The sequence below is a fragment of the Crinia signifera genome, chromosome 3, assembly GCF_055691185.1.
Source record: "Crinia signifera chromosome 3, ASM5569118v1, whole genome shotgun sequence".
NCBI lineage: Eukaryota > Metazoa > Chordata > Amphibia > Anura > Myobatrachidae > Crinia > Crinia signifera.
In genome coordinates, this window is record NC_139219.1 from 314,046,854 (window position 1) to 314,191,032 (window position 144,179).

Consider the following 144,179-nt stretch of genomic DNA (forward strand, 5'->3'; position numbering starts at 1 on the left):
GGGTACAGCCCGCGCTGTGACGGACATACCGCCCCCTTCTATTGCATGACGCGGACCTTCCAGGAAGTATCCGACGCCCCCAGCCGGAGCATGGGGACTCGCCCGCCTTCTTGGCAAAGGGGGGGCAATACCGCACAGAGACCACCTGACACCCCACCTGACTGCTGGTCGAGAGCGCCTTCTCGCCGATTGATAAACTAAAACTATGGCATGATTGCCGAATTTGGTGAACTGGCGTCAGGCCAGGTAGAACGGAGGAAAAAAGGGGGTAGGGAGGGTGGGAATCCAGACTCAAAGAGGCTTACTTCCTGGCTGCAATGCCTGATATACCCCTCTCTAAGCTGACGCCCCCTTGCACCCTGATTGGCAGGTCTACCTGCCACTCTCTGCTATTACCTACGGCTATGCACTGCTGTTGCTGTTACAATGCTTATGGACAACAAATTCCCAGGCTCTTAAATTCCCTCTGACCTATGCGGCCCTCGCTCTATCTTATTCTAGATACATGTACCCTATAGTGGAGGTTCCTTGTATAGTTCTTATACACACACCCCCTTTTGCGTGACCACACCCCCTATTTCTGGAGTGCAGCCCTCGAATATCTGCTGGACTTATTAAGTGAAATAATTGCCCATTCCTGGTCTAATGATTAGACCCTTCAAATAGAATCAATTATAAATGAAATAATCTTCTTAAAATATTAGAGATTCGGGTGCTAAGCATTGCAATATGGGGAGATTAACGGCAAGAGAATCAGTGTTATGGGCCCTACACACATAGAGATGTGTGTAGGGCGACCTAGCTGTTCTAGGTCGGGCTGTGCTGCGCCGCTATCGCATAGCACACAGAGCTGACAGCCCACACACAGAGTGAGCTGTCAGTTCTGTGTGCTAAGCGAGCAGACAGCGCCAGTGTTCTCCGGTGGGAGAACCCTGCCGATGCCGAGATTGATGGACACTGTTGATCAATCTCGGCCAGCGACAAAGACGCGCGGGGAAGCACATTGCTGTCAATATAGCCCCCACACACACACACCGATGTGGGGGCATTTTCTAAGCGACTTTGCCAAACTAAGCAAAATCGCTTAGAAAATGCCTTAATATCGGCATGTGTGTAGGCCGTATTAGACAGATTAGACTCGAATCTGTCTAACACTGATTCTCTTGCCGTTAATCTCCCCATATTGCAATGCAGCAATGCTTAGCACCTGAATAAACGAATGAAGATGGTTTAAGGGGCGGGGCTTGGGTGGGTCAATGGGCGGGTCAAGGGCGGGGCTTTGGGAGGGTCAAGGGGCAGGAATCTCGAGCACCCACCAGCAAAACGATAAATCGGCACCTATGTTTCAGAGTACACACTGGTGGAGGGACAACTCAGGTAGAATAGAGCCAACTTGTACAGGCAGAGGCGTACGGAGGGCGGAGCCACCGGAGCTCCTGCTCCGGGCGCCGATTGGTCGGATGGCGCCGCCGGCCCGCCCCCCCTCCGCAAAAATCATCCCTGCAGAAGAAAGATCAATACGGGCAGCGTGCGCCGGCGGTTACCCTGCCCGGCGCCTGCCTCCTGCCCCCTGCCCGGTCCGTGACGCTTGGTCACTCTGACACTCCAATGTAATTTCGTGCTGCTGCTGCTGCTGCTCGGACCGGCTTCCGGGCAGCGCAGCAGCACTCAGATTCCTCCCACAGTCACCTGCCTCTCACTCCCTCCTCCGTCATCAGCCACAGCCATCCCAAGCGCTGGTGAGGATAGTTTCTGCTGCCGCCCGTGCCGCCCTGCTATCATTATTCAAGGTGGATTTTTTTTTTTTTTTTTTTTTACAGCTAATTAATGATGTAATAAGATTAATAATACACTTGGAGTTTGGGGGATTCGTGGGTCCTGGGGGAGGGGAGGAGGGGGGGGGGGAGTGAATCTCTCTGGCATCTGCTGCTGCCCTGCTGTGCTGTATAATTATTCATTTACAGCTGTCAGCATGTTATATAGTGCAGCAGATTCCGTTACAGTGTCTTATATAGCGCAGCAGATTCCGTTACAGTGTCTTATATAGCGCAGCAGATTCCGTTACAGTGTCTTATATAGCGCAGCAGATTCCGTTACAGTGTCTTATATAACACAGCAGATTCTGGTACAGCGTCTTATATAGCGCAGCAGATTCCGTTACAGTGTCTTATATAGCGCAGCAAATTCCATTACAGCGTCTTATATAGCGCAGCAGATTCCGTTACAGTGTCTTATATAGCGCAGCAGATTCCGTTACAGTGTCTTATATAGCGCAGCAGATACCGTTACAGTGTCTTATATAGCGCAGCAGATTCCGTTACAGTGTCTTATACAGCGCAGCAGATTCCATTACAGCGTCTTATATAGCGCAGCAGATTCCGTTACAGTGTCTTATATAGCGCAGCAGATTCCGTTACAGTGTCTTATACAGCGCAGCAGATTCCATTACAGCGTCTTATACAGCGCAGCAGATTCCATTACAGCGTCTTATATAGCGCAGCAGATTCCGTTACAGTGTCTTATATAGCGCAGCAGATTCCATTACAGTGTCTTATATAGCGCAGCAGATTCCGTTACAGCGTCTTATATAGTGCAGCAGATTCCATTACAGTGTCTTATAAAGCGCAGCAGATTCCGTTACAGTGTCTTATATAGCGCAGCAGATACCGTTACGGCACCTTATATAGCGCAGCAGATTCCGTTACAGTGTCTTATATAGCGCAGCAGATTCCGTTACGGCACCTTATATAGCGCAGCAGATTCCGTTACAGTGTCTTATCTAGCGCAGCAGATTCCGTTACAGTGTCTTATATAGCACAGCAGATTCCGTTACAGTGTCTTACATAGCGCAGCAGATTCTGTTACAGTGTCTTATATAGCGCAGCAGATTCCGTTACAGTGTCTTATATAGCGCAGCAGATTCCGTTACAGTGTCTTATATAGCGCAGCAGATACCGTTACAGTGTCTTATATAGCGCAGCAGATTCCGTTACAGTGTCTTATATAGCGCAGAAGATTCCGTTACAGTGTCTTATATAGCGCAGAAGATTCCGTTACAGTGTCTTATACAGCGCAGCAGATTCCGTTACAGTGTCTTATACATCGCAGCAGATTCCGTTACGGCACCTTATATAGCGCAGCAGATTCCGTTACAGTGTCTTATATAGCGCAGCAGATTCCGTTACAGTGTCTTATATAGCGCAGCAGATTCCGTTAGTGTCTTATATAGCGCAGCAGATTCCGTTACAGTGTCTTATATAGCGCAGAAGATTCCGTTACAGCATCTTATATAGCGCAGCAGATTCCGTTACAGTGTCTTATATAGCGCAGCAGATTCCGTTACAGCGTCTTATATAGCGCAGCAGATTCTGTTACAGTGTCTTATATAGCGCAGCAGATTCCGTTACAGTGTCTTATATAGCGCAGCAGATACCGTTACAGCGTCTTATATAGTGCAGCAGATACCGTTCCGGTGCCTTATATAGCGCAGCAGATTCCGTTCCAGCGTCTTATATAGCGCAGCAGATTCCGTTCCAGCGTCTTATATAGTGTCTTATTTTTTAAGTTTTTTCTTTTCAAATGTAACATGCAAACACATGTTAGCCACGCCCCTAATTCGTTACAGTGTCTTATATAGCGCAGCAGATTCCGTTACAGTGTCTTATACAGCGCAGCAGATTCCATTACAGCGTCTTATATAGCGCAGCAGATTCCGTTACAGTGTCTTATATAGCGCAGCAGATTCCATTACAGTGTCTTATATAGCGCAGCAGATTCCGTTACAGCGTCTTATATAGTGCAGCAGATTCCATTACAGCGTCTTATATAGCGCAGCAGATTCTGTTACAATGTCTTATATAGCGCAGCAGATTCCGTTACAGTGTCTTATATAGTGCAGCAGATTCCGTTACAGCGTCTTATATAGCGCAGCAGATTCCGTTACAGTGTCTTATATAGTGCAGCAGATTCCGTTACAGCGTCTTATATAGTGCAGCAGATTCCGTTACAGCGTCTTATATAGCGCAGCAGATTCCGTTACAGTGTCTTATATAGCGCAGCAGATTCCGTTACAGGGTCTTATATAGCGCAGCAGATTCCGTTACAGTGTCTTATATAGTGCAGCAGATTCCGTTACAGCGTCTTATATAGTGCAGCAGATTCCGTTACAGCGTCTTATATAGCGCAGCAGATTCCGTTACAGTGTCTTATATAGCGCAGCAGATTCCGTTACAGGGTCTTATATAGCGCAGCAGATTCCGTTACAGTGTCTTATATAGTGCAGCAGATTCCATTACAGCGTCTTATATAGCGCAGCAGATTCTGTTACAATGTCTTATATAGCGCAGCAGATTCCGTTACAGTGTCTTATATAGTGCAGCAGATTCCGTTACAGCGTCTTATATAGCGCAGCAGATTCCGTTACAGTGTCTTATATAGTGCAGCAGATTCCGTTACAGCGTCTTATATAGCGCAGCAGATTCCGTTACAGTGTCTTAGATAGTGCAGCAGATTCCGTTACAGCGTCTTATATAGTGTCTTATTTTTTAAGTTTTTTCTTTTCAAATGTAACATGCAAACACATGTTAGCCACGCCCCTAATTCATTACCGGGGTAGGGGGGGCGCAAAATATGCCCTTGCTCCGGGCACCATGGCACCTAGCTACACCGCTGTGTACAGGGGCCTCCAAACTGCCTTTTTTCCTGCCAGTACAGGTAAGGACTGTCTGACATGTCTACTTGGATGCTGTCACCAAAGTAATCCTCCACCATTTTTTCAATGGTGACAGCATTATATGCAGTTACAGTAAACATGTCAGCAATCGTTGGCAGGTCCTTCAGTCCGGACTAGATGTCCAATTCGCTCCTTCCTGCCCTGCATCACTGCGGGTTGGGTAGGGAATTTTAGCTGGATCCTTGCAGCCACAGGTGTGGGAGAAAATGAAGGAGGAGCTGTTGCCATGTCACCGTCCCCTTCATATGACAATATCCTGACCAGCAGGTCCTTGCACCGCTGTAGACTTGTGTCCACCGGAAACAGAGACACAACATCGGCTTTAAACTGAGGCTCGAGCATGGTGGCCAGAATGTATTCTTCTGACTAATAGACTGACCACCCTTGTATCCTGGCAAGGCATATAAATGGGCTTCATCCACAAGAGCGACATGCTTTGCGGAATCGTAATGCTTTAGCTCCTCCTTCACTTTCTCCAGCTGCTTCTGCAACAGCCTGATCAGGGGAATCACCTGACTCAAGCTGACAGTGTCGGAACTGACTTGTGGCGATTTCTAACAGCTGAAGAACCTTGCACAACACAGAAATCAGCCTCCACTGCGCTTGAGTCAGGTGCATCCCCACTCCTTTGCTTATGTTATAGTTGGCTGTGTAGGCTTGAATGGACTTTTACTGCTTCTCCACCACTGCAGCATATAGAGGGTGGAGTTCCAGCGCATCACAACCTCTTGTTTGAGTTGATGGCAGGGCAGGTTCAGGAGTTTTTGATGTCCCTCCAGTCTTCAGTAGGCAGTGGCAGAATGGCGAACGTGTTCCACAATTTTGCAGGCAACCTCCTGCATGCTCCTGTCACTCTTTAGGAAATGCTGCACTACCAAATTTATTGTGTGGGAAAAACAAAGAACCATTTGTCCACATGTCCGTGTTTAATTGGAATTAGTAAAGTGGAATCTAGATGGGATTTGGTAACGGGGACACAATACCTCCATCAATGGTCGAAATGCCACTCCACTGATGGTGGACACTGGACGCACATCTAACACCAACATAGCTGTGTAGGCCGTATTAGACAGATTAGACTCGAATCTGTCTAACACTGATTCTCTTGCCGTTAATCTCCCCATATTGCAATGCAGCAATGCTTAGCACCCGAATAAACAAATGAAGATGGTTTAAGGGGCGGGGCTTGGGTGGGTCAATGGGCGGGTCAAGGGCGGGGCTTTGGGAGGGTCAAGGGGCAGGAATCTCGAGCACCCACCAGCAAAACGATAAATCGGCACCTATGTTTCAGAGTACACACTGGAGGTGGGACAACTCAGGTAGAATAGAGCCAACTTGTACAGGCAGAGGCGTAGGGAGGGCGGAGCCACCGGAGCTCCTGCTCCGGGCGCCGATTGGTCGGATGGCGCCGCCGGCCTGCCCCCCCTCCGCAAAAATCATCCCTGCAGAAGAAAGATCAATACGGGCAGCGTGCGCCGGCGGTTACCCTGCCCGGCGGCTGCCCTGCCCGGCGCCTGCCTCCTGCCCCCTGCCCGGTCCGTGACGCTTGGTCACTCTGACACTCCAATGTAATTTCGTGCTGCTGCTGCTCGGACCGGCTTCCGGGCAGCGCATCGCAGCAGCACTCAGATTCCTCCCACAGTCGCCTGCCTCTCACTCCCTCCTCCGTCATCAGCCACAGCCATCCCAAGCGCTGGTGAGGATAGTTTCTGCTGCCGCCCGTTCCGCCCTGCTAACATTATTCAAGGTGGATTTCTTTTTTTTTTTTTTTACAGCTAATTAATGATGTAATAAGATTAATAATACACTTGGGGTTTGGGGGATTCGTGGGTCCTGGGGGAGGGGAGGAGGGGGGGGGGAGTGAATCTCTCTGGCATCTGCTGCTGCCCTGCTGTGCTGTATATTTATTTATTTACAGCTGTCAGCATGTTATATAGTGCAGCAGATTCCGTTACAGTGTCTTATATAGCGCAGCAGATTCCGTTACAGTGTCTTATATAGCGCAGCAGATTCCGTTACAGTGTCTTATACAGCGCAGCAGATTCCGTTACGGCACCTTATATAGCGCAGCAGATTCCGTTACAGTGTCTTATATAGCGCAGCAGATTCCGTTACAGTGTCTTATATAGCGCAGCAGATTCTGTTACAGCGTCTTATATAGCGCAGCAGATTCCGTTACAGTGTCTTATATAGCGCAGCAGATTCCGTTACAGTGTCTTATATAGCGCAGCAGATTCCGTTACAGTGTCTTATATAGCGCAGCAGATACCGTTACAGTGTCTTATATAGCGCAGCAGATTCCGTTACAGTGTCTTATATAGCGCAGAAGATTCCGTTACAGTGTCTTATATAGCGCAGAAGATTCCGTTACAGTGTCTTATACAGCGCAGCAGATTCCATTACAGTGTCTTATATAGCGCAGCAGATTCCGTTACAGTGTCTTATACATCGCAGCAGATTCCGTTACGGCACCTTATATAGCGCAGCAGATTCCGTTACAGTGTCTTATATAGCGCAGCAGATTCCGTTACAGTGTTTTATATAGCGCAGAAGATTCCGTTACAGCATCTTATATAGCGCAGCAGATTCCGTTACAGTGTCTTATATAGCGCAGCAGATTCTGTTACAGCGTCTTATATAGCGCAGCAGATTCCGTTACAGTGTCTTATATAGCGCAGCAGATTCCGTTACAGTGTCTTATACAGCGCAGCAGATTCCGTTACGGCACCTTATATAGCGCAGCAGATTCCGTTACAGTGTCTTATATAGCGCAGCAGATTCCGTTACAGTGTCTTATATAGCGCAGCAGATTCTGTTACAGCGTCTTATATAGCGTAGCAGATTCCGTTACAGTGTCTTATATAGCGCAGCAGATTCCGTTACAGTGTCTTATATAGCGCAGCAGATTCCGTTACAGTGTCTTATATAGCGCAGCAGATACCGTTACAGTGTCTTATATAGCGCAGCAGATTCCGTTACAGTGTCTTATATAGCGCAGAAGATTCCGTTACAGTGTCTTATATAGCGCAGAAGATTCCGTTACAGTGTCTTATACAGCGCAGCAGATTCCATTACAGTGTCTTATATAGCGCAGCAGATTCCGTTACAGTGTCTTATACATCGCAGCAGATTCCGTTACGGCACCTTATATAGCGCAGCAGATTCCGTTACAGTGTCTTATATAGCGCAGCAGATTCCGTTACAGCGTCTTATATAGCGCAGAAGATTCCGTTACAGCATCTTATATAGCGCAGCAGATTCCGTTACAGCGTCTTATATAGCGCAGCAGATTCTGTTACAGCGTCTTATATAGCGCAGCAGATTCTGTTACAGTGTCTTATATAGTGCAGCAGATTCCGTTACAGTGTCTTATATAGCGCAGCAGATACCGTTACAGCGTCTTATATAGAGCAGCAGATACCGTTCCGGTGCCTTATATAGCGCAGCAGATTCCGTTCCAGCGTCTTATATAGCGCAGCAGATTCCGTTCCAGCGTCTTATATAGCGCAGCAGATTCCATTACAGTGTCTTATATAGCGCAGAAGATTCCGTTACAGCATCTTATATAGCGCAGCAGATTCCGTTACAGTGTCTTATATAGCGCAGCAGATTCTGTTACAGCGTCTTATATAGCGCAGCAGATTCTGTTACAGTGTCTTATATAGTGCAGCAGATTCCATTACAGCGTCTTATATAGCGCAGCAGATTCTGTTACAATGTCTTATATAGCGCAGCAGATTCCGTTAGTGTCTTATATAGTGCAGCAGATTCCGTTACAGCGTCTTATATAGCGCAGCAGATTCCGTTACAGTGTCTTAGATAGTGCAGCAGATTCCGTTACAGCGTCTTATATAGTGTCTTATTTTTTAAGTTTTTTCTTTTCAAATGTAACATGCAAACACATGTTAGCCACGCCCCTAATTCATTACCGGGGTAGGGGGGGCGCAAAATATGCCCTTGCTCCGGGCACCATGGCACCTAGCTACACCGCTGTGTACAGGGGCCTCCAAACTGCCTTTTTTCCTGCCAGTACAGGTAAGGACTGTCTGACATGTCTACTTGGATGCTGTCACCAAAGTAATCCTCCACCATTTTTTCAATGGTGACAGCATTATATGCAGTTACAGTAAACATGTCAGCAATCGTTGGCAGGTCCTTCAGTCCGGACTAGATGTCCAATTCGCTCCTTCCTGCCCTGCATCACTGCGGGTTGGGTAGGGAATTTTAGCTGGATCCTTGCAGCCACAGGTGTGGGAGAAAATGAAGGAGGAGCTGTTGCCATGTCACCGTCCCCTTCATATGACAATATCCTGACCAGCAGGTCCTTGCACCGCTGTAGACTTGTGTCCACCGGAAACAGAGACACAACATCGGCTTTAAACTGAGGCTCGAGCATGGTGGCCAGAATGTATTCTTCTGACTAATAGACTGACCACCCTTGTATCCTGGCAAGGCATATAAATGGGCTTCATCCACAAGAGCGACATGCTTTGCGGAATCGTAATGCTTTAGCTCCTCCTTCACTTTCTCCAGCTGCTTCTGCAACAGCCTGATCAGGGGAATCACCTGACTCAAGCTGACAGTGTCGGAACTGACTTGTGGCAAGTTCACGGCTGGAGAACCTTGCACAACACAGAAATCAGTCTCCACTGCGCTTGAGTCAGGTGCATCCCCACTCCTTTGCTTATGTTATAGTTGGCTGTGTAGGCTTGAATGGACTTTTACTGCTTCTCCACCACTGCAGCATATAGAGGGTGGAGTTCCAGCGCATCACAACCTCTTGTTTGAGTTGATGGCAGGGCAGGTTCAGGAGTTTTTGATGTCCCTTCAGTCTTCAGCAGGCAGTGGCAGAATGGCGAACGTGTTCCACAATTTTGCGGACAACCTCAGGCATCTCCTGCATGCTCCTGTCACTCTTTAGGAAATGCCGCACTACCAAATTTATTGTGTGGGAAAGACAAAGAACCATTTGACCACATGTCCGTGTTTAATTGGTCAGTGGGAGGACACTTTTTCGGACATCTCTGTACATCCTGGGTAGTGCCTGCCTAGTAAAGTGGAATCTAGATGGGATTTGGTAATGGGGACACAAAATCTCCATCAATGGTCGAAATCCCACTCCACTGATGGTGGACACTGGACGCACATCTAACACCAACATAGCTGTTAAGGCCGCAGTTATCGGCTTTGCCATATAATGAAGGCTGTCGTACTTTGTCCTCATCACAAACAACTTAACGGCAGTACCACTGGACTGTCACTGGACTTATGCGGCTGTTGGCAATACCACTGGGCTTAATGACAGTACTGGACTTAACAGCAGTACCACTGGACTTGGCAGCAGTACTGGACTTAACAGCAGTACCACTGGACTTGACAGCAGTACCACTGGACTTAACGGCAGTATCACTGGACTTGACAGCAGTACTGGACTTAACAACAGTACCACTGGACTTAACGGAAGTACCACTGGACTTAACGGCAGTACCAATGGACTTAATGGCAGTATCACTGGACTTAACGGCAGTACCACTGGACTTAACGGCAGTACCAATGGACTTAACGGCAGTACCAATGGACTTAACGGCAGTATCACTGGACTTAACGGCAGTACCACTGGATTAGGCAGCAGTAATGGACTTAACAGTAGTACCACTGGACTTAACAGTAGTACCACTGGACTTAACAGCAGTACCACTGGACTTGGCAGCAGTACTGGACTTAACAGCAGTACCACTGGACTTAACAACAGTACCACTGGACTTAACAGCAGTACCACTGGACTTAACGGCAGTACCACTGGACTTAGCAGCAGTACTGGACTTAACAGCAGTACCACTGGACTTAACGGCAGTACCACTGGACTTAACGGCAGTACCACTGGACTTGGCAGTAGTACTGGACTTAACAACAGTACCACTGGACTTAACAGCAGTACCACTGGACTTGGCAGCAGTACTGGACTTAACAACAGTACCACTGGACTTAACGGCAGTACCACTGGATTAGGCAGCAGTACTGGACTTAACAACAGTACCACTGGACTTAACGGCAGTACCAATGGACTTAACGGCAGTATCACTGGACTTAACGGCAGTATCACTGGACTTAACGGCAGTACCACTGGATTAGGCAGCAGTACTGGACTTAACAGTAGTACCACTGGACTTAACAGCAGTACCACTGGACTTAACAGTAGTACCACTAGACTTAACAGCAGTACCACTGGACTTAACAACAGTACCACTGGACTTAACGGCCGTATCACTGGACTTGGCAGCAGTAATGGACTTAACGGCAGTACCACTGGACTTGGTGGCAGTACCACTAGACAGCACAACACCACTGCATAGACTTTTACAGCAGCACAGGACACCAGAACCGGCAGCATACAGCACAGTACCACAGGACTGGACTGCACCAGGCACCATCACTGCGGCCAGGTCGCCACCCCATGCCAGTTTCCCAGAGAAACACAGAGCCATAACCTCCCTCAGCCCTCTCCAATGCCGGAGTGAAGATGGCGGCGGGTAGCGAGGGACTTATATAGAGTTCGGACCTCGCGAGAATCCTACGCCGGGATGATGGCATTTTGCCTCATTCAGATCCCTGCCGTTCGGTAGTGTCCGGATTTCAGAAGTCCGGACGCGCTCATCTATACCTTTGATAGGGTAAAAAATGTTTGGACACACACAATTGTTTCATTTGCTGTATTAACCCTTCTTCCCAAAGACCTAGAGCCTGATTCAGATTTGTACACAATGCTGATGTTCACGCAGCTGGGCCTTTATTCCTAAACTGTGCACGTGCCAAGGTACTCTATCAATGCCATAGGTGCCGATTCTGTGGGTGCTTGAGGGCCAGAGCACCCACGGAAATTGATGAGCACCCACCCGCTCAGCAGCGACCCACCCACCAGTGTCCCACTGCACTCCCCCTCCCTCGTCGCTAGAACAGGTACAGTGTAGGCAGGGCCGGTGCTAGGGTGTCCGGCGCCCTCCTGCAAACCATACATTTTGCGCCCTTTCACATTGCCATTGCAACAAGCTGCAGCCCGATTGCGGGAGTGTATGCAACATGCGGTCCTATGGAGGATCTCGGGTGCATGTACATGTATGCATACACCATCTCAGTGCTGTGTCCGCAAAATGTTGCAGGCACTAAAGGTGCCCATACACACAGCGAGAATCGCATACGTTATGGGCTAGATCGCATCGCATGGCATGCATGCAATCTGTGTGCGATGTGATCCGAAAGCAGTACAAAAAGTATGTGCAGCACTCTTGACTGAGGGGGAAAAGAGGGGGGATGGGGGAGGAGAGAGAATGGAAGAAGAGGGGAGGAGATAGAGGGGGCGGAGTGTTGAGGACTTGCAGTGGCACTGGCACAGCACACTGAGAAGAGGGAATGAAGGGGAGGCAGCGCCTGTTCGTCATTTGATTGACAGCTGACAGGCGCAGGGAGCAATGGGTAGGGGGGCGGATCTAGACATGACATGTCATCCAGGCATTCAGACAGCGCTACATGCCTCAGCGCAAGTGTCTGTGAGAAAGAGGGGGCAGGTCGCAGGAGGAGGACAGTGTGTGCGCGGTGCAGGGAGCTGCTCAGCCTCTCCATACTGCCGCCCGCTGTCAGACAGGTGCTGCGGGCGGCTTGCAGGAGGCAGTGACAGTGATGGCTGAGGCAGCTTTAGCAGAGCAGGGAGGGAGACAGCGCCTTTTCAGCATGGCGCCTCCCTGCTTTGCAGGAACTGCTGAGTGGGTAGCGCCGGCCCTGAGTGTAGGCATTTATGTATTTGGCACTGTGGGGGCATTTATGTATTTGGCACTGTGGGTGGGATTTTTGTACCTGCACTGTGGGGGCATTTATGTATTTTTCACTGTTGCCATAATTTGAATATTGGAGATCACTGTGCTGCATAATATAAATACATACCTCCCAACTGTCACGATTTTAGAGGGACAGTCCTGATTTTCGGGTCCTGTCCCGCTGTCCCACCCGCGGCAGGCATTGTCCCGCTGCGGGGGGGGGTGACAGTTGGGAGACCCCCAATCTAGTAGAATAGACGCTGTGCGCATGCGCACGCGCACAGCGTCTATTCTCGTATGAAAATGAGGTCGCGGCTAATTAGCATAAGTCACGCCCTCATTTGCATACGCCCCGCCCCCTTTTCGGGCGCTATTTCATACGGACAGAAGTTGGGAGGTATGTAAATAAGTATTATTTTGTGGCCACGCCCCTGTCCCATGAAGCCACTCCACTATATTTTTAGCTTGAGCACCCACCAGCAAAAACATAAATCGGCACCTATGATCAATGCTACCTGCAATCAGCAGCAAAAATATATAGCCCCAAACCGGTATCTTGTCTAGTGCCCCAAGAGGTCTAAATCCGTCTCTGTGCCGGGGAGGGGTAATTGTGGGGCAGCACAGAGGCAGTGGGCCGGTGAGGGGTAATGGTGTTACAGCACAGATGCAGGGGGCCAGTGAGGGGTAAATAATGCTGGGGCAGCACAAAGGCAGGGGGGACCAGTGAGGGGTAGTGGTGGGCCAACACAGATTCAGGGGGAAGATACTTGTGGTGCTGGCGGAGTGATGAGGATGACACAGCGAAGAGAAGAGCAGTATATGCAGCAGCAGCCGCGGCCGGTGAGTATCGGCGTGACGTCACAGTGGGAGTCCCTTTGTCCTCCTGTGTGACGTCAGGGTGGGCGGGTACTGCCGCCCGCTCTCCCGGCCGCTGCTGTCAGATGATCCCCCGGCTGCAGACACAGGCAGCTCCGGCTCAGCAGCGATGGCCCGCGGTTTGTATGAGGTCCTGACACCGCCCAGCTATACCTGGCCCACACCGCCGGAGCTCCGGCGTCCACACACCCAGCCGGACTGCTGCTGATACCGAGGAGCATGAGCTAGCGCCCCGAGCCTTGGGGTCCGCCTGTCAGCCGCCAACCATGGGGGCTCCCCGGGAGAGGAGCGGCGCCCGGACACCTGCTGCCTGCCTCCTGGCTGTAAGTACCCGAAATATCTGATGTCATCCCCCCTGTGCCGCTGCTTACTGGGCATGGTGTATCCCCCCCTATGCTGCTGCTGCTTAATGGGCATGGTGTACATACCCAGTGCTGCTGCTGCTTACTGGGCATGGTGTATCACCCTGTGCTGCTGCTGCTTAATGGGCATGGTGTATCTCCCCCTGTGCTGCTGCTTACTGGGCATGGTGTATCCCCCTGTGCTGCTGCTTACTGGGCATGGTGTATCCCCCTGTGCTGCTGCTTACTGGGCATGGTGTATCCCCCTGTGCTGCTGCTTACTGGGCATGGTGTATCTCCCCCCTGTGCTGCTGCTTACTGGGCATGGTGTACATACCCTGTGCTGCTGCTGCTTAATGGGCATGGTGTATCCCCCTGTGCTGCTGCTGCTTAATGGGCATGGTGTATCTCCCCCTGTGCTGCTGCTTACTGGGCATGGTGTATCCCCCTGTGCTGCTGCTGCTTACTAGGCATGGTGTATCTCCCCCTGTGCTGCTGCTTACTGGGCATGGTGTATTCCCCTGTGCTGCTGCTTACTGGGCATGGTGTATCCCCCTGTGCTGCTGCTTACTGGGCATGGTGTATCCCCCTGTGCTGCTGCTTACTGGGCATGGTGTATCTCCCCCTGTGCTGCTGCTTACTGGGCATGGTGTACATACCCTGTGCTGCTGCTGCTTAATGGGCATGGTGTATCCCCCTGTGCTGCTGCTGCTTAATGGGCATGGTGTATCTCCCCCTGTGCTGCTGCTTACTGGGCATGGTGTATCTCCCCCTGTGCTGCTGCTGCTGCTTACTGGGCATGGTGTATCTCCCCCTGTGCTGCTGCTTACTGGGCATGGTGTATTCCCCTGTGCTGCTGCTTACTGGGCATGGTGTATTCCCCCCCCCCTGTGCTGCTGCTTACTGGGCATGGTGTATCCCCCCCCCCCCCCTGTGCTGCTGCTTATTACTGGGCATGGTGTACCCCCCCCCCCCTGTGCTGCTGATTACTGGGCATGGTGTATCTCTCCCCCCCCCCCCCCCCGTGCTGCTGATTACTGGGCATGGTGTATCCCCCCCCCCCTGTGCTGCTGATTACTGGGCATGGTGTATCCCCCCTGTGCTGCTGCTCACTGAGCACCGTGTATCCCCCCCCCCATTCCGCTGCTTAATGCGCATGGTCCCCCACAGTGCTGCTGCTTACTGGACATGGTGTACCCCCCACCCTGTGCTGCTGCTTACTGGGCATAGTGCACCTCCCCTCCTCTGCTGCTTCTTGCTGGGCATGGTGTATCCCCCCTATACTACTGCTTATAGGCATGGTGTCCCCCCCCCCCCCCTCCTGCTGCCACTGCATGGTGTACCCCACACCCGCTACTTCCGTTGTGCATGCTTTACCACCCCCTCTTCTGTGAGTAACCCCCCATGCTGATGCCACTTGGCATGCTGTACTTCCCTTTGTTTTTGGTACTGAGCCTAATATGCAGCTGGCATGGTGTACCTGCTGCTGGTTTTGGGCATGGTGTACCTGCTGCTGGGCATTGTGTACCCCCCTCTGCTGGTATTTACCAGCAGGGTAATCCATGGGTTCTTCTTTATTATGCCAATGTGGGGCTTCTGGGAAGCTGAAGGACCGCTTACCCATTGCTCCAGGCTGTGGGCAGAAGGTCTGGGAGCCCAGGCAGTGTAGGAATTGCTGTTGGATAATCTGGTGATTACATAGGGAGAATGCGCTGGAGTTAATTAGAATAACATTAGGTATAGATGCTGCCAAGAGGTCCTGCAGCAGCTGCACTGCAGTGGGCAAGCAACTATTGGTGCCCAGATACATTACTCCAATTGACCATATGTGATCATTTTCTGCTGGCAACTATGAGAAGGCTGTTGATCCATTAAAAATGTGCTAGTAAGGTTCCTGAGAGGTGAGGCCCAGAACCAGTTAATAATGCAGTTGAAAATGAAATAATTCTTGACACATACGAGAATATTGTAAAAGTTTTAGTCATAAATCCTCAGAAATAAATATTTCATGGCTATTGCAGTACACTGCGGCAGGGCGGATGGGGTAATGGAGACCCGTCTCAGGTGACCTTTGTGTGAGATACAAGGCTGTAAATGAAATGGGTTCTCATTTGATTATTATGGACAGATACAAGTCTGGCTGACTGTTTCTTTATGCTTCTGCTTTTCCCACTTCTATCGTGTGATCCCACGGGTTAAAATGATAAAGGGGGGCTTATCCGCGCCGTCAGGTGATTTTAACTAGTTAGTGGGGAATCGACAATAGTTTGGAAAAGCAGAAGCAGTCAATAAGTGTTGTGAGCTACAGAAGAGGACAGCAGGGAGGGGTGTGTAACATTTGGGTGTGTACTGTACATTTGCTGACTCCACTGAAACCGGCTACAGTACTGTAAGTGACAGAGGGCGGTAGCAGTAGTATTGGGTGATACTGTATATTTTACACTATGTAAGGTTGCGTCTGTAATGCTGGAATACATGGTTGGAAAAATGCTGAACACACAACCTATCAATGACCGACGTATTAGTCACTAATTGCGACACGCGGAATGTGAGACCCTAAAGGTGGTTTTGAGGCTCCGCTGTAAGGACCTAGATCATGGTGGCAGAGTTTGATTTAATAACAGGAATAGGAGGGTCACTTTATAATGAAAGGATAGAGAAATGGGGCTTGTTTACTACTAAGGGGGGTGAGAGAGTCATCCTTAAAGGTAATCTAACAATAGTGTTCATCCTATCACTCTGTATCTTTCAAAACCAGAGCAGTTCCTCTACCCTACCTGGGTTGTCGTTCTCTGCTGTGGTTCTTCTGGCACAGTTTGGTCTATATTTCAGCACTGATAAGCAGACCACACTGTGCAAGAAGTATACAGCAGAGAGCGACGCCCCAGGCAGGGAAGAATAACTGCACAGTTTTTGAAAGATGTGCGGTGCTTTGATGAACACAACAATATGTATACATTTCTTCAGAGCTGTGAACGAGCTTTGAACTTAGGGGGTTATTCTGGTTTAGTCGTAAATGCAATAATCACTCTCAAATGGACAAAATCATGTGCACTGCAGGTGGGGCAGATGTTACATTTGGGTGGGGTTTGTACTTCGAACTGATATCTATATTGCAGTGTAAAAATAAAGCATCCAGTATTTACCCTGCACAGAAACAATAAAACACCCAAATCTAACTCTCTGCACATGTTACATCAGCCCCACCTACAGTGCATATGGTTTTGTCCATTAGATAGTGATTGTGCCTTTGCGAGTGAACCAGAATAACCCCCTTAGAACAGACAAAGTGGTCATTATTGGCGAATATAAGAAAGGTGCCTTTGTCATCTGCACAGTGTGGAGATCTTTATAGTAAGGGCGGTTTAGCAATGGAATCCTTACCACGTGAGGTGGTGGTTGGTATCTAGACATGCAATTATTAGGAGACGTGGTGATTACTTCATGGAAATGATCTGATTTCTTATTATTTTACTATTGCAGTTACCCTTGATTAACTAAATGTGGCATATATTAACATAATTTTGTAATCAGTGGGAAAAAAATATCAATGCAATATTTCCTAATTTAAACAGAAATATGCAAAGACGGGGACCATGAAAGAAGACCGCTTATTCTTAACGTTGTCCCCCACCAAAATACCCACTTTTGGGAGAGAAGCCACCCTTTTGCCTGGTCCGTGAATTTGGACTGTCCCCCTCCCCCCATTTGGAATGATATGACCATACAATATCAGAATAGAGGTAAAATGACAGAATTACACCATTATAAATACCTCTAATGCAGTGGTTCTCAAAGTCGGTCCTCAGAACCCCACACAGTTCACGTTTTCCAGGTCATCCGGCAGGTGCACTTATTACTGACTGACACATTTTAAAGGATCCACAGGTGGAGCTAATTCTTTCACTTGATTCTGTGAGGAGACCTGCAAAACATGTGGGGCCCTGTGGACTGACTTTGAGAACCTGTGCTCTAATGGAATACAGTATATGTGTATAATTAGGCAGATATATATCATCCTGTACATAATATTTATCATTGCAGTGATCACACATAGAGCTATGTATTAAAGTGTGGGTGTGGGGGTTTGATTAATGATGCTGGGGATTGCCATTCGTTTCAGTTCATTTCAGTAGGGTACATTATCTACAAACCGCGCATAACTCCATTAGAATTAATGGGCCATTTACATGAATGGGAAAAATATGGCACAGTTCTGGTATTAACCCCTAGTTGGCATGTGCACAAGGCACTATCATAGTAATGATATGAACGCTGTGATTGTGCTGTAATTGAGAAGACCGCATTACATTTATGTATCCTGTTGTTTTGCACTTGCGTTTAAAAACTGCGCCTGAGTGGATTGGGGAATCGAACAGTTGTATCCGAGGGTGACACTGATATCACAGATCCTCCTTAAAAGCACCTGGACACGCCTGCGTTTTTTTTTTTGGACACTCCCAGAAAACAGCCGGTTACCAACCTCAAGTAAAATTAGGCTGTCCCCCCCTGGTTCTGTCTTGTGATGGGAGTATGGTGAACCAGAATCGCATGTCTGTGCAAGGATTTGATTCAGTATCACAAGCCCACCTCACCGCCTTCCCCTTCTCGTCTTCTTGGTAAAATGCCAAAAAGTAGGAGAATATTTTTATTTGGTACACATATCGGTTATACCCATATTTTATATAATTTTTCCATTTACCGTATAACCAATGTTCCCTCTAATTTTTCGAAGGCTGTGCAACTTTGGAAGGAAATTTTAATTTTTGTGCATCACTTATTTATAACTGTAAAATGACGTTCAGCGTTTGTGTTAACTTTACTTCAAAATGATATTAAACATTCAAAACACTGCACACAATGTAGTTAATGGGTGAAACACACATTAATTGAGTCCACAACTGCAAAAAGGGACCACTGCTGCTTTATGCGCTTTGGTGTAATGTCTGTGCACATGCTTGTCGAGTTGTGTGCGCACGCACAGCTTAGAGGGAACACTGCGTGTAACTGTCACCTACACAGAATATAGGCAGCCATTTTGTGGGCCAGTATACGGGAGTCTCACACAAAACAAAATGCCTCCTGTCTGGGCGAGGTCACGTGGTTCCAGAATATTGGTCAAATTTTGTTGACTCTTTCACTACTTGCCATCATAAAAATTGCAAATAAGAAGTAGCAAGTTGTTCCATATTCATAATTCATCTCTATATTATGGTAACTAGATAGAAATGTATGGTCAGATGTAATGGCCTCTGTGTTTGGTGGCTGTGCGGGATACCGGACAAGCTCGGATGTTTTTTTTGAAGGGCCATACCCCTGTTACACCAAGAACATTTCCAGTGTTATTGCCGGGTTGGGTCTCAGTGTAAATGTCCCCCTTAATAATATCCCTGGTCCAAAGACCCGGCAATTCAACCTGGATTAGATGCGGGTGAGACCGGTGTTCAGGGGCAGTGTAAACTGGTAACCCGGGTCATCCAACCCGGGACCCGTTTACACTAATGGGGGGGGGAGCCCATACCTCCTGACCAAAGCACCCTGTGGTCAGTCCATAGGTTGAGCGTTTGCCCCGCCTCCGCTGACGTCTACAATCCGACATTATGCTGGGTGGGGACACTGTGTAAAAGGGTTCAAACTCTCACCTGAGTTGGAGCAGAGTCAAAAACCCAGGTGCACTCTGGCGGTTTGGTGTAATAATGGGATTACCCTTTACAATACACCGTGAGCCGGGTTGAATCTATGTTCAACCTCACTTCCTGTGTTGAAAGGCTGGGGGGAGATTCTCTAAACTAAAAATGCGGTAAAAACCCTGTTATCTGGGTTTTTACTGCATTTTGGGATGCTCTAAGCATCCCCACCGGGTTACCGCGATGGGGGTATCGCCAGAAGAATCTGGCGATGCCCCATAGAAGCCTATGGGCTTCTACTGCGACCCACCACCGCCCCTCCCCCTCACCTGTGTCCGGGCAGCACAGCGCAGTGCTGCCCGGACCTGTGACCTCCTCCCTGCACTGATCCTCTTCCGGGTGCAGGGAGGAGGAGAGCCCGGCGCAGCAGCGCCGGGTGTGGGAGGGAGAGGAGAGCCGCCGGGACCTGCTGGGACCCGGCGACTCTCACCGCAAAGGACAGCTCTTAACGCAAGAGCTGTCCTTTGCCTTAATTATCGCATATGTTACAACATATGCGATAATTAAGTATGCGATGGGGGGCGGAGATTCTTAGAGAATCTCCCCCACAGTCAGTACATTCCAGTGTCTCATCCCTGTCTGCTATCTGTTTCCGTAGGTAGTGAGCCCAAACCCTGGCACAGCTTATATCAGCCTCTTACAGATGCAGGCACTAATTAGCCCGCGCTCAGGCTGAAGACCTAAAGACCCCAAATAGGCCTTGTGGATGGAGCCCTTCCCTCTCTCACATCCACACCTCAGGAACTGTTATCCGGCTTTTATTGCAAACCCAAACTTCTGCTTACACAAAACATAATCCGTGATGATAACGGCCGCGTTTTTCCGCAATAACACATTGGTCTGATACTTATCCCACATCCCATGTGTTTATAGCCTGAAAACAGATAATTTTCCAGCCAGTAAAAATGGACTGTGGTTGGACGACTCGATAGTGAACATTAACTTTTGTCAGCTAAAAAAATGAGTGCTTGCAGTTTAATACCCTAAGTGGGGTATTCAATTACATGCGCTTATATAAAGCATAATCCCAGATAAGCATTGGCATAGGGGGCTAATTGGATAGTACCACGTGAATCCATTATTTACAGGAAATGATACTCCTTTTACACCGCAGCCGCAAAAACCCTGGTTTTTCCCTCCTGGACCCGGGTCATCGGCGGTGTAAATGTGGTTAACCCATATCCCTTTACACCGTCCCGGTTACATCAATGGGGGAAGCCGCAGTGTCCTCAGGTTGGACAGGGGGGCATACACAGCCTCCGCTGCTGTCTGCTCTAATCTGCAGACCGCAGCAGAAGCAGGTAGGAGGTGAATGGATGCCTGTGTGCGGCATCCATTCACCTTGCGGATGGAGGCTGGGGGCAGCCCAGCAGCTTACCTTGGTGCTGGTCTTGCCCCCAGTGCGGCGGTCCGTGCTCGGCACAGCGATTGGTGGTTCCGGTGCTTGGAGATGATGTCTATAGACTACCCACCAATTAAGTCATAGATTCTATCTGCGTGCCAAAAATAGCAACACAGCCATGTTAGACTTTTACAGATAAAAGGAATTGTACACGAACCCTTGATTCATACTGTTCATTCTTACAGGTTTTGCTCTTCAAACAACTATATTTATATATTTCTCTTTGTATACCCTAGTCCAGTGGTTCCCAAACTGTGTGCCGTGGCTCCCTGGGGTGCCTCGGGACACATGCAGGGGTGCCCTGGGTTGGTGGTCCAGGACCAATTCAAATTATTAATGGTTAATTATTTATGAGCAAAACCGGTGCTAGTGGCTGTCAATCATAAAATGTGTACAAACAGAAGCAAATCCTGCCCTTTACCACATAACTGACCCTAAGAATCACATATAAACTCAATCTAATAATTTATTTGGGGGCCTAGGGGTGCCGTGAAAAAGATTCTGATACTCTAGGGTGCCGTGAATCAAAAAAGATTGGGAACCTCTGCCCTAGTCATTAAAACTCAAGGCAATCTCCAAAAATTAAAGGATGTAATGTACAGCACATATCTTATAATTGACGGTGGACCTTACCACTGAAGCTTTGCTATTCAGTTCTGCAAACTGCATATGTATAAGAACTTGAAAGTGCAGATATTGTTTGTGGCTTATTGTAATCCTATAACACCGGTATATATAATCCTTATAGTCTGCCAGTCTTTAATCCCAAAATCTGTCATGGTTTAGTCGGTCTCCCTGCAGGAGGGATAGGCACTGATCGTATGTACTGTGTTTTTACCTGTTTATCGATTGGGGTAAACTTTTTTTTTTTTTTGGTCCTTCTGCATGTCTGGTCATTTTAGAACAGGGTTGGCCATGTTTTCCAAATCACCTAGCTGGTGCACAGCTGTAGTCATTACTAACTGTCACATTCCCCAGACCAGCTAGCTGGTGCACAGCTGTAGTCATTACTAACTGTCACATTCCCCAGCTCACCTAGCTGGTGCACCGCTGTAGTCATTACTGTCACATTCCCCAGATCACCTAGCTGGTGCACAGCTATAGTCATTACTAACTGTCACATTCCCCAGCTCACCTAGCTGGTGCACCGCTGTAGTCATTACTAACTGTCACATTCCCCAGATCACCTAGCTGGTGCACCGCTGTAGCCTTTACTAACTGTCACATTCCCCAGATCACCTAGCTGGTGCACAGCTGAAGTCATTACTAACTGTCACATTCACCAGATCCCCTAGCTGGTGCACAGCTGTAGTCATTACTAACTGTCACATTCCCCAGATCACCTAGCTGGTGCACAGCTGTAGTCATTACTAACTGTCACATTCCCCAGACCACCTAGCTGGTACACAGCTGTAGTCATTACTAACTGTCACATTCCCCAGCTCACCTAGCTGGTGCACCGCTGTAGTCATTACTGTCACATTCCCCAGATCACCTAGCTGGTGCACAGCTGTAGTCATTACTAACTGTCACATTCCCCAGCTCACCTAGCTGGTGCACCGCTGTAGTCATTACTAACTGTCACATTCCCCAGATCACCTAGCTGGTGCACCGCTGTAGCCTTTACTAACTGTCACATTCCCCAGATCACCTAGCTGGTGCACAGCTGAAGTCATTACTAACTGTCACATTCACCAGATCCCCTAGCTGGTGCACAGCTGTAGTCATTACTAACTGTCACATTCCCCAGATCACCTAGGTGGTGCACAGCTGTAGTCATTACTAACTGTCACATTGTCATAAATGCTGCATTCATTCCTACTATAGATCCACAGCTTGCCTGAGACACATGAACTGAGGACAGGTTTGGCCACCGTAACTAGGAGGCGGCAGGAATTAGGAGTTGCTAACTAATACTGTGTATTTTTCATTGTGCAATCTCATGCTCTTAAAATACATTTTCACAAGGTTTTCTGTATAGAGGGGGGATATCCAGGTGCAGATTAAACACAATGCCAGTTTGTGCTGCGGATCTTGTGTATTTTCGCACTGTGCATGCTCACCAGATTTTGTATAGTTTATTGACCTTAATAACATCAACATGAGAATAAATTCGCCATTGACAGTGTTGACATTCATCATGTTGGCACTGATGCAATGTTAACCAAACTTTCCTGATGGTGGAGGGTGACTTGCCTTATTTGCAGGTCCGAGGAGTATGGAAATCATATACATGTAGGTGTTGATATTGCAGAGATATATAGGCACACACCAGTGGATGACTCATTCTCTGAACAGCTTACTTACCCAGTGGTGTTGGTTTATTGGTAAGTATTACAGGTACAGCTGTACTCACTGTTGCATGTATACTGGTTATGGAACAGGACTTGAGCAGAGTGGGGTTCCCTACTGCTCATCAGCCGGCGAGTGTATACTGAAAATCGATAGTAGTACAGGGATGCTGGAACAGTTTCACTTCTGTCTCCCAGTCACACTATCAGTGGCCCTGCTCAACAGAGATGTTGGCGGCCATCTTGGGATAGGGCACGGAGCCTCCCTGAAAGACTGGAGTCTGCTGGTAGTTTGCTTCTTTCAACATAGAGGTCAGGTGAGGGTGTCCTCCGGTTTATCCTGCAATGCATCCAGCGATGAGTATCACATTCCTAGGTCCCCAGTGACTGTAAGCCTTACCCTGATGGCGGTCTGGTCATACATGCAGACCCAAGTAGCTGCTTACATGCCTGTCCGGCAGGCATATGTTTTTCAAGTAGCAGTGGAGGCACCTGTTGCTGGGGCAGAGGTGTATGCCTATTTGTGGACAGATTTCCATTCATTTATGTCCTTTTGGCTTTAGATGCTGCACCAGCTATGTATGCATGTGCGTAAACAGCATGTGTTGGCTTGTTTGACGGGCAATTTCCAGCATAGTTTTTGTTCTTGTAGTCCCAGTGTGTTGTTGGACGTGTTGCATAAGCCCAATATTGCATAAAACGGGGTCATTTTGTACAGTTGGAGTCACAGCAGTGTCTCCAGATACCTATTATAACGCTAACAATGTCGTTGGTGGCTTCCCAGAGATAACAATGGAGCGCGCTCTCTCTGTGTCTCGCTGCAATTCGGGACAGGCATTATGTTTACAGGATAATCATTGTGTCTTCTTCGTCCGCTTTTGTGCTATCCGGCGCGAACAAACATTCCCGCTGCTCTGACAGACATTTCTCTGACTTATTGCTGAAAGCGAGGATTGGGCTTTCGAAGGTTGATATACCAACATCAGAATCCCGACTGGTCTGTTCTCCGACAGGGGGGCGGTGAGCCAAATAAAGCCCCTTGTGGGTTTGGGGGCTCGCCACAAGTCCTATTCTCCCTCTACAAGGAAAAATAACCCCTGTAAGGTGCATACACACTGGGCGATATTTGCCTAGCGTGTATGGTGACTGATGATGGGAAAAATAGTTTCACCCAAAAATCGCTCAGTTTGGGCACATTAAGACACAAGATAAAGGCATAGGCACGTCCTATGTACATCTGAGCTCTGTATAATGTGTGTTCTAGTACATGTTAGAACAATGGTATTTCTGATACATGGGCCCCTCATTCTCTCTCCTATGAGGCCTGCTGGGAGCGTAGAGAAGGGTAACGAAAGACTAATAACCCTTCCTTTGTGCCGTCCATCATTATTGCCTGCTCTGCACATTTCTCTGCAGAGCTGTATTACGGAGCCTTTAACCTCTGCACCGCGTTCTGCAATTTTAGCAGCAGGATAAGTGGGTGGATTTTGCTGTCTGGGTACGGCTTGGCTCGGCCTCTCCATGCCTGCAGGATCCAGATGTCATTCCTGCCATTTGTCTTAGGCCGCTGGCAGCATTTGTGATCTTTACCTTCTGTGATGGAAGGAACGCATTAATCCGAGCCGTGGGTTTGTGCTTGTTTTCTTCTGAATTATATCCTGCTTCTGGTGCACTGATCCATGGCGTGTGTTCTTGTTTAGTGACAATTGAATCTGTTACGGAGAGAGTTATACTTATCCCTCGCAGGCGCACCGGCATCAGATAATTCAATATAGTATAATGCATGGCTCAGTCTTTGCAATTGCCGAAGCACTGCTTGCTGTGCTGTTTGTAAAATCCCACTAGTTTACAACCTGGCCTGCGCATGGCCCGCCCTACACTGTGTTGTCATATCTGCATGTATTTTGTCTGCCTTGCATGTCCCTGTTTTCACGGTCGCTCTGTTCCATATATAAGGATGTGGGGCCGATGTACTGAGCCTGTGCTGGAGAATACAGACCATGAGTAATCTGTGTCGTATGAGGTGCTGGATTCTGCAGGCCTGACATTATTGGTTTGCTGGGCTGGATTCTGAAGGCCTGACATTATTGGTTTGCTGTGCTGGGTACTGCAGGCCTTACATTATCGGTTTGCTGTGCTGGGTACTGCAGGCCTTACATTATCGGTTTGCTGTGCTGGGTACTGCAGGCCTTACATTATCGGTTTGCTGTGCTGGGTACTGCAGGCCTTACATTATCGGTTTGCTGTTCTGGGTACTGCAGGCCCTACAGTATCGGTTTGCTGTGCTGGGTACTGCAGGCCCTACAGTATCGGTTTGCTGTGCTGGGTACTGCAGGCCCTACAGTATCGGTTTGCTGTGCTGGGTACTGCAGGCCCTACCGTATCGGTTTGCTGTGCTGGGTACTGCAGGCCCTACAGTATCGGTTTGCTGTGCTGGGTACTGCAGGCCCTACAGTATCGGTTTGCTGTGCTGGGTACTGCAGACCTTACATTATCGGTTTGCTGTGCTGGGTACTGCAGGCCCTACAGTATGTGTGCTGTGCTGCGTACTGCAGGCCCTACAATATCGGTTTGCTGGGCTGGGTACTGCAGGCCCTACAGTATCGGTTTGCTGGGCTGGGTACTGCAGGCCCTACATTATCGGTTTGCTGGGCTGGGTACTGCAGGCCCTACAGTATCGGTTTGCTGGGCTGGGTACTGCAGGCCCTACAGTATCGGTTTGCTGTGCTGGGTACTGCAGGCCCTACAGTATCGGTTTGCTGTGCTGGGTACTGCAGACCTTACATTATCGGTTTGCTGTGCTGGGTACTGCAGGCCCTACAGTATGTGTGCTGTGCTGCGTACTGCAGGCCCTACAATATCGGTTTGCTGGGCTGGGTACTGCAGGCCCTACAGTATCGGTTTGCTGGGCTGGGTACTGCAGGCCCTACAGTATCGGTTTGCTGGGCTGGGTACTGCAGGCCCTACAGTATCGGTTTGCTGGGCTGGGTACTGCAGGCCCTACAGTATCGGTTTGCTGGGCTGGGTACTGCAGGCCCTACAGTATCGGTTTGCTGGGCTGGGTACTGCAGGCCCTACATTATCGGTTTGCTGGGCTGGGTACTGCAGGCCTTACATTATCGGTTTGCTGTGCTGGGTACTGCAAGCCCTACATTACAGTACGTGTTTGCTATGCAAGGTGCTGGATTCTGCAAACCCCACATCATCCACTTAACAAGATCCCGGGTTGCTGTGCGTACATGTGTAAAAAGCCTGTTTTTTCAAGACTGTGGAAAAGGGGTATAAAATCCACATTGACTCTAATTGAAACTAGTTGAGTTGAGGCTGTGGGTTATTTTAACCAAGTTAACATGATTTAAGGCTAACTCAAACATGTACCCGTGCTGTAGATTGGGAAGAACCAGCGCTTATGGAGATGTGCTTGTAGTGTGTTCACTTACTTACACTCCCAGTATCATGATAAGAAGGTAGATATTCAGTAAGGAAAACCTTTATCACGCTTCTTTCCTCTTAAAATGACACTTGCTTTATGATTCCATCACATGTTCACATAGAAGTATATTTCAAAACTGAAATCCGTTTGAAAATTCAAAAGATAGGCCGGACGTCTCTCTCTCCCTCTCTCTCAGCCAAGTGCTCTCTCTCCCTCTCTCTCAGCCAATCAGCGGCCGGCCTATCTTTTGAAATTTTTAATTCTGCCGCCGCTGTCTGCAGTGTCCACTCACTCAGCTCTTCACAAACACTGCAGACTACCCACACCACCACCGCACCCACAGCCCTCGGGCGCTTCACGCTGCCCAGTCACTACCTGCCGCCCCCCTATATCTGTCTCGTGCCCGCTGCACCCAAATACTGGCCGGTTTTGAGCTGAAAGCCGCTCAAACACGCCGAGTGTGTATGGGCCTTTAGACTCTGTCCCGGGAATCATGTCAGTGAGATACTGCCGCACATGCCATATGCTGTCAGGAGTTAATGTGTTTAACATTGCATATAACCTTGTTAGCTAAGCCGCCAGGAAGCCTGTGCGAATAATGAAATTTAATTCCAAGTGATGAAAACCTGATCTGAAGATCATTTTGCTCCTGTAATCGTGGCATAATATACAGTACCCAGCTACTGGATTGCCAACATTTTTCTTTAATAAATGCAACCAGTCTGTCTATCATTTTCTAGGATGCAATAGCGAAATGAAAGACAGATGCACAAAGCTTCAAAAGTGACAAAATGGAGAGTGATAAACAATCAGCCAATCAGCTCCTACCTGCCTTGTCACAGGCTGTGTTTGAAAAATGTCAGGCAGGATCTGATTGGCTGGGTGTTTATCACTCTCCATTTTATCAGTTTTGAAGCTCCGTGCATCTAGCTCATAATCTGGTTGCTATGGGCAAAATCACTTTTTTTTCCCCATTTTTAAAAGCTTTAGTAAATGTACCCTTATGTTCGGTAGCAGGGCGACTGATCAAATTCTTATGACAGGAAATATTTGTGACGTACATGTGTGGCATTCGCTAGCAACCGTATCCAGGAAGTGGTATACCAGATTTATGGTGGGATGTATCGTGTATTGCATATTCTGTACGATTCATCACTCCCCTTATCTCACATGTTTATTAATGACGTATGCATGAATAATTACACTCTTATGACCCGGGAGTCCAACTGCGCATACGCAAGCCACAGAGGAGGATCTTTTAGATCCCTCTCTGGGGCTTTTTGCAAAATATATCCCACAGGCTTCTTTGGGTAACCCCAACTATAGATTTTGGCTTTCTGGAGGTTGCTCTGTCGACCTTTACTGGTTGACCCCATTCCCGCTACTTATGGAGTGATTTATACAATTTTGGAGAAGAATAAAGTAACAGCCAATCGGCAGACCCTGATCGTTGAGATTGCGGACAAATCGAAATCGGGGCCCAAGAAAATGGACAGCAGCTTATTTGGTTAATATTTTATCCCTCACCAACCTTTGATATCTCTCCGCCTACAGCGTATAAATTGGCAGAAGCTGCTTTGTTGGTACTTTATCTCTCTCCGCTTCTTGGGGGAAATTCAATTGTTATTTGGCCGCTCCGGCGATGCAAATCAATTGTTGCATGAATACCGCCGGCATCCATTATTCCGCTCACACCTTCCTGGAGCGGCGAGCAGAAATTGTGTGCAAAGTCCAACTATCCGCACATTGTCGTTGCCGCGCCAAGAGTTTAGGCGGTTTAAGAAACTTTGGGCCTTATTCTAGTTCACTCTTTCTGACAAAATCCTTCTTAGATGGACAAAACCATGTGCACTGCAGGGGGGCAGATGTAAAATGTGCAGAGAGAATTAGATTTGGGTGAGTTATTTTGTTTCTGTGCAGGGTAAATACTGGCTGGTTCATTTTTACACTGCAATACAGATCTCACTTTGAAGTAAAACACCACCCAAATCTAATTCTCTCTGCACGTTACATCTGCCCCACCTGCAGTGCACATGATTTTGTCAGAAAGAGTGAACTAGAATAAGGCCCCTTGTACCTGGTCTGTTTTTGTGCAGCATGCACGAAAAGCTGCGGGCCCCCAGTGCCGAAAACAATCTGATATCGGCCATCTCATACGACTGGCGGCCTGGGTGCGAGAGGGCGTGCTACAACAGTTGAATTGCCCCCTATGTCTCTCTGTATATCTCCCCGCTTAATTCCTGTCATCTTAATTTTCTGGACCCGTGTTTTATCTGTGAGTCCCAGAGACAGGATTTTGATGAGGCGGCCGCCGCGGCGCTGGTTGTGTTGTAATAATCACTGAAGGACAAGCTGAGCATATAATAATAGATTATATGCAGGACACTCACCTCACGACTTTACATGACACATCCCCTCCGGGTGAGCGTGCCTGGCATGTGTCCTCATTGTGACTCATTAAACTACACACGGACATGGCTTAGTTCCTGATGCAAAATAAAAAAAAGCAATCCTCTCTCCTTATTAATGTTCTGTTGTAAGGTGTGTGCGTGATTGATGGGCGAATCACTGCAGAGCAGGGTACTGCAGTTAGCTCTGCGTTTCGCATGAGGACAGGTGCCGCATTTTAATTTGTCCCTCTCTCGCAACGAAAGTAGAGCCTGTGTTTTCCGTGAGCTGACAAACCGCGCGTTGTTACCCTCCATCTTTAAACTGTACCCACTGCCAACTTCTATGCTCCGCTGCAGAATCGGATCAACCGCGTGGCAATCCGTCAACTACGTACTGGTGAGGTTACTCAGGATGGCTGGTGCAATCGCACTGCTGGAGAGGTACAAGTGCCTCTTGCCGATCCAGATACCGGGGCCGACACACACCCCCGTTTTCTGGAGCGCCACTCTGATTGCAACAGTACAGGCATTCCTGATGAGCAACGATCCAGCCGGCGCAGAATGTCCCCCGCACATTCTTAGGGCCTATTTCGGTAGGTATTACCAGCAGGTGACTGACGGAGTGCATGGCTTTCCATAGCGTCCTGCAATGGAAAGCCGTCTACCCCCCGCAAAAAAATTGCTTGCATGGGTGAAAATCACTCAGTGTGTGTGTGTGTGTGTGTGTGTGTGTGTGTGTGTGTGTGTGTGTGTGTGTAATGAGCTGGTTTCAGAGTCATGATATAGGCAGTTGTTACCATTGTGACATCACAGCATGACTTCAGACCGACAGACCAATGCATTTTCTTTACGCAGTTTCATAACTGGGGCCCTGGCCACTCGATTTGTATTTGTGTGGGTGTTGCATAGAAGATAACAACGTTAGATTGGGGACCGGTCTGCTAAGTAGCGATAATCCTAAACGTGGAGTTATCAGTATAACAGCGATAACCTTGTTTTGTTTTCGGTTATTGATTTAAAGTCACAGCGCTTATCTTTACAAACAGCCTACCTACCCAGACCATATACAGTATAAGGGCTGTATTTATCAAAGGGAGTCCGCTGCAATTTGGGATGTCACTACCAAGGGTTCCCTAAACATCTTAAGCCCCCCATACACTTATACACTGGAGACGATCACCCTTGAGCCACCTGGGAGCTTCCCAAGCACCACATACTGTATATCGCATGCGGTCCTTTTGCATGTGATATATGGCATGTAATCCCATTCTCCGATGTCCGAGTCGCAGGTCGGACGTGCAACAAGCAGGGCCGATATCCGACTCCGATGTGCATCGGATCTTATGTCGAACACCTGCGATCTGGCCTCTTTTCACTCGATTTCTCGGCTCGATCCGTCGAACACTGGCCAAATCGGACAAGAGTATGGCCAGCTTTTGATTGTAAGTTCTTCTGGGCAGTGTCTTGGTCATTTCCTATCTTCCATCGTCATACATTATTTATATGTATTTCGTTTTCCTCTGTACGGCTCGGCCTGATATGTCAGTACGTTTCTGTCATGTATACTCTAGTTCCTTGGTGCCTGTCGGACAGCTGTAGGGGCTGCACATGTGCGCAGTCCTCTGTATTGCTATGCTAAGCTGCATACAAGTTATTGCAGCCTTTAATATATCGCCGCTTCCGTTGTCCTTGACTGGACCTAGTTAGATGGACAGCAGCGTACATCCCAGGTCGCCTCCAGCCCTCTGCGCCATCTCCGCGCACCCCAGACTTTTCTCCTGGGAAATGTAGACATCTCTGCAGGAGATACCGTATGTTAGAACTCTGGAGACTATTTACTACATAAATACATTTACACCATTGGCTTTGCACATTTCCTCTGATACCCGGAGCCTTTCCTGCTTGTTTTATTATTGATGAACAGAATAGGTCAAAATGCAGTTAGCTGGTCTCTGGATAATGAGTCGGTGCATTGATGTCTGGCTGCTTGCGATTAACCCTTGCCCATGCCAGGGTAAGCAGGATTGCCTGGTTCTGCTAGGCACGTGGTGACTTTCTGCCGAGGGTTCCGGCAGATGTGTGGGGCAGCCTAGAAAAGGGAACTGTGACTGTGAAGTCCTAGACATGACGGATAGTTGGGGACCTTTGCACAGGAATAATTTAGGAAGTGTCGCCAATATCAGTCTGGTCTGAGTGTCGTTTGAGGTCCCTAGGTTTTCGTTCATTTTACTGTAGTTCTGTATTTTGTCAAATTAGAACACTAATATTACGATGGGGTTGTCATGTTGATTGGTTTGGTGTAAAAGACTTTGGTGAACGCATTGGAAATCCCTTTTTCCTCCATCTACAACACACAGAAAAAAAATATATATATGAGCGTTGTTGTGTATTTATTTTACAATTACTATGACGCTCTGACAGGACGCTGTGTGAATCAAATGAACTTATAGATCGTGTATGTTACCTAGGAGACAGCGAGCCTGTCATACAAAACAAATAACTTCTTAATGTGTCTATGAAGTGAAGGCATTGACCAGCAAAAAGGATATGGAACAAATAAAATATGAATTACCTGAACTTGTATATTTCTGTGACCTTATGTATGGGGGGCTTATTTTAGTTTTGTATATTAATGTGGTTGTTATGGGTGTTTTTTTTTTTTTTAGGTAAATCGCTTTACTAAAGCCAGACCAAGGAGCGTCTAGTATAGTTGTTAACAGGAAATCTGGGCTTTCATGGCTTAGGAAAGTCATGGCTGGAATCATGGCTATTTATGAACCAGATACAATTTAAGTATGGCATTTGTAGCTGGTTCTTCTGTTCCTTTACGGCTTTCACTAGACCCGAGATAATGAGATCTGCCTATCGATACTGTTAAGGGGTCCGTTGATGCACTCGTTGATTTAGCAATGTTAACTGATCACGTTTTAGGAACTGAAAGGACATTGGTGAAATGTGTCGGGGTGAGTCTTGTATATGTTATTGAATGGATCTCCTACTCTCCAACATCTGAAGAGCGAAAACTAGTACAAATTAGGGAAGGGGGCGTGGCCACTGGTGAAGGAGGTGTGACCATGCCCCCTTTCCTATACTTACAATGGGCAGTAGGAGACCCCCAAAAAAACCAGGTACAGGCCATAAAAAACCTACTGTACCTGCCAAAAAGGTACAGTTGGTGGGTATGAGATCTATAGTGGAGACCTGCGTGGGGTGAGTTTCTTAGAGTCGGAGCTGTTAGGCTCAAAGTTCGACCCGTAGATGGATTCAGGGACTTACTGCTAATAGTCCTTGATCTACAGATCGCAGCGAGCAGGGCAGTAAGGAATTAGAAGCTGCCTCAGGTACCATGGGCCCTGGTCGTGTGGGACTTTGAAAGCCAATCCTTGATCAGATTCACAGTCTTATAGGCAGTAGGGGAGGGGAGTGGAGGGGATAAGTGTTATGTATTTAGTCAGGGACTTAGTACCGGGGACCTTTATCCATTGTTCTACACTCGTAACCCTGCATGTTTCCGCCACAGATTATTTTCCAGTTGGTGACGTTTCCAAGATAAGTCACTGAGTCGTTTTAAGAGATGTTTGTGTGTGTGTGTAATGTTCTCTGGTTTTATAGTTGTATTGTGACCGTTGTTTGTGTGCAGGTTGCCGTGGCAATAACTGCCACAGGTTCGTCATTGTTTTTGTGTTATCGCTTTCTGAAGTCTGACCCCACTTCCCTTTAATGTATATCCCCCCCCCCCTCCCCTATTCATGGGTTACTTTCAGTTGTTTCGTGTAAGTCTATATCTCATTGTGAAACCTGGAACATGGCTCTCAGGATGTGGTTCAGAAATATATTTAAATGTATAGAATTTCGGCTCTTATGTTTTTACATCTATAATTGCTCTGTGATTTGCTGCAGCGCTTCACACCGCCGGTGCGTTCCGTTCTGTGTTCTTATTCTTTAGCTGTAAATAGGGCTGTAAGACTCGGAGCGAGCTGGCACCGACTAGCTTTATTGATTGTCGCTGCCTGCGGAGGGACGTCATATTTGTTAATTGGGTAATAATAAATACCTTCATAACCCACCTCATCGGAAAGTAATGGGCCCCATACATCCACAGATCTGGCTGGTTGGAACAAAATCCTGGTAATGTATGAGAGCAAATGACAGTTGACCATTTGCTTTGAAATGCTGGAAAACTGCCAAACTGTCATTCAGATATTACCAGGTTTATGCTCCAACCAGCCCAATCTGACAATCGATCTGTAGATGTATGGCCACCTTAACCTATGGCACTCCAGTTGGATGCGTTGAGGAACTACATATCCCAGAATGCTCTGATACAGTTTTACTGCCGGGACATACTAAAACTGTGGCAGTTATGTCATGCTGAGACATGTAGTTCCCCAGAAGCTTTATCCATCCACTGAACTGAATACCCCCCATAATGTTAGGGGACTACAGAGCTCAGAGCGCTGTTGGTAATTGTGTATTAGCACGGCGCCCGATTTCACTACGTTCGCAAATGTAGTGAAATCGCATCGCATGCCGTTATGGTATGGCATGCGATGCGATTTTGACACTTATAATGGCATTTAATGTACTATAGCATTAAATGACATATAATGTCAATTATTAAGGGCCCCCCCAGTATCGACGTGATCCCGAAGAGTGGCGGCGGTACGCATCCGACCGACCTTTTCATACCCCCACTATCCACGTCGGTGTGCAGTTTATTTTATATAGTGTGGCGAGCGCACGTGCATTATGTTGCATGTATTACGTGTCCCCTCGCTGCGCTCGCCACGCTTAGTGGGGGGTGGGTGTCCAAAATAAATGACATTTGTAATTTTACCATTAAATGGCATTATTCCAGGTTCCATCAGAACGGATATCTCATCGCATGGATGGGATGCAAATTTTTTTTATCGCACACCATCGCATCGCATGCCATACAATATTGTCATGCGATGCGATTTTTTTTTTTATTGCATCCTATCTTTTTAATGGATTCACTGACAGAGCAGTGAATACATTAGATAGGAAAATCCCATGCTATACAATATGGCATGCGATGCGAATTCACTACCGTGAATAGCCCTCTACGCAAATAGCGTAGTGGGCGCCGTGATAATACACAAGTACTGCACTTTTTAATTCATCCTCCTGATATGTGTTCCTTGTCGAAGCAAATCCTTAATAAATGCAGAATTCCCCTTTTTATAATTGCAGCAGAAAGGTCACTTTTCCGTTGGTGAATGACAGCAGCCACCAGCAGATTAATACGGACTGTCACTTCCTCCTGTGTGTGTTTCCCAGAAGATTGTGCCCTCATTAAGTGCGTTACGTAGCAGGTCTTTAATCTGTGGCACTTCCCGGATTCGTTAGGTGAAAGTGTAGAAGGGATTTCTCCATGTAATGATTCATCCTGTAGGAATGCATCTAATTACTCATCCACAACCTTCTGAAGAGTAATAGGACGTGGTCACCTCGTGCTCCTGCCAGTAATCCTAATTGGTTAGATCAGAAAAAGCAGATGACTTGCATTGACGCAAGTTATTATACATAGGTTGTAAATCCGTGGCTAATGAAGATCTAATTGGGGCAGTGCTGTAATTTAATTTGTGATCTAGTTATAAACAGACGGGGTGTGTCCTTAGCATGAGATATTAAGGGGTGTACACATGGTAAGATTTTGGCAGGAGATTTTGGCTAGATAGTCAAAATCTCCCAGTTTTTCTCCTGCTTTAAGTCAATATTGTCTAGCATAGATTGCTTAGCATAGATTGACTGTGCGGCAAAGCAATTTTAACTATATCGTAGACCACGGGTGTGAAACACAAGGCCCGCGGGCCAAATCCGGCCCGCCAGACCTCGTCATGTGGCCCGCATGAGGAGATAGCACGCAGGGGCAGTGTGTCCCAGCTCCTGCCTAGGCCACCTCCTCTCACCCACCCCCCACCCCGCGCGCACTTGCTCGCTCGCCGGAGCTGCGGGGTTGGTTGCTGGGACTGGGACGTCACGCAGCTGGCGATCCGTGCTGGACTGCTGGTAGTAGCGGTAACCGTGTGCTGACTGTAATAGGTTAGTAGTGTATAGCTCGGGCTTGTCACTGTACGTGGGTATCTCTGTCACTGAGGGTGACATTTACACACCAGGCCATGCTCTCCTCTAGTCACTGCGTGTCTATCTTGCTAGCCCACATTAAAATGTCTTTCCCAAAATGGTGTCACCTCCTCTAGCATCCCTAAGGCAGCTCTGTACCTTCTGTTCCTGTCTACCACTGAACCCTGCACCTCAATATAATTAGTACTGGATGTGGAATTAAATTTAAAGTACACCTTAAAGTACACCTGCTTTAAAGTACACCTGCTTTAAAGTACACCTTGTACAAGTTTTCTGTCATTTGTACTTTTTGGGGGACCGGCCCTTTGAGTTTGACCAAACTGCTGATGCGGCCCCCGATGAATTTGAGTTTGACACCCCTGTCGTAGACTATCATTACTTAGACAGAATCGCTTAAGGCCCACACACACTTGCTGACTTTTTAACTTAAAGGGCCAGATGTATCAAGCTTCAAAAAGTGATAAAGTAGAGAGTGATAAACAACCAGCCAATCTGCTCCTACTTGTCATTTTTCAAACCCAACCAGTAACGACAGGTAGGAGCTGATTGGCTGGCTGCTCATCACTCACTATTTTATCACTTTTTGAAGCTTGATACATATGGCCTATAGTCGGCAAGTGTGTATGGACCACCGAGACCCGACTACAATGATGCGCACTCCCGTTTTACCAGCACGTCTGGCGATGATGGCTCATATTTGAGCCATCATCGCCAGGTGTGTATGGCAGCCAGGCTGAAAGATGAGAGACTTTCAGCCCAGCTGACCGGCTGCCCCCACCGGTGCATACTCACCCTGCGCCACCACACTCCGCTCTGCTGCTGCGCCCCCAACGCTCTCCCCGGCCAGGCCACACAGACCGGTGGAATGCCCCGCCCGCGGCACAACTCCTCCAAAGTCTCCTTTATGGAATTAATGGGAAATAATCTCTTGTAAGAACATTTGGTCTATGTGGCCTCAATTGCAAAGCAAGTATTCACTCTAGCACCCTGCATCTTTCAAAACTCGTGCAGTACCTGTACCCTGCCTGATGTGTCGCTTTCTGCTGTAGTGGTTCTAGCACAGGTATGAGCTGCATATAAGTACTGAAATACAGACCACACTGTGCTAATTGAACCAAAGCAGGGAGAGAACACTTCTCTCTTCCGGATAATAATGGGTCTGATTCTGGTGCAGACGCATGTGGTTGAGTACTTGACTATTCTGAAGAGCTGTGGTAGATTTGCTGTGGTAGTTAACAAGGCCATTCCTAGTCTACCTATAAAGATATACAGGCTACAGTGCATAAAACTTGTACGGGCCCCCCTCCTTGTTCCATTGCGCCTGCTGTTTGCATGTCAGCCATATTTGTGACTGATGTGATGTTGGGGGTCTGAGCACAATATTTCTTCCGCGGACTTAATAAAGCAATTGATTGTTTGGACATCATATAAATTACCTATCATGGCTTTGTATATTAAGTTTTGAATCCAAACTGCAATTTTACAACCACAATAAAATTGCCTTGTACTGTAACATCTAAATTGTATATAAAGTTTAAAAATAAGTCCAATAAATCCAGCCAACAAATATGACGTTCGTTATGTGGGAGGATTCCTGTTTAGACATCGGGATGAGTCTATGATACTTGGCTTGTAGACAACTTGACAAATACGCCCGTGGTATCAGGTGATGGGAATATTGCGCAGGTTTTCCTTGGTGTTTACTGTAGGACAAATATTGCCATAGCCCAGTGGTTCCCAAACTTTTTGAATCACGGCACCCTAAAGTATCAGAATATTTTTCACAGCACCCCTAGGCCAAAGTTGGTTACTAATTTCAGGAAAAATATTTAAAAAGTTGTGATTTAAATGTTTTCCTTCGGTCCACTTATGTGGTGAGAAACATGATTCACTTCTGTTTACCCACATTTTCTTAATTGGAAGCCACAAGCACTGATTTTGCCTATTTCATCGGCCATAAATAACTTACATTGATTCTGGACCACCAACCTGAGGCACCCCTGCAAGTGCTCCAAGGCACCCCAGGGAGCCCAGGCGCACAGTTTGGGAACCACTGCCATAGCCATAGAACCTAAAAGAAGATATTTGGTTAGTTTTCTTTTTTTTTTTTTTTTTTTAGACTTTCATACATCATTAGTTTATTATCAGATTGCTTTTTGTGTGCAAATGAAATTTTCACGGATCATAAAAGTAATTTTTTTTTTTTTAGATTCTGTTTCTACATCTTGAAACCACGGGAGCGGAGTCGGAGCAGTTATCTGAGAAAAAGACGACAAATCTGCCGCCGGGGAAATATCACTACACCATAGCCGGGTCCAAAAATGATTTAGTCTGTGACAAATGCCCAGCCGGCACGTATGTGTCCAAACACTGCACTGAGTCTGCCCTCCGTGAATGCAGCCCTTGCCCCAAGGGCACATTCACGAGGCACGAGAACAGGAATGATAGGTGCCATACGTGCGGTCCGCCGTGCGAGCGGCCCATGGTCACGAAAACACCTTGCTCTGCCTTGACTGACCGCGAGTGCACATGCTCTGCCAGTGCGTATCTCGTCAACGGCACGTGTGCCAATCATACCGTGTGCCCGGTGGGATGGGGCGTGAGGAAGAAGGGGAGCGAGACGGAGAACGTGAAATGTAGGGTGTGCTCCCGCGGTACTTATTCTGATGTGCCTTCCAGTACTATGAGATGTAAGAGCCACACCAACTGCTCAGAGATTGGCCTGACCGTCCTGGTGCCCGGTACGAACCAACAGGACAACAAGTGCGGACCCCGCTCTTCCTCTTCCCCCGCCACAGACGTCTATTCTCCACCCACTGAATATGGTGAGTTCTTCTTACTTTTCTTTTCAGTTTTTGTACTGATTTCGTTGCCATCCATCAAGTTCTGTTGAATATGACATGATGGGAATTGTAGAGTGCCAGGTTCTACCAAAAGAAGAAGCATAATCAAACCTTCTGAACCGTACAGGTGGAGGTGTTGGCTACAGCAACCAATCCTAAATATTTTTTATGAATGTACCAGACAAATGAAAGCTGGATTCTGATTGGTTGCGATGCACAATACCTCCTCTTATTTAGAACCTTCTCCCATGGCATTGTCTTGTGTCCAATGGGGAACTAAAAAAGTTGAGTGCCCAGGGCTAAGACTGTGGGCCTAAACCACACTATTAAAAGTCAAGCAACATCAACATTCATACAACCATTCCCCATACAGTGCTGGTCAGGGATAGACTGGGGGCTCCTTGGAGAAAGCCACGCCTCATTAGCTTTCAAAGACCAATGGTAGGTTGAATTAGTAGAACAGTTTGACTGGATTGGCTGGTGACACCTCTGGTACCACCTGATACTGGTGTCTGGTCCTGTGCATGGTCACACTACATCGATGTAAACTAATGGCGCCATGTTATCGTGGTCCGCTGTCCTGCCTCGCAATCCTTTAGGAGTGAGAAGGAAAAAGAAACCAGTATGACATTAGCTAATGAGATTCTCTGGCATTCCTTGCTAATATCACTCTACGATTCCCGCTCTCCTTTGCACTGAGAAGGCCATACCTTGTGATCTGTATAACGTTATATACACTTGCTTTGTTTGTACTGTAAATATAGGTCATTCTTTACCCAGCTAAGTCATGCTCCTGCAGCTCCTGTTTATTAAACTAATTGTGCAACCCAGATAGAATGTCAGATAGAATTGATCAGTAGTTTAATGACTTAGACAAGCTCCTTATACTTCCTGTGAGCCGGGCAAACACGCAGGACGTCGCACACGATAAGCGCCGATTGATTCTGTTATCGTCTCATGAAACGGCCATTAGCTGACAATAAACTACTGTAACCAGATTACAGGTCTGAGCTTACCAAGTGGAAAGGAACACAGTTCAGTGTTTGCTCAGGAATGAGTCAGTGTGCGCTCACCCTTTTGTCATTGGCTGGTATCCAATGTCAGCTCACTGTAACCTGGTAACTGTAAGCTGTGCGGGGGGTGTGCACACGTCTTTTCACCCGTGCCCGCCGTTGGTCACAGAACACATGTCCTTGTGTGAGGTAATCCCGTATGCAACATTATCCTTTACCATCTGATAATACTCCGGTTCTGCTTTTCCCACTTATTTTCTAGTCGCAGTGTTGTCCGTTGGATTATTTCCAGGAAGGAAAATAAATATTTGCATGGTATAAGCAAGGCCAAAGATCAGCTATTCCTCGGGTCAGTCTCAAAAGTGTAGTTCCTTTTGTAATTTAAATTCACACAATTCAATGGGAATAGGCCACTACTTTCCTGGAATGTGGCAACCAAACATACTGTTTGTTTTGGTTTCATTGGCTAACCGTGTTCATTGGGACCTTGGCGGAACTATATCTGCGACAAAACTTTAAGTTAAATGCTTACATTAACACCCCACTTTGCATCGCCTCATTTTACACATTCCAAAAATGTTATGTTTTTCCCTCATTCCCTAACGTTTGTCACTGGGTCCATTTCCCCCTGCATACACCATCCGGATTGTACGTCAGCTTTTCATAACCTATCTGAACAAAGTTTTAATGTATCTGAATTTATTTAATTTAAGGCAGAAAGCTGCTCAGTTCATGAAATCACTGAGGGAGAGGATTTCTCAGTGCAGATAGCTCAGAGGGATGTTCCAAAGCCTCTCTGCTCTGTGATCACAGAAGGGGGAGAATAAGGGGGGAGGTTTTATGTTTTTTTCGTGAATAATCCTGAAAAAAAATGACTATAACTAATACAGTATGCGAACGTTCTGCAATAATTTTTTAAGGAACCGCACATGGGGAAAAAAGTTGACACAATCAAATGGTCGGCAGGGAAATGGTCAATACGTGAAAATGTCATGGGTTTTTCACAGGCTGGTACTGTATTTGGTGTAGGAGGCAAATAAAACAAGTTTCTGCTGCTGCTGCTTTTAGAACACGTCCTGAAATAAGGGCCTTTTCATGCCGTTCACTTATGATTTCCTAAATAGTCCATGCAGGAGGTGAATGGTCTACTGATCTCTTGTATGAGCTGGCTGAAGGCGCAGGCTGATGCCAGAGTAAATATGTGAGATCAGAGGCGCACCGGGTAACGCTGCATGCTGGATCAGTTTTGTTAAAATTAGAGTATATCCTGTCTGACTCCCAGACGGGTGTTTTTTTTTTTTTTCTTCTGGAGGCTGGATTTTCATTAGTCTATTGCAAGTTCTCAGCAAGTCCACTTGTCTTCTACTGTACGGTCTACGCTGCCTTCTGAAAGCTAGATATACCAGCAACTTTAAATTAACTGAAATCCCCCCCCCCCCCCTTCGTGTTTCAGATCCCGTAGATGTTTACAACGAAACTGAAACAAACGAAACCAAATACTTGAACATGGCGGGTGACCTGAGCCAGCGAGACAATGACGGAAAGCATCGGCAGCTGAGCGAAGACGTCCAGAGGCCGGTAGTGGTGGCGGGGAGAGACGACGGCCTCAAAAACACAGTTTTTAAGACCACTAAGAGGGGACCTCCGCGCCAGCTCCAAAGCCACTTTGACATCAATGAGCACCTTCCCTGGATGATTGTACTATTCCTGCTCCTCGTACTGGTGATCATTGTGGTGTGCAGCGTCCGGAAGAGCTCCCGAACGCTCAAGAAAGGGCCAAAGCATGACCCCAGCTCCATCGTGGAAAAGGCTGGATTCAAGAAGTCTGCAGCGCTGACCCAAAACCGTGAGAAATGGATCTACTACTGCAACGGCCACGGTGAGTGGATCGCGTGCGGATGCCTGACTGTCTTCAGTGTCTTTTATCTTAGAGTTTGTAATGCCCCTTACACATTATGCTACACAGTGTAATGCCCCTTATACCATATTATGCCCCACACAGTGATGCCCATGTTATTATGCACACACTACCTGCTTGTTGTCAGGGGTTTCATGATGCCCCCATCTCATGATGCCCCCATCTGCAGCGTCTTTATTACAAAACCCCCTCTCTACAGGTCAGCGGTCCTGGTCCTTCCAGGGACTGCTTTCCACACCTAATTTGTTTCCCTGAGCCTATAGTAACTGTCCCTCCCAAAATGGCACTGCCTCCTTTTAACATGTCTTTCAAAACCATCTCCCCTGAAGGGGTGTCCATTTTGGGAACAACCTTTTCAACAGTATTTTATGCAGGCAGCACTGCTCGCCCAGCCCTACAAACGGCGATGGGTAACTGATGCACATTACACCACCTGTAAAATTACGGTTAGTAGCTGATTGGGTGGAACTTTATCTCTCTCTGCCCTTTATCTCTCTGCAAGGCTTAGTCCATAGACCCCTTAGTGTGACTAGGCCACATTATATCTCCCATTTAGTAATCTGCATCGCTGCTACATTGCAAAGTGTTCACAGCTTATTAGTCATGTATGGGACCTCTGGCCTCTATTTGTGTTCGCTATCCTGCTAAGTCTGTGAAATTATCCTTCAGTGACTATTACCGTGTCAGAGACCACTGCTGCCGCGAGTGGGTAGTTTAATCAATATTCTGCTTATTATCTGTAGTTGCTATGGTGATGGCACCAAACCAGCCGATGCTTCGGTGTTGAAAATTCAGGTTCATTCTAAAAATGGAATGACACATTTTTGCGTTCTAACCCTGTGGCCCTTCTAGGAAAGAAAAAAAGTTTAGAGATTTAACCCTTTGTATTGCTCCCAGAGGGTGGCGTCTGTATACTAGCACATGTAGGTAGCGCCTGTCCACCTACTTTGCTGACTGATTTCTGGGTTAGCCTGTGCTTTATATAATTCCTTCTTGGCTAGGAGCACCCTTCCTCCCAGTTTTTCCAATTGGTAAGCAAGTAACATCACAGAATTCGCACAGCCGTTTTACACTTCAGATATTCTTCAGTAACCTTTCAGGGTCCTAGGGTAGTATCCCATTGAGACCTTGTGGTCCCAGTCGGTGAAGAAGAAGGGTCAGAGTCACCTTGGTAATCCTAGTAGAGTACACTGTATGTTGTAACTAGGATACTCCACGTCATTAAATATTAATGTGCTAATCCCGTAAGTAAGAATAGAAGGTGTTTATGTCATCAGAAGTTTGCAGAGGATATAGGGCAGTGATGTCATAAATTTGTAGAGGCTATAGGCCAGTCATGTCATAAATTTGCAGAGGATATAGGGCAGTGATGTCATACATATGCAGAGGATATGGGGCAGAGATTGTCATTAGTTTGCAGAGGACATGGGGCAGTGATGTCAGTAGTTTGCAAAGGATATGGGGCAGAGATGATCTAGTTTGCAGAAGATATGGGCCATTGAAGATGTCATTAGTTTGCAAAGGATATAGGGCAGTGATGTCATACATTTGCAGAATATATCGGACAGTGGTGTCATTAGTTTTCAGAGGATATGGGGCAGTTTTGATGTCATTAGTTTGCAGAGGATATGGGGCAGTGATGATGTCATTTGTTGGAAGAGGATATGGGGCAGTTATGTCATTAATATGCAGATGATATGGGGCAGAGATGATGTAGTTTGCAGAGGATATGGGGCAGTGATGATGTCATTAGTTTGCAGAGGATATGGGGCATTGATGATGTCATTAGTTTGCAGAGGAAATGGGGCAGTGATGATGTCATTGGTTGGAAGAGGATATGGGGCAGTGATGTCATTAGTTTGCAAAGGATATGGGGCAGAGATGATATAGTTTGCAGAGGATATGGGGCATTGAAGATGTCATTAGTTTGCAAAGGATATAGGGCAGCGATGTCATAAATTTGCAGAATATATAGGACAGTGGTGTCATTAGTTTTCAGAGGATATGGGGCAGTTTTGATGTCATTAGTTTGCAGAGGACATTGGGCCGTGATGATGTCATTGGTTGGAAGAGGATATGGGGCAGTTATGTCATTAATTTGCAGATGATATGGGGCAGAGATGATGTCGTTTGCAGAGGATATGGGGCAGTGATGATGTCATTAGTTTGCAGAGGATATGGGGCAGTGATGATGTCATTAGTTTGCAGAGGATATGGGGCAGTGATGATGTCATTAGTTTGCAGAGGATATGGGGCAGTGATGATGTCATTAGTTGGAAGAGGATATGGGGCAGTGATGATGTCATTAATTTGCAGATCATTGATGATTAGTTTGCACAGGATATGGGGCAGTGATGATTAGTTTGCACAGGATATGGGGCAGTGATGATTAGTTTGCACAGGATATGGGGCACTTGTGTTCTGCGTTTTCATCTGTAATGGGATTTGGACAATTCCTATTATAGCCCCTCGTACCTTGTGCTTACATAGCCTCATCCAGGGGTGCCCCACCGCCCGGCCTGACCTGTCTATCCTGCGTCCCTGTACACCGTCCTATATTATAGGGATTCTGATTATACATTAAACAGGACGGGGTCTCATGATCTTCCGTTCCCCTCATTAGCAGATACATGTGCTCTTGCTCTATGCTTCTCGCTCCCAGGATTTATGGTGTCTAATGGCTATAGCATAAAAACCATTTCCACCCAGCGTGCCCTGGGGAGAGGGCTTCATGAGAACCGTCTCCTGAATCTCTCCCTTGTTTGTCTTGCTGAGTATGTGCGGTGCTTCGGGCAGGACCGCTCTGAACCAGCTGCACAGGGCCTTCAGATGTGGGAGTACAGTTTCTATTTCCAGCTTAGAAACGTGCGGGCTGTGTAATCGCAGGGCCTTAATCCTCAGAAATTCCCACAGATGCCGTTTACCAATTTTTAGAGTTCATTAGTTGTGGCTCATATATTTTTAAAAATAACAGCACACGGCTCTTTACCCCTCCCACCACTGGTTTGCGCCCACCAGCCCTCTCCATTGCCTTGCGCCCCGTGCAAGTCTGTGAATTCATCGCTGATAGACCGCCTCCCGCAAATCTATTCGCAACTCACTTGCCATCGAATGATTTTTCCAGTCTGTGCAACTGAATAGGCTTCCCTATATAAGAAACTGTTAATAATAGGATATTCAAAGTGCGTTTCTATGAGAAATCCGCATGGACGCTGTAAATGTCGGCGTAACAAGGGAGATGTTCGTGTTCATCCTGAGGAGTCCAATAAATCGTCCAATTGACAGTTTACCTTGAGCGGAGCCTCCGGATCCTTGTTCTTCTCTCAGGTGTAAATACTGGCACAATAGGATTTGATCGATGAGCCTCAGGTACATCCCCGACCCATTGTACAGTACTTTCCCAGCAAGGATCCCTGTGCCCTTGTGCTACAGATCATCTCTGTCCATTCCTATAACCTCCACCTAACAAACACCGGTGATGATGTCATAAGTACTTTAACCCTTTCAGCATGTGTTTTTTCTCTCTCTTTGAACGAATTAAAAACCTTAATGAACAGAACAAATCTGTAAGTCATGTATTCCAAAGAATGCTCAAGAAACATTAGTAATTTATAATTTTGGGGGGATCCAGAATTTGGGTCGGCATGTATTACGTCAACACAATAAAGGTTGACGTGGTGATGGTTGACATGAATTTCTCATAATTTTAATCATATATTTTTTTAATACTTTACTGTCCACTTGGAATACATGTTGGAATGGTAAAGTGTTCCTAGCGGAACGCGGTACCCAGCCTGGAGCCTGGCGAGTAATATGAGCCTTGCGGGGGTCATTGGTTACAATCATTGGTGGTCCACATGCTCAAATGTACAAATTGACACTAAAAAACTTCGACCCTTTTCATGTATCAACTTTTTCCCATGGCGACCTTGTGCAAGTTGACCTTTTAGGGTTGACCTAGATATGGGGTGGCCCCAAATCAGTCCTCCTGATCTACCAACGGTCCATGTTTTCAAATGCTCTAGCAGGTGCACAGCTGTGGTCATTACGAACTGTCACATTCCCCAGATCACCTAGCTGGTGCACAGCTGTAGTCATTACTAACTGTCACATTCCCCAGATCACCTAGCTGGTGCACAGCTGTAGTCATTACTAACTGTCACATTCCACAGATCACCTAGCTGGTGCACAGCTGTGGTCATTACTAACTGTCACATTCCCCAGACCACCTAGCTGGTGCACAGGTGTAGTCATTACTAACTGTCACATTCCCCAGACCACATAGCTGGTGCACAGGTGTAGTCGTTACTAACTGTCACATTCCCCAGATCACCTAGCTGGTGCACAGCTGTAATCATTACTAACTGTCACAGTCCCCAGATCACCTAGCTGGTGCACAGCTGTAGTCATTACTAACTGTCACATTCCCCAGATCACCTAGCAGGTGCACAGCTGTAGTCATTACTAACTGTCACATTCCCCAGACCACCTAGCTGGTGCACAGGTGTAGTCATTACTAACTGTCACATTCCCCAGACCACATAGCTGGTGCACAGGTGTAGTCGTTACTAACTGTCACATTCCCCAGATCACCTAGCTGGTGCACAGCTGTAGTCATTACTAACGGTCACATTCCCCAGATCACCTAGCTGGTGCACAGCTGTAGTCATTACTAACTGTCACATTCCCCAGATCACCTAGCTGGTGCACAGCTGTAGTCATTACTAACTGTCACATTCCCCAGATCACCTAGCTGGTGCACAGGTGTAGTCATTACTAACTGTCACATTCCCCAGACCACCTAGCTGGTGCACAGGTGTAGTCATTACTAACTGTCACATTCCCCAGATCACCTAGCTGGAGCACAGCTGTAGTCATTACTAACTGTCACATTCCCCAGATCATCTAGCTGGTGCACAGCTGTAGTCATTACTAACTGTCACATTCCCCAGATCACCTAGCTGGTGCACAGCTGTAGTCATTACTAACTGTCACATTCCCCAGACCACCTAGCTGGTGCACAGGTGTAGTCGTTACTAACTGTCACATTCCCCAGACCACCTAGCTGGTGCACAGGTGTAGTCGTTACTAACTGTCACATTCCCCAGACCACCTAGCTGGTGCACAGGTGTAGTCGTTACTAACTGTCACATTTCCCAGATCACCTAGCTGGTGCACAGCTGTAGTCATTACTAACTGTCACATTCCCCAGATCACCTAGCTGGTGCACAGCTGTAGTCATTACTAACTGTCACATTCCCCAGATCACCTAGCTGGTGCACAGCTGTAGTCATTACTGTCACATTCCCCAGATCACCTAGCTGGTGCACAGCTGTAATCATTACTAACTGTCACATTCCCCAAATCTCCAACATTAATGGTTAAAGGAATTTAAGATCAAATTGTAAAATCCGCATATCTTAAAATAAATTTTAAACTTAAGGCCCCCATACACTAGCCGATTTTGGTCCCATTTCGGTCGGATCTGGCCGAAATCGGACCAAAATCGGCTAGTTTTGATGTCCCCGCAGATCCGATGCGCGGTCCCGTGCGCATCGGATCTGCGTCAGGTGGTCGGACCTGCTGCACGTCCGACCACCCGACTTGGGACCTAGTGGGGCGGTGGAGGGAGCAGGGGGGGCTGGGGACGCTGCAGGGGACACAGGCGGCATAGAGCCGGGCAGGGGGAGCCGGGAGCTGTCAGTACTGAATAAAAAAAAAAAGCCCATACAATGAATGGGCGGCCTGTGATTGGCTGAGAGCACTCTCAGCCAGTCAGCAATTGGCTGAGAGAGCGCTCAGCCAATCACAGGCTGCCCATTCATTGTATAGGCTTTTTTTTCTAGCACTGACAGCACCCAGCTCCCTCTGCCCGGCTCTATGCCGCCTGTGTCACCCCGCAGCGTCCCCAGCCCCTCCTGCTTCCACCAGCAGGGGGTGCTCTGTAGCCCCCCCCGTGCTCCCCGGCTTTTTACATGTGATAAATCGAGATGATTTATCACATGTAAAAAATGGCACATCAAGTGCCAATCTAATCAAGCTCCCCCGGGGAGCAGCCGGGGAAGCTCAGGGGGAAGTCGGGGGCGACTTGTCCTAAGGACAAGTCGCCCTAGTGTATGGGGGCCTTTAGTCGACCTTATTCTTTGTGCCTCGTTGCCCATCTATAAAACGGGCCCTGAACAGGCAGATATCTGACCAATATGGTCTGTCATTCTGGTGCTAACCAATTAGTTCCTAGCCTGTAAAATGACAGTTAGGAGCTGGTTGTTTCGATCTCTCGCTGCTTTATGACTCCTTTACATTGGCTGAGTTGGCCACACAGTGACTTTAATGCCGTGAATGCAGATCTGTTATTCTGTATGTAGAATGAGACGTATTTCTGGGTGCTAATTGTATAGATTATGGGTCCTCGAACTGCGGCCCTCCAGATGTTGTGAAACTACAAATCCCAGCATGCCTTGCCACAGTTTTGCTATAAGGGAGTGTTAAAACTGTGACAAGGCATGCTGGGATTTGTAGTTTCACAACATCTGGAGGGCCACAGTTTGAGGACCCATGGTGTAGATGGAGACATTGATGACCATAGAGATGACCGTGTTTCTCTGCTTGTGCAGGTATTGACATTCTGAAGTTGGTGGCGGCCCAGGTTGGCAGTCAGTGGCAAGAAATCTACCAGTTCCTGTGCAATGCCAATGAGCACGAGGTGGCGGCCTTCTCCAATGACTACACAGCGGATCACGAGCGGGCCTACGCAGCGTTGCAGCATTGGACTGTACGGGGGCCGGAGGCCAGTCTGGCAAAACTCATCAGTGCTTTACGCCAGCACCGGCGCAATGACGTGGTGGAGAAGATCCGTGGCCTCATGGAGGATACTGTCCAGGTAACGTGACCTTCTATTAAGGATTAAGTAGCGTTCTGCAGTTGTGGTTAAAAAGCCATAATATTTACCTCATGAGTTCAGTGATCTCCAAAATGGCTGCTTGGTAAGACGCTGGACTTCCATGTATGAGGTGATGGAACATTAAGAGATCTGTGTACTAAAGCAGTGGTTCTCAACCTCGGTTCTCAACTACCCCCAACAGTTCTCGTTTTGCAGTTCTCCACACAGAATCACAGGTGAAATAATTAGCTCCACCTGTGATCTTTTAAAATGTGTCGGTAAATGAGTGCACCTGCCGGGTGACCTGGAAAACCTGCACTGTTGAGGGTACTTGAGGACCGAGATTGAGAACCGCTGTACTAAGTCATGGAGAGAGAGAAAGTGTATGAAGATAAGGTACCAGCTGATCAGCTCCCAACTGTCCTTTTTCAAACAGCCTGTAACATGGCAGCTAGGAGCTGATTGGCTGATCTACTTTATCTCTCTCCAAGATTTGATAAACCTCCCCCGTCTTCAATGTTTTTTTTGCGTTTCCACACTTCCGCTAGTAAAAAGGTGGGTTAGTCATGCGCTGTGTTAGTGCAAAAGACACTGTGGCGTTTCCTCTGGCCAGTCTGGTTTCTGCTGATGGCATGCACCATCGCAGTCACAGAACATATAGGCGGGAGTTGCACCTCTCTGATCTGTCTGTCCCCTGTATGTACCCAGTAATAAGCCACACCCACTTGCGTCCAGTGACCCTCCTACAGTGCACAAGCCAGTGATATCCCCTCTAAACACAGAAAGAGGGGCCCATTTATCATCAGTGTTAAAACTCATTGTAGATAGTAAAACACCTTGTGCATAACTGATGGTGCTCCAGCCAATCGGCTCCCACCTGTCATTTTTTGAACACATAATGGTTAGAGCTGATTGGCTGGAGCACTATTTTTGGGACAAAGGATATTTGTTAACTAAGTACACACGGATGCATAGAGCAAGGTTTGGAAGCGGTCAGTCACTCTTTGCCTGCCCGGTCACAGAGACGCCTCTCTCCTAACATAGCAGCCTGCTGCAGAGCAGTGAGTACACCTGGTAGACCAATGTGATTAAGGGCTAGATGCGCTAAGCTTCAAGAGTGATAACATGGAGAGTGATAAACAGCCAGCTTGTAAATGCCATGTGTTTGAAAAATGTCAGACAGGAGCTGATTGGCTGGTTGTTTATCACTCTCCATTTTATCACTTTTTGAATCATAGTGCATCTGGCCCTAGGTATAAACCCCCTGATATTTCCTGTACATCATTCAGTTGACGTGCAGCCTTGGATATATTTTACAGTGACTTTACCAGGCCGACTGTATCCCTAGTTACTGCAGGAAATGTCCATCTGAGGTTCTGTGTGTGTGTGTGTGTGTTCTCCAGCGCAGCAGCTGCCCTGTAGGGGGAGCATTACATCTATCTATCTCCGCGTATCGCCATGTAACCGATCAGACCTCTGCTTAGCGCCACGGCAGGCTCCTGGCACTCCGACATTGATAATGGCTGCTTCACACTATCTTATCTTTTACCTGCTGAGGCTTCTGTCAGAACGCTAGACTATGATATAGCAGATGTCGCGCTCCTTCTGTGTTATCTCTCCGTGGACAGAATGTTATATTTAAGGAGAAAGTCCAGCCCCTTACTGCTGTAGGATCAACCCTTCCATCTATAGAAATACTGCTTTATAGAGGCCTCTATTAATGTAGTTCCTGTACGATAGTTTTAGAACAATGCATATTTGGAGAACGCTGTTATTCGCCGATTCTATCTGTCCGGTGTTCACCATCTGTATCTTCCTGCCCAGCTTTCTTCTCTTGTTTTGTCGGCAGCATTAGGGTAACCGAAAACGAGCACAAATGTATGTGTCATCCGGCAAGAACCCAGAGAAGCCTCTGTCTCCGCTGGTACCTGTTCCCAGGAATAAGTAACGCCATCTCAAGATGGCATTTACTAGTGGCAAATAGCTTTGGTTTTCCATGCTGGATCAGTCACCCGATTCCCCTGTCCAATAGAGCGGTGGTGTTGGGAAATTCATTAAGGCCCAGGAAGTCTGGCGTTAATGTTTCGATAAATTGAACAGCGCGATAAAGGAGCTTTTTCCCACCTGCTTGATGGGGGGGGGGGGGGGGGGGGGGGACACACAACTGAGCAAAACCATGCAGGGCAGATGTAACATGCAGAGAGGGTTAGATCTGGGCGGGGTGTGTTGAAACTTAAATCTAAATTGCAGTGTACAAATAAAGACCGTATTTATACTGCACAGAAAAAATCTAACCCACCCAAATCTAAATATCTCTGCCCATGTTACATCAGCCCCATCTGCAGTGCAGCATGGTTTTGGCCACTTGTGTGCTTTTTTGCTTTGCGGGGGGAGGCGGAATCGGTGCTTTTTCACTAAAATCAGGAACGCATCGGCAAATAGAGAGCCTCCTCCCGCTAGTGTCTAAACCTAACCCCTCCCCATCCTCGGCCGCCTGCTCACGTTTTCCATATACTCTCCAATCGGGATGCCGGCTGGGGAGATTCTGGCCTCTGTATCCTGATTCTTCTGAGGCGTCTGATGGCTGTCGGAATGCCGGTGCTGGTGTGCTGTTATGCTGACCGCATCCTTAACCTATCCTGCTCTTCCTCACTGCAGCCAACAGAACAAAAACCATTTTACTTCCCCATCCAAAAGATCAGTTTAATGTTCTACAATAACATTCTAGAGATCTATTTAACAGAAAATATATATATTTCACCAAACAAAAGGTGTTTTTCTGTACGAGTGTATATGGTTTGCTGGTATGTGTGAGCTTGTATGCTATAATGTGTAACTTGCCGCCTACTGTGGACAACACGAGCCGCATCCGGTTCTGTATAGTACTAGAATTCCTTTGACTTCTGATGACCCAATACCCTCATTTATTAGTTCATTATTGTGCAGCCTATTGAAATTGTTTTGTTTTTTTCTTTGCAATGAGTGTGGGTGTGGGGGGGGGGGGGGGCGGGATTAATTAATGAAAGTATGGCATTGAGCCATTTTGAGGTCTTTTCTTACATTAAAATGATACAACTTTATGATTGCACATTGGTAGCAGAAATAATCCAATAGTGGGAATGATATAAAACTACCCTCTGTACAGAAGTGTGCAATGTGAGTGTATAATATACATTGACATTCAGGTCATGGATTCCCTACTACGGTGCTCGGACCAATAATTCTCTGTGGTGGTTTTATACGACCAGGAAGATACGTTAGGAGGTTGTTGTGTGTAAATTGTTCTCTCCCGATAGGTCAGTGATGAACCGAGTAACGTCATTAGAGATTAAGGAGGCGGAGACACGGGGTTAGCAGCTGTGACTGGTGTCATTAATGGGATTTCTTAGTACAGAATAATGGCCTTGTTCATTAAAGCTTAATTACTCTGAATTGTAAGCGTATAAGTAGCTATTACTCTATCTGTGTGGCTTTACACCAGTTTTAGCTTATTGGGGGGTGGGATCTTAGAATGCACACCCAAGATACATGAGGTGCTATCATGCTGGGACTTGTAGTTCTACAAAGAAAAATACACCAGCCAATCCCTTCATTGCGATAAAAACCTAAAGTAAGTGTTACCCACTGTTGTAATGGTCCTGCTAGGAGATGCCAGGGGGCTGCTGCTGTTAATATGACCACTTTTCGCCCCAAATGTAGCATTTTCTGGTTCAGTACTATATAGAACATTGGGGCAGATGTAAAGTGGAAAGTGATAAAGCAGCAGCCAATCAGCTCATCTCTGTCACATTTCATACACAGCCGATTGGCTGCTGCATTATCACCTTTTACTTTATCAACGCACTTTATCACTAAACCAGGCTTAACACATCTGCCCCAATGACCATGTGATATGCCAGACATTTGTTGTAGAAGCTGACGCCTGTGCTTTTCCGTGTGTCCTCATAAAATTGGTCTCTTTGCTTTCCGTATTATAGCCTGTGGCTCCAGAATGTAAATGAGGCTGGGGAGGTAAATCGAGCAGGCTGGGTAATAGGCTAATAAGGCAGATGGGTCCTCTGAGTCTGTGGCTCTGGGTGGAAGATTTAAAAGGTAATTAAAACATTAAAAAATATATATATAAAGGAAAAATGCTTTAGTGACACTGGCATCATTTCTGATGGGACTCGCAGGATCCGTCTCTCTATGCCTTACGTAGGATGTTATTCCAGTTGCCGCTGCATAGAACGGTTTGATGAGCTTTGTGCGGGTCGGCGACCGCAGTGGGCACATTACGTATTACCCAGGTGCGCGTCCTGGAAGATGCTAAATGTCATTGTGGAAAAGCGAGTCGTCCGGATTATTATCCTCTTTCCTTTTCTTCCTGACGACACCTATTGACCTGAATTCAGCCAGTGTGACTGATCTACAGAGCTTGCAGTCTACGTGCGGCGACTTGCGTCACTGCTATATTTATGATGGAAGTGCGCAGTGTGTTACCCCTAAGCCTGTCCTTCATGCTGTGTTGCACTGATCGGGTATGACAGGGCTGCTGCGGGATTCCTCACTGGAGACATCTTGGGCTCTGCAATCTTGAAGCTGCATTAACATTTGTCTTGTGCTGGGATAGTCGGCGCCGCATTGCTGTAACTCTCCGTCGCAATCATCATCCTACATCTGCTTTCTGTTAAAGTTCTCCTCTCCAAATCATTCATCTGGTAACGAATGCTGCTGCCCAGAGGCATCACTAGAACCCTGTGGCACCTATGTGGATAAGGTTGTCCCATACGGTGTTGGTGCACTACTAGTGACCTCTAACACCACAGGTCCGGGAGGCAGCTATATGGGCCCTATCATCTTCTGGGCCCCATAGCACCTAGTAGCCCAGTAATTACACTCTTGCTACTTGCCTCCTACCAAAATAATACCCGGTACCTGCAGATCTTGCACATTCCTTTGGGCATTTTTGCAAACTGGTGCCGTGTGCCCTTAGCCTGGGTAGGCCCCCATTATTAAGCTTTATTGTCCCTGATTAAGCCACAAGCTTATCCAGTCTTCAACTACAGAGTACATATCCTTTTATTTTATTCATTATACACAGAAGAACAGCTTGTATTTGCTGGTTAGGAGTCCTTAAGGATAGCGTCTGTAGTGTACCCCGCATTGTTTGCCAGCCCTGAAGGAGTTAACCCATTTTGTCTGAGTGACTGACACCCCCCTCGCTCTCCCAGCTGCGGTTCGCTCTAACACATTACTTGTGCGTTCTGCGTACGTACTGAGAGCAGCTCCCCTCTCCCTGCCTTGAATAATGAATGCCCTCCCAGCCCACTGTAATCAAACCTCACGGCCCTTCTTCTTATTCTTAGAACCGGCGTGATCCCTGTCTCGGATCCTTCAGTTGGCGGCCGCACAAGTCGTGCGCAAGGCCTTTATAATTAGGAGAGTGTCTTCGTCTGGCTCAGTTGAAGACATCTTGGGGTTGTGTTTTTTCCCCTTCTCCGTATTTTAGACTTAAGAGGAAAATTTTCCCTTTCAGATTAGTGTACTTTGATTTGCAGTATGTCCTTGCGTCTGTTCTCTGGCGACGTTTGCTAAGTGGCTGACACACAGTTGCCCAGCGCAAGCACAGCTGCTGCACCTTTTGTACACAGCCGCTGTGCTAAAATATTCAAAAGACGCCCTCAGGTGTCGGTCGCTGTGATCCGCAGCTGCGTCCTAAAGAGCAGCATTAAATTAACGGCGTGTATATCGGACATCTGACCACAGCTGGGTATACGACTATTCCATCCCCGGCTGGTCTGGTTGTGATCGGCCAAGTAGTACACGCTGTAATGAAATAACTGCTATAGTACCGAGAGGTCGGCCTGACCAATATCAAACCGCAAGTAAGATGTGACCCCCTGATCCCAGCCATTGCAGGAGCATTAAGACGTTTATTGGATGTGCGTGACTGGGTCTCCTGCGCCGATTAGAAGTAATCGGCACACTACGTAAGTATTGGTACTGTGAGAGAGCTCTCCTATAAATGACCGCAGAAATAAAGCTGAACCGCAGAGATCCCTTCCCTAAGGCCCATGTTGTGTTCTGCATCCTGGCCCCCTGCACCCTGCCTTCCACAATAATGAAATATTTTGGTTTTTGTCGACCACAGCAAAAGCTGTAGTAACATTACTCTACTTACGTCATAAGGACCTTTTTAATCTTTCCCGAACCCGAGGGGGGGATTTTCCACTCCTCCAGGAAACATAGAGGCCAGGGTGCGACTTAGGATCTTTAAATAACCTGAACTACTCCTCCTCGTACACACACTGGGATATCTGTGTACTGGGCATGTCAACAGAATCCTGTCTCAGGACTGCATGCAATCGGGGAAAGTCATATAATGTGGCGGGCACATACTGTATGTGTGCTGTGCCAGCCTATCTGCTTATTAGGAACGAGTGATGCCATTGAGGTATGAGCCACATGTGTGCCTCATGCCTCTATGGCAGGGGTGGCCAACCAGCCAGAGGTAAAGAGCCGAAAAATATCGGTAGTCAAGTTAAAGAGCCAACATACGTGCGCCGAAGGCATGCGCGCCCAAAAAAAGGGGCGTGGTCTATTAGGAAGTAGGCCAAGCCCCATTTTTGTGTCTATGCCAAGCCAAATCCACATAAAATACACTGAAACAAGCCAAATCCACATAAAATACACTGAAACAAGCCAGATCCACATAAAATACACTGAGACTTGCCAGATCCACATAAAAGACAGTCCACATGAAAAAAGCGATCAGCGGGATGCAGCGAGCGGTTAGTCCACATGAAAAAAGCGATCAGCGGGATGCAGCGAGCGGTAGTTAGAGCAGCGGGGGGAGCGGGCCTGCCACCTATGGAACTGACAGCTCCTCGGTTAGGGGGATGCCACGGTGGGCAGGATGTACTAACCCTGACCCTCCGTGGTATTTTCACAGCACCATACTCTCTGATTCCTCAGGCAGAGGAAGATAGGGAAGTGCCCCAACTCAGAGGAGGAGCAGATTAAGATAATCCGGTACTTCTTTACTTTCACGGCGCCACTAGAAATCGCGGGCATCGCGACCATTGAATGCACAAAAAATCGGGTGCGATGCCCGCGATTTCCCATAGGGACCAATGTTAAATTTCTCAATTGACCCGATTTTACTGTTCAATGCCTCAATTGACACGATTTTTCCATAGGAAACAATGTTAAATGTCCCACAGAGGCCAAATAGCCACCCTGAAGTGTGAAATGGCCCCCACAATTGTTAACGCCACCCCACGATCAACGTGAACCCGAAGCGTGGCGAGCACAGCGAGCCCGCGAGGGGCGGCGGTACGCGTCCTCTGACCTTTTCATACCCCCACTATCCACGCCGGCGTGGAGTTGAGAATAGAATAGTGTGGCGAGCCCGAAGCGTGGCGAGCGGACGCGGATACCTTTACTGTTCAATGCCTCAATTGACACGATTTTTCCATAGGAAACAATGTTAAATGGCCCACAGAGGCCAAATAGCCACCCTGAAGTGTGAAATGGCCCCCACAATTGTTAACGCCACCCCACGATCAATGTGAACCCGAAGCGTGGCGAGCGCAGCGAGCCCGCGAGGGGCGGCGGTACGCGTCCTCCGACCTTTTCATACCCCCACTATCCACGTCGGCGTGGAGTTGAGAATAGAATAGTGTGGCGAGCCCGAAGCGTGGCGAGCGGACGCGGATACCTTCACAGGTAAACGCGTCCCTTCGCGGGCTTCACAGGTATCCTCGTCCCCTCGCGGGGCTCGCTGCGCTCGCCACGCTTCGGGCTCGGTGGCTCGCTGCGCTCGCCACACTATTCTATTCTCAACTCCACACCGACGTGGATAGTGGGGGTATGAAAAGGTCGGAGGACGCGTACCGCCGCCCCTCGCGGGCTCGCTGCGCTCACCACGCTTCGGGTTCACGTTGATCGTGGGGTGGCGTTAACAATTGTGGGGGCCATTTCACACTTCAAGGTGGCTATTTGGCCTCTGTGGGCCATTTAACATTGATTCCTATGGAAAAATCGTGTCAATTGAGAAATTTAACATTGGCCCCTATGGGAAATCGCGGGCATCGCGTCGCACCCGATTTTTTAGTGCATTCAATGCCCGCGATGACCGCGATATCCTATCTGTCCTAATCTAGTGGCGCCGTGAAAGTAAAGAAGTACCGATAATCCTAACACAGAAGTATAACCATCTTTGACCCATGACTGCAGATAAAGTGCCCAGACATCAGCTGATCTATAAGGTGGTGAAAACTAGAAGATCTTAATATACCCTCAATTGTCTCTGTTGTATGGATAACGGCATAAACATGACACTGCAATAAAATAAATAAAATGGAACAACTAATACAACTTGGATAAAGAAGCCTGATGCCCACTATACCTATGTCCACAGAATGCTCCTTGCTCTGTGCAGAGAGGAGTGGCACCAGGGTAAGAACCGGCTACTTCCTATTGAAGTCATAGTCACTCTGGGCCAAACGTCCTGTTCCTTACACAGTGCAAGGGCAGCATATTCATTCACTAGGAACCAGTGACTCCCCCCCCCCCCGCCCTCCGCGGGTTGGCCACCCCTGCTCTATGGTGTCACTGATTACAACCTTTTAGACTGCTCATTTATACTAGTGGTTCTCAACCTCGGTCCTCCTGCACCCCCAACAGTGCACCTTTTCCAGGTCCCCCGGCAGGTGCACTCATTACTCACTGACACATTTTAAAAGATCACAGGTGGAGCTAATTATTTCACCTATGATTGTGTTTGGAGACCTGGAAAACGTGCACTGTCGGGGGTCCTTGAGGCCCGAGGTTGAGAACCACTGATTTATACTATAACGATGCTGCAGAATTCTTATTTCAAAAGCCTGCATATTAAAATGTAATAATCAAGTTACAACCAATCAGCTCCTTACATTTTTTTTTTCAAAAGCAGCCGGTAAAAGCACAGTAAGGAGCTGATCCCAAAGTATAGCGAGCCCAGCGGTGCACTTTAACTTGTGTCCATGTCAACTGTGTCGACATTCGGGTAAAAAAACAGTGAAAAAAACCCATGTTGACATTTTGACTGTCGACCTAGACACATGCTGACCTAAATGCATGTCGACCTAATGGTATTGACCTAATGAGTGTCTTAACTTGCTGGTGATCAACTGATACACACACGCTTGAAAAGTGATAAAATGAGTGATACACAACCAACCAATCAGCTCGTGCCTGATATCTTTCAAACACAGCCTGTGACATGGCAGACAGGAGGTGATTGGCTGGCTGTTTATCACTCTCCATTTTATCACTTTTGAAGTTTAGTGGATCTGGCCCTGAATGTGATCACTCTCCAAAGCTTCGTACATCTGCCCGAGTGAGAAATGCCTGTAACTCATGGCGTGATATATATCTGTTTATCCCTGTCCTGGCTGAGGTTGTCTTTGGCGAGGTGGGGGATGTTATGTCTTCGCCAGGTCCTGCTGAGGTTAGAACCGTCAACACGGCTTACAGGATCGCTCTTGTTATCATAAGGGCCGGATGCCGGCTTGGGGAGACGTGTTAGTGCTGGCATGGGTAGAGCTGGGCAATGCTGGATAAATATATCACTGTGCAGCCATACTGAGGATGGCTTCTTGCTGATGAGAGGAGAATGCGATGGCTGCAGATTCCCAGGGTAGTGATCTCTCTCTCTCTCTCGCCATGACACTTGCTATAAATCCCTGATTAAGATTAGGTACAGCCTCATTTTACCGTTTACCACCGTGCACATCCAGAACAGCATGGGGGGGGGGGGGGGAATTTCTGTGCTGCGTTCCTCACCCCCCCACCCCCCCCCCCCCCCCCCCCCCCCCAGCCCCACAGCACAGGGGAAATCTATCAGGTGCTAATGAGAAGTGCACACCCATTCCCGCACTGTGTTAATGTGACTTGCTGAGTCTAGCCGTGATCCGGGCTGGCAGTGCTTGTTATTCCACTCCATGTCCTGCTATAACCATGAGTACGCTCTGCTGAGCTTGTGACCCACTATCACCTCGGCTGCCAGGCACGTACAGTTACCGGTTGTGCAGCTGCAGTCATGGGACAACAATACCTACATTACATAAGGCACTCAACACACTTAGATCTGGGGGTGCAATACGTTATGTGACCGCATTGATTAAATAGAAATCACAGAGGCTCAGTAATAACTCACCATAACAAACCTTGAGGGGGGGTTAGTTCATTTATTGATCAATATGTACATTTGTTTATTTAGCAAGTTCCTATATTGTCACACGGAATTAAAAACATGGGAACTGCTGTTGCATTAGTTATACTAGTGATCCCGCCAGGGTCAGGGCAGGGTTGCAGCAGTAGCATGAGTGGCGGAGCGATGTAAGGGACACGGCCGTCCCGACGTCCGCATTGTGGGTGGAATGGCACCAAATAGGACAGCGTCACAAATATATGGGCCCCACCTGCATCATTTTAGTGGTGGGGCGGCCATGTAGACATAACTGAAGCGGGCATGCCCGGCACCTACAAAGGCGCTGGGGTTCCCCCAAGCTCTCTGGTTAATGTGAATAGATGCTGAGCAATACACACAGCATCTGTTCACGTGGGGCGGCGGTGACCGCATGGGCAGGCTTGTTTTAGCAGGGTGCTAAAATTCAGGCAGGATGCTGGACACTGCTCAGGTGCAGGACCCTGCTTAAACAGCCGAGCATGAACACTGGTTAAACTGCAGTTAAGGGGGGCCAGGAGCACTAAGCCAGGGGTAGCCGACTCCAATCCTCGAGAGCTACCAACAGTTCACGTTTTCCAGCTCACCTCGCAGGTACACAGGTGCCCTCATTACTGACTGACACATTTTAATTGATTCACAGGTGGAGCTAATTACTTCACTTATGATTCTGTGAGGAGACCTGGAAAACGTTAACTGTTGGTAGCTCTGGAGGACTGGAGTTGGCTCCCCCTGCACTAAGCTTCAAAAGTGATAAAATGGAGACTGATAAACCTCCAACCAATCCGCTCCTGTCTGACATTTCCACACACAGCTTGTAACAAAGCAGGTAGGAGGTGATTGGCTGGCTGTTTATCACTCACCATTTGATCACTTTTGAAGCTGACCATATCTTGGGCCAGATGTACTATCTGGTTTAAAGGTCGCCTGAGCAGTGGCTTAAAAGTGTGCGACCATCACTTCACATACTGTATATACTAGAGTACACAGCTGGCAATCTCACCATTGTATAGTGCACCCCACAAGGGGCAACATGGTCACAAAGTTTTTCATGATTTTTTTTTTTCACTTTACCATCCCAGTGGGCATAAAGCAGGGGTTCTCAAACTCTAATGACCCCACACAGTTCACGATTTCCAGGTCACCTGACAGGTGCACTCATTACTGACTGACGCATTTTAAAAGATCCACAGGTGGAGCTAATTATTTCACTTGTGATTCTGTGAGGAGACCTGCAAAACATGCTCTGTGTGGGGTCCTGAGGAGCGAGTTTAAGAACCTGTGGCACAGAGGAAGAATATAATAGTGTTTTTCGAGCCTGATGCTGGGCGAGTTCAGCGGTGCACTAATACGGTGTCTACTGTATGTCGACATAGACAACAAAAGAAAATGAGGGAAAAAAACACGTTGACCTTTTCCTACGTCGACCTTTTATCGACATTTTCATCATGACGACATTTTTCATGTTGACATTCGGCCTGTCTACCAATAGTGGTCGACGGTGCATTGCAGCAAAACTTTTTCTCCGTTACCCAAAACGGAACAGTAATTGGATTTGGCAGATGTGGTTTGTGCCGGCTGGGTGACACTTTCCAGGCCCACACAAGTTCAGTCGAGTTTCCCCAGCTTGTCTGGCCAGAGCCTGCTGTTGAATGGCTCATTGATTTGCAAAGGAAATGACTGGCTCTTGGTCCAGGTAGCAGCTGCAGTACTGGCCGACATTTAACACAAGGGACATTTCATGCAAAGTGGGGGCTCTGCAGGGATCGTCCTCATGACAAACTGAAATGACTTAATTTTATTTATTTTCTAGAACACAGGCTTGGTATAGTTTATTGCTGTCGCTGTGCAGACTCTCTAATTGTTGTGTGATGTCATATTTGTTCTCTCCCAAGTGATGTCATAACCAGCAATAGGCCCGTACCGTAAGCCCTGTGTACACACCTGTGGAGCATTAATCCTACAAGCTGCCGACACCCTGATGCCCTCTCTGTTTGGTGCACAGTGTGTTTTATAACTTGCTAAACCTCTATTGTGGCTCCCAGGTGCCGGACGTTATAGATTAGTGTTGCAAATGTGTTGTGTTTCCCTCTGTAATGGAATTACTGGAGAAGCAGTTTTCCTAAGGAGGATCTAATGCGCTTGTCAGGCGGTGATGCCTGCATTGCAGAGGAATGGAGACGGCCTCTGTAATCAGCACTGGGTTTTCCCTGGTGGTACCTGGAAAGGTGCAGATTGGTGGCTCTGACCACGCCCAAAGTGGGTGGGGCTATTATTAAGACATTGGATAAATGCAATGTTTGTTTGTTTGTTTTTTTAATTGCCTTTTGAAATAGTCCCCTCAGTAAATAACTTAGAAATGCATTGAAAAAAAATTAAGGTTTCTTCTTTAAACTTATTTTTTATTATGTGACGGGTTAATGTGTGTAACCTCTGCGTAGTGTATTATGCGGTTATTCAGACCTGGTCACATGGTCATTTGAACACTGCCTCTTAGATGTAGCATCCTGGCTAAAGAGGCAGACAAAGCCACAGGCCACCTGTCTGTGGAGAACACCGCTCTCCAATGTACAGAACCATGGCCCTTATTCTGATCGGTGCGGCCCGATCAGAATATGCGGACGCAACCGTGCAGGCGAATCCCCGCCTTCCATACGGATCGCCACCTGCCGTCCGTACGCGGATATGTGGCAATCCGCATGAAATTGGACGGGGATACGCCTCCTCCGTCTTGGGAGCAGCCCCTGCATTCGATGGTCGCCGAACATCGAATGCAGGGCCGCACGCTCCACCAGGTCCCGCAACACAAGACCACACGGACACTTGTCCGTGTGAAATCATGTATGGGGGCGGGCAGCTGACATCCGGCGATGTCAGATGCCCGCCCCGTACCCACGCGTCACGGCCTCATTACCATGCATACGCCCCGCGTTTGCATGGGAACGCCAATGAAACGCGGGGCGTATGCATAGGGTAATGAGGCTAAGTAGCCCCTCACGCCCCTCTACGCCCCCTGTGCGGCGTATAAAGAATCCGTGCGGCGAAATCGCCTGCACATGCGCAGAGTGACCTCTGCACATGCGCAGACGATCAACATCGGCGGTCCGTCCGCATGCGGGAATTTCCGCACCGATCAGAATAAGGGCCCATGAGAGATGTCCCGGTTAGTCCCCCCTCCCTGATGCTTTTTGACCCCATCGTTGGCACCAGACATGGCCTAGTCCTCCTGGGAATCTCTGCTCTCCGTCTCCCCGTCTCTGCTTTTTCCAGAGGCGGCTAAGGCACCAGGCCGATATATTGGTGACTGTGAGAAAGTGGACAGCCAGGCAACGTAAGATGACCTATAGTAAGGCGGGTGCGGTCAGTTCTCCGCCCACTGGGCATACATGTGCTGTGTGCCGTACACCGTCTGCACCACCCTACTTTCATCCCAGCCTGCAGGGTATTGAAGAAGTTTGCTACTCTGGATAATTTGTGGGCCCGTCTCAATGACTGCTACACCCCTGTGCGCCCCCTGCTCTTCCTAAATACACTTCCCCCAGATGCCGCCCAGTTATTACTGACCATGTACGTCGTCATTTCCCAGGCAGACTCTGTGTACTGCTCTGCACAGACCTATACGGCTAAGCCTTCCACTTAGAGTACATTCAGCACAAGTGGATTGTTCCCAATCAGTAAGTTATAGCTGTGTCAGGAACATACCGTATTAGCGACTCCCACTCCATGACTTATGCATAACACGTTGTCTGGAACATAGAGGGGAAGGCGGGTGTGTGATAAATGTCACCGGCAAGCGTAGTCCACATTAACCCTCTACCCCATTACCAGGGCCTGTCCTGCGCCATCATGTTGTACAATAAACAAGCATATATACCATTAAGCCGGACATGCGAGCTTCTGTGCTCAGTGAGATTTTCCTTAATGTGGTCATATCTTTGCATCACTATACTGTGCTGTGGGAGGACCCTGCATCTTCCTGTATCTAACCCTGTGGCTTTATTCTTCTCTTATTACCCCTCCTCACATTGTGACGCTGCCCATGTCCCATCCTGCCCTCTCAGGCCTTATCACACAAGTGGCAACGTCTGCACGCTTCTGAAACACTCAGTGCTGCTGTGGTCTTCTGGTTGTCCTAGCCCTTCTCTCTTCAAGACTGGGAGACATAAACACTTATCGGGTGGCAATTGATTTAAAATAAGGTAGTGCGATTTCTGCCACATTCTATATACACTGTAGTTACTGAGTACTGTTCTGTACATACAGCCGTTTCTGCCATACCTTCCTGGTCACATACAGGATACTGTACGTGGAGTTTGCTCTTCCTATACAGTAACCTGATTTAGCTGCAGTTATATTGCCATTTATTACCCAGGGACTGTACCAAGGAGGGTTTATTGCTGTCTGCCGTCTACTGTTCACACCATTGTCTCAAGATCCTTATGAGGGTTCTTCATGTTCAGCACGATTATAGAAGTTATGCCAACCCCACAATAACAGTACTGTACCGCTGGTAACAAATAATACCTCATTGTTCTCTGCAGTATAGGGGGGCTATTGTCTGAGGATTATAGGTGACCACCAGACACATCATTCATTTGGAAGCAGGAACGCACAAGGACATCCCGGCCTTCTCCCATACTTCTTTTTGGTATTTATTTCACCTCCCTTTAAGTACGTAACAGCTGTGGATGGGTCAGACTAGTCTTGGCACCTGCAGTGGTTACAGTAGTGGGTCCATGTGTATTGGTGCACGGATGGAATCTGTAGGTACCAGTGACCACTTACGCTGCGGAATGGAATCTGGCTGATGGATCTATATCAAATTAGGTCAACTTGAGGTTTTCACTTTTTGTTTTACATTTTTGGACTTTTTCACGAGTTACGATCCACGTGGACCCGTATTGGGAACTGGAAAGTGGCAAGCCATGCCGGGGTACGTGCTACATTCATTTTGAGGTTAGTGTTGACGGGTGTCGACATTGACCCCAAAAACGTTGAAAAAAAACCCCACATGTAAACCTTTTCATGACAACCTTTTCCTTATGTCCACAGTTTGCATGTTGGCATTTTGACATTGTCAACCTTTGGCATGTCGGCATTTTGTTAATGTCGACCTAGACATTCTAGTCCTTTCCATCCCATGCAGAACCTCTTTCCTGCCTGGGGTGTGGCTGTCTCCTTTGGTGCTTCTAGCACAGTGCGGTCTGTATTTCAGCATGGATATGCAGGCCAGACCTCTGCTAGAAGCAGGGAAAAGGCAGGGTTCTAGAATGAACACTCTGCAGAGCAAGATGCCGACATCAAGTCATAAAATCAGAGCGCTGCCAGTAATTAAGATGGAGATTTAATTTACGGTGGAGACGATGCACAGAGGAGTCTGGCGCTGTCCTCTCCATTACCAGCGGGTATATGGCAGCTGTTGCCAAGTGCTTTCATAATGTATTGTATTGTTCAGCATGCACGCTTCTAGCCTCACAGAGACTCCTGTATTAAATCAGGTACTGAGTCACTGTACAATTGAGTCCGTAATTCCATTATCCCCGGCAGCCCGAGCGCGGATAAATAACATTCTGTGCCGTCTCCGCTCACTTCAGCGGAACCGTTACCTTAGGCCTAATTGTGCTGAGGGTGGGGACAATAATCTGGAAAGAAGAACTTCAATGTCATCTGGGTCTTATTACTTTTAAGCTCTGCTGTTGATCCTCTGCCCCTTATGTCTGCAGTCTATTGCTTGCACACATAGGGGGTGGGGAGGGGTGATACATACTGTGTGACTGTAGGCCTCAGCCAGGGAGGGGGGTAATTGTACGGTACGCCCTGTACAGAGCTGAGAGAAATACCAACTACACACAGAAAGGGCCATGTTGGGAATCAAACTCATGACCTCAGTGTTGATAACCATCACACTGTACCGCGTCTTGTTCTAGTATTGGCGTTGTACAGAGAGCACACACAGGGTAGAAGTGTCTGCTTTCCTCTTTCAGTGGGGTATCTTTTTCACCAGTCATTTATGCGGTTGGTACTTGTATATTCCCCTGGCGTGCTGTTGTCGGCTCTCTGCTATCGGTATCAGACATAAATCATCCACTACTGGACACCTCTGTCCCGCTGCTCAATGACCAATCACTAGTGCGACCTGACCAATTTTTTTTTTTTACCTGATTCTGAGTCATCGGGCCAAGAAATCGGGTGAAAAGATTCCAAATCCCATGTGCCCAACCTCCAATTCCGATCTGATGCACTCTCCCGTGTGCATTTAATCGGAGCCGGAGATCTCAAGGGCTGCCTCAAAGATTTATTGTATCTGGCATCCGTGGCTGTGATTGCATACAATACATCATATGCATACGGTACGAAGTCACATAAGTATATGGCTTGCTTACACCTATGTGCTGCAGAGGCTTCTGTTCGGTTGCCGATGCATCAAAAGCACATAATAAAATAGGGTGGGTTCTTGTGACCTCCATCCTGTTCCATTAGGTTCTGAAACCCAGGGAGTATACAATTTCGCAGCCCAGCCTATGCGGACATATGCTGGCAGTGCTGGAGATTGTAACGGTATCAATGCAGCCCATGGCGGCTGTGATAGAAATGCATCAGTATAACCTGTATGTTCTTTGCCTTGTTAACAGTTCCCTAAAGGGTCTTCGGCCACATAGGAGCTTCCGTATACAGCACTTCTCTGCTGTTGTTCTGCCCTGTGCCCCGGCTCACCCTATACCTGTGGCATTCCGCACATGCTTCTCCTCCTCCGCTCACAGGTGACACCCTGAAGGCTTCTTTCCTCATACGGTGCATACCGGCTCTGTACACTGAATAAGGACCTATTGTGTGCAGCCGGTAGAGGGTGAGATCGGGAGGGCACGGTTCAGATTCTCATAAGCTCTGTTTCCACCCATATAATTTCATTGTTCTAGGTCTGTAGTGTATGAAAATGTTCTGCAGAAATATAAGTAGGATCAGCCGCTGCAGGTTGTATGAATGAACTGTGTTCCACGCAGTCATTGGACTTCATTATTAGTAGTGTTCATGCTAGCACCCTGCACCGTTCACAACCCATGTAGTTCTTCTTTCCTGCTATGATGCTTCTAGCACAGTCTGGTCTATACCCCAGCATTGGAATACAGACCAGAATTTGCTAGAAGCACCAAGGCAAAGATGGACATCCCAGGCAGGAAGGGGGAACTACGTGGGTTTTGTAAGGTGCAGGGTTCTAGCATTATCTCCTTTTGTTGTTCAGGTTCCTCAAAGCTTCCGCAGGGCCACACAAGGAATATACATAGTACAGGTTGAGTATCCCTTATCCAAACTGCTCGGAACCGGAAGCATGTTAGATGATAGCGGATTACGGATTATTCCGGATTTTGGAAATTTTTATATTTGAATGAGGTATCTTGCATTTATGTTGTATGTATGTTGTACATGAAATACACCCAAATATATTTTATTTGTGCATGAAATAAGGTTTGAAAACCTGAAACAAAGTTTTTGTACAATCTCAGGCACTGAATTTGACTGCCAAGCAATCACTTTCTTGCACATATGAAGTGCCAGTTACAGATCCTGTCTCCGGTAGGGCCGGTTGCGGATCCTGTCTCCGGTAGGGCCGGTTGCGGATCCTGTCTCCGGTAGGGCCGGTTGCGGATCCTGTCTCCGGTAGGGCCGGTTGCGGATCCTGTCTCCGGTAGGGCCGGTTGCGGATCCTGTCTCCGGTAGGGCCGGTTGCGGATCCTGTCTCCGGTAGGGCCGGTTGCGGATCCTGTCTCCGGTAGGGCCGGTTGCGGATCCTGTCTCCGGTAGGGCCGGTTGCGGATCCTGTCTCCGGTAGGGCCGGTTGCGGATCCTGTCTCCGGTAGGGCCGGTTGCGGATCCTGTCTCCGGTAGGGCCGGTTGCGGATCCTGTCTCCGGTAGGGCCGGTTGCGGATCCTGTCTCCGGTAGGGCCGGTTGTGGATCCTGTCTCCGGTAGGGCCGGTTGCGGATCCTGTCTCCGGTAGGGCCGGTTGCGGATCCTGTCTCCGGTAGGGCCGGTTGCGGATCCTGTCTCCGGTAGGGCCGGTTGCGGATCCTGTCTCCGGTAGGGCCGGTTGCGGATCCTGTCTCCGGTAGGGCCGGTTGCGGATCCTGTCTCCGGTAGGGCCGGTTGCGGATCCTGTCTCCGGTAGGGCCGGTTGCGGATCCTGTCTCCGGTAGGGCCGGTTGCGGATCCTGTCTCCGGTAGGGCCGGTTGCGGATCCTGTCTCCGGTAGGGCCGGTTGCGGATCCTGTCTCCGGTAGGGCCGGTTGCGGATCCTGTCTCCGGTAGGGCCGGTTGCGGATCCTGTCTCCGGTAGGGCCGGTTGCGGATCCTGTCTCCGGTAGGGCCGGTTGCGGATCCTGTCCCCGGTAGGGCCGGTTGCGGATCCTGTCCCCGGTAGGGCCGGTTGCGGATCCTGTCCCCGGTAGGGCCGGTTGCGGATCCTGTCCCCAAGTAGGGCCGGTTGCGGATCCTGTCCCCAAGTAGGGCCAGGTACGGATCCTGTCCCCAAGTAGGGCCAGGTACGGATCCTGTCCCCAGTAGATTTTTAGCAAAAAAAAAAAAGGTACTTGTGTATTATCACTGCGCCCGGCTACGCTACGTTTTCAGCATAGGCTAAGCTACGTTGTCAGCGTAGCCCCAATAATTTGGATAAGGGATACTCAACCTGTAATAGTGTAACTCGATCTATGATAAGGACTTTATAATGTAAAGTGACATACTGTATTTAGGAACAGCGTGCAACAAAAAGGTAAAAAAAATGGGAGGTGAGGACATGGGGCGAGGGTACAGCTCCTTACTTGCAGCGAGAGGAGGCAGTTTGGCCCTCAGTGAGCCTATACACAGGGTAAGGATGAGTGTATCATTCACTGAACGGACTTGTAGATGAAGACAGTGAGCACAGTTAATGTGGGTAATGCTTGGAGTGGCACTAGAGGAAAGAGGGCCCTGCCTGTGAGAGGTTACATACCGTGGTAAGGGGATGGGTGAGCTGGGCACAAGGGCAGAGTGGTAAGTGACGATATAGGGTGTGTTCTGGATGTACTAAGTGTTGTCTAAATCACTGATTAAAATAGATCTCAGTCCACAGACAAAGTCACCAAATAAATCCGGTACCCGCTGAGCTCATTACAGTAAATGTAGGTTTAACACTGCTTGTCAGGGGATCACTGCTACCAATAGACTTGTGTATACTACAGCATTCGAAATTGACCTTATGCATGGTATATTTGTGCTTAGTGTGTTTTTGGGTGTTTGCATGCTGACTTCATGATGCTATGTCTCTTGACAGATAGAAGATGAGAAGCTCACTATTCAAGTGAATAATAACCCGCCCATGCCAACTCAGGATCCTGGTCTCAAGGCTCCTGACCCTGCCGTCCTGACTGTAGAACCATCTCCTCTGGACAAGAATAAAGGGTTCTTTGCCGACGAATCAGAACCGCTCCTGCGCTGTGACTCTACATCCAGCGGCTCCTCTGCGCTCAGCAGAACGGGCTCATTTATAACCAAAGGTAACTACGAGTGATTCTCTTTAATACAGGCAGCAATGACATAAAAGAATGAAGAGGAAGAATGAACGTAAATTACAGTGGCCGGCTAGAAGAAGTACTTGACACTTTTCCTTTATTTGTTTCCTCGGGGTGATATTATGGTTTATAATGACACACACTGTCATGGCAGCCACAGTCAAATGGCAGAGAGGTTTGGCAGAGCTTAGTCTGCCTGTAAATTACTGACAGCCATATTCTACACCCCTCCAGAAAGATTTTGAAAAGGACACAGTGAGTAGATGGGGTAGATGTATGAAGCAATGATAAGGGAGGAGAAGTGAGCCAGAGGAGAACCAACCAATCCGCTGCTCTGTATAATTTTATATTATGCAAATTCTAGATGTTAATTCAGTGCTGATTGGTTGCCATGGGCCGCTTCTCCTCTGGCTCACTTCTCCTCCCATATCACTGCTTCATACATCTACCCCAATGATTTCATGGAGGACAACTAAGACAATTGGCTGTTGGCATATAACTTATTATTTATATACAGTCAGGTCCATAAATATTGGAACACCGACACAATTTTCATATTTTGGGCTGTATACACCACCAAAATGGGTTTGAAATGAACCAAACAAGTTGTGCTTTACCTGCAGGCTTTCAGCTTTAATTTGAGGGCATTCAGGTGAACGGTGTAGAAATTACAATGGTTTCTATGTTTTCTATATGTGCCTCCCAGGTATTTCCTTATTTATACAATTTCCATAATATTGTGCCATTCACAAAATGAAGATGGCAAATCTCAGCCCCCTTCCCCTCCCTGATTACTATGCCTGGCTGCATGTTTTTGTGCCGGCAGTTACCAGCATGTGATGGACTGTGTGTACCTTTCTCCTGGAAGATAATATCTCTTATTAGTATGTGGGTTTGTCTGTCACCAGTAAAATACAGAACTGCCAGTTTGAGTATTTAAATTTTTTTAACCGTTTCATCAGTTTGAATATATTGGAAAACCAAGAAATCTGCTGCAAACTGCACAACACAACACATTTTTAGATTGTAGCCGCTCGCTCCACAGTTATGTGTTTTTTTTAGATTTATCCTAGCTTGGCGAGAGAAAGTGCTAGCCAATCAGCTCCTAAATGCCATTTTACAGGCTGTGTTTGAAAAACGACGGCAGCTGATTGGCGAGTTGTTTGTTTTTTTAATCTCTCTCCAAGTATGAATGAATCTCCCCCTCTGTTAAAAATGATAGCTTTTGTCATTTGGAATAAATGCTGTTTAGTGTTGTTACTAAGTTGTTACCGTGTTGTTCCATGTTATATCTGTACACTTTTTTCACCACCTATTCTGAGTTTCCACCCCTAAATCACAGTTCCATATACAGTATCTCCCGCTGAGAATATTATTATGAGCCTCCGCTGGGATATGTCATTGTTATAACAAGGGTATATTTTTTTCCTTCATTGCTGTATACACTGGTGCAGTTAGTTGTAATTCGGAGGATGATTTTGCATGCCTTAAATACTGTATGTATGCAGAACAGATGTGTTGTGGTCCTTGTGCGATTATTGAATTACTGATGCATATGTTTGTCTCCTATGGTCACAGAAAAGAAAGACACGGTGCTGCGCCAGGTCCGGTTGGACCCCTGTGACCTGCAGCCCATCTTCGACGACATGCTTCCCATTCTGAGCCCGGAGGAGCTTCGCGTCATCGATGAAATCCCACAGGCGGAGGACAGGCTGGACCGTCTCTTTGAGATTGCAGGCGTGAAGAGCCAGGAGGCCAGCCAAAAACTCCTCGATTCGGTCTACAGCCACCTCCCGGACCTGCTGTAGCCTTAGGAATAATATAATAAGTAACTGAAATGCAACACACTTGAGCGTTACCGCTTGCCTTGATTGTCCGAACAAGTGGGGGTTCTCCGTTTCTCCAGGCCAGTCAAAAACAAGAAATCACCTTCCACTTAGTCTTTTTCCACCCAACTTCAATAAAGGGGCATTGAGCGGGATGCCAAGAAGCCTGCAAACGCTTCATACTTGCAGCCGTGTACATATCATCATGTGTTTTTTTTTTTCAGTTCACAGGAACTCATCGCTGTTGGTGCACTTTCACAGGGACGTCTGTATGAAGCGGCAGTGACAGTTTTTTTGCTTTGTGGACCTCATTCATGAATTTTAGTTTATTTTTAAAGGCATTCCAAACAGGATCTGCACCTTCCACAGATGACCGTAGTAATCAGATCTGCTCCGATTCGTCACACGGCTTAGCGCAGCCTGCTGTCGGCACGTTTGGGTGCATGGGCGACTTTGATGGAGATGACGTCTGTCCTCCGTGCTGCCAAGAGACATAGAATTCTCGGTACCTACCTATACTGCAACGGCCAGTTTGGCTTCCTGGTTTGGACTTCCATAACTGCTTGGGGAATTAGTCACGGTGACGGTGACAGTTTCATGTGCGCTCGCCCACCTTCAGTGTCTTCACCACCCCATGCTTTCAGAGGGACCCTCATCTCCTGTTTAACCTCTCAAAGGTTTCATTTGTTTTGAATGGTTTCAATGAAGAACGCAGAAGCATTTTTTTTTTTGTAGGGTTTTCGGTCTTTAAAAGTCATCTGGACTTCTATTTCTCAGGATGAGAGTACCTGCCATTACTGCTGTTACATTGCAACTATGAAACACTGGTCACCGGTTCAGGGGGCACAAATGTTTTCTTGCGAGGAACCCGTATTCAGGAGAATACGGCTTCTCAATTCACAGGGTTCTAGTGGCATCACTGAGGCATCAGGTACCTTTGGGCCTCATTGGCGTCGCTAGCTCCCGGTACGTTGCCACTTTGTGTGGGTGACGGGTATTAATAATAATAATGGAATGGAATTATCGGAGACACTGCACAGAGATTTGTTGCTGCAGATGTTCTATGTATTACTGGAATGCAACAAAATGTTCTTTTTTATTTTATTGACAACGAACCCCTAACAGCCCCCACCACCTGTGTGTCAATTGAGGGTGCTTCCACCACCGGAAATCCTTCCCAGTCCCCAGGTACCGATTGTGTTTGCAATTTTGACTGCAGAAGCGTCTAGTAACTCTTTGAAGCATCTTGCGCTTGCGTACTGGAAGTTGGTGGGACTGGGCCTACTTATTTAGTACACAGGGGGGGGACACCCCAAAAATAATAAGTGTTATTGGGCACAGAGACTCACTTTGAAAGACCAGCCAATCAGGAAGGAGTACATTACCTCCCATGTATAATTTAGCACTTATTGTCTCCCATTGAGTAAAGAATGAGGATAGAATTAATGGGACATTTAAATAATAATAAAAAATTCAATCATAGTCTCCAATTAGATGCTTACTTTGGGTTTTCTAAGCTGCCAGAAACCAGTTGCATCTACAGTATCTGGTTGCTATGGATCCAATACGATTTGCCGGCGGTCGGAATCCCGACACTGGAATCCCGACCGCCGAAATCCCGACAAGGGGGGGACATGGATCGCCCCCCCTTGCGGGCTCGCTGCGCTCGCCACGCAGCGGGCCCGGTGCCTCGCTACGCTCGGCACGCTATTTTATTCTCCCTCTATGGGTGTCGTGGACACCCACAGAGGGAGAAAGTTTCGGGATTTCGGCGGTCGGGATTCCGACCGCCGGGATCCCGACCGCCGGCAAATTAACTGCATCCCGTTGCTATGGGTTACAGTGCTTATATTGCATTGGTTACTTATATGTGGCATTAGTTCTAAAGAGTTTGGGGGAGATTTATCAAAGCATTGAGAGAGGTGAACCACAGGATGGTTGACACAGTCAAAAGGTTGACATGGCTTTTGGTCAACAGGGTCATTAGGTCATCACAATCATGTCGACATGGAGATGGTCAACAGGCATAAGGTGAACGTGGGTGTTTCAGGGATTTTTTTTGTCTCGCGTGTCGACATGGATACGGTATAAGCTCGCTGCGCCACCTCGCATGGTTCGCCGCGCTCGCCATGCATGTATTCTTCCTCCATGCCCTAGTAGGGCATGAAATACTGCCTGTCGGCACAAATCGGCTAACAAAAAAAGGCGAAAAAGCCATGTCGACCTTTTTACTGTCTATCTTCCCCATGTTGACCTAATGACTGTGTCGACCTAAGGCCTTTCGACCTTCAGTATGTCGACCTTTAACCTAGTGACCATATACCATTGAGAGAGGGTACCAGCCAATCTGCTTCTAACTGTAATGGAACACGCAACTTTGAAAAATGGCAGTTAGGCACCGATTGATTGGAAGTTTATCTCTCTCCACATCTCTCCCCAAACTTTTATAAATCTCACTTGAAATTGTGATTTAAAAATGTATATCGTCTAGCATTCTTATGACCGAGAACTGCAGACTTACTTTAAGAATAATATGCGTATGCGTTACATACAGTCATGGGATTTTCTGTTAGAAACAAACTTGCGAGATGTCTCCATAATCATATATATTTTTTATTTAACTTTTTTATATTCTTTTTGTTAAAGGGTAAATACACTCAAAAATCGTATTGCCTAGTTAAAATCATTATGTGGGTATGACCTATTACTGGAATAATTCCTAATGCCTCAAATAGCTATTGTGCCTGAAATTGCCAAATGAAGACTAGCGTATGGCTCTTGCTGCCATTTGATACATAGATTTGTGAATACATTTCCTGGCCTTCTTTGGCAACAGACGTAACCATGGAAACAACTTCCCCAGTTCGCTCACTAGTTACGTGAGAGTCAAGACTCAGCAGGTTTGAGTCTTCAACATCCCATTTCAGGCAAGACTATTTTAAGTGTCAATCGTTCTACAAGTAAGTTGCAGTACCCAGCATTGTTTTAACTAGGCAAAAAAACATAAGTAAATGGATTTACCCTTTAATGTTTCTCTTATTCTTTGGTGCTTTGAAAAGTTCTCCAAAAATGTCTGACTAGATTGAAATTGCCTTCAAGTGTACTAATTTATTACTAGATGTTTGTTAGTGGACTATGCTTCTACTATACGTTCACACCCTGAAAAACAAAATATTTCAACGTACTTATCTAATCTTACTAGTAAGCAATCAGACATGTTAAGCATTAAGCAAATGCATTTTTTTTTCTTGTTTTCTAAGAAAAAGATTAAAGGAAAAAAATTATTTATATTTCAACAGTTGTTTTTGTACTTTCTTAGTGGTAACAGAGCGGAGAGAAAGCAGCGGAGGTATTTGTGTGACTCATGTTGTGTATGATGCTGTGTCTTCATTTATAGTACATTCTGTACCGTGTCACAGAAGGACTGTGACTGCGCCATTGTCATTGTACAGTAGGTCACTTGTTTTCTGGACAAGTGTATCTTTCTTTTATCTCTCATCCTCCCCTTTACTATGCTGTAACAAGGAATTGTGACTCGTTACAATTCCTAAAGCATTAGGGGGAGGGGCATAGGGCGGAGCAGAAAGAGGTCTGATGGGAAAAATAGTAAAGCGAGGCCTGCAAATAATGTATTCTGATGATCGGTAATTGCACCAAGCGGAGAATACGTTATTTTGCATACTTTTTTTGCTTACTATTTTTCCCATAGGACCTCTTTCTGCTCCGCCCTACGCCCCTCCCCCCTAATTCTTTAGGTCCATCCTCCCCCCCACACACACACATCCCATATGTATAAAATAAGTTCTTATGAAATCTCTTTGGGTGCTTATTAAGTATATATTATACTTTACTCAAATATTCTCACATATATGGAGAATTAAGCTGAAGAAAACGAAAGTACTGTATGCTTGTGTGTACATACAATGATGTCGTCTTTTCAAAAGAAGAAGCAACCAATCTATATGTAGGGATATTTCTGCACTGAATTTAGGTGAAGCAGGACCAATATGGACAAAAATATTCAAAGGCTGTTATCAAAAATACATTATTTTTATTGTTCACACAATGGAACCATAAAACTGCAATATTTACCTAAATCAATGACAAATTGTCTCGCCTATATCACGCTAAATGTGCGTAAATATTACAAGCATATAAAAATACCCAAAAACCTTGTTAATTGTTTGGAGGTGGATCAAAGCCTTGAATAAAAAAAAAAAATAATAATAATAAATTGTGGCTCATATGAATCATGTTGTTGGTGAACACGATCTTAAATTATCGATGCATCAATATATATTTAGACAAGTCCCCTTTAACTTGCGTGCATCATACGTACATATGCTCAACATAAACAACACAGTGCAACCTTCCAACGATTTCTCCAGCGCTCGCAGATCCAAGACACTTCTGTGGTGTCTCTGATCTGTGGGAGCCCTGTGCAGGAAGCGGGCAGGCAGCTACCATCTGCGGACGCCCCCCGCACCTGCGTTATTGGGGAATTTCCATTATGAAAAATTGATTTACGCACCAATTTCTTAGGCCTCTTAGTCAGCATGTTTCCTTTCCTTACTTCCCATTACTGAGCAGTAATAGTTTTGGCAGCAGCGCTGATGTTATAGCCTAAACGAAGTAACTGAACTCTGTAAATGGCCCTGGATGTTGTCATTTGCATTCTGTGCCAAGGCCAGGCTTTGCCCAGTAATGAATTCCTCTCCGGGTTCCTTACTCAGCTAATATCCCTGCTGCCTGCAGGAGACCATGTCATCTACACAATGCAATCCCTGAATGTGCTCTACACGTTGGAGCGGAACACGTGCGCGTGTTTGCGCAGCATATACTGCAAGTTTTTGCAATGCGCATTCTCCAGGAACAAGCATCACGCGCAAGCGCGGTCTATGCAGGACCTACGCATTTCAGTCGTGTCCCCACTTTACAGAACAAGAAGGCTAACTGTAATGACTGTCTGCCAGTGCGCCACCAGGCTAAGCTAGAGGCGTACCAAGTGTAGGCTGGCGTATGTGATGTCTGGTTACCAGCGTACAGATAGCAGGTGGGTGCTTCAGGGGTGAGGCTGCATCAAATATGGGAGCCACGCCAACTGCCACCCTCAATTATCACCAGATGGGACTCACTGGTTGTTGGTGTGTCTCCCCTATTTGGATTTTGGACTGCACTGAAGCCACATTTCTCTGGATGTTGACAATCTAGTGTAGACCTATTGACTATCTATGTATTGTCTGTCTACCATCGGGCTGCCGCCCATTTTGCAGTCTTTGTTCTCCTTAAGTAGCGCTGCTGTACTGTAGTGTTCATTCTACCACCCGCCAACTTTGCATATCAGTGCTGATACACAGACCACACTGTGCTAAAAGCACTACAGCAGACAGTGACACCCCAGGCAGGGAAGTGGAACTGCATGGGTTTTCAAAGTTGGCGGGTACTAGTACTGTTTATACAGAAGGGTGTTTGATCTTTGTTACTTGGATCACAAAAATCTACTACTACTCCTACCTACATCTCCTGGGTCTGTCTAACTTAAATTACCCTGGACCTAGGGAGGCGCTCAAACAATGCAACTAATATTGAAGAATGTTTCTCTGTCCAAGCATTGAACACTCAGGGAATGGTTGTACGATACACGTTACTGTAACCAGTACATGTACATTGCCATAATGTAAGCATGGAGGAATAACAAGACTCTACAATAGAGCATCACTGCACAGGGACCAGTTACAGTGCATCCAGAAAGTATTCACTTTTCCACATTTCAAAATAGAATAAATACATGATTCTGCACACAATACCATATAATGACAACGTGCAAAAAAAAGGTTTTGGGGAGATTTTTGCTAATTTATTAAAAATAAAAAACTATGAAATCCTATTGAAGACTGGAAGTGGGGGTGTCATGACTCCCAATGTCCTGTCACCCAAGAAATTCCCCTAAATTAGGACTGCTGATCCCCAGGTTTTCAAAATGTCTACCTGGAAATCTCCCTGTTTTACAGCGGAGATCAGATGCTCGTGATCATCGCTGGGAACAATGTACTGTTAACATGGTATGCACCCAGTAGCGGGTGTTACTCTGCCTTTATAGTCCGTGGCTGGCTCTGCACAGGCTTCCGCTGGGGTGTGGTATGGCGGTCCGACAATCAGAATACCGACGGTCAGTATCCCGACATCGGAATCCTGGCTGCCGGTGCTCCGACGGGGGGGTGAGCGCAAAGGAGCCCCTTGCGGGCTCGCTGCGTTTGCAACGCTGCGGGCTCGGTGACTAATTTCACTTGCCACAGGTTCTATTCTCCCTCCTATGAGGGTTGTGGACCCCCACAAGAAAGAATAGACCCTGTTAGTCGGGATCCCGTCGGGCATTTAAACAGTCGGGATTCCGATGTCGGCGTACTGACCATCGGAATACCGTCTGTCGGCAATCATCCTGCACCCCTTCCACTGGAACCACCAGAGAAGACTGGTCCCAGCCTCCCATCACTGACGCCCCTGAAGACAGACACAGAGTGAGCTGATCCAGTATTCGTATGAATGCAGCCAATAGATCTTTGATTATGTACATGTATAACCACGCTCCTCGCACTTGTGGCTGTGACCTAATACGTCAGGCAGCAAATAGTCTGCATGGTTTCCTCTGGTGTTGCTAAACCAGATGCAATACAGTATATTGGAATTTCCATGATTAAAAATCTGACGTGAATACAATAATTTCTGTTATGGTTTTTTTAGTTGTCGGCCATTTAACAGACTGCACACGATACCAGAACACAGGGTCTAATAAAATCAACATGAAGTCCACTATGAATAATGAAAGAAAGTGCTACTGGCAGCTGATTACATTACCTGCGAATATCGCTGCCGTCCTGTGTATAATTGCTCCAGAACGTATCTGGCAGTCACCTGCGCTGCCGCGTCCCCGTCTTTGTTGGGGATTGGGTGCAGAAAGAGGCCCTGAAGAGTCTGCAGAAAAGATTAGAGCCAATAAAAGGTGTAGAATGATTATATCGGCACAATACATAAATACGGCCTACAGTATTTGCAGATGATCATATAAATGATCACTTGGCCTTCCTCATCTGTATTATAAGGTATAAGCACTTACAAGTTTGTGCAGCCTTAAATATATTTAGATACGCCGATGTTACCCCTTTGATTTGAAAGGAAGGAAATCCTATAATTGCAATACACACTGTACCCCCAGAAATTTATGATAAATCCTGCAAGTACAGTACACAGCCACCATTGATGATGATGATGATTAACAACATGTATGGTTGTGTGGGGAACAACATTTGTACCCCACACAGCCATACACGGTAATCATTATCATCAATGGCTGCCAGGGTGTGTGTGGTGTAGTCATGTGACATCCAGACTACTGTTAGTGTCAGTATTACAAGATGATATAGTGACAGTCTGTGCGATGTTTCCCCTAGACCAGAGATGGGTATACCCTGACAGGAGCCTATAACCGGGCAAATAAACTCTGTACAGACTGCGCATTGTCTGAGATGGCGCAGCAACTAGTCTACTGAAGAAGCGGGCAGACTTGGAGGCGGGGCTCGGGGCATCACGCAAGGAAGTGGATTATACAAAGGGCCTGACACACTGCACTGCGTCAGGTCCTTGTACACTACAGTACTGTAACACACACAGCCCGCACCGCACTGCGTCAGGTCCTTGTACACTACAGTACTGTAACACACACAGCCCGCACCACACTGCATCATGTCCTTGTACACAACAGTACTGTAACACACACAGCCCGCACCGCACTACATCAGGACTTGTATACTACAGCACTAACACACACAGCCCGCACCGCACTACATCAGGACCTTGTATACTACAGTACTGTAACACACACAGCCCGCACCGCACTACATCAGGACCTTGTATACTACAGTACTGTAACACACACAGCTGGGCATCTATATAGAATCTTTAAATAGATTTTATATGCAATTAAATGAAATTCCTGGAGGTAATGGACAGTCACACTGTCGAGACACTGCATGTAGATTCATATGCATGCCAGGCTGTGTCTCGGCAGCGCGACTGTCCATTACCCCCAGGAATTAAATTTTTACCCCATTTGGGGTAATTTACTCCTGTTCTCTGACCACTGATATAGAGTATAGTAGTTTTAGTATTACATTTTGTTTGTAAGGCACCATGGCAGCGCCATGCACACATTAGAACAACACACACAGCACTAAACATAACAGTAACTGAGAACCTAAAACAGCAGCCCAAATCTTAGTACACAATACAGCTGGGATGTAGGGAAGCAAAGGAGCAGTCTGCAGGTTACCAGGGGCAGGTGTCAGTGGTAGAGGTGAGCACAGGTAACAGCAGCCCAAATCTTAGTACACAATACAGCTGGGATGTGGGGAAGCAGAGGAGATGTCCACGTACTACCAGGGGTGTAAGAAATGTGTTTCACAGACACCCTAACTGTACCCTGATCCACCATTCCCAGCAAAAGGGGTACAGGTATATTATGGGTGCAGTTCAGACTACTGCATGTGCACAGTCACCCCATTGGGGTCTGTTTTGTGCATTTAATAATACCACACCCATGACTATTTCTTTATTTATTAACAGTTATTTATATAGCGCACACACAGACATTCTAGGGTTAATTTGTTGTATATTTTTGGATTGTGCGAGGAAACCGGAGTACCCGGAGGAAACCCACGCAAGTACGGGGAGAAAATACAAACTCCACACAGTTAGGGCCATGGTGGGGATCAAATCCTCAGTGAACATGCTGAGTCACGTTAGCTGCCCACCTGTGTGCACCCACTAGCTGATCTGCCCACCTTCTCTATATATTAGTATCAAATCCCTATATACAGTATATTATTTTGTTGTATGTAGTGTACCATTGATGGCCTACACAGCCCTGGTAGTGTTATTATGTGGTTTGTAGTGCCCACCTATACAGCACCGGTAGTGTTATGTGGGTTGTAGTGCCCACCTATACAGCCCTGGTAGTGTTATTATGTGGTTTGTAGTGCCCACCTATACAGCCCTGGTAGTGTTATTATGTGGTTTGTAGTGCCCAGTGACCACCTATACAGCCCTGGTAGTGTTATGTGGGTTGTAGTGCCCAGTGCCCAACTACAGTATACATCACTGGTAGTGTTATGTGGGTTGTAGTGCTCAATGCCCACCAATACAGCACTATTCGTGTTATTATGTGTTATAGTGGCCAGTACCCTCCTATACATCACTGGTAGTGTTATATGGGTTATAGTGCCCAACTATAAAAGCACTGCTCATGTTACAGCACTGTTAGTGTTATGTGGATAGTAGTGCACAAGTACCCACATATACTGCCCTGTTACTGTTATTATGTTGGTTGTAGTGCCCACCTATACAGCACTGGTAGTGTTTTTATGTGGGTTGTAGTGCCCAGTACCCACCTATACAGCACTGTTAGTTGTATGTGGGTAGTAGTGCACCAGTACCAATGTATACCGCCCTGTTACTGTTTATTATGTGTGTTGTAGTGCCCACCTTTACAGCACTGGTAATGTTTTTATGTGGTTTGTAGTGCCCAGTGCCCACATATATAGCACTGTTACTAATATTGTGTGGGTAGCTGTACCTGTACAACACTGAAAGTGTTTTTGTGTTGTAGTGCCCAGTACCCACGTATACAGCCCTGTTACTATGTGTGATTGACTGGGAAAAGGGGAAAGGGGGGGGGGGGGTTGTCTATGCACTAGTGTCACTGGCAATTCCACTAAAAGAAGTGTATATCTATATATATATATATATATATATATATTGTTCCACAAAATATTTGATTAGATACTAACGTATCCGTCAATTATATGTGTGGAGGTGCTCTCTAGAGAGTGATATAATGCAAACGAAGAAGAAAAGAAGAAGAACTCTCTCTTTTTTAGGGGCACAACTTGGTTTGTTAAGTATAGTTAAAAATTAACTTTTATTTGGTTATCAATTAAAATATAGCGAGCCAACCATAAGGACAAGTACAATTTTACATACAAACATTAAACATATAGCACATGTCAGAGAGACTCTATCTCCTAGACAAAAAAGAAGAAAATTTCTATGTGATAGTTACAGTTACTGTCTGTGTTATCGCTTTGGTGCTTCAAAAAATTTTTTTTACAGTTTTACATACATACACACAACATATAACTCCTGTCAAGAGAAATTTTCTCTACTAGACAGTATATACAGCATATATGACACAGTTCAAAAATTTAAAGACAGTGCTTGATTCGCTATAATCTAATGCAAAGAAAACATAAGAATGCCTCTACACATTTGAGCTTATGTATCATAGACATGTAGACACTGTGTCGATTGCAATTTTAGTGAGCCAAGAGGCAGCCAGTATACTTATCTTACTCTCTGCAACCTGCCAATGGACTGTCAAATGTACTCAAAAAGGCTCCCGGTCAGCTCTTATATGAGGCGGGTGTCGGGGGGACAGTTAGCTTCTCATTTGCGGCTGTCCATAAGAAATTTCCCCTGTGGATCTCTGTTAGTAAGCCAGGATCCGTGTGCGGTTACCCTGCAGCTCTAGGAGACGCACACGTGGACTGGGGATTAGCCCGTCTCTGTCCCGCTCGGGGAGAGGAATAATTGGCGGTTCCTTCTCACTGGTATGGAGCGCAGTTGATGTATGCCGCTCAGGGCGGTAGCTGGATGACACGGAGTTCACTGTCCCGTTCAGGGAAAGGGGTGATAGCCGGTTCCTTAGCACATGTGTGGAGCGCAACTGATGTATGCCGCTCAAGGCGGTAGCTGGATGACAAGGGTTCAACCCTAAATTGAGTAATTAACCTAATATTAATACACTGTAGCACAAGAAGGCACCCTTTTGTTTGGATCCACCAAAGTTCTAAAGGAGTGATGCTCCGGTATCCTTAAATAAGGAAGGGGCCTAAAGATTAATAGCCACATACAGCACTGATGTTGATCTCATTATATTTATTGTATGTCATTTTTCTGGGATACTTAATGTGTTAACAGGAAGACCGCTTTTGCATAATAGAGGATTATATATTGACAGGTTGTTGCATCTATTAGATATCCAGCCTCTTCTATCTATGACATAAATCTGGCTTCCCTGTATCAGGGATACCTTTCCCTCTAGTGTCAGGTGTTTGTGATTATACATAATAGCAGTCCCTTATATACTTTGAAACACTTTGTCATATTAGCATTGTCTAGTTATTTGAAACAAATGCTATGGTTGTGGTGACTAAACACTGGCAACCAAAGGACATTGGTGAGACATTAGACTGACAAATTGCATTGTAACATAACCACAAACTCCTGATATATGTGCAATTGTTATTTGCAGCATTACAGTGTAATATCAGTAACAACAAGACTGCATAGTAACAGGACACTGTGCTGACAAACAGCATTGCAACATTGTTCTAAAATCTTTGTTTTGTGTTACTATTCATAGTGACTTAGCAATTCTTTGTTTTGATGTGACCATTTGTAGTATCTCAGTAATTTGATGTAACAATAACAAGTGGGACTACACCACATTTGAAGATATATTTTCTTATAAGGTATATTTTCACTAGCTTGCGATTTAGTACATGTAGCTAAATCATACTAAAGTACAGCAGCTACAAAATACACGTTTACAGTAACAGCGACTTTTACAATACTTTCTTTTTTTGTCCTGTCTAGTAGAGAAAATTTCTCTTGACAGGAGTTATATGTTGTGTGTATGTATGTAAAACTGTAAAAAAATTTTTTGAGTAAATAGCTTTTTTTGAAGCACCAAAGCGATAACACAGACAGTAACTGTAACTATCACATAGAAATTTTCTTCTTTTTTGTCTAGGAGATAGAGTCTCTCTGACATGTGCTATATGTTTAATGTTTGTATGTAAAATTGTACTTGTCCTTATGGTTGGCTCGCTATATTTTAATTGATAACCAAATAAAAGTTAATTTTTAACTATACTTAACAAACCAAGTTGTGCCCCTAAAAAAGAGAGAGTTCTTCTTCTTTTCTTCTTCGCTGTTACTAGTACCCACCTATACAGAAACCGTTACGATTATAATGTGTGTTGTAGTGCCCAACTATACAGCACCATAACGGTTATTATGTGTGTTGTAGTGCCCACCTATACAGCACTGTTACGGTTATTGTGTGCTGTAGTGCCCACCTACACAGCAATGTTACGGTTATTGTGTGTTGTAGTGCCCACCTATACAGCACTGTTAATGTTATTCTGAAATACATTTGCCCGGCAGCAGTGTCCCCGCAAATCAGCTGCTGTCAATTTGAATCTTTCAGGATTGTACCATGTGGCTACTGCCCACGTCTGGTAATAATCAGCCTGAGCGAGCTGAAGCTTTGTTAGAGCGTTGGAGGCTAGGGCTGGTACAGCTTCAGATGATACCCAGGACATCCTTTCAGACAGAAAATAATGAGAAGGCGGCTTTATAAAGGGTAATCCTGTTATATTATTGGCAAGAGAGACAGCCTGTTCCTGTCTGGGACATGTCTGACCATCACTGAAGCACATGTTTAATATACAGATCTGTTCCTGATTGTAGATGATTGTGTAGCTCCGTACAGTATACCTATTGCCAATCACAACTGATAAATGACCAGCATATAAAGCTAATCAAACACTAATCATAAGTGAAGATAAAAAATACATTTTTACAGCAACATCCTTATTCCTGACTTGTATATAATATAAAATAAGCTGCAAGTACTGAAAGGCTTTGGGTCTATAACAGTTGCTACATTGCACTGTAAGGGCTATATTTACTTAAGGTTGATTTTTATAATTTCTAAACTCGATTTAATAAATTAACCAATTTGTTTCAGGGGCTGAAACACAAAATTTACTGACATTTAAAAATGTAAAAATCAATATTAAAAAATTGTTTGTTAGTATAATGTGTGTTATAGCACAATACTTTTTATATAGGTTTCTTTATATAACACTGCTCATACTATGCTGCTCTGCACAAGACTTTGTATATAGGTTTCTTTATATAACACTGTTCATACTACACTGGTCTGGACAAGACACTGGAGAGATTTTTTAAACTTTGAAGAGAGCCCAAGCCATTTTACAGGCTGTGTTGGAAAAATTACAGGAGACGATGGTTGAGACTTTGGGGCCCATTTCTGGGTGGAATATTACCCCCCAGGATCGCATTGTAAAATGCAATCCCATCGTTGAGATGTATTACCGACCAGGAGCAGGGACAAGGCTCCAAAAAGAGACCACCCCTGCGAAGTCCAGAGCAGGAAGCCGGGATACAGTTAGTGCTGACCTCACTGCCGCTGGAGGAGGCGGTCGGCGGCGGTGAAGGGGGAATCGCAGCATATACATTGGGGTGATACTTAATATTTGCGGCTAACCCCCGAAAACCATGATCTCGGTGCTATGAGGCTTCCCATTGTATTGCCCTACAATACATAAATATCATACAATGTAAATTACAGCACTGCATGTGTCTGTACTTATGTGCTTATAGCCAAATTACAAGGAAGGGGATACTGTACCTCACATGGCCACCCAGCCATAGCAAAGTGACGTAACTAGCTCTCCTGATTCCTGTCCAGCCAGTCAGAGCAAAGTGACATCACTAGCTCTCCTGATTCCTGTCCAGCCAGAGCAAAGTGACATCACTAGCTCTCCTGATTCCTGTCCAGCCAGAACAAAGTGACATCACTAGCTCTCCTGATTCCTGTCCAGCCAGCCAGAGCAAAATGACATCACTAGCTCTCCCGATCCCTGTCCAGCCAGCCAGAGCAAAGTGACATCACTAGCTCTCCTGATTCCTGTCCAGCCAGAGCAAAGTGGCATCACTAGCTCTCCCGATTCCTGTCCAGCCAGCCAGAGCAAAGTGACATCACTAGCTCTCCTGATTCCTGTTCAGCCAGAGCAAAGTGGCATCACTAGCTCTCCTGATTCCTGTCCCAGTGTGTAAGTAGTAAAGAGGCTGCTGCATGTGACAAGATTAAGATCGATGATACAGTAGATCCTAACATGACCCATCTAGGAGGTACAAAATCCTCTCTATGTGGACTTCTTTCTTAATTTATGATTGCCATCACCATTTTAAATAGTTCAACACCGATCATATATTAAGAGGGTAGACAATATTATGTCCCTCCTGGAATGGGTTATGTTGGGGGGTATGCACAATCTAATGTACCCCCACACCCTTCCCTTTTCCCAGGCTCATTTGGACCTGTATTTGTTCCTACGTTATCCATAACACCAATAACATTAATTTCCATTCAATTTTGACAGATCACAGTATTTTTCACCAAGATTAGCCAAAGGCAGGGGCATAACTTGACCTGTCTGGGCCCCATAGCAAACATTTTAAAGGGTCCCTCGGCACTTCGCTAGAATAATGGGGGGTGGTTTGGGCTCAGAATAGTAGTTGGGTATGACAGAGTAGAAAGCAGGGCCAGACAGATGTGAGGGGGAGGGTTAAGTTAATTCAGGGGGAGGTGCACTGTGACTTTACTGGGTGGGGGTGGCAGACACTGGAATAGAGGGGGCCACCGGGGGATGGTTGGTTATATGGGAAGGGCACTGGAATGTGAATGGGGGGGGGGGGTGGTTGGTTAAATGGGGAGCACGGGGATGGTTGGTTAGATGGGGCATTGGGCTGGGGATGGTTGGTTAGATGGGGGACTACTGTGCTGCGGATAGTTGGTTAGATGATGAGGCACTGGGCTGGGAACGGGGGATGGTTGGTTAGATGGTGGGATACTGGGCTGGGGGATGGTTGGTAAGATGGTTTGCTTATAGGGACAACGCACATTCCAGTTCCTTGGGTCCGGCATCTGCTGCTACTTGAAGCTTATGATCAGTGTTGGGTGAGGGAGAAGCCACCAAGTAATTTCCCCTGCTGGTCTCACAATCAGCAATGGAGCTGGGACTGGCGCCAAGAGGGAGCCGCAAAGTCACCCCCTGCCCTCCCCCCTGCTGGTTTCATATTTAGGTTAGGCATTGGGGGAAAGCTGCTATCTCCCTTTGCTGGGAGTAAGACCGAGCTGTGCTAGCTTGGGGCAGCACAATGAAGATATAGCAAACTAATAATACTACTATTATTATGTGCCATAATTATGTTAAATATAGTTTTTTATAGGCACTGGCTGGCCATAAACCAAGTTCTGTCAGCTTATTCCCCAGGTGCTCAGTATTTGGTGTGCTTGGGTGCGGTTCTGTCTCTTTAAGCCTATGAGCTAGTACCTACACCCACTGAAGAAGCATATGTTGTATTTAAAATCTGTATGATATTTTTAGCCCAATAATGCAAAGCAATTCGCATATTTTTAAGAGTCGTGTATGGACTCACTAAAACTAAATGCCATGATGTGGTTGGTGACCGTGTCAAATTATTTTGGAAACTAACATTCCCTGATTTTAGATGAAAGGCAGTTTGGAATGTTTAGGTGATGCTGAGAATGTATGATTTGATGTGTTTGTGTGTGTGTGTGGCAGGGATAACAGGATTTCCCTGGCTAAACCACATAACAGCAGTTAAAGATTGATTGGTTGGTTTTGAATGAGGTCAGGAATCAACTACGGCCAAATAATTTGTAGCACCTTTGAGCTGCCTTTAGGAATCTTGTCTGTATACAGTGAAGAGGTTACTGATGCTGAATAAGATGGCCAGGCAATAGGCTGGGATATGAATTACAGTAGGAGCCTGTGAAGTGCATGCCAATATTGTTTGTCAGAACATGAAATGTAATGGTGTAACCTGTTATCTGCTGTGATTTGGCGTAATACCCATGTGAGTGACCGAGCTGCAGGTTTACCTGGTGTATGTGATCATTGTCACTATATAGGCTGCCTAGACTCCCCTCCAAATTATACCCTTTATGTGATGCTCAAAGGCAGCGATCAGGGAGTTCTGTAAGAGCTGGGTCTAGGCTGCCTAAGGGGCCCACAGCAACCTGACACATATATATTATATAAGTAAATTTGAATAAAATGTTGGCTGAATCCTGGTGTGAGCGAGGCAGAGGAAAATAAATCTAAAACAGACATTTTCCTCTGTACCGTGAGTCTCAGATGGTAGCAGGAGCTACTGAATAAAGGTAGAAGACCTCCAGGTCCCTACTGTCCTCAGGCTGTCACGACCACCATTGCAGCTACCCTTGCTCCCTGTGCTGTTTCAGCCCTGCAGTGCTCTGACGCTATGCCCTCTGCCCTGGCGCTCACCTCTGCTTCTGATGCCGACCTGCTACATTCTGTCACTCTGTCACCCAGGCTCCATGTTCCGTTGCCGGGTGTCGGTTCTGGTGTGCAGTGTCTGGGCGTGCTGGCTCCGGGTAGCGTGAGGCGCGATCCGCCATGATGGTGTCCGCGTCCTTCTAGGCCTCAGGCTGGGAAGCGCCGGCTGCAGCGCCTCCACGTAGTATTCTCTGCCGGCTGGTTTCTGTCTCCACAACGGGCGGCGGCCATCTTGTTGGTGTCCTCAGCCTATACTTCGCAGCTCCAGCCGTGATGTCACTCCCGCGGCCAATCACCATCAAGCTCAGCACTTAAATACTGACTAGCCGGGCCAGACCGGCAGTCAGTACAATGTTGTCCACCCGATAGCATCTCTGGCAATTCCTGCAGTCTTTGCTGCAGGCTGACTCCCCAACTTCCAGGTGAAGTCTTCGCTTCCTCCATTCCTGCTGGTCGTCCACTGCATTCAACCACAAGGACAAGGTTAAACATCCCACAGGTGTCATCTTCCTCCTTAAGTTTCCTGACGGTTAATTCCCGTGGCCAGATTCTCTGGTGCCTTGGCAGCCACGACCGCATTCAGCGGGATTCCTTCAATTGACTTCATCTTCCAATTCTTCAATTATTATTCTTCAATGCTTATTCTACAAATCATCATATCTTCAAGTCCTTCAATAACTTCATCATTCACCCTCATATACAAATTCTTTCAATAAGTTATTGTTGTATTCATCATCATTCATCCAAATATCTACAGTTATTCCATTGTGCCATTATCATATCCTTGTATCGCAGTATCTTCATTAAAAAGGTTTAATTTTATTCAATTGCTTCACTCCGCTCTGTTGTTCATGCAACAGCCCTACATTAAAGCACCCAGCCTCCGTTATACTCCGGCTGGTGCTTCACCAAGCTCACGAAACGTGACACAGGCCTGACGACAGGAGGGGTGAAAGGGGACAGTAAGCCTGGGCCCCCAACTACCCAAGGCCAGCCCCCTGCTCAGCCGTCCAACCCACTCAGTCCTGAACTCAACTTCTCCTCCCCTTGTTCAGATTTTTTATTGTATTTGGTGTTTTTCAGTGTTATGCTGATGTTTTGCCGTTGCCTTTCCCTAATTCATGTATCCCGGGGGTTTTGTTTGATTGCCAATGTGAAAGTTCAGCCAGAACAATTTTTTCAAGGGGCGCCATTTCTTAAAAACTTGCCCCCGGGCACCAGGAACCCTTATTCTATTTTCTACTGTTCTTGAATGATGCTCCAACCCTTCAAATCCTGTCATGTGTTTGAAAAATGACAGGAGCTGATTGGTTGGGGCAGATTTATTAAGCTTGGAGAAGAGATAAACTGGAGATAAAGCGGAGAAAAGGTAAAAGGAGATAAAGCACCAGCCAATCAGCTGTGTTTGAAAAAGACAGTTGGGAGTTGATTGGCTGGTTCTTTATCTCCTTTTACCTTTTCTCCGCTTTATCTCCAGTTTATCTCTTCTCCAAGCTTAATAAATCTGCCCCTGAGTTACTGCTACAGTACACGACTGCATTAACGCAAAGGTGTACAGACACAGTGGCATACAATGCAGTATATAGACCGTTTGTGATGGCTGGTGATGTTACAGACAGAATCCTGTCTAGTGTCTCAGGGGGTCTTTATAAAGGGGTGATTATGTCTGAAATTACAGCAAAATGCTAGATTATTACTAACAACCCAACAGAATGAAAAGTCATTCCAAGAAAATATTAAAAGGCTTCGGAAATCTACCAATTACTATAAGCAATACAACAAAAGCATAAAGGAAAAAAAAAAATATCAAAAAGCAAATTGCAGAAACCGCGCAGCCGGTTCCTCTGCTAAGCACTCACTGAACGCATTATGATTATCAAGACATTTAAGTGCTTGGAAATTGGCTGAGATAGAAAAAAGATTTCTTCATGACAAAGTCCATTTTGTAAGCACCCGGTGAGCGCGAGGCGGCGCGCCGCACAGATACAGCTATTACTGCTGGTAGGACAACAATAAGTGCTGTGATTACAGAGACGCGGTGATTACGGGATTACATTCTGGGGCTGATGAAAGAGTTTACAGGGAACGGCAAACTTCGCAGAAGCCCAGGATGAAGAGAAATGCGGCACCTGTAATTACAGATGTAGCGCCTCTCAGCCAGCATTGGGAATTGCCAGATTCCCAGCGCTGGCGGAGAGGCGCTGCATCTGATGGGGACGCACGATCGTCTCACAACCACACGCGTCGGTACTTATGTAATATCTGGGCGCCCGATTTTTTCATCGCATCGCTTGCAATATAGCGGCCACACTACTGTATATAAAATCAACTCCATGCGTAGTTGGATAGTGGGGGTATGAAATCACCCATGGGGGACTATACAATGAAAAATCGCATCGCATCGCATGCCTTAAGTAGTTGCATGCAATGAAAAAATCGGGCGCACAGATAATACATAAGTACCCACGCGTCCCCTTCACTGGGTGGTGGGGGGGGGGGGCTGGCGGAAACCGCTTCAGGGAGATGGGCAGGGTTAGTGCAGGATGTGGGCAGCTATGGGGGGGAGGGCAGCGGCAGCTCCGTCAGAAAGGGGCATGATTTCTCATACACGCGTACCCCCTTATGGCGGAAGGCGGCAAATGGCGATAGAATCCATCTGTATACCAACAGCCAATAGGTCGACACATAAAAAAAGGTTGACATAAGCAAAATGAAGACATAAAAATGGTCGACACGTGGTCAACACGAGTTTTTCATGTTTTTTTCTCTCTAAAAAACAGCTTGTTCTTACTTCACAATATACAGTAAGTGGGCACAAAGGTAGATTATAACAGTGCCAGAAGTGCAGACGCGGTACACAGTGTCCATGTCGGCAAATTTTGACATAGACACCAAAAAAGTACAACCTCATGTGGGCCTTTTCCTGTGTCAACCATTTTCATGCCGACATTTTGCTTGTGTCGTCCTTTTGTTAATGTTGACCTAAAGCTGGTCGAACTTTTCCATGCGTCGATGTATTTCCTGTCGACCTAATTACTGTTGTGGACTAATGAGCCACACCCGCTAGATAAAGGATAAGTACTTGTCACATACATATGGAGCCACACATATCCAACACACCAGCGTCCCGTCTCGAGAATGGGAAATGCATGACCATGAGATGGTCGCGCGCCCCCGTCTCGGTGAACAGCGCACCAAGGCGCGTCGCTCTGGCGCACCGATGGGCTGGATAAGCGCGGCTCCACCTGTATTTGTTAAACCAAAAATATAACAAGTAACTCTTTATAATTTACACTATGGCATAAACCATACCTTGCAACTGTCCCAATTTTCACAGGAAAGTCCAGTATTTGGGGACTGTCCCGCTGTCCCACCAATGGGCAGTGGTGTCCCGCGGCAGTTGGGAGTCCCCCTGTCACTCGCTGCTCTGCTTAGCGCCAGAGGGGCTGGAGAAATCTCAACAGCTCACTGACAAAAACTGAAGGCGTGGCTCACTATAGCCTCATTATCACAAAGCCACACCTTCCTTTGCCATTGCCACGCCTTTTACCCCTCTATGTTGGAAAGTATCCATAAACATCTTAATATACATTATTTGCGTATTTTATGCCATATCACTTCAATATACAACAGACGGTCTTACTCAGGCTCTGATGTCAAAGTGGACGTGGTTTCGTTAAAGCCATATTGGTAGAAAACGCTTCTTGTAGTTGTTTTTACAGTAGTTATTTTCCCCGACTGAGTCAGCGCTCTCGATGAGAAATGTAGAAATAGTTCCTGTCTGAAGACAATTCTAAAAATGTCTATGAATACAGGAAAAAATATTTGGAGGATTAAGGGCAAAAATTATGTTTTTTGCATTCTAAATAAACACTTACAATGGAAATAGACCATTAAAGAGTCATGTATTGTATAATCATTCCATCAGGCGTAAGAATATTTCACAGATTCACCACTTTCATAACTAAATATAGTTTGCATTCATTTAAGGACACATTGACAGAACGTTATTAAATTGATTTAAATGTCCCAATACTTAAGAGGTGGCCAAAGCATCAATCGTAATCGAGTGGTCGACTGCTGACATGTGACCAGTCAATCGCAGTGGACACGATCTGCAGTAGCCATTAAGATTCAAGCTGATTCTTACTGGTGGAGCTTCCATTCAGCTGCCAAAGAGCTGGGTTGAGGGGCACATTGGGGGCAGGGCTATGTGAATGATTGCAGGGAGTGTGTGTGTGTGTGTTTTCTTGTGGAGCAATGTGTATTGAGTTTTTTCCACTGTCAGACAATGGGATTTGGGGTCCGATTCAGACCTGCAAGCACAGGTTCAAATTTCGGCCCCTGTCTGATGTTGGGGCTACTGCACATGGGGATTGTCAGTAGCCCCAACAGGTGGGGACGTTTCATGGGCACGCCCACAAAAACGGTGGGCTCGCACATATAAATTCTGGGAGTGCCCCGCCCAACTCAGGCGTTCCTTTACCCACTAGGGATGGGTGCACGACGTCGGTACCCGTTCAGAACTCGCTTGAACCCGTGCACCCACTGAGTGACTCCTGTAGGGGGGGCATGAGTGCAGCAGGACTGCGTTAACTGCTGGCTGGGCTCCGAACACACGCAGCCCAGCGGACAGGTCTGAATCGGACCCTTTATCCTGTGAAGCAATGTGTTAGAATTGTTTCCTGTGGGACAATATATTCATTACTGAGGTGGCCACAGTGTGACTTTGGGTGAGATAGTCCTTACACCTTTTTGCAGTAAGGCCACCCTCATTTTTGTTATTCCATGCCCTGATGAACCCTTTTTCAGGTGCACACAAATATGCCACAAATATACACACTGCCAGGGCAGATGGGCAGTATAGTTGGATTTACTGTTTGGGTCTTCAAATAATCTATTCATGTAAGAGCGCCCGGGGGCAGTTACTCACCTTGGCGCCCACCGCCTCTTACGTTCAGGAACCTGGAACCTCGTGCTCTCCTCGGCGGGGTCCAGCCACGGGTGTAACTGCAAAGGGGAGCACTGCACTCTAGTTGCATCTGGCATTTGCATTTGCACTCCTGCTGTATCTAGGGGGATATGTATCAAGCCTTTGATACACACAAACTGGGGACATTTCACAAAGCAACCAATCGGCTTCTGACATTTATCTAGCACAGTCTTTGAAATTACATTTATATGCTGAGAGGCCCACTCGATTTTTCGTGAGACTCCAAGCTGCACCGGGGTAAGCAAGCGTGCACCAAGGCTGGATACATCTCCCCTCCAGTGAGTTCACAAATTACAGCAATGCAGCTTTTTTCCTGATTAGTAACGCCATTATCGCGCCACCCACCTATATTTCATCGGTATGTAATAGTCCTCTGCGCTGACCGTCAGAGAATTACCATATGCTAACGCCAACATCGCACATCAAGACTACGGTCTTGTCATATGTCACTATATTCATAGTCTAGAACACAGAGCTTCTGTTGTCTCATTTATCACACTCATTGATGTTTTAACAATGACTTTCCCAGAAAAGGCAAGAAAACAATTGACCTATTAACAGAATACTCTGATTGTGCGCCTGACAGTACGCGCTGTTCTCCATCGGAGATACTGCTCAGAAGTATAGGCACACATTATCTGTCGGAACAGAGAACAACGCAGAGAGATACAGTAGGTACTATGGGCGTAGGTGTTTCCAGAACAAGCTTCATGATCTTTCCAAAAGTTCTAAAAGTTTTCGGAAACAAGCGGCTGCTCTGATTGGACGCTCCCTGATTACACCTAAACAATTGCTGTCAGAATGTAAGCTGATTAGTTCCCATCAGTTCTCATAGAACAATGGTGACTTTCTATTTAGCTATTAATGCACGGAACCGGCAGGTGCTCAGCTAGGGTGAGGTTTGTGGCCTCAGGCCCAGGATTGAACGTGTAATACAGGGAAACCGCATCTATTGTATTTGCTAGGTTAAGGATCATTGAGTAGGCAGCATGGTGGTCGACATGCAGGAAGGGCGACATGACTGTAAGTTGACATGGGTTAGGTGGACAGGGTCATTAGGTCGACACAAGCATTAGGTCGACATGGGGGAGGTCAACAGTGAAAAGGTCAACATGGGGTTTTTCGCATTTTCTTTGTCCCGAATTTCAACACAGTTGACATGGACACTGAAACGTAGCACCGCGTCCCCTCACATGGCTAGCTGTGCTCGCCATGCTTTGGGCACGGTGCCTCGCTATGCTCGGCACACTATTTTATTCTCCTGCCATGCCCTAGTGGATGGTAGGGCATGAAATTCCTCCAGTCGGCACATGTCGGCTCAAAAACAGTGAAAACCCCCATGTCGACCTAATGCTTGTGTCTACCTAATGAGCATGCCGACATAACCCATGTCGAACTACAGTCATGTCGACCTTAATGCTTGTCGACCATCTGTTACATCTGCCCCACCTGCAGTGCACCCCCGGAACTGACAGTACGGGTGACATTTAATAGGATGCAATTTTTTGCGCACTTTCAAAATCGCCCATTATCGCACTTTTTTTAAATCGCATTTTTGACGCGAATTTGCATATTTCATGAGGTGCGTATTCCGGAAAAAAAAGTGCGATAATGGGCGAATTTTAGGCATGAAAATGTGCGAATTTGAGGTAATGTGCGATTTTGTGTTTGTAAAAAAAAATTAAAAAATGCGTCGGACCTGGTTCCAAAAATACGGGGGACAGAAAATCTGGGGTTCCCCCGTATTTTGAAACCAGCACAGGGCTCCAACAGCCCGCTGTGTCATGCCACAGCCCGTGGACACTTTTTACATAAGGTCCCCCGGCCGGAACATGAGCACCGTGGCTGGTCAGCCTTGGACGGGGTACCTGGAGTAGTGGGAACCCCCTAATAAAGGGGTCCCCCCCCCAGGCTTCACCCATCCAGGGCTGAAGCCCGGGGCTGTCACCGGTGTCCGTGGCCAGTGGACGCCGACCTGATAGGGTTAAAACATAGCTCAGCCCTGATTGACTGAGCTATGCATCTCCATGGAGACTCATCGCCCAATGACGCTATCAGCCTCTGTAGCGCTGGGACAGCGCTATAGAAGCTGTTAGCAGCGCCGGAGAATGCCGGCTCACCCCGCTGTCAGTGCGAGGTGAGCCGGCTATGCAGAAGGGAGACCAGCGCTGGATCTTGGATTGGTAAGTATATTGGTGTAAAAGTGAGGTGTGTGTTTGTGTGTGTGTAATAAAGTTATACTTTTCTGTTTGTGTGTCTTTTCTTTTAACATTCTTTTTACAGGTGGACTACAAGTCCCAGTGGGCCCATTAATGCCCCGCATGCTGGGACTTGTGGTTCTCCAAGTCCCAGCACGCGTGGGAGGTCTGCTGGTACTTGTAGTTCTCCTGTGAGTTTTAACCCTATCAGGCCGGCGTCCACTGGCCACGGACGCCGGTGACAGCCCCGGGCTTCAGCCCTTGGCGGGTGAAGCCTGGGGGGGAACCCTTTATTGGGGGGTCCCCACTCCTCCAGGTACCCCGTCCAAGGCTGACCAGCCACGGTGCTCATGTTTCGGCTGGGGGACCTTATGTAAAAAAGTGTCCCCCGGCTGTGGCATGACACCGTGGGCTGTTGGAGCCTGGTGCTGGTTTCAAAATACTGGGGACACCTATGCTTTTTGTCCCCCGTATTTTTGGAACCAGGTCCGGCTCAATGATCTGTGCAGGGTTCTGGCCAATTCCCATATCAGAACCTGGTCTAAATGATTGGCGATTTTTAGACACATTTTCACGAATTCGCATCTCATTAAATATGAGAATGGTATACATTTTAATGGGAAAACATCTGGATGCGAGTTCCGTCACGAATAAAAATCGCACTTTCAGAAAGTGCGATTTCGTGGCAAAATCAGCATTTTTTGCAGTTTTTAGCATCTCACTAAATATGCGAATTCGGGTAAAAGTGCGATTTCGGAAGTTTTTGGCGAAAATATCGCAAAAGTCACATTTTCGCATCTCATTAAATGTCACCCTACAAGCTCTGGAATGACAGAGATTGATGAATGGAACCTGTCCGGTCCTATGTTCCGGGGTCCTCTCTGGTTCCAGTTTTACCCGTTCCATACCTCCCAACTTCTGCTGAAGGGCGAGTGCCCGAAAAGGGGACGTGGACTATGCAAATGGGGATGTGGCCAATGCAAATTAGTCACCATTGGGCCACACCCCTGTTTCGCCCTGTGCGACGCAGAATAGATGCTATGTGCACAGCCTCTATTCACTTCAGGCTGTAGGGACTCCCAACTGCCCCCCCCCCCCCCCCCCCCCGCCTTTCCTGACATCACCTCTGGCTCCATCTCTGTATTCTCAGTATATAATCATTGATCTGCATTCCTGCTTGAACATAGCGTTCGGTCACATGACCAGCTCCACTCTCCCTCCCCCTGCGATTATCTCTGTACTCAGGGTCTGTGTCTTCCCCTGTTGTCTGACCAGAAATCCAGTATCTATAAGTAATAGAGACAGCAAGGAGATCTCATCCCAGGGGCCTGATGTTCTGTACACAGCCCTATTGTGCTGCGCCTGACAGGGGAACTGCGGGTGGTGCATTGTACAACTACGCCCTTCTCCAATATCTGCCACTGCCCATCCATTGCCTCAGGCAGAAGCACCTCCCACAGGGGGGCAGCTAGGCTGCCAGATTTTCCATGCCATCTGCAGTTCTAGCCTATGGGCAGGTGCTGCCGGGTGTCGGTGCATGCACCGGAGCGCAACAGTTGGCCGAAGTAGAAAATTAAGTGGCCGTGACTGAATAATGATACATTCAGGTGAATAAAGACCTTGGTACACAGTACTGCAGGCTTGCCTACTCTCCCAGAATGGCCGGGAGCCTCCCAGAAATCGTGTCCTTCTCCCGGAAGGGTGGGCAAGTCTCCCGCATTCTGGTAATTACCCCTGCTCCCCCCTTGCCCGCTGGTTTAATTACCTGAAATTGCGGGTCCGCAGAGAGGGGGCAGGGCTAAAATGACGCGATCGCGGCATTTCGCGGCATTTAACCCCGTCCCCTCTCCACGGCCCGCGAATCACAGAGTTTTCCAGCATGGGGGCGGGGCCAAGTGATGCCATACTTGCTCCCAACCCCCTGACGTGTTGCCTTCTCCCGGAGAGGTGAAATTGAAAGTAGGCAAGTATGCAGTACTGTGAGACAGTGTATAACATGCACCTGGCGATATTAGGGCTAAACAGATACAGACAGGGGAGCCAAGAGGGGGGTGCTAATTACCCAGGCCCAGTAGGGGGGTCTGGTTCCTTCCCCCCATGGAAGCCCTGCTGTATGCTGGGCTGCAGTGTGGGCGGGGTGGAGCTTAAAGTACTATTTCTGTATTTTATGTTAAGGGTGCATGGCCATGCCTCCCATGATTAGATCACGCCCCCAGATAAATACCCGGGCCGGTACATTGTGTGCTGAGGATAATGGAATTACAGTAAATGAATGAAACCTCTCCTTGCATTCTATCACTGAGGAGATGTGAATGAGAAGCTCGGAGTAATGCCGGTGGCTGCTGTGTACGCACAGTCACATGATCTATGTTTGTCTATGAGACGGATCCAGGGTTTGTTGGGATCTATGTGCAGGGAACATGCTACCTGCACCCTTACAATGGGCCCTGGGTGCAGGGAGATCACTGTGTGTGGTGTGTGGGGTAGAGAGGATAAAGTACCCAGCCCCCTGCAATTATTTAATGCGCTCCTGGTATTGATGTATTATTCATGAGCGCAGGGATGGAGATGGCTTTCACTGTAATTACCTAATTCACTTTAGTTCTTTAATCAACATAAGACCTCCTTTACCCCTCGGGCTCTGGCCGCTCTGCACTGTAGTGCCGAATGCTGCTCAGTTCTACCAAAGGCAGTCGCCCCTATCCCTCTTTATTATTATCATTATTATTATTATTATAATTTTATTTATAAGGCACCACAAGTGTTTCGCAGCGCCGTACAAAGGAACAATACAGGGAAACAAAACTTGGCATAACATTGAATAAATAACAAAAATACAGTACAAATAAAGAGCGCCACAGTTCAATACACATTACAGCTTAAATGTAAGTAGTGAGGACTCAATCTACATACAACTAGAGGCTTGAGGCCAATGATGGAGATGAGTATGCAGACGAAGATGGTCACTGAGTGTTGGAGTAAAGGAGAGCAGAGCTCTGTTATTCTGGATAACTAGACTTTGTCCCCCCTCTCTGCCTGGGCATTCTCTCTCTCTCTCTCTCTCTCTCTCTCTCATCTCAGACAATCAGATCATAACTGTCATTTTTAAAACACAGCCTTTTATCATGGCAGATAGAATCTGATTGGCTCTTAAAGGCTTGGTACAGCTCTCTCTCTCTCTCCTTTCTCTTGCTTTCCCTTCTTTCATTTGGACATGGTTAGAATAACCTTGCCCGAAGCAAGCCTGCAAGGGGACACGTTTCCACAGTCACTAGGTCGACACAGGAAATAGGTTGACATGGTCATTAGGTCGACATAAAAAAGAAAGAAATTAGTTTCTCATTTCTTTTTCCTACTTTACTATCCAAGTGGGCACAGAGTGAGAATATAATAATGTGCCGAGCACAGCGTGGCACCGTGCCTGAAGCATGGCGAGTGAAGCGGTATACTGATACGGTGTCCATGTCGACTAAAGTCGACATAGACACCAACAAACAACCTGAAAAACTCATGTCGCCCTTTTTCATGTCAACCTATTCATGTTGACATAAAGCTTGTGTCGACCTAATGACTGTCGACCTGAGTTCTGTCGACCCTATGACCATACCCGTCAACGGTATACACATGGAGCCGTTCTCTGTGGACAGGGACCTGGCGCGGCTACCGCCATGTGGCAGGCCCACCATCTGCAAATAATGGGGAGCGAGCACACAAGACGCTTGCGTGCCCCATCTCCGCCGAGCTGGCGGACTGACAGACGGACTTTACTGTCACCCTAATATATATAACGGGTGATATTATTATTCTCTATCCTTTCTTTATGATTATGTTCTATTAGTTTATTGTATGCCAATATTTCCCCGGTCTGTTTTGCTCATTGAACGGAATGATCTCTGATTCCGTGCATGTTCCGTGTAGACATTGTGACCGTGTGTAATACACAAACAAGACAACATGTGAGTGACAGAACTTTCCATTCAGTGACATTGTGATGCATTCCGCAGAGCACAAACATGTTATTCCCGTGACACACACTAGCAGACACCCACAGGCTCCTCTGTCACCTGTTGGGGGATGTCCTGTATTCCTGTAATTGGTGAAGCATTCCTGTAATTGCTGGTGTAAAGCTGTAGGTGATGGTTATTCGGTACCAGTCACCCACAAAGAATGGAATCTATGAGATCACTGAGAAGTGACATAAATAAGAGATGGATGATCTGCAGTATGATGCAATCACTGGTGGTGAATGTTATATTTCAGCATATGGCATAACTCCATCTAGTGGTCAGAAGTGGAACTGCATAAAAGATCAAAACCTGTTTCTTGCTACAGGGAGCCCTCGCCAGTGCACTGATCAGCAGGGGATGTGGTCAAAATCCCGACAAGGTCAAAATACCAACATTTAAAATCCCGACAAGGTCAAAATACTGACATTTTAAATCCTGACAAGGTCAAAATACCGACATATACAATGTAGATAGGTGAAAAAGTCAACATGACTTTCGGTCGACAGGACGCAAGGTCGACATGGGTTTTTTCACAGTTTTTTGAGCCAACATGTGCCGACAGGCAGTATTTCATGCCCTACCATCCACTAGGGCATGGTGGGAAAATAAAATAGTGTGCCGAGCGCAGCGAGGCACTGTGCCCGAAGCATGGCGAGCGAAGCAAGCAATGCGAGGGGCTGCGGTTGACTTCCAACCTTGTCCATGTTGACTGTGTCAACATTCGGGTAAAAAGCGAACCGAAAGTCATGTTGACTTTTTGACCTGTCTACATTCTATATGTCGGTTTTTTGACCATGTCGGGATTTTAAATGTTGGTATTTTGACCGTCGGGATTTCATGCCGAATCCATCAGCAGACCCTGGGGAGGTGAGTGTGCCTACTGGGGTCACAGGGAGCCCTCACCATAGCACTAGGGTGGCCAATCCTGGGATTGGGATTGATGGGATCCCGGGATTTGGCTATAAAAACACAGGTATTTCAATCCCAGGATTATAGATTCCAATCCCAGGATTTCGGGAATAGACTGCACTTGCGGGCACTTGCTCAGACGCTGCCAGTCTGTTCCTGATGCCCAGCATGTGGCTCCGCACAGCGTGACGGTCAGATGTCACACTGCGCAGGCTGAACAGTCGAGCACCCCCAAACACCCCCAATCTAAACAGCGTGCTCAATCTCCCGCCTGCTGCCTGTGTGCCCACTTCTTGTGCCTCATAGATTGCTGCTTATTATTAACTACTACAGCTCTTTCCGTCCTGTGCCTCATAGTTCTGTAGTCCAGTGGCACTGACAGCCCATCCATTTGGGTAGTACTGCACTGCTGCTGCAAAAGTACCTATTGCTGTTAAGTACTCTGATATATTGCTGATTGATTCCAGTCCAGTGGCACCGACCGTAAAGTCCATTGGGTAGTACTGCACTGCTGCTGCGTAAGTGCATACTGCCGTTAAGTACACTGATATTGATATATATTGCTGATTAAGTCCAGTGGCGCTGATGTTAAAGTCCAGTGGTGCAGCCTACAGCTGTACACTGTAAAAATAAAATAAAGAATAAAGATTTATTTTCCTGATTTTTTCTGTCTCTGCCGTATGTGTGTGTAAGGGGTATGTGTATAAGGGTACACTACTCTCCGGTGAAGGCCGCAATATAGTTTTCCAATAAATTGGTTATTAATATAAAATAATCCCTTACATTTTTTCAGTCTCTGCTGTGTGTGCGTGGTTAGGGGTACACTACACTCCTGTGCCACCAGCATAATATTTGTCAAATAAAGGGATTAACTCATTATTAATCCTTTTAATTTTTTCTGTCTCTGCCGTGTGTGTGTGTGTGTGTGTAAAGGACAGGGTACATTACTCTCCTGTGCAGCCCGCATAATATTTTTCCAATAAGGGGGTTATTAATAATCCCTTTAATTTTTTTTGCTGTGTGTGTAATTTAGGGGTACACTACTCTCCTGTGCTGCATACTTTATAACTCCAGAAAGATAATGGAGAACAAAAATATGGAGGCTCCAATAGTGAAAGAACAAGAACCACTCCCTCCGAGTTCTGAAGCTGCTGCCACTAGTCATGACATAGAACATGAAATGCCATCAACATCATCTGCCAAGGCCAATGCCCAATGTCATCATAGAGGGCATGTAAAATCCAAAATGGCAAGTTTCAGTACGTTGAAGAAAATAAATAAATGTAAATCCTTGGAGGAGAAACGTAAGCTTGCCAATATGCCATTTACCACAGGGAGTGGCAAGGAATGGCTAAGGCCCTGGTCTATGTTCTTGACTAGTGGTTCAGCTTCACATGACGATCACAGCCCGCAAACAACTCTGCCTTCTAAAGATATGGTATCACAAACCCCCAAGGAGAGTCCAAGTGTGTTGGTGGTTGCGAAGCCTGACCTTCCCATCACTGTACGGGAGGAGGTGGCTCCTTCCACCATTTGCAGCAAACCTTCTGCATATTCTGGAAGGATCCCCCACAGTCCAGTTCCTGATTTGAAGTTGTCAATGTTGTACACCAGGAGGAGGAAATTGATGTAGCTGGTGCTGAGGAGGAAGTTGATGAGGAGAAGGATGCTGCTGCTGATGATGTGGTTTGTTTAAATGAGGCACCGGGCAAGACATTTGTTGTCCGTGGGATGCAAAAACCATCACAATGCCTGGGCAGAAGACCAAAAAATCCACCTCTTTGGTCTGGAATTATTTTGATCCAGATCTGGACAACAATTGTCTCACCATATGTAGCTTATGTAAAGCTGCAATAAGCAGGGGTAAGGCCGTTGGCCACCTAGGGACATGCTCGCTTATGCGTCATCTGAAGTTAGTTCATACTGCAGTCCAGGGACACCTAAATCCCTTGATCCTGTTGTATCCAAGCACCTGAAAACCACACCAGCAAGTCACTCCTCATCAATTTCCTCCTCCATTCGGATCGTAGGTAGTCCTGTAGGCCATGTCACCGGCATGACTGACTCCTCTTCCATCCGGGATCCCTTCGGAGGACCCTGCAGAGGTACACCTACTACTACTGCTGCCACTGCTGCTGGGAGTCGCTCATCGTTTCACTAAGCAATTGACCATCCACAAGTCGTTCGCCATGAGGACGAAGTACGACAGCAGTCATCCCATGGCAAAGCAGATAACTGCGGCCTTGACAGCTATGTTGGTGAGTCCGGTGTCCACCAATTTCCCGCATGTGCCATGTTTTGCCCACACAATAAATTTGGCGGTGCAGCATTTCCTAAAAACTGACAGGAGCGTGCAGGAGATGCTTGCGGTTGCCCGCAAAATTGCTGGACACTTTCACCATTCTGCCACTGCCAGCCGAAGGCTGGAGTGGCAGCAAAAACTCCTCAACCTGCCCTGCCATCACCTCAAACAAGAGGTTGTGATGGTCTGGAACTCCACCCTCTATATGCTGCAGAGGATGATGGAGCAGCAAAAGGCCATTCAAGCCTACATGGCCACCTACGACATAGGCAGAGGAGCAGGGATGCACCAGACTCAAAAGCAGTTGAGGCTGATTTCCGTGTTATGCAAGGTTCTCCAGCCGTTGCCACACGTGAAGTCAGCTTCAATACTGCCAGCTTGAGTGAGGTGATTCCCCTGATCAGGCTGTTGCAGAAGCAGCTGGAAAAAATGAAGGACGAGCTAAAGCATTGTGATTCCGCAAACCATGTCGCTCTTGTGGATGAAGCCCTCCATACGCTTTGCCAGGATACAAGGGTAGTCAGTCTGTTAAAGTCAGAGGAATACATTCTGGCCACCGTGCTCGATCCTTGTTTTAAAGCGTATGTTGTGTCTCTGTTTCTGGCAGACACAAGTCTACAGAGGTGCAAAGATCTGCTGGTCAGGATATTGTCATCTGACGGGGACCATGACATGGCAACAGCTCCTCCCTCATTTTCTCCCACACCTGTGGCTGTGAGGAAACATCTGCGATATCCCACACAACCTGCTGTCAGTGATGCAGGGAAGGCAGGAGGTAGTTTGGACATCTGGTCCGGACTAAAGGACCTGCCAATGATTACTGACATGTCTACTGTCGCTGCATTGGATTGAAAAAATGGTGGAAGATTATTTTTGTGACAGCATCCAAGTAAACATGTCAGACAGTCCTTACTTATACTGGCAGGATGTAAAGGCAGTTTGGAAGCCCCTGTACAAACTGTCTCTATTTTATCTGAGTTGTCCCCCCCTCCAGTGTGAAGTCTGAAAGAGTTTTTAGTGCAGCGGGGAATGTGGTCAGTGAGTGGCGTAGAAGGTTGCTTCCGCAAAATGTAGAGAAGATGATGTTCATCAGAATGAATTATCAATTCTTGAATGAAGACCAGCAATTGCCTCCAGAGACACCTGTGATTGTGAAGTCCAGCGCAGGTGCAGGAAGAGGAAGCATGTGGGTGGTGCAAAGGAGGTAAGTGGGAATTTCTCCAGTGGTCACCTTTTGATAAATTTGATAAATGCCCTTTCTCCAATGTAAACAGTTCTAATATGTTGTGCACTATTTTTTCTATTTTGCAGACAGCAGACTAATGTGACGTCATCCACCTGTTGCAAGCAGATAGGTACACACCTGTGTTCACTGGGGTCCGCACCGCATTTCTGTGGGCGTGCCCACCGTTTGCGCAGTGTATAACCCATCTTTTCAGGAGTCTCCCGGCCATTCCATGAGGATAGGCAAGTATATCTTCCCCAAGGAGAAAGAATTCCTCTTATATATCTATAGTAACAGAATTGTATCACCAAGTTATAACCATACTTACCGACTTACCGAGAAGCCCGGAGAGGAGACCAGATACTGGGGCCAGGAGGGGCCGGACTTGGCGGATGTCAGCAAACCCCGCTCCCATGCCACTGAAACGTGGTAATCTGCCGGTCCGCGGATTGGGGGAGGTGCTAAAATTATGTGATTTTGTCATTTTAACCCCACCCCTTTGCCGCAGACTCGGAAAAAATCCCAAACTTGGTGCCGCTGGTAAAGGCGGTGCGAGGGGTTGGGGGGGGGGGGGGGGGGGGAGCGGGAGACATGCCTACCTTCCCGGGGGGCCGGGAGAGGGACCCAATTTTCAAAAGCCTCCCTGCCATTCCAGGAGGGTAGGCAAGTATGGTTATAACTGGATTTGCAGCTTTTGCTAGTATCTGTGCTTGGGGCAGCAGTGTATACCCCATCTTTATAGAATTAATGCTATTTAAAGGGCACATAAATATACTGTAAGTCTCTATATACCGTACATATCTACTGTACCTAAATGGGAAATTTATATGGGCATTTACCATGTTACTGGCAGTATGCACAGTTTGACCAGCAGGTGGAAGCACTTCACCAAATATAACACATTATTAATATATCACGTCAAGCCAAACTTCAGCTTCAATTATTTATGTGCAGATAATATTTATGAAAGACAGCGAATTTGCATGTTTTCCAAAAATTGCACATGAAATAGGATGCGAATTGCTTTAAAAATCGCAATATTTGCCGCGAAAATAGCACATTTTGACCTGTCAATCTTTGATCACACTTCAATCACTCAGATGTTTTCCCATTATAAAGTTTACAATCGCATTTTCATAGGGTGCGATTTCTGGTAAACATTATCAAAAATCGCAAAACAAATAGATCAAGTTCAGGCTGGCGAGTTTGACAGAACCATGAACAGATCATTGAGCGCATGATTCTGTCCCATTAAAACTAACAAAGTATACTGAGGAATATCAATCAACAATAACCCGTAAGAAGTCAGAGTTCATGTCAACTGAGATCATGGCAGACATCCCGACAGTCATTAGCCCAACGTCGGGATCCCGACTGCCCAGACTCAGACAGCATGGTGAGTGCAACAAAGCCCCTTGCGGGCACGGTGTCTCGCTGCGCTCGCCACCTATACTATTCTCCCTCTATGGGAGTCGTGGACCCCCACGAGGGAAAATAGCAGGTGGCCGTCGGGCACCCGTCTGTCGGAGTTTTGACAGTTGGGATCCCGACGTCGGGTAAATGACTGTCGGGACCGCGTCCGGCACCCGCAGCAAACAAAAGGCCTGCTCAACTTCACAGTAGAAATGCTTTGCAAGCCAGCATGCCTGCAGACTGATGAAACACTCTCCAAGGCAAGATGTAATGAGTTTGCAAAATTATTTTCAGATAAAATATCCATATAGACATACTTGCCTACCTGACCGTCTGGTTACCAATATCTCTGAAGTCTATTATCATGTAGTGTCAGGGCAGCCGAGAGAGGGGGGGGGGGGGGAGCAGGTACTAATTACACGGGCTTGCTGCAGGGGCCCTGGCCCGACCCCTCTCTTCCCCCTCTGTTCCTCCCAGGCAGCAACAGCAGCACACACTTCTACAGCATGTGCTGTGCTGACAGCAGGCTCAGCATGAGTGTCTCACTGACAGCGTGAGCCTGCTGTCAGCACAGTACATGCTGTAGGTGTGTGCTGCTGCTGCTCAGTTTAACTCTAAAGTTTTTAGAGTTTTCTTTCACCCCCCTCTAAATATTTTGGGGGCGTGAACGAAATGCAGGAGGTGGCCACACCTCCCACAGTTTGGCCACGCCCCCAAATTTTACCGGGGCCCAGCATTCCTCTCGGCTGCCCTGTGTAGTGTTCTAGACTGGCTGCTAATACCATTCAGTGAGCTGGGAGAAACTATGGCATACTTGCCTACATGACCCTCTCCATGAGGGAGAAAAGGCTCTGTTCCTGGACTTCCCTGGTAATGTATGTTTGCCATCACCTGTGGGGAGATTTTTAATTGATAAGAAACGTGTTTCACCAAAGGTGACAACAATCCTACATTACCAGGGAAGTCCAGGAGCAGAGCATTTTCTCCCTCATGGAGAGGGGCAGGTAGGCAAGTATGAACCATGGATTGTTACTCACTCAGTATTACCCCTCCCTTCCATTCACCTGAGTGGTATTACTAAACTAAATGAGCACCTGCTACTATCTGTATATATGTTGTTAGAGGCAGAAAGGAGTCTGCATTAGGAGGAGATGCAGGTCCTGATATGCCACATGGAGTATTATGGGGTTGCTCCAAGGTAGGTAGCTCTTAGTTTGGATAGATCAAGTAAGGAGCCATTATCATGTGGCTCCTTGCTGGTTAATCGTAGACTCAATTTAGGGTAATGGTGGGGTGCGGTGCGGTGCCCCTGGACTGGTTGGGCTGGGTGGGTCTAGTGTGGCATGCCCTTACATTCTATTAACACTTAGCACAATTTTATTTCTCACTACTCTAAACAAGAAATGCGGTAAAAACCCCGTTATCGGGTTTTTACCGCATTTTGGGATGCTGTAAGCATCCCCCGCCGGGTTAACGCGGCGGGGGGCATCGCCAGAAAAATCTGGCGATGCCCCATAGAAGCCAATGGGCTTCTACCGCATCCCTCCGCCGCCCCGCGCCGCCCCCCCGCCGCCCCGCATAGCCCCCTCACCTGTGTCCGGGCAGCACAGCGCAGTGCTGCCCGGACCTGTGACCTCCTCCCTGCACTGATCCTCTTCCGGGTGCAGGGAGGAGGAGAGCCCGGCGCAGCAGCAGCAGCGCCGGGTGTGTGAGGGAGGGGGGAGACGCCGGGACCTGCTGGGACCCGGCGACTCTCACCGCAAAGGACAGCTCAACGCAAGAGCTGTCCTTTGCCTTAATTATCGCATATGTTACAACATATGCGATAATTAAATATGCGATGGGCGGCGAAGGGGGGCGGAGATTCTTAGAGAATCTCCCCCTAACTCCCTGACAACGTAAGCCACCTATCCTCATGGACCAGCTTTGACCCAACCGATGTAAAGGACATTGCTGACTGTCTCTGCCCCAACCAAGCTCCTAATAGGGTGTATGGATATATTTGGCCCTGTCTTTGCAAAAAATGTTCAATGCTCTTTGCAGACAGGAACTCCTAAAGGAAGCAATTGTTCGACCCCTTCTTAAAAAAACTAATTTAGATCCAGACTGCATGACCAACTACCTTTTATAGGAAAAGTCATTGATAAAGTGATTGCAAATCAACTGGAAACCCACCTGACAACTCATGATATGTGTATGATCCATTCCAATCAGGATTCAGGAGAGGACATACTGTAGCACTGAAACAGCCCTGGTATATGTGCTCAACGATCTTCTGATGGCAAGAGACAGAAGTGACTGCTCAATCTTAATCCTTCTGGATCTCTCTGCAGCATTTGATACTGTGGCTTCTGATTGAGCACCTGAGAAATTTCTGTGGACTGGATGGCACAGTACTAAGCTGGTTCAAATCATTTCTCGCTGGCAGTGTCATCTGGAGTATACTCCTCTTCATCCATGCTACTGCCATGCAATGTCCCACAAGGTTCTATATTATCCCCCATGCTTTTTGCAGTGTACATGCTGTCGCTGGGTGGAATAGTAGGGCACTATGGACTTGTCTACCACTGCTATGCAGATGATACACAACTGTACTTGTCCTTTGCCCTGGGCACTGAGAACCCAATAACAACCCTAAATGGCTGTCTAGCTGAGCTCCAGGAATGGATGAGACTGAATCCTGATAAGACAGAGGTCCTTATGATTGGTCCTTAACATCAAAGGACAAGACTGCAGCACAGCCACCCAACTGGACTGACACTTGGGGATACAGAATTACAAAACTCTGATCATGTGCGGAATCTTGGCGTGGTGCTAGATGGTGGCCTGACACTTAAACATCAGATATCAGCCACAATCAAATCCTGGTTCTTTCATCTGAGGAACATAACCAGAATCAAACACTTAATCCCCTCTGAAGATCTGCCAGCAGTAATACATGCATTTGTATCATCTCGTATGGATTACGGCAATGCCCTCTACCTGGGTCTCCCAGCAAAAGAACTGCACCGATTACAGCTGGTACAAAACACAGCTGCCAGGCTGTTACCCTTCTGGGACTTATAATTCTACTGTTAAATGCAATGTTTTTTAATCTAATTTGACACTTATCAGCCCGGCGTCCACCACCCTGGGATTCCGGGGACAGCCCCGGGCTTCAGCCCTGGATGGGGGAACACCCTTTAATAGGGGATTCTGTCTCCCCTACAGACTCCAGGACTGACCAGCCATGGTGCGCATGGTACACCCAGGGGACCTTGTATAAAAAAAGTGTCCCCGGCTGTGACATGACACCGCTGGCTTTTGGAACGGTGCTGGTTCCTAAATACAGGGGACCCCCAGTTCAAGAGCCTGGTGCTAGTTTCTTAAATACTGGGGACTCCTACACATTTTGTACCCCGTATTTTTGAAACCAGGACTGGCTTAGTGATCCCATGGCTGGTTTGGCTCAGTAGAGGTGCCCTCACACCGTTTTACTGTTTTTTTTTAAATGTGACATGTGCGATTTTTTTTATTTAGACACCTAAAAAACGCACCCTATTACATCTCGCCCATTGAGTTTCTTTTTAGTGCAGCTACAGATGTCAATCTAGTTAAGCACAGATCGCTCAGCACACAGCGCTGCACCAGAATCAGTCCCTTTGTTTGATCTGTTCACCTACTTGTGGCATTTACAGTACATACCCCATTCCAGCCCTGTTCCTGGCTGTCTAGTTATCCAATGCATTCATGCTCAATAAAAAAAGATCTTGTCAGAGATTACTTCTGACTTTGGGCCTAATTCAGAGGTGGATGCTGTTGGGAATTGCGTTCGATGTTTTCAGTCTGTGCATGCCTTTGTTTGCCAACAGAGATGCAGAACAAAGTCAGACTCAGGTAGAGGCGATTTCAGGAGGTAAATGTAACGTGGTAGCTAGCTACACACTTGCCTACCCTGCTGGAATGGCTAGGAGGCTCACGAAAACCGTATCCTCCTCCTGCCCCCCCTCCCCCAGGAAGGTGGGCAAGTCCCCTACAATCACAATGCCCATTCTCCCACACAAGGCACAGTTGCTGAGCTCCGCCTCCAGCCTGGCACCTTTTGCGGCATGCCCGTCAGCCCCGCCCACTGCTTCCTCTAGATGGGTGCCCTCTCCTGGAGAGGTCTCCTTAAGAGTAGGCAACACATGAGGTCATAGTGACTATGGAATTTGTCACAGTTGCACTGGCACCGGTGCCCATATTCAGAGGGACGCTCTGCACCCCCATAGCAATGTCCGATGGTGAAATCAATGGTGCAGCAGCTGGTGAGCATCGCAGTAGGTGCCCATTGGCTGTAGCATAAAGGTGCAGTCACGATGCCTTTAGAGAGGTAATTTCCTGATTAATATTTTTTTATCTTGACCCATGGGGTAAACTCATAGTTGCCTACCCTCCTGCATTCTTCAGGAGACTCCCTGAAATAACAGCAATCTCCCTCTCTCCCTCATTAGTCTAGCAAGCTCCCTCATGTCACCTAGCCCACATTACACTGTTACATCATAGTTACCTCCCCTCCTGCATTCTGCAGGAGACTCCCTGAAATATCAGCAATCTCCCTCTCTCCTTCATTAGTCTAGCAATCTCCCTCATGTCACCTAGCCCACATTACACTGTTACATCATAGTTACCTCCCCTCCTGCATTCTGCAGGAGACTCCTTGATATAACAGCAAGCTCCCTCTCTCCCTCATTAGTCTAGCAATCTTCCTCATGTCACCTAGCCCACATTACACTGTTACATCATAGTTACCTCCCCTCCTGCATTCTGCAGGAGACTCCTTGATATAACAGCAAGCTCCCTCTCTCCCTCATTAGTCTAGCAATCTCCCTCATGTCACCTAGCCCACATAACACTGTTACATCATAGTTACCTCCCCTCCTGCATTCTGCAGGAGACTCCCTGACATAGCAGCAATCTCCCTCTCTGCCTCATTAGTCTACCAATCTCCCTCATTTCACCTAGCCCACATTACACTGTTACATCATAGTTACCTACCCTCCTGCATTCTGTAGGAGACTCCCTGACATAGCAGCAATCCCCCTCTCTACCTCATTAGTCTAGCAATCTCCCTCATTACACCTAGCCCACATTACACTGTTACATTTTTTGGGGAAAAAGGAATGAGAGACAGTTACAGTTACATTGAATCATAAGCACCATTTCCCAGCACTTTACCAAGTATTGTCCCTCTTACTAACTGCTTTGGGGCTCATCTACATTTGGCTATAAGTAATTTTAAAAGATTCCTCTCAGATGTAGCAGTACACACCCACGCTTCTAGGTGCCACGTTCACAATCTCTTTTCACAATCTCTCCATATATGGAACTAGACACGCCCTTTGGGTGGAGCATGACACGCCCCCTCAATGGGGCGCTGTGCAAAATTCTATTACCAACTATAATCATACTTGCCAACCCTCCCGCATTCAGCGGGAGGGTCCCGCTTTTTGCTTGACCCTCCCGCTGCCCCGCAAAGCCCCTCATACCTCCCGGTTTCTGGGATTATTTTCTGGAAATTCGGACTGCGCATGCGCGCGTCCGTACTGGCGGGGGGCGGGGCCTGTGTGGGGGAGTCACAGCCGGCCACCGCGGTGTTATGGGTAGCGGTGACCAGCTCCTGTGCGTACAGAACGGAAGTCTGTGCATCAGGTCATCTGGCACTGCAGTCGGGGCTTCCCTGAGGCTGGGCCCGCCCCCACACTCAGCTCCGTGTTACACAGACCAGCTCTTCCTGCCTCTCCGCCTCCCTCCCTCACCACAGCACATGGCTGGTTCCCTGCAAGTCCCTGACATGAGCAGCAACACAGCCAGGTGAGTGCTGTGAGCACTGAGGTAATGGGGGCTGGTGTATTATGTGTGTGTGCTGGGTGTAATATGGGGCTGCTGCTATGTATAATTTAATATGTTGTGTGCAATGTGCTGCATGTACTAGCTGTGTGTAATGTATTATGGTGTTGTGTACATTATGCTTTGTGCACAGGGTGTAATATGGGGGGGTGCTGTGTACATGTAAATGGGTGTAATATGGGGGGAAGCTGCATGTGATATACTATGGTGATTTGTACAATGTGCTGTGTGTACTGTGCAGGGTGTAATATGGGGGAGGGGGGTGCTGTGTATATGTAATGGGTGTAATATGGGATGAAGCTGCATGTGATATATTATGTATACTTGCCTACCCTCCCGCATTTAGCGAGAGTCTCCCGATTTTTCACTCCTCCTCCCACTCTCCAGCAAGTCCATCCGTTCCTCCCGGTTTTTGTTCCATTCCCCCCCCCCCCCCCCCCCCGAAAAGAACTGAGCATGCTCGAGCGTCATGTCTCGGGGGCGGGGCCCTAGTGTCATTGAGCATGCCGGGTACCGCGCGGGGCTGTGTGGGTATCCGGCAGCAGCAGCAGAGTGAGCGGAAGTCGGGAAGCGCACGGAGTAGGAGGGCAGCGTGGACAGAGAGGAGCAGCAACTGTGCGTGGCAGCGGGACTGTGAGTGACAGCGGGAGCCGGGAGCAGCGACCAGCGGTAAGTATAACAGTCTGCAACCTCTCTCCCCCCACCCACTAAGCCTGCTTTTTTTTTTGATGGGGGGTATATGTGCCAGGCATGAGGGTGCATAAGGTGTGCCCAGGTGTGTATATATGAGGTGTAATGCTGGGTGGTGACTGTGGGTATGGGGGGTATATGTGCCAGGTATGAGGATGTATAAGGTGTGCCCAGGTGTGTATGTATGAGGTGTAATGCTGGGTGGTGACCGTGGGTATGGGGGTATATGTGCCAGGTATGAGGATGTATAAGGTGTAATGCTGGGTGGTGACTGTGGGTATGGGGGGTATATGTGCCAGGCATGAGGGTGCATAAGGTGTGCCCAGGTGTGTATATATGAGGTGTAATGCTGGGTGGTGACTGTGGGTATGGGGGGGTATATGTGCCAGGTATGAGGATGTATAAGGTGTGCCCAGGTGTGTATATATGAGGTGTAATGCTGGGTGGTGACTGTGGGTATGGGGGGGTATATGTGCCAGGTATGAGGATGTATAAGGTGTGCCCAGGTGTGTATGTATGAGGTGTAATGCTGGGCGGTGACTGTGGGTATGGGGGGTATATGTGCCAGGTATGAGGATGTATAAGGTGTAATGCTGGGTGGTGACTGTGGGTATGGGGGGTATATGTGCCAGGTATGAGGCTGTATAAGGTGTGCCCAGGTGTGTATGTATGAGGTGTAATGCTGGGCGGTGACTGTGGGTATGGGGGGTATATGTGCCAGGTATGAGGATGTATAAGGTGTAATGCTGGGTGGTGACTGTGGGTATGGGGGGTATATGTGCCGGACATGAGGGTGTATAAGGTGTGCCCAGGTGTGTATGTATGAGGTGTAATGCTGGGCGGTGACTGTGGGTATGGGGGGTATATGTGCCAGGTATGAGAATGTAGGTGTGCCCAGGTGTGTATGTATGAGGTGTAATGCTGGGCGGTGACTGTGGGTATGGGGGGTATATGTGCCAGGTATGAGGATGTATAAGGTGTGACCAGGTGTGTATGTATGAGGTATAATGCTGGGAGGTGACTGTGGGTATGGGGGTATATGTGCCAGGTATGAGGATGTATAAGGTGTGCCCAGGTGTGTATGTATGAGGTGTAATGCTGGGCGGTGACTGTGGGTATGGGGGGTATATGTGCCAGGCATGAGGATGTATAAGGTGTACCCAGGTGTGCATGTATGAGGTGTAATGCTGGGAAGTGACTGTGGGTATGGGGGTATATGTGCCAGGCATGAGGATGTATAAGGTGTGCCCAGGTGTGTCTGTATGAGGTGTAATGCTGGGTGGTGACTGTGGGTATGGGGGTATATGTGCCAGGCATGAGAATGTAGAAGGTGTGCCCAGGTGTGTATATATGAGGTGTAATGCTGGGCGGTGACTGTGGGTATGGGGGGTATATGTGCATGGTCCTCCCTGGGGAGGGGGGCAGTAATCACTGCACTTATACATCTGGTTTCTTAGTGAGAAAATGTGTCTCCAACCTGTGCTCTTGCAGAAATATCTGTATGTACCACTAAATCACGGACATTTCTGCCTCTCTTGTAACAAGATAAGAGTCTTTTTTTCTTTGAGTGTTTTAAGAGCAGGGTCGTTTTGAATCGAGGGCCATTGGTTTTTGGCTATCTTATTAATCCTCATGCTAGCAGTGGTATAGGTATTCACCCAAACCATTGCAGTGTCTGCATTGCTTTTTGTTGAAGGGGATTGAGTGCGTTGTTGAGCTAAAGCTTTAGACATGGCGCTTTGCAACATTTTATTAGGGTATCCCCTCTGTAAAAATGTAATTTTCATCCTATTCTTTTGTAGCAGTTCATCAGATGGATCATTGCATATACTATGGACCGGGAGGAATTGAGAAAAGGGGAGACCATTTTTGAGGGGTGTGGGAAGGAAGCTAGATGCAGACAATAATGTATTGCAATCTGTCGGTTTTGTATACACGGACGTCTGCAAAGTGTTAGCCTGTTTAGTGATTGATACATCAAGAAAATGTATAGTTTGTTCATGCATTTAAAAAGTAAATTTGATATTTGCATCTCCTTAGTTCAAGTCACTAGACACACCTTTTGGTTGATGACACACCCCTTCAATGGTGCGCGACGCTGCGCTTGGTGCATTTTGCTAGCATCTAAAATCTCCCTCATTTTGCTTTTCAAAAGTAGGCAAGTATGACTATAATCTCCCTCAATCTAGTTTTCAAAAGTAGGCAAGTATGGGTAAACTTGCTAAAATGGGAGTTCTATTGAATATGGGATGTTTTTTTGCACCTTTTAGAATATAATAGATAGAATCTGATTAGTTGCTATGGGCAACATCCCATCTTCAATAGAAATCCCATCTTAGTAAATTTACCCCATCTTCTATAAAGCCAGTGTAAAAGGATTACTGTTTCAAATGTAGTACCGTCATTTCACCTGTAGATGTCGCTGGTGCTATTAGAGGAAGAGATTGACTGTTGGAGGAAGATTTTTTAAAACACAAACATTAACCATAAGTCATTAGGAGAAAGATTCCACCTTCTCCATTCATTAATTTTAAATAATGTTACTTTAATATTTAATGCAGGGGTTGGAAGCTGCTTCCTGTCCACCATCTGTACATTATACATCCTCTACATTCCAGCAGATTGCCAGTACTCATTTTTGTACATTCCTTAATTTTATGTGGGTATTGTCTCCACAGACGTTATCCCTTTAAACTGTGTCATGCTGAAAAGTGTTATCCCTGCGGATTTCATCTTTGTTTTAATTGATTTCTCTACTGTTGGAAGCTATTTCCTGCCATTGTCCCGTCATCCGTTTGTTCTCAAGAGGGACTTCCTCTGAATTTTGGACCAGGAGAGGTACTGTATCTGCCGTTACACAGACTTTATATAATAAGTGACAGTGTTTCTGTAACAGGACTCGTGCAACAGTAATTCTCCACAGACATCCTTGTCACTCTTCATTTTTTAGCAAACCTCAAGTTGCTCTACCGTACTTTCCGATAAACATTGGGAATAAAGGTGATCACCTTGCTGCCTGATAGATCTGCATCAGTGTTCCCTCTATATCAGTGTAGATCACATTGAAAGCAGGACTGAGTCCCTGAGAGACAGATAACAAAAAGTTGACAAGGGGAGAGATACGTCCTAAGGCAGGGTTGGCCAAACCTGTGGTTCACCAATGGTTCATGTCTTCCAAGAAACCTCTAAATCTGCGGTTAGAAATAAATGCAGCACATATTTCAAAATGTAACAGTTAGTAATGTCTGCACCTGAGCGCCAGCTGGATAACCTGGGAAACGGGACAGTGATGACTACACCCGTGTACTAGCTAGGTGGTCTTAGAAATCGTATAGTTAGTAATTACTGCACCTGTACATCAGCTAGGTGGTCTTGGAAATGTGACAGCAATGACTACATCTGTGCACCAGCTAGGTGGTCTGGGAAACAGGACAGTTAGTAATGACTGCACATTTGCCCCATTAAGGTGGTCAGGGAAATGTAATAGTAATGACAGCACCTGTACTCCAGCAAGGTGGTGTGTGAAATGGGATTGTTAGTAATGACTGCACCTGTGTCCCACTTAGGTGGACTGGGAAATGAGACAGTTAGTAATGACTGCACCTGTGCACCAGCTAAGTGGTCTGGGAAATGGGACAGTTAGTAATGACTGCACCTGTGCCCCAGCTAGGAGGTCTGGGAAACGGGACAGTTAGCAATGACTGCACCTGCGCACCAGCTAGGAGGGCTGGGAAATGGGACAGTTAGTAATGACTGCACCTGCGCACCAGCTAGGAGGGCTGGGAAATGTGACAGTTAGTAATGACTGCACCTGCGCACCAGCTAGGTGGTCTGGGAAATGTGACAGTTAGTAGATCTCGGTGACTGGTTTGGCCACCCCTGCCCCAAAGACACAGAGTAAGAAATCTGTACAGGAATGTGGAAAACAGTTTTACCAGAGCAGCGTGGAGGTTGTCATGCTCCAAAGAAGTGTGACAAAGCTATAGAAAGTAGAAGCGGCCCTGCGAATGACAGAACAAGGATGACTTGCCAATCAATGTGGGGCAAAGATAAAGGCATGGTGATCACATAATGCTGGACTTGAAGATACACCAAGCTCTATGGCATAATCTCTAGGAAAAAGTTAATTACTTGACTCTAGGTAAAGTCCAGACTCTCTCCACAAAATAGCTTCCCCATTTTGCAAACCTGAGCTATCCAAACATGGGATGCACAGATTAAAGGTGGCCATACATCTACAGATCGATTGTCAGATTGGGCTGGTTGGAACAAAAACCTGGTAATGGATGAGGGTAAATAACAGTTGACCATTTGCTTTGAAATGCTGGAAAACTGCCAAAAAACTGTCAATCATCCATTACCAGGTTTTTGTTCCAACCAGCCCAATCTGACAATCGATCTGTAGATGTATGGCCACCTTAAGTCTGTGTATTTGGTTAAAAAAATGCCAAAGGTATTCTTGTGGGCATGAGTTGGGGGTTGGTAGCAAGAAAGGGTGGGATTCTCGGTGAAGGAGATGAAGGAGAGCAGGAAGATAAACAGATTTAAGGTGGCCATACATCTACAGATCGATTGTCAGATCTGGCTGGTTGGAACAAAAACCTGGTAATGGATGAGTGACAGTTTTTGGCAGTTTTCCAGCATTTCAAAGCAAATGGTCAACTGTTATTTACTCTCATCCATTACCAGGATTTTGTTCCAACCAGCCCAATCTGACAATCGATCTGTAGATGTATGGCCAGCTTAAGCTCCAGAGAAGATGTTCTGCTGAGACAATACCTAGTCGCCTTCTCAATTTATAGTCCCTTTAAAATAATTAGGGAAATATAAAATGCATCAAATTGTATTACTCCACAAATAAATACACAATTAAATACCAAAATGTGCTTATTCCAATACTCCAAAAGACAGCTGCGGTGTCATACCAAAGGGAGATCCACCAAGTAGAGTTACCAATATCACCACAGGATCATCGTATGCGTTTTATCCTGATTATTATACCCCCTGAACACGTACACGTAGAGTGTCCACCCATTCTGAGTCTGTCAGAACATCTGGGAACCGTTGGTACTCTTACCTAGCGGAGCCCTACCAGCAATGCACTGGTGTTCCAACAGACTCAGCAAGGGCGGCCTTATGAAGTTGTGCAGATGAAACATGCAGGGTGGCCTTTTACTGCAGGCACAGCTGAGTCTCTCGGAACACCTGTGTATTGGTGGTACCCCTCTATCCCGCTAATACAAGTACCAGACCATCTGCGGCAAAGATGCAATTTGAGCCAATCCGCAAGATCAGTCCTCCCTCTGCGCAGAATCCGGCCAATAGTGCACAAATATATTATGTATTAACAACAACAAATTAATCAGATTATAAAAGCAGACGTTTCCAAACCCATAAGGTTTAATTTCACAATCTTTCATCTTTTTTAAATGAAAAGTTTCAACTGTAAGAAGGCAACGGTCAGGGCATTCTGGGACTTGTAGTGCAACCACAGTATGTGAGCCATAACTCGTCTGAGGCGGGAAAGGAGAATGAGCGACAATCGCAGGACACTTCGCCATTATACGCCATGCATTCTTCTCTTTCAGATGTGATTTATCTCCATTTCCTCCAAAAAAGGTTAAAATAGCACAATCTCTGCTACTATCCCTCAGTGGCCGATTGTAGCCCGCGCTGCCCCACAGGAAATTATTAATAAGAGCCGTGTTACTATTTGTGGCACTATTGTGGCTGTTTACTTGCCGTGCGCACATCGAAATGTCTCAGTTTATTTTTAACTGCTGTTCCTGGCAAGAATTTTCTCACACTCCAGGAACGCTTTGCACACCCATCTCGTGTAGTTCCGACCTCTTGCGGACACTCTGCTGTGCCAGACCATTCCGCATTGCAGGAAGGTGGGTGGTAACATGGAAACCTAAAGACACTATAGGACAGATGTATTAAGTCTGGTGAAGTGATAACGCAGCAGCCAATCAGCTCCTATAATTTTTCAAACCTAGCCAATAACTTCACAGTTGCTGAGATATCACCTTCCACTTTATCACTTTCACTAGGCTTAATATAGCATCTGCATCAACTCATGCACCTACCACGTGCTGCAGTACGTGCTGTAAATCTGTCGGTGGTGCCCACTCTGCATAGGCACAACTAGTAACTCTGGGTCTTGTGTCTGTATGCGGCAACAAATCTGACTTTCGGCAGCTGCATTGTAGAGGCCGAGGAATCTCCAGGGGTTGTGAGGGGGGCCTAATCGCTCCGGAGGGGGAGGAGGGGCACATACCTCCATCCGGGGGGACCTGCTGCAAACTGCCGCACTCCAGTAGCCAGTGCCCTAGGTAAATGCCTAGAGCTGCCTAGTGGTGGCGCCGGCCCTGTGTACAGCCAGTGATGTCGAGATGGAGGGGGGGTACTTTTTACCTGGGCCCAGGTCTGCTGGAGGGGCCCTCTCTCCCCAGCTCAACACACGCTGTTCAGTGCTGTGTGCTCAGCTGAAGGGAGAGACAGCTGCAGCTCTCATTTTTTTCCAAGGGGGCCAGTGGACACACCCCCTGTATTTTACCAGGGCCGTTGGACCTGTCGCATCCCTGCATACAGCTCTGATGGCAGTGGAAGGGACTGCACAGCACACTTGCCTACTTTTGAAAAAGAGGGGGACATTTACCAAAATGGATTCGTAGAAAAAAGGTGTATTCGTAGGGAGAAATACACCTTTTTTTTACGAATTTGTATTTTCGGGATTTACAATCCCAAAAATACAACAATTCGTATTCCTAAAGATGGAACATTCGTATTTGTATTTACAAATACGAATGTCTACACCATCGATAGGATACGACAGAAATCACCATTCAAAAGAATGGTGGTTTCTGATTTACTAAGCAGCCATACTGATAATACGGCTGCTTAGTGGTGTAAAACACCCACGCAAATACGACAGGAAATAGAACACCATTTTCCTGTTCTATTTGCGTTTTAGCCTGCACGGATCAGTCAGATCCGTGCAGGCTTCAGTGTAAAAAAATAGAAAAATTGGATTATCCTCGGACAGGACGCCGACCTCGGAGCCGCCGACACGGAGCCACCGACACCGGAGCCAGCGACCTACCAACGGGATCAAGATAGGTAAGTATCAGTATGTGTGTAATGTGTGTATTAAACTTTTATTTAAAATGGGTGTCAGTGTGTTTTATTTAACTATTTTTTTTACTGTGGCACTACAAGACCCAGCGGGCCCTTTAATGCCCAGCAGGCTGGGACTTGTGGTTCTCCAAGTCCCAGCTTGCTGGCACTTGTAGTGCCACAGTAAAAAACAATCGTTTGTTCTATTTTTTACACCGCTATCAGCTCGATGCCCACCGCCCAGGGGCATCGAGGACAGCACCAGGCTTCAGCCTGGTCAGGTAAGTCCTGGAGGGAGGGGGACCCCTTTATTGGGGGGGTCCCCACTCCCCCAGGGCCCCTGGCCAGGCTGACTGGTCGGTAGGGTTAATGCTTTGGCCGGGGGGACTTGCATAAAAAGTCTCTCCCCGGCTGTGGCATTACCCTGCTGGCTGGTTTTGCCTGGGGCTGGTTCTTAAAATACGGGGGACCCCTAGTCATTTTGTCCCCCGTATTTTGGGAACCAGCCCCAGAGCAGGAGCCTGGGGCTGGTTGTTAAAAATCAGGGAACCCCTATTTGTCGGGTTCCCTGATTTTTAATTACCGGCTCCAGGCTCTGTCAGCCTGGTGCTGGCTTCGGCTGTGGGGGGGACCCCACGCCGTTTTTTTTTTTTTTTTTTTTTTATTTAATTTTTTTTTACACCTTGCAGCCTGCACGGATCTGACTGATCCGTGCAGACTGCCTACAAATAATTCGTATTAGCAGCCGTATATACGGCTGCTAATACGAATTCCTACGACATCGGAGGGTTACAAAGCAGTCGTATATGACTGCTTTGTAAATCCCCCTCCGGAACACGACTTTGCATACGACTGAAACAGTCGTATGCAGTCGTAGGGAAAATACTAATACGAAAAACTAGGTTTTTCATATTAGTAAATTTCCCCCTGAATGTCAGGGATATTGTGAAGGTGGCACTAATACCCCTTTCACACCAGAAAATGCAGGGACTCACCTGGGAATATGGCCCGGGGATCATGCCAGGGCATTCCCGGGTTGGCCCCTTTCACACCAGAAAAGTCCCTGCGTTTTCTATTGTGGGAAGGAGGCAGAATGGCGGTGGGCAGGAGGCGGGATGGCGGTGAAGGCGGGCAGGAGGTGGAGAGTACTCACCCTGAATCGCTGGTCCTCCGTGCAGGCCGGGGATCCACACAGGTGGTGGGCGTGCATGACAGGACAGACGGTGGGCGCAGATGACACAGCTCTCCAGCTGCAGTGTAGGCGCCAAAGAGCTGCGTTATCAACATAAGCTGCCTGTCATCTGCACCCGCCACCTGTGTCGATCCCCGGCCTGACAGCACACCGAGGACCAGCAACCCGGGTGAGTACACCATACCCCTTTCACACCGGCCATGGAAAAACCCTGCTCCATAGCAGGATTGAAATCCTGTGAAAATCCGGCTCAAATCCGGCTCAACCCGGGAACATTCGGGACAGGCAACATTCCTGAAAACGGAGCTGTGTCCTCCCGTTTTATGCTAGTGCAGATGTCCAGAAGATGCAGGGTCTTCTAAGTAAGCTTAAACTCAGACGAGCAAAGATCACAACCATCGCGACACGGAGGGGTCAGAACTACATCTCTTTCTCTCTCACACATGCATAAACACAGAGGCAATCACAAGGTAGCAGACTGGCTTTACTAGTCAAACATATTATTTTATTGCATCTCTATTAAATGTATATATGTATATATGTACATCATCCAAGAAGCCTTAGACTAAGTAGAATAACATAGATTAAATTGTGATACAAGGAAAATAGAATTACTAGGATAATACAGATATGTATTATATGTATACAGCCCACGTTTAGTAGTGATTACAATATTTGGAGAAATAGGTAAGTTCTATCATGCCAATAATGAGATATGTGGCTGTAAAACACACACAATAAATGGCATTTAAATGCTATACTATGCCAATAAGGAGAAATGAGTGTGCACTGATCACGTACTGTACTTACCACAGGGGTTCTACTGTCCGTCTGTGTGTCACATGGCAGTGAACGGGTAGATGAGAGTGCCAAAGGTGGAACACGTCACGGGATAGAAGGAAGATAAAGTGCTTGAATCTTCTTTTTAGCATTTGGGCACATCTGAAGGGCGCCTGTTGGAGACGCCAGCACAGGGGACACCGTGAGCACCTCCACAATGAGATTTCGAAGAAGTGTCGAAAGTAAAGATATTGTATTAAATGTTGTCTAGCTTATCTCTGACAGGTATGTAGAACTGCTTATGATGGATGTTCAAAAAGTATCATTCTGAATTGATATAATAATAAGTGATTGGAGTAGGGATATAAAACCACTATTCATGGATATTTACAATTTCATATCATTAGATACAGATGGTGTCACTGCGAGCTGTCCCAGCACCCTAGGCAAATCTTCGCTCAATCCCGAAGCTGCCTAGTGGTGGCGCCGGCCCTGGGTGGCACAGAACACACACTCACGCTAATGTGGGTGAACACAATTCACATGATACAACAAACGACGGCATGGGTAATACAGAGGAAACCACTGAAAACATGTTCTCTCTGATACAGATACGATAAATCATAGAATATTCATGAAATACAATAAGGCTAGTTTCAAAAACCACGTCATATGACCAAGACAAAGGGGTATTATTGTAACGTAAGGTAACGTCACTTAAAAAATGGAGTACGGTACAAAGAAAAGAGATGCATATAACCTTTGCACCATACTCTATTTTTTACAATATTACATAACATGACAGTTGACACCTGACAATTGTGTGAAACATTGACATTTGATACATTGGGGGAAATTTACCAATATGAAAAACCTAGTTTTTCGTATTGGTATTTTCCCTACGACTGCATACGACTGTTTAAGTCGTATGCAAAGTCGTGTTCCGGAGGATCAGTTACAAAGCAGTCATATACGACTGCTTTGTAACCCTCCGATGGTGTAATGATTCGTATTAGCGGCCGTATATACGGCTGCTAATACGAATTATTTCTAGCAGTCTGCACGGATCAGTCAGATCCGTGCAGGCTGCAAGGTGTAAAAAAAAATAGAAAAATAAATAAATAAAAAAAAAAACGGCGTGGGGTCCCCCCCACAGCTATAACCAGCACCAGGCTGAAGGAGCCGGGGCCGGTAATTAAAAATCAGGGAGCCCGACAAATAGGGGTTCCCCGATTTTTAACAACCAGCCCCAGGCTCCAGGTCCGGGGCTGGTTCCCAAAATACGGGGGACAAAATGAGTAGGGGTCCCCCGTATTTTAAGAACCAGCCCCAGGCACAACCAGCCGGCAGGGTAATGTCACAGCCGGGGGACACTTATAATATAAGGTCCCGCGGCCAAAACATTCTCCCTACCGACCAGTCAGCCTGGCCAGGGGCCCTGGGGGAGTGGGGACCCCCCCAATAAAGGGGTCCCCCCCCTCCAGGACTTACCTGACCAGGCTGAAGCCTGGTGCTGTCCTCGATGCCCCTGGGCGGTGGGCATCGAGCTGATAAATGTTGTAAAAAATAGATAAACCATTGTTTTTTACTGTGGCACTACAAGTGCCAGCAAGCCTCCCCAGCAAGCTGGGACTTGGAGAACCACAAGTCCCAGCCTGCTGGGCATTAAAGGGCCCGCTGGCACTTGTAGTTCTACAGTTAAAAAAATAGTGCACAAAACACACTGACACACTTTTAAAATAAAACTTTATTACACACAAAGCCCACACATACTAATACTTACCTATCTTCTCTCCGTAGGTAGCCCTGATGTCCTGTGTCGGCGTCTTCTGGTCCTGTGTCGTCTTCTTCCTCCATGTCGACCGTCGCTGTCGCCGTCCGGATCCGACGAAATCCATTTGGGAAGCTGTGGAAGGAAACCATACTCACCTGTCCCAGCGCGACGTAGTCCAGGTAAGGGTCTTTGCAAAACAACAAAACGCACACCCGAATCCAGCCGGACAAGCAGGGAGCCGCACGGTGTTTACATCGTGCGGCTCCGCCTCCCGAATGCCGCTATTGGCCGCCTTGCGGCCTAGCGGCTCCTGATTGGCCGCTAGGCCGCAAGGCGGCCAATAGCGGCATTCGGGAGGCGGAGCCGCACGATGTAAACAAACACACGTGTGTCTCCGTCGTGTCCGCTTGGATTCGGGTGTGCGTTTTGTTTTTTTGCAAAGACACTTACCTGGACTACGTCGCGCTGGGACAGGTGAGTATGGTTTCCTTCCACAGCTTCCCAAATGGATTTCTTCGGATCCGGACGGGGACACCATCGCCGACAGCGACGTCGACATGGAGGAAGAAGACGACACAGGACCAGAAGACGCCGACACAGGACATCAGGGCTACCTACGGAGAGAAGATAGGTAAGTATTAGTATGTGTGGGCTTTGTGTGTAATAAAGTTTTATTTTAAAAGTGTGTCAGTGTGTTTTGTGCACTATTTTTTTAACTGTAGAACTACAAGTGCCAGCGGGCCCTTTAATGCCCAGCAGGCTGGGACTTGTGGTTCTCCAAGTCCCAGCTTGCTGGGGAGGCTTGCTGGCACTTGTAGTGCCACAGTAAAAAACAATGGTTTATCTATTTTTTACAACATTTATCAGCTCGATGCCCACCGCCCAGGGGCATCGAGGACAGCACCAGGCTTCAGCCTGGTCAGGTAAGTCCTGGAGGGGGGGGACCCCTTTATTGGGGGGGTCCCCACTCCCCCAGGGCCCCTGGCCAGGCTGACTGGTCGGTAGGGAGAATGTTTTGGCCGCGGGACCTTATATTATAAGTGTCCCCCGGCTGTGACATTACCCTGCCGGCTGGTTGTGCCTGGGGCTGGTTCTTAAAATACGGGGGACCCCTACTCATTTTGTCCCCCGTATTTTGGGAACCAGCCCCGGACCTGGAGCCTGGGGCTGGTTGTTAAAAATCGGGGAACCCCTATTTGTCGGGCTCCCTGATTTTTAATTACCGGCCCCGGCTCCTTCAGCCTGGTGCTGGTTATGGCTGTGGGGGGGACCCCACGCCGTTTTTTTTTTTTAATTTATTTATTTTTTCTATTTTTTTACACTGCAGCCTGCACGGATCTGACTGATCCGTGCAGGCTAAAACGCAAATAGAACAGGAAAATGGTGTTCTATTTTCCTGTCGTATTTGCGTGGGTGTTTCACACCACTAAGCAGCCGTATTGTCAGTACGGCTGCTTAGTAAATCAGAAACCACCATTCTTTTGAATGGTGATTTCTGTCGTATCCTATCGATGGTGTAGGGCATTCGTATTTGTAACTACAAATACGAATGTTCCATCTTTAGGACTACGAATTGTTGTATTTTTGGGATTGTAAATCCCGAAAATACAAATTCGTAAAAAAAAGGTGTATTTCTCCCTACGAATACACCTTTTTTCTACGAATCCATTTTGGTAAATGTCCCCTATTGTATCTGCAGTGTTTTTCCACCTGAGGTGCGTGGTTTCGTCACCCAATGCATGACAAAAACATCCTGGGGGTGTAGGACCTTGGACCCTCTCCAAAGTCATATTACTCTCTTAACCCCTCAGAGCCAAAACGCCTATTGAGGGTAAAAGCGTTGGTGGGTCCTAGACTGGGCCAACAATTAAAAAGTCCAGTACATTGGCCCTTATTCTAGTTGAATCGGACGGATGCGTTTTTCGGACAGGAACCGAGTGTTCTTAGCCCCGCCTACTGTCCGGATCGCTCACACCGTCCGAATGCGGTAAGACGCAGACCGAACGGACCGTGAGACGATGTTTCATGTGAACACCTCCTCCATCTCTGGGAACCTCCCCCATCCTCCGATGGTCGCCGACCATCGAATGATGGACGGAGTGGTCAGGCAGCACTGAGTGCTCCAGACCACACGGACATTTTTCCAAATGAAAGCAGGGATATGGGCGGCCAGCTGGCATCCGGCTATGTCATATGTCCGCCCCCCACACGTGCGTCACGGCCGGATTACCATACGTATGCCCAGCGTTTTCATGGGACGCGGGGCGTACGCATATGTTAATGAGCCTAAACAGTCCTTCACACCCCTCTCCACCCCCTGTTTGGATAGTTCCGCACGATCATTTTCTGTACGGAACTCCCGCCGTGTTCGTACGTGTGAGGCGTTCGCACATGCACAGATACGCCTCCGCAAATACGCAAACACCAACCATCAGCCGGCCGGCCGCATTCGGAGCCATCCGACTCAATCAGAATAAGGGCCATTATATTGTGAGAAACAGGTGATGATATCAGTGATAGGGATGTGCTGTGAATGGATATTTATGGAGCACTTGTTATAGAAATTGGGAAGTTGCTAACAAAGGATCTTTACAGTCCTAGATCATTTATATCCTACAGTGGGTTCATTTACTGACACTGAGATGGGTATAAGGTTTCCGTTATTTTTAAAGGCTACAGAACAGTCTAAAGCAAAGAGAAATGCAAAAATGCTATTTACTAAATAAATAATATGAGATTATTGGGCTTAGCGCTGGAGAAAGATTGGGCGTGTTTGTTGAGAAGAGCAACGGAATGGCTGCATAGACATGCAGTGTATTAAACAGTCAAAGCTGGGTGTGTACCTGGGGTTTGCATGTGACTCGGATGGACCAATAAGGACATAGGTAATGGCAGGTTAGCTGGGATAATACTGCAGGAGTGGGAGGAGTCTTCCTCTTTTTCCTGTGAAGTTTAAAGTGAGTAGCTGTGTCCCTGCACTCTGCTCCCTTAGCTTATTGGTTAAAATAGTGCCATTTGCTTTATTGCGCTTTGTTTCAGTGTTGCTGGCCTTTTTTCCTGTCAAATTATGCCCAGAGCAACCCTCCAGAGCAGGCCCCCAGCTAGGTTCGCATCAGAAGATGGCGCTGACCACGCTGAGCTGGTCTCACCCAGTCTCACTATCCGGCCTCCGATGCTTGCTGCTGCTCCCAGGGCTGTCCGGGCGGCTGTGGTTGCTCCTGGAGCCGGGCGCGCTACTCGCGCTGGTCCGGTTCGGGGAGCGGCTGCGGCTAGGCCTGTGACGCCAGTGACTGCAGCCGGGCGGGGGAGGATGATATCACGCGACGGGCGTTCGGCCTTAGGATGCTCTCGCCGCGGAGGGACTGGGGGAGGCAGCGACGGGTCTCCGCTTGTGTCTGGGGATCCCGGGCGGCGGCCATTAGCCGCTGGTGTATCAGTACAGAGCACCAGATGGCCTGGAATGGCGGCGAGGCCCGGACAAGCGAGGGGGCGGGGCGGCAGCACAAGGCAGAGCGGGCAGGTTTCGCAGAGCTCAAGGCACGGATGTCCCTGCGCCTGCTGAGGTAGATGAACCTGCGCCAGATCCAGAGACATGTATGGGTATAGACCCTCCTGGGAGCGTCAGGCCACAGAAAATTTGGAGGATGGCAGTGAGCCGGCAGCAGCTGCAGCCAGGGTTGCAGCGGGGAGGAGGCGGTCGTCCCGGGGGGCCACCATGGAGCTGCTACAGCACCCAGGGGGTCCGGCAGGGCTGGACCGCTCACCCCAGCTTTTGACCCGGCACTGTTGTCTGCGGCGCTGTCCTCTATGGCCGGCGCGCTGGCCCCATTGGTTGATGGGGTGCCCAGCGTTCCAGGGGGTACCGGAAGCAGGGGTCACAGGTCAGGGAGGGTGAGCAGAGAGCCTATCCCGGGCTGCTCAGAGTTTGTTAGGGCTTTTGGTGGGCCCAGGAGCTCTGCATTCAATCCTGAGGTGCCGGAGGAACAGGTTAATGTCCCGCTAGCTGGGACTAGTCGTAGAGCCACACAGGTCCCTAGGCCCCCTCCCAATGTTCCCGCAGGTGCAGATGACATCCCGGATGAACTGGAAGGTGACGATTGGTATGACGATCTACCCGATGTAGACGATGATGACAACGATGATGAAACTTGGGTCGAAAAGGCAGAGTCGTCAGGTGAGAACTCCTCTAAGGGGGAGGATACATCAATTGAAGGTTCCAGTACGGGTGGTTCGGGGTCTACACGGTACTCGTCCTCCTTTTCTTCCTCCTCGGTAGGAGGTTATGACACAGGCAGCAAGGCTAAGGCCCGTAAGAGGGCAGCCAAATACGCCAAGAAGGAAGCGAGTAAATGCACATGCTGTAGTAAGCGTAAGGTCGCTGTGTCGCGGAGGGAGAGAAGGAGGAGGAACCTGCGGGGTGTCGTGCATTGCGACTATACTCGGGTTCTTCGAGGCCTAAGAGAGAGCTGTAGGTCTAAGATTGAGAAGGGTGATTTTGTGGACCTGTTTGGCCTGACAGATGAGTCCAAAGAGGCGAACAAAGCGGCTAAGGGCAAAGGTGGCATAGGGGTGGAAGCGTACAGATCATATGATAACTGGCTGGCTGGTTTCTGTGTATTCGCAGCCTGTTACTTGGAGGATAGGCCGGAGGAGCATATGAATATTATTCGGTATATTCACATGGTCCATGACATGTACAGAAGGTACGGCGGAGTGGCATGGAGGAATTACGACGAGCAGTTCAGGCGTAAGCAGGACTGCTTGCACATAATTGACTTCGGGTGCAAGGATGTTGAGGTTTGGATGGAGGTAGCGAGGACTCACGCTGAGGGTTTGGAGTCAGTTCGCCCGGCCACCCCCCTTCCTTCCCTGCCCCAACAGCCACAGCGGGCCCTTACGGACAGTGTTCCGCAAAAACGTTTCACACCTGGTGGTAGGTCGTTCACCCCGGGAACAGCTAAAGGGAAATGTTATGCCTTTAACAATTCCTCTTGTACTATGGGCAGGCGATGCAGGTACAAACACGTGTGCATCAACTGCTCAGGTAATCACCCGGCATCTAATTGCTTTCGGGGCGGCCGTCCCGGTAGAGGGGCGGCTACCTCAGTGGCCTCTAGAACCTCCACTTCAGGCCCCGCTCACTAGAGCATTCACCCCGGTACAGGTAGCGGCCATGGGACCATGGCTTCAGCTGTACCCAGATAGAGAAGTTGCAGAGTTCTTGTACAAAGGTTTTAGCGAGGGTTTTCACCTACCTATACAAGGTGAGGTTGTTGGCGGATCTTATAGAAATTTGTTATCCGCCTGTTCATTTGCTACGGTTTTAAAGGAGAAGGTTGTGAAGGAAGTTCAGTTGAGTCGCATGGCGGGACCTTTTCCGGAGCCTCCACTACCAAACTTGATTATCTCACCGGTTGGGCTGGTACCGAAAAAGGCCCCAGGAAAATTCAGATTGATTCAGCACCTGTCTTATCCTGCAGGTTTATCTGTTAATGATGCCATTCCTGCTGAATGCTGTTCTGTTGCGTACCAGTCGTTTGATGATGCACTGGCAATGGTGCAGGCATTCGGGCAGGGAGCATTGATGGCCAAGATTGACGTGGAGTCGGCTTTTCGACTCTTGCCTCTACACCTCTGAAGCATTTAAGTACATGGGCTTCCGCATTGGGAATGAATACTTCATCGACAAGTGCTTGCCGTTGGGGTGTTCGGTTTCCTGTGCCTTTTTTGAGAAGTTCAGTATTTTTCTTCATTGGTGTGTAGAGAGGTCGGCGGGTGTAGTGGGGATTGCCCACTACCTCGACGACTTCCTATGCGTTGGTCCGTCAAACACGGAGCAGTGCATGGAGCTACTGTCAACCATCCGCTCTCTTTTCAGTCAATTTGGGGTTCCAATTGCTGAAGTGAAAACACAGGGACCCGTTACTTGCTTGTCATTTCTGGGGATCCAGATTGACTCAGGTTTAGGGTGTTGCAGTTAACCGCAGGATAAGGTAGCTAAGCTGAAGGAGACGATTACAGCCTTTCAATCAGCACGCAAGGTGACATTGCGTCAGGCTCAATCGCTTTTGGGACAGCTAAAATTTGCTTGTCGAGTGATCCCTATGGGTAGGCTGTTTTGTCGCAGGTTGGAGAGCGCTACCGCGGGGGTGTCCAGACCCCATCATTTTGTGCGTCTGTCCGCCGAAATTCGGCGTGACCTTACGGTATGGTCCTCCTTCTTGGAGGACTTTAACGGGGTACGCATATGGCTGGCTCCCGTGGTTGACAGCTCCAGACTGCAGCTTTACACCGACGCGGCGGGATCTACTGGCTTTGGTTGTTTCCTCAATGGCAGCTGGTGTGCGCAAGCTTGGCCCGACAGCTGGGTACGAGAAGGCCTCAATAGAGACATGTTGCTTTTGGAACTCTTTCCCATCATGGTGGCTATGGAAATTTGGGGCGCGCGTTTGGCTAATCGCAATGTGCTATTCTGGTGTGACAACTATAGTGCGTTGCACACGATTAATAACCAGAAAGCCAAGTCGCTTCTTGTACTGAGAGTGTTGTCGCAGCTATACTTGCACTGATTACTGTTTAATGTACTGTTTAAGGCTAAGCACGTACCTGGCGTGCAGAACGATGTGGCTGATGCGTTGTCGCGATTCCAATGGGAACGCTTTAGATCTCTGGCTCCGGGTGCTGATACTGTCGGGGTTTCGTGCCCACTTTATGTTTGGCAGGTCATCGGGCCGGACTGGAGGGGCTAGCCGAGCTGTAGGTGGCGCCGGCTACGCTTAGAACTTACCGCCAGGCTTGGTCGGAATGGGAAACCTTTTCCGGAGGGTCTGCGCAGCCAGGTAGGCGGGGCCAAAAGCTCTTGCTATCTTTTCTCTGGACAATTTACAAGTCAGGCAAATCCAGGGCGATAGCAGCTCGTTACTTAGCAGGCATAGCTTTCTTTGCGCAGCTGAAAGGGCTACCTGATTTTACCAAGGGTTTTTTGGTGCGGAAAGCTATGAAGGGATGGTTGCATGCGGCTCCCACTGCTCCCGATAGTAGGCGCCCGATAGTCAGTACCATGCTTCCTTCTTTATTAGGTTTGGTATCCAATTATGCAGACTCAGCGTTTGAGGCTTTGTTGTTTAGACTTGCTTTTTCCATGGCGTTTCATGGAGCTCTGAGGGTTTTGGAACTAGTTGCCCCCTCTAAACTAAAGGATGCAACCTTGCTGGCGACAGATATTCGCATCGAAGATCAGGCGCTATGGTGCAGAATTAGGCGGTCAAAGACAGATCAGCTAGCTAAAGGGACATGGGTGCCAATGTCCCCCGTTTCGCCAGCATCAGTTTGCCCAGTGGCTCTGGCTAGTCAGTATGCCCTAGTTAGACAGGAAGTAGGTGGGTCTTGGCTACTGCATTATGATGGGTTACCCCTAACTAGGTACCAATTTAACTGGATGATGCGGCATTGTTTGAACGGAATGGGTCTATCACCGGAGGAGATATTCCTTCAGAATAGGTGCGGCAACGTCCGTGGCTAGAGCAGGCTGGCAAGTTCAAGAAATCAAGGCCTTAGGTAGATGGCGCTCTGCTAGCTACAAGAAATACATCAGACCACACCTTATGTCCTGATAATCCGTGAATGTTTGGTTTCCAGCTGGTTGTACTCCTATGTTACCCCCATACCTCCCGTTTCCTACTCGGGGATTAGCTACGCTCTGCTGTTGGGCCAGCGTCCAGAGTTTTCACGCTTTTTTGCCTGACCTGACGGACTGAATTCGGCTTAATCATAATTCGGCTAATTCGGCACCAATTAAGAGTCCCTCAGCAGGTTCAGATGTTTTTTCCTCCGGCCGAGTAATCCCGTTTACCTATATCCCCGTCCATTACCCTTCCCTCCCCTTGTTTGTCATCATACCTTTTGTGTCTAGGAGTGGCTTCAATTGGCATTGAAGCAGTTCGCACGCAACAAATTTGTGCAACATTCAAATTTTTTTCTTTTTGGCAGATCCTCCTAATAATATGTTTATACCGGTCCTTATAAAACAAATATTAATCCCACTTTATTCAATTCCTTCCTCCAGGTGTGGGCTTCGACAACCTAAAGGTGTGGGTAGTAGGTCATTCTTTTGTTTTTTTGGTCAGCGAGGCTAGTGGCTTCGGGATATGGCCCTGTTATTGAGTGTTGCCACCTGGTGCGTCTCCTTGGAGTGCGAGGGATGTCCTGGCGCAAGCTAAGGGCATTTCTTCTCAAGAAAGTGAGGTTGTATGGCTTGCCTGAAGTATTGGTTATACATTTGGGTGGCAACGACCTTGGGAAAATGTCCCAGTTGGAGCTGCGGGCCATGATCTTGGATGATCTGGCGGCCATTAAAGGAGTGTGGCCTACATGTACTGTGATTTGGTCATTTATTGTCCCGCGCCTGTGTTGGAGGGGTGCAAGGGATTGTAAGGCCATAGATGAAGCAAGGAAGAAACTGAATTCCACAATTGCATGTTGGGTTCTGCAGGCTGGGGGTGCGGTGGTTCCACACGAGCGCATTCGGTATAGGTACCACCGAGCTGGTACAGACCCGACGGTGTGCATTTTGTGAGGGCTGGTCTATTCTTGTATGTGGAGGATCTGTTGACAGTAGTTGCCTCAGTGGTTTAGTTTGGTGGCGGGCGGGGCCTCCAGGGTCGGAGTCTCCGCTTTGGCGGGAAAGAACGGCAGTTTCATAGAATTGAAGGCTTGATGTAAGTTATGTTTACTGCAGATTTGGCTTGTTTTCAGTGCGCTCGCCTCTCATTTGCTTAGGCCTTCGCTGGACCACCCGCTCAGGAGCAGCGACCCCACCTGGCTGGGTGGGGAGTCAATGTAGTAGGTTGAGTGGATACCACTGTTTTATGAGTTTGCTGAATCATGCAGGATAGTTTTGGGGGTGGGCTTAGTTTTAGTGCCGTTCTTTCTGGCCACCAAAATAAAATAAAAATAAAAATTAAATAATTAAACACAAAATAAAATTAGCTTAAAATCCTTTTCAAATAAATTCAGCTGACAATTTTCTGCCAAACCTATGTCTCCGAGTCTTTATTTCAGGTGTCTCAGTTTATTGTGTCAAGTTATTTATCTTAATACATGCTAAGGTCACACATCGGCTGAAAGAGTGTTTAACGATTTATCAGGGCTGATTCTCTGCCCGCAGCATGAAATGCTTGTTTAATGTTAAGGTACGTGAGCTGTTGTCCTGTTATGTGTAATCCTCGGGAAGACTCTGTCTAATTGTCTAATCCAGTTTAGAATTTGCAAACCAGGCTTTAAATAGACACTTTGTAACACTTTGTAATATGCCTTCATACCACACATGTGTGGTCTGTTCACATCGCATCAGCGAACCGGCAATATTGCTGGTTCGTTGACGTCATCCGGGGGGTGCGGCAGAGCGTCATCAGGGGCCGGGGGAGGAGGCAGGGCTTCGAGCTGACGCTGCTCCAACCACACTAATGTGGGTGAACACAATTCACGTGATACAACAAAAGATGGCATGGGTAATACAGAGGAAACCACTGAACACATGTTCTCTCTGATACAGATAAGATAAATCATAGAATATTCATGAAATACAATAAGGCTAGTTTCAAAAACCACGTCATATGACCAAGACAAAGGGGTATTATTGTAACGTAAGGTAACGTCACTTAAAAAATGGAGTACGGTGCAAAGAAAAGAGATGTATATAACCTTTGCACCATACTCTATTTTTTACAATATTACATAACATGACAGTTGACACCTGACAATTGTGTGAAACATTGACATTTGATACATTGTATCTGCAGTGTTTTTCCACCTGAGGTGCGTGGTTTCATCACCCAATGCATGACAAAAACATCCTGGGGGTGTAGGACCTTGGACCCTCTCCAAAGTCATATTACTCTCTTAACCCCTCAGAGCCAAAACGCCTATTGAGGGTAAAAGTGTTGGTGGATCCTAGACTGGGCCAACAATTAAAAAGTCCAGTATATTATATTGTGAGAAACAGGTGATGATATCAGTGATATGGATGTGCTGTGAATGGATATTTATGGAGCACTTGTTACAGAAATTGGGAAGTTGCTAACAAAGGATCTTTACAGTCCTAGATCATTTATATCCTACAGTAGGTTAATTTACTGACACTGAGATGGGTATAAGGTTTCGGTTCTTATTCAAGGCTACGGAACAGTCTAAAGCAAAGAGAAATGCAAAAAATGCTATTTACTAAATAAATAATATGAGATTATTGGGCTAAGGCCCTTATTTTGATTCGTGCGGTACGGCCCGCGTGCGGCCGTACCGCCGATGTTTTTCCTCTGCACATGCGCAGAGGTCATTCTGCGCATGTGCAGCCCCCTTCGCCGCAGACGTATTTCGTCCGCCGCAAAGGGGGCGTATAGGGGCGTGAGAGGCATCATGCCCTCATTTCCCTATGTGTACGCCCCGCGTTTCATGGGCGTTCCCATGCAAACGCGGGGCGTACGCATGCTAATGAGGGCATGACGCAACTCATGGGGGCGGAAAGCTGACGTCGCCGGATGTCAGCTTTCAGCCCCCATACAAGCTACCACACGGACGATTGTCCGTGTGGTCTCAGCTTGCGGGAGCTGCCGCGGCGTGCGGACCTGCCTTCGATGGTCGACGACCATCGAATGCAGGGGGCAGCTCCCACCATGGTGGAGGCGTAGCCTCCACCATTTTTATGCGGATCGCCAGCCGTCCGTGTACGGACGGCCGTGGCGATCCGTAGGGTGGGCGGGGATTCGTCTGGTGCGGTCGGAGCCGCATATGCGGCTCGACCGCACCAACCAGAATAAGGGCCTTAGTGCTGGAGAAAGATTGGTTGACAAATGATTTATTGGGGCTGATTCTCTGCCCGCAGCATGAAATGTTAATGTATGTGAGCTGTTGTCCTGTTCTGTGTAATCCTCGGGAAGACTCTGTCTAATTGTCTAATTCAGTTTAGAATTTGCAAACCAGGATTTAAATTGACACTTTGTAACACTTTGTAATACCACCTTCATACCACACATGTAGGGTCGCACCAGGAAACGGTTCAGTCCCGGTGCGACCCTGAACACAACGCATCAGAGAACCGGTTCGTTGATGTCATCCGGGGGTGCGGCGGAGTGTCATCGGGGGCGGGAGGACAAGGCAGCACTTAAAGCTGACGCTGCTCCAACCACTTCTTTTTACCAGTTCGTAGTAACCACCTTTCACATCGCACCTATTACTGGGTCGAACCGGCAAGAAACCGGCATGAACTCGGTAATTAGGTGCGATGTGAAAGGGGTATAAGTGTCCATATGCCAAGTATCTCTGAAATGTCTCTGACGAGAAGCTGACAACAAAGAAGTAGAATTATAACATATTGGGTATGTTATTTATTTATTACCCGGAATTAGTTTTGATATTTCTGGATCATTTCTTATAACAACAGCAATAAGAAGTAATTGTTACAGATAGAGCCCCTTAATTCAATGCCGGCGCTCGCCAGAATGTCCCTGCTGGCGAGTGCTGGCTGAGAGGGACTCCATTAGACTGGGACGGGCGAGCATCTTACACGCACGCGTGTCCCAGTCACTTGGCGGCAGGACCCTGACCGTCTCCGCTTCAGGGAGGCGGGCAGGGTTAGGGGGGGGCTGCGAGGGTGCGGCGGCGACCAACGGGGAGCCCTGTCGGAACGGGGCACGTGAGCATCTCGTGCGTGCCCGCCCCATTAAGACGTATGGCAAGCATGAGGCCGACTCCATCCGTACCTGTACAAGGGTCTATGTGTCACCATACAGACTTCCTTTGGCTAGCAGAAACACAATGCTGCTTGCACTGAATCAGGCCCTAAATGCAAGCTCTTGGTGGATGTTTGAAGCCTCTTGGAGGTTCCTCCAGGACACGGTTCCTGCCACATGGCGGGAAGCAGTCATTGAGAGAATTCAACAATTCAATGGAAAATAAAACAAATAGTTCTCGGAAGACAAATGTAACAAGGATGTGTGCTCTGGCTGCACAGAGAATTATATTATTATATACTGCTGCTTTTTGGGAATCTTATCAGCATAAATCACTACACTACAAACTGAGTTTCCACTCGGAGTGCCAGCACGGTGGACTTATCCATCTCACATGACGTACCGGAGGACTGAGTCCATTCGTACAGAAAAGCAACGCGTGTAACACTGGCGTGTTATCTCACGTGTGCTGCATCGGAGGCATAGCAAGATGCGCCCAACTCAAAGCAGCTGGCGTATGTGCCAGTCTTACATCAGGAGAGTACTTATACCCAGATACACTTACATACACCCAACCAGGATAAAAGTCCAAACACTTGATAAATTATTATTATTTTGATTATGGATAAAACACACTTGCTATTAGATTTGATGGATAAAACCCCTTTTATACCTACAGTACATCACCTATAGTGTGATTAAATCCTGCCCCCATCCTCCTAGGATCCACCCGACTGCAAATTTGGTCAGTGTGCGATGTACACTAGGCCTGACCATGAGTCCCGTGGATTTTTTTTTAGTAGTCTCCCAGCCATTCTGGGAAGGTAGGAGAGTATGGTGTACATATATAGGACAGACACATTGGTGAGTATTCAATGCGGCCAGTGAGGAGGTTATTATGGTGAGGATGGCTTTTCTTCGGGGAGTATCGCCGGAACAAGTCATCCTCGCCATTTAACCCCCAAGCCTGCCGCTCACCCTATTCAACTTCCGGGGGAATCCTCGCTGTCAGAGGATGGCGAGGATTCCTCCAAACGACGAGGTTCGTGGTTAATGCAGGGATACCGCTGCAGGTACTTGTGTGTGTTTCACGGCGCCACCTAACACTACCCTGTCAGCGTAGCCCAACGGCAGCTTAGCGCCGTAGTGTCCCAACGACAGCCCTGCATAGTCAGCGTAGTGTCCCTGTGGCTCTGTCCCTGGCGTCCCTGGCAAGCCTAGTGAGGGCCTCTAACACAGTGCCGGTAACCGCCAGATCCCCTGCGCTGGCGGACTCCAGCGGAGATGCGATCATGCGGGTGCCGGCGGAGAGGTGCACCATCTGCCTGAGACACACGAGCGTCTCATACGCTTGTGCATCTCAGTAATTCATGCGGCAGGGTACGGCGACCCTGCCCTTGTCCGCTTCAGGGAGATGGTCAGGGGTATGGGTTTGGTAGCGCGTGCGTCTCGTGCACAATAAAGGAAGCATTTGCCAGTGCTCCATGTTACATACTGGCAAGTCTCCATTTCAAACCCCCACTATACACGCTAACCCGAAGGGTGGTGGGCGCAGCGAGCCCTGTGATGGAACACGGCGCGCATCCTCCCGACCTGTTGATACCCCCACTATCCACAGCGGCGTGAAGTTGACTTTATAAAGTGTGGCGAGCGCAGCGAGCCCCCATGCCATGTTACTTATGGGCCGGAGCTCTGTACTTGCCCCCCCCAGGCTAACAGTTGCCAGCCCAGGGGCGTAACTACACTAAGGCAGCCACCGCCACCGCTTGGGGGAGCGAGTGGCAGCGCTGACTGTGTGGGCGCCGGCATGCAGCACTTTCTTTAACGGAAAATCTTGCGCACCCACCGCCCGTCGAGTCAGCTGGTGGCTGGCTCAGCCCACCCATATCAATGCTCTGGCCGGCTCGGGATGTGACGTGCTGGCGTCACACCATGCTCTCCCCCGCCCTGCGCTGTACTCCTCCTGAGTCAGTACAGCGCAGGGCGGGGGAGAGCGCGGTGTGATGCCAGCACGTCACATCCCGAGCCGGCAGAGTACAGGAGGCAGGAGAAGATGCAGCCGGGACCCACAGCCACTTGCTGAAGGAGAAGGGGGCACAGGAGCAGGGGCGTAGGGAGGGCGCCGGAAGGTCTGCTCGCCCGCTCCCCAGCTCTGGACCTGCCGCTGCAGCCTCCGTGTAACCCACCGCTGATGCCTCCACCGTCCACATGACCCACCGTCGCTGCTGCCCTGCACTCCCTAATGTGATGCCCTGCTTCCCACTGCAGCCTCCACGGGACAATGGCCGCTGCCTTTACGGTACACTGATTGTCTAAATGATGATTGCTGTCCTTATATCTCTCTCTGCTGTCTTTATCTCTCTGCTGTCTTTATCTCTCTGCTGTCTTTATCTCTCTTTCTCTCTGCTGTCTTTATCTCTCTCTGATGTCCTCATCTCTCTCTGATGTCCTCATCTCTCTCGGCTGTCTTTATCTCTCTCTCTTGGCTGTCTTTATCTCTCTCTCGGCTGTCTTTATCTCTCTCTCGGCTGTCTTTATCTCTCTCTCGGCTGTCTTTATCTCTCTCTTGGCTGTCTTTATCTCTCTCTCGGTTGTCCTTATCTCTCTCTCTCTGCTGTCCTTATCTCTCTCTGCTGTCCTTATCTCTCTCTCTCTCTGCTGTCCTTATCTCTCTCTCTCTCTCTCTGCTGTCCTTATCTCTCTCTCCACTGTCCTCTCTGCTGCCCTCTCTCTCTCTCTCCGCTCTTTCTGCTGTCCCGCTCTCCCATGTCTTTTCTCTTTCTGTTGTCCTTTTGTCTCTCTCCACTCTCTTAGTGAGTACATGCATCCTGGCAAAATATATATATATATTTGTGTGTGGGAGGGGAAGGGGGGGGGGGGGGGGGCGCCACAATTTTTTTAGCAGGGGGGAGCAAAATTTATAGTTACGCCACTGTGCCAGCCAGCCCCTGGAGCATTGAATATACCACATTAACTCAGTCAAAAGGGAGTTGAAGAGATACAACGATCCTAATAAAATGATGTAGAGTAGATAGGAGGGAAAATTTCACCTTATAAACCACATTTTTCAAATTCTCATAAACTCTTGTAAACATGTAATCATTAACACATTCCTATCCTACCACTGCACCTCGCTGATTGTCTGCATACTGCCACACTATTACTGACACCTTGCATAATGTAGTCTGACTGTATGGTACACACACAGCGTATGGTACACACCTCCAGCAAACAGAGGCAGGTCCAGCCAGCAGCAGCAGTGACCTACTCCAGAACCAGAGAAAGGGGCAGGAACACACGTAACCAGCACCACTAGGCTGGACAGCACTGGTGGCCCCGTAGATCCTGAAAGAAAGGAGATCTTATTATTGTGGCCCCAATGTGCAACTTACAATAACCCTATACTGCAAGGTTTTTATTTAATCAAGGTATAAAACGAGTAAGTGGCCAATGGCATCAAATCAGCTTCCATCTCTCATTTCATAGAATGTACTAGATAAATGCTATGCCAATGCCGATTGGCTGATACAAAGCTAGAGGAACCAGTCTACAGGATTCATCATCACATTGGTGTTCAGCAAGGTTAGTAATAGTCTACAAGGGTATGGGTAAAAACCGGACCCGGACAAGACCCTGGAATGCCGGACCGGACAACAAACTCTGCATTCCGGAGCTTGTAGGGTCTGGTCCAGGGAGTGCCTGTCGGGGGTGTTTCCAAATGTAATCCAAAATCTCCCTCTCTGCAGCGCATTGGATTCATTACTCCAGTCTGGGGGAGAGATAAAAGCCCTGAAAATTGGTCTTTTTATACACTGGATATTTTATGGAATACAGTATTAATATATAACAGTACAGATGGTCTATATATATAGTATAGGATGTTTCAAACATTTAAATAACATAAGTGGCCAGTAAAAGGTTAAACATATCTAAATAAATAAATACACAAACATAATAGAACCAGTACTGCACTTTCTGAGCTCACATTCTCCCACTTCATGGTAAGGCTCCTGTCTCTTCCTCCTGGCAGCTACTCTCTGGTCCATTGCAATGTTTGAGGGCTCAGATCCACACATACAGTCAATATGGTAGGCAAAGCTGGTACACTGGGCATGTGCAGCAGCTCTGCTCTGTCCCATACACTGCATGATGAAGGCTGTCACAGGCATCCCCCCCCCCCCCCGGTTTACTTGGTGCCGTCTAAAAGTCACTTTGTTGGCACATCACAGTTCCCATGCACTACATGTCACAGCACATACTGGCTGCCATACAGTATTCTGTTTGAGCATGCTGGAGCTTGGTGAACTACGAGCTTGCCCGCTGCTGTCAGTGATGTAAATGTGTTATATGATCTTCCTGGATTTCAACTCAATACTTATGCAAATAATAAAAACATCATAACATTAAACTTTACAAGGTTTCAACATCAGAAAGAAATTATTTATCTAAATGTATTTCCTTTTGTACATGAGGTATAAGCAGAGAGTTGGACTCCATACAGAAAGACAGAAGTGTGATTCGGTGCAAACTTTTTGATTATGGTTTGGGCTGCTAAAAAAAGCCGGATAAAGAGTTCTGGGGGTGTGGATGTGAGAAAAGGCAGAGCGCTATCCACAAGGTTCATTTTGAGAGCAGGCTAATTATTGCCTTCACCAAATAGAGGTTGCTGACAGCTGTGTTAGGGCTTGGCTGTGTCAGAGCCTGCTACCGAGAGAAGCAGGTACAGTAGCAGGCACTGCAATATACTTACTGTAAGTACTGAGCACACAGTATGTTTTGTTTTACTGCATGTAATGCACAATAAAACTAGCGCCTCCAGGGGCAGATTGGGAAATAAAACCAGCCCGGGAAATATCATGAAGCAGCCCTAATGGGGCAACTTGTTGCGCGCAGGAGATGCAGGGTGGCTGAGGATGAAGGGAGGGAGGATGGACGCAGGGTGGCACAAGACACAGAGTGTGAGGGGGGCATGGTGGCACAGGATGCAGGGTAGGAGGGGGAACGCAGAGTGGCAGAGGATGCAGGGAGGGGAGTCGCAAAGTGCCGTTGGTTGCATGGTGGCAGAGGATACAGGGAGGGGGGATGCAGGGTGGCGTAGGATGTGGGGTGACTAAGGGGAGACGAAGAGTGGCATTGGATGTGGGGTGGCGGAGGATTCAGGTAGGGAGGGGGGAAGCATGGTGGCGGAGGAAGCAGGGTGGGAGGGGGTATGCAGGGTGGCGTATATGTATATATATATATTTCACTGAGGCCACAAATGATTATTTCTGCCAGTGCCATGTTTACCCTCCTGTGGCCGCCCTCAGAGTCACCTGATGGCTGCTGTTTAGTATGTTGTGCACTGCTGGCTGCCAGGCTGCCAGCTAATGCCGCCGCCGCCCATCGGATCCAGCCCAGCGCATCAACCATTCCTGCGCGCTGCTGCTGGGATGTCATGTGGGCAGCGCAGCCATCCTTCGTCCGGGCCACAGGAGTAGCTATGTGCGCCCGCACATGCGCACCAGCCCTCCCGCGGCTATTTTAACTTTGGGAGAACCCAAGGCTGGCCGGGTCCATCTCTAATTAGGGCACAGTGCCGCAGCCCAGCACGGAGATGCCGCGGCCCAGTTAGGGAGGCTGGGAAGCCGTTTCTGCTAAAAGATGTGCTGGCCCACCGGGAAACGGCCCTGTTTCCCGGCAGGGCCAATCCGCCCCTGAGCGCCTCTCTCCCCTCTGCTAAGACTTGTCGCTGACAGCTCATGTGATCAAGTTGTTTTTTATAATTTTTTTCAATTGTGGCTTCTTTTACCCCCAGTGGAGCTTACAATCTATATTCCCTACCACATGTACATGCACACACAGACATTCTAGGGTTAATTTTGTTGGGAGCCAATTAACCTACCAGTATATTTTTGGGTTGTGGGAGGAAACCGGAGCACCTGGAGGAAACCCACGCAAGCACGGGGAGAATATACAAACTGCTCACAGTTAAGGCCATGGTGGGAATTGAACCCATGACCTCAGTGATGTGAGGCAGTAATGCTAACCATTACACCGTCCGTGCTGCGGATGTAGTAACCTGGAAGTAGTGACCTGCCACAGCACAGGACACAATGCTCAACTTGTCTATCTTCTATATGCCTGCCCCCAGACTCCTTTGAAACTAGCCAATGGGAGTCTGGGGGTGGGCTTGTTCCCGTACAGGGAGACTGCAAAGCTAAGGCACCTGAGAGTGCCATAGTTTTGCATGTACGCATCAAATCATTTGATGGTTGGCATTAAAATCACACGCAGCGCTGCGTATGAACCAGAATAAGGTCCTAAACCCAGATGACGTACAGAAAGAGCCATGGGTAGAATTGGCTTAAGTGTACAGTAATGTGCACTTATACATAGGGAGATGTCAGTTAAGATATGCAGGCTCATGAGAAGAATGCATTTAAGATGTGTATTGTGCAACACAAAGGCATGTGATTGCAGCTGTAAGAGTTACTATAGTGACAAATGATGTCTGTTTCGTTAGATGGTGAAGAGATCACTACAGCAATGTTACAGAACTTGATGCCCAAGTTTGACTTCCCAGTTTTGGAATTGGAAGCAAACACGGTAAAGTCAACCACAGACACATTCAGAGCAAACTTTCCAAGAACCTGTGCCCTGTGGGTCTAATGTTGAGACTACCACATTGAATAAAAAAGATGAAAACATTCAGAAGTTCAAGTATTATAATTTCGACAAGATAGGTCTCAGAAAGTTGAGTGCAATCAAAGAAAGTGATTTCTATGCAAAATACACAACAGACAAGAAAAAATAGCAGCTTCGGGGTGTCAAACTGACGGTACCTTAAGTGAAAAAATATTTTTTATATACACGATTGGACTTTGGTTACTATTCCTAACAAGGGCCGACCATGTATATTTTAAAAGGAAATTCACCTCTCTGCCGAGTACACTCAGGGGCGGTAATTATATCTTCTCCATCTATTCTCTCCACAATAGGGTCTGACTAGGAACGGACTACCAGTGCATTGTTCCCTTTTTGGAAGTGTGGGTGGACTATCACCTTATGTACAATATCGTCATCAGGTTTTTTATTGTCATTTTACCATTAAAAATTGCGAAGACCATCCAATATTTTTTCACTCAAGGTACCGTCAGTTTGAGCACCCAGCACTGCTAATTTTTCTGGTTTGTTATGTATATTGTCAATGCAGGAATGACTATCCTGCTTTTTTCAGCAGCAGCTGAGATCCTGCCCATACAAAGCGCGCAACCTACTCAGATTGGTCGATTCTTTTCTTCGATTTCTATGCAAAACAAAAAAATGCAGAAGCAAAGATGAAACAACCCAAAGTGTTACAGATAGAAAAAGAAAAGATTATTGGTATATTGATTTGGGCACAACAAGGAATTTTTAGCGTTAGTGAGGAGTGGCTCAGCATGTAAGCTAAAAGGGATTGCCAACCAAGTACTTTCAGCTACACAATTTTTAACAATAAAATCCAGCTTGAGAGTTGGAACAAGGACAAAAGCTCCAAGGTGTGTTTTACGTATCAGAAATGGTGACAATTCTTATAGTCAGTGTCCTAGAATAGAGAAACCACATAGTTCACTTTGCTAAAGGAAAGTGCTTTGTGCAAAACAGAAAAAGGTCAGTCATAGCCAGGGCTGACATTAGAAATTACAGGCCCGGGACTGATTTCCAGTCTGGGCCCCCCCTATCTCCCCCCACCTCCCGTCACCTACCACCTGACTCCTGCTCCCTCATCACCTGCAGGTCCCGAAGCACAGGCTTCTTCAGGATGCCAACGGCCAATTAAAATGCAGGATACTTGTGTATTATCTGGGCACCCGATGTTGAAAATTGCATGCCTTTTGTAAAATTGCATCGATCGCATCGCACGATCAACACGATTTTCCATAGGAATCAATGTTAAATGGTTCCAAATGGTCCCTGACACCCGATTTCACATTAGGGGCAATGTTAAATGCCCCCCAGGGCCCCCCCATTAGGTGTATTAGCCCAAATGCCCCTGCATTTGTTAACGCCACCCCACCATCGCCAACCCGAAGCGTGGCGAGCATAGCGAGCCCGCGAGGGGCGGCGGTACGCGTCATCCAACCTTTTCATACCCCCACTATCCACTTTGGCGTGGTGTTTTATTTTGTAGATTTGACCGAGCCCTAAGCGTGGCGAGCGCAGCAGATAATACACAAGTACCAAATGCAATAACGGCTGGTGAGCCAATCCGAGCTCATGTACCGGCAGGCGCTCTGATTGGCTAACGGTACACAAGCTCTGATTGCCTGAAAAGCCAGTGCAGCATTTTAATTGGCCTCCAGTGTCCTGCATTGAAGAAGCCTGTGCTTCATTCAGTGCACAGAGCGCAGCGCAGGCAGCACAGAGGGGGCAGTTGGGGAGGGGGTGTGGTGGGCAAAATGAGCTGCCCGGGCCACACATATTATGTACTTAGAGAGAAATGGTGCAGATGCACACTCCATATTATTAAAATCAATAATAGAGGCTCTTGGTATATTAATTGGCCAAGAAATATTTGCCCACCAACCAGCTTCACGGTAACCTCATTTCTGGTGGGTCCCTAATACTAAGAATCTGGGGCGCGGAACCCCAAAAAGGCCAGCATAAGCCAGTCACCCCAGGGCAGCACACAAGTGAAAAACTAAGCTATAAATGTGTGTTAATAAGAAAGAAGCAGGAGCTAGAGGTTAAAAAGTGTAGTGCTAGGAAGTATAATATTAGTGAAAATAAATAGTGCTAAATAAATGTAAGGGTGTGCCACCCAGAAAGCAACTCGGTTACACCAACCCAAGGGGAGCCGCGCCCCAAATCCATCTCCAAGACTTGCAATTAGTGTAAATTTTTAGGTCTTACCTTCATTGCGCCCTCAGTTTGCAGTCTGTGGCTACCAGGGACCAAACTGGTGAACTAATGTTCAGATCAGGTGGGCGGGGTGCTACTCTAAGTTGAAGGAGTCCCAACCTTTAGGTGTACAGGTGTACACAATGTTAGCTTATGGGGGGGGGGGGAATCTTAGAATGCACACCCGATTTACATGAGGTGCTATCATGCTGGGACTTGTAGTTCTGCAAAGAAAGACATGTGGTGCAGATGCACACTCCATATTATTAAATCAATAATAGAGGCTCTTGGTTAGGGAAGCCAATCCCGGGGCATTTTTTCAATCCCGGGATTCGGGATTGAAAAATGCTCAATCCCGGGATTCCCGGGATCCCGGGATTGGCTTCCCTAATTTGAAAAAAAAAAACGCCCCGGCCACCCTGCACGTTCACAGAACTTACATTTGCGGGTGCTGGGTGGGTGGGCGAGCGTGCAGATATTGCTGGGAGCCGGGTGGGCTGCAGGTATGTCCGCTGGGCGGGTGGGCAGCTTCAGCTGGGCGGGCGGGTGTACAGCTTCGGGTGGGCAGCTTCGAGTGGGCAGCTTCAGCTGGGCGGGTGGGCAGCTTTGGGTGGGCAGCTTCAGCTGGGCGGCTGGGTAGCTGTTCGGGTGGTCGCGTAGCTTGGCCGGTGGGCGGGCGTGTGCTGTGTGCTGATAAGCCGGGTTGCTGGGTGTGTGGGCGGCTCCGCTGTGTGGCCTGCGCAGCGTGACAGCTGACCTCATCACGCTGCGCAGGCCGCACGCCGGGTATGGGAGAAGCCGGGCAGCGTCTGAGCGTGTACTCAGACGCTGCCCGGCATTAGACTGCACATGTGCAGTCTAATCCCGAAATCCCGGGATTGGAATCTCCAATCCCGGGATTGAAATCCCGGCATTTTGGAGACCAAATCCCGGGATCCCGCCGATCCCGATCCCGGGATTGGCCACCCTACTCTTGGTATATTAATTGGCCAAGAAATATTTGCCCACCAACCAGCTTCACGGTGGCCTCATTTCTGGTGGGTCCCTAATACTAAGAATCTGGGGCGCGGAACCCCAAAAAGGCCAGCATAAGCCAGTCACCCCAGGGCAGCACACAAGTGAAAAACTAAGCTATAAATGTGTGTTAATAAGAAAGAAGCATGAGCTAGAGGTTAAAAAGTGTAGTGCTAGGAAGTATAATATTAGAGAAAATAAATAGTGCTAAATAAATGTTAGGGTGTGCCACCCAGAAAGCAACTCGGTTACACCAACCCAAGGGGAGCCGCGCCCCAAATCCATCTCCAAGACTAGCAATTAGTGTACATTTTTAGGTCTTACCTTCATTGTGCCCTCAGTTTGCAGTCTGTGGCTACCAGGGACCAAACTGGTGAACTAATGTTCAGATCAGGTGGGCGGGGTGCTACTCTAAGTTGAAGGAGTCCCAACCTTCAGGTGTACATAATGTTAGCTTATGGGGGGGGGGGGGGGGATCTTAGAATGCACACCCGATTTACATGAGGTGCTATCATGCTGGGACTTGTAGTTCTGCAACTATGGATTTAATAATATGGAGTGTGCATCTGTACCACATGTCTTTCTTTGCAGAACTACAAGTCCCAGCATGATAGCACCTCATGTAAATCGGGTGTGCATTCTAAGATCCCCCCCCATAAGCTAACATTGTGTACACCTGTACACCTAAAGGTTGGGACTCCTTCAACTTAGAGTAGCACCCCGCCCACCTGATCTGAACATTTGTTCACCAGTTTGGTCCCTGGTAGCCACAGACTGCAAACTGAGGGCACAATGAAGGTAAGACCTAAAAATGTACACTAATTGCTAGTCTTGGAGATGGATTTGGGGCGCGGCTCCCCTTGGGTTGGTGTGACCGAGTTGCTTTCTGGGTGGCACACCCTAACATTTATTTAGCACTATTTATTTTCACTAATATTATACTTCCTAGCACTACACTTTTTAACCTCTAGCTCCTGCTTCTTTCTTATTAACACACATTTATAGCTTAGTTTTTCACTTGTGTGCTGCCCTGGGGTGACTGGCTTATGCTGGCCTTTTTGGGGTTCCGCGCCCCAGATTCTTAGTATTAGGGACCCACCAGAAATGAGGCCACCGTGAAGCTGGTTGGTGGGCAAATATTTCTTGGCCAATTAATATACCAAGAGCCTCTATTATTGATTTAATAATATGGAGTGTGCATCTGCACCACATGTCTTTCTTTGCAGAACTACAAGTCCCAGCATGATAGCACCTCATGTAAATCGGGTGTGCATTCTAAGATCCCCCCCCCCATAACTTAGAGAGAAATCTCAAGTAGCAAACAAGAGTGCAGGCTGTTGCAGAAAATCAAACCGACCACAGAATCAAGACCCTGAGATTTGATAAAGGCGGAGAACACCAGAACAGAGAGGTGGAGTTATTCTTGAGAAAACATGAAATAGAGAATCAACGAACTACAGTGATAAAGTACTCAGGCCTAGACAAGCAGTTTGCCCATTTATCTTAAAAATCATTCTACAGTTGCCCCCCCCCCCCCCCCCCCCCCCCCCCCCCCCCCCCAAAAAAAAAGACAGAACAGCTATAAAAGCATGGTCAAAAAGAAAACCAAGTGCAAAGCATCTCAGAACTTTTGAAAGTTCCGCCCATAAACTGGATTGAAAATCAGTGAAATGCATCATACTTGGCTACTACCATGAAAGCAAAAAGGCACCGATTATGGAATAGAAGTACCAAAAAGCTAGTCAAGTCTAGAGAAGTCATATTCAAAGAAACATCACAATTTATAGAAAAATCTGGAAGGTGATATACAGAGCAATTAATGGAAGGTCAGCCACAGAAAACGTTTTCTGCAAGACCAAATTTCAGCAAATCATCCAAGAGGCATGATAGGCTGACTGGTCTGAATGTAAGTCACCTATAGAATTACTTGTTGACAACCATGGATGGATTATAGTGGAGGGGTCTGATTCAGCGTGAGTTGTCATTTAGAAAAATTTAGCAAAATGACAATTCCTGTCGGTAGGCTGTGTGGGGCAGCCAAGCACAAGACACGGCCTCCCTGCGTGCCGGGTCCCTCCCAGCCATGCGCCTGTAAGATTTTTCTGCTGGCCATTTTTCTGGTCATAGCAGCAGCTTGTGAAAACAACACGCAGCCACTGTGCACCCCCCCCCCCCCCCTCCCCCAAATGGCTTGCTAAATTAGCCCCTAGACAATGAACCACCCTAAGGCAGTTAAGAGCAAATAGGTCTTCCTCAGGAATATGAAGGCAAATGGGAGCATTGCACGCTAGGTGGTCCACTTAGTCACAAAAGGTTACGCCCAAACGTTGGGAATTGATTATTTTAAATACTATTCCCCAGTTGCAAACTATAGTACCCTGGCCATTTCAGCAATATATTACACCAGGGGTGGGCAACCGGTCAGAGGTAAAGAGCCGAAAAATATCAGTCGTCAAGCCAAAGAGCCAACATCACGCCAAAAAGGGGCGTGATCGGGGGAGTGGTCAGGGGCGTGGTCATATGACACAAGGAGAGTGGCCACATGACAAAACTT

At 47.5% G+C, this 144,179-nt stretch overlaps 1 protein-coding gene across 1 annotated transcript; it reads left to right on the forward strand.

The window, feature by feature from the left end:
- Positions 1-13,420: 13,420 nt before the first annotated feature.
- TNFRSF21 (TNF receptor superfamily member 21) lies at positions 13,421-72,599 on the forward strand. The gene is made up of 6 exons (XM_083178662.1): positions 13,421-13,739; positions 37,278-37,893; positions 40,378-40,803; positions 47,457-47,722; positions 67,240-67,462; positions 69,056-72,599. Exons 1-6 carry the CDS (start codon positions 13,683-13,685, stop codon positions 69,283-69,285), a joined length of 1,818 nt encoding a protein of 605 aa, XP_083034788.1. The 5' UTR covers positions 13,421-13,682; the 3' UTR covers positions 69,286-72,599.
- Positions 72,600-144,179: the final 71,580 nt, after the last annotated feature.

Bases quoted from the DNA above. Each gene is read 5' to 3' on its own strand.
- TNFRSF21 (XM_083178662.1), top strand. From the start codon at position 13,683: ATGGGGGCTCCCCGGGAGAGGAGCGGCGCCCGGACACCTGCTGCCTGC. The intron at 13,740-37,277 runs GTAAGTACCCGA...TTTTTTTTTTAG, and splicing joins CTGCTGCCTGCCTCCTGGCT to ATTCTGTTTCTACATCTTGA. The intron at 67,463-69,055 runs GTAACTACGAGT...CTATGGTCACAG, and splicing joins GGGCTCATTTATAACCAAAG to AAAAGAAAGACACGGTGCTG.